The 136,844-nt window shown below is 39.2% G+C and overlaps 4 protein-coding genes across 7 annotated transcripts; 1 reads left to right on the top strand and 3 right to left on the bottom strand.

Annotated features, from left to right (window-relative positions):
* The first annotated feature begins 33,654 nt into the window (after nt 1–33,654).
* Nucleotides 33,655–85,995, top strand: plekhf2 (pleckstrin homology domain containing, family F (with FYVE domain) member 2). The gene is made up of 2 exons (XM_041793219.1): nt 33,655–33,802; nt 81,267–85,995. The coding sequence occupies exon 2, from the start codon at nt 81,278–81,280 to the stop codon at nt 82,016–82,018; it is 741 nt and encodes a 246-aa protein (XP_041649153.1). The 5' UTR covers nt 33,655–33,802; nt 81,267–81,277; the 3' UTR covers nt 82,019–85,995.
* Nucleotides 85,996–99,579: 13,584 nt separating this feature from the next.
* On the bottom strand, nt 99,580–111,951 carry LOC121513965. The gene is made up of 13 exons (XM_041794005.1): nt 111,925–111,951; nt 111,698–111,826; nt 110,673–110,763; nt 110,091–110,185; nt 109,790–109,918; nt 108,765–108,855; nt 108,194–108,288; nt 107,111–107,194; nt 103,715–103,776; nt 103,525–103,578; nt 103,247–103,301; nt 101,331–101,501; nt 99,580–101,191 (listed from the first exon to the last, which is right to left on the bottom strand). Exons 2-13 carry the CDS (start codon nt 111,809–111,811, stop codon nt 100,373–100,375), a joined length of 1,860 nt encoding a protein of 619 aa, XP_041649939.1. The 5' UTR covers nt 111,812–111,826; nt 111,925–111,951; the 3' UTR covers nt 99,580–100,372.
* A 6,624-nt stretch (nt 111,952–118,575) lies between these two features.
* On the bottom strand, nt 118,576–127,336 carry LOC121514192 (serine/threonine-protein kinase nekl-2-like). Its single transcript, XM_041794294.1, has 10 exons — nt 127,326–127,336; nt 126,049–126,177; nt 125,786–125,876; nt 124,212–124,306; nt 123,299–123,382; nt 122,557–122,618; nt 122,393–122,485; nt 122,157–122,211; nt 119,603–119,791; nt 118,576–119,397 (listed from the first exon to the last, which is right to left on the bottom strand). Exons 2-10 carry the CDS (start codon nt 126,160–126,162, stop codon nt 118,576–118,578), a joined length of 1,605 nt encoding a protein of 534 aa, XP_041650228.1. The 5' UTR covers nt 126,163–126,177; nt 127,326–127,336.
* A 2,159-nt stretch (nt 127,337–129,495) lies between these two features.
* On the bottom strand, nt 129,496–136,612 carry wdr73 (WD repeat domain 73). Of its 4 annotated transcripts, none has more exons than XM_041794008.1 (8): nt 136,479–136,612; nt 133,471–133,538; nt 132,607–132,692; nt 132,437–132,525; nt 132,150–132,277; nt 131,878–132,042; nt 130,846–131,205; nt 129,496–130,607 (listed from the first exon to the last, which is right to left on the bottom strand). In XM_041794008.1, the coding sequence occupies exons 1-8, from the start codon at nt 136,535–136,537 to the stop codon at nt 130,369–130,371; spliced, it is 1,194 nt and encodes a 397-aa protein (XP_041649942.1). In that variant the 5' UTR covers nt 136,538–136,612; the 3' UTR covers nt 129,496–130,368. The 4 variants fall into 4 exon arrangements, with proteins under 4 accessions (XP_041649942.1, XP_041649944.1, XP_041649940.1 ...); XM_041794010.1 differs by having other exon boundaries at nt 132,210–132,277; XM_041794006.1 differs by having other exon boundaries at nt 132,437–132,692.
* Between the last annotated feature and the right edge of the window lie 232 nt (nt 136,613–136,844).

Genomic DNA, 136,844 nt, shown 5'->3' with positions numbered 1-136,844 from the left:
ACACCAGGACGAGGCTGTCTGAGGATGAGGAGGGGAGAGTTTACAGTCAGTGAGTCCAAGAGGCTCATGTATCTGACAGGGAATGTTTGGGATGGGCGCTGGGGGGGGGGCAAGGAAATAAAGGAGCCCTTACTGGGACAAAAATATTTGCACCCTTTAGGATTTGTTTCACTTTGAGTCAATAAAAGAACAGAATGAGATTTAAGGTGTCACACATGAAGGTGAAGTCAGGTCTACTGTCTCACTGTCATGCTTCAAACAGCAGCAGAACCTCTCAGCAGCTTCCTCTCAGCTGATCAGCACCGCCAGCAAACACAACTAGCAGCCACAAAATAACAACTAATAATCAGGAGGTCTGCAGGTCATTTATCGCCTTTATTACAGTTCAGGAAGGCAAACCAACCAGTCATTCCTGCTGTTTTAATGCTGATTTTAGACCCTGTCTGACAGTTTAGCGTCCTCCTGAGCAGCATTCTGACCCCTTTTCCACTTTTTCTCCTCATTTTTGCCCCTTTTCACCCATTTGTTGCTGTTTGACCATTTTTGCCTCCTTTAACTTATTTGTATTGCTTCTTCAAGCTGTTTTTGCCACTTTTCATCCATTAAGGCGACTTGTTGCCATTAAAAAACACTTTTTTTATTACTTTTTTGCTCATTGTTGCAATTTTTTTTTGCCACTTTTATCCCATTTTTGCCATTCTTTATCCATTTAAGCTACCTCTTGTCATTACATACCTCGTTTTTCCTATTTTTTGTCCATTTTTGCTACTTCTTTTTGCCACGTTTTTCCATTTTTGCCCCTTTTTTATCATTTTTTGGCCCCTTTTTGCCCATTTAAGCCACCTTTAATGCCATTAAGTGCTACTAGTTTCTTATTTTTTGTCCATTTTTGCCACTTCTTCTAGCCACTATTATCCAATTTAGCCCATTTAAGCTACCTCTTGCCATTAAATACCACTTGTTTCCAATTGTTGCCACTCTTGACAGCTTTTCCCTATTTTAGTCACTTTTTGCTCATTTTTTGCCACTTTTGCAATTTTTTTGGCACCAGTAACTCATTTCTGTCACTTCTCACCCATTTTTGCTACTTTCTGACCCTTTTTCTCCTCGTTTTTGCCCCTTTTCACCCATTTATTGCTGTTTGACCATTTTTGCCTCCTTTAACTTATTTTTATTGCTTCTTCAGGCTGTTTTTTCACCTCTCACCACTTACACTGTGGCTCTTGTAAAGGTATTTTTCATTGATTTGGCTCTTTGGTGGAGCAGGGTTGAGTAACACTGCTCTACAGGATACCTAAAAGAAGCTCATCTGCAGCCTACCTGACAGTGACCTACATGAACTCTGCTGGTGTTTGTTTTCCTGCTTGACAGCATAACCTGTCCAATCAGAAGCCGATTCTCTCCATAGTCTCCATCTCTAAACTCTAAACCTCGGTTTCTTTCTCCCCACAGCTCCAGAATGCCTCCACCAGCCAGCAGAGCGTAGTAAACACAGCCTCTAGAGTGTCATAGTATCATTTTTCTGCACGTTTGGCTCCAGTCCCTCATGGGCAGCAGTGGACACAACAAAACAAAAGCATAATCCCGCTCCTCCCAGTGTGTAGTGGGTAATCCTTAATCCAGAGGTCAGATTGGAGGGAGGGAGGGAGGAAGGGCGGCTCGGCTGTGATGCTTCAAATCGCTGCATCTCAGTTTGTTCCTGCAGCTTAAAGCAGGCAGAGCTCATCGTTCCCTCCTGTAAGCACAGCTCGTCTATATCATGAAGAATAAAGGGGAATTACAACTATTTTAAAAAAGTCATGTGTCAGAGCACTGAGAAAAGCGATAAAATCTCAGAAACATACACTCTTTATTTACAGAGACGAAGGGAACTATAGTAAACAGCCTGGTCATGAATTTAAATATTCATTTCACTGCTCACATTCAGACCTGTTGAATCCAGAAATCTCTTGAATAGAATCTGTCTGACGAAGAGAAGTAGAGTAAAAGATCTCCAACCCATCATGGAGCCATCTAAAGAAACTAAAGAACAGATGAGAAACAAAGTCACTGACATCTATCAGTCTGAAAGGGTTACAAAGACATTTCTACCATGGTGAGAGCCATTATCCACAAAGGGGAAAACTTTGAGCAGTGCTGAACCTTCCCAGGAGTCGCCGGCCTACCAACATGGCTCCAAGAGCGCATGGATGACTCACCCAGGAAGTTCAGGTCAGAGTTCATGATTCAACAATAACAGGCTGAGCAAAAATGGCATCATGGGAGAGTTCCAAGGCCAAAACCACTGCTGACCAAAAACAACACAAGAGCTTGTCTCACATTTCATCCTGATGATCCCCAAGACTTCTGGGAAAATATTCTGTGGACTGAACTTTATGGAAGGTTTCACATCTAGAGCAGCGTTACTCAACCCTGCTCCACCAAGGAGCCGAACTGTTGAAAAATGCCTTCGCAAGAGCCACAATGTAAGTGGTGAAAAGTGGCTAAAACTGATCAAAGTGGCTATAAAAATGAGTATAAGGTGGCAAATAATGGTCAAACAGCGGCAAAAAAGTGGCAAGTAGGGGCAAAAAGAGGCAAATTAGGCATAAAATGGCAAAAAGTAGAAAAACAGGGAGAAAAAGCAGCAGATTAGGGCAGTAAGTGGCAAAAATGGGTGAGAAGTTACCTAAAAATGAGTTAAAGGTGGAAAAAAAATGAGTGTAAAAGTGACTAAAATGGGCAAAAATGTGCGGAAGAAAAGCAGTAAAAATGGAATTCAAGTAGCAAAAAACTGCAAATAAGGGCAATGTAAATATGCAGACAAAAAATAGAGGTTGACAATTAAAGCCTCGGGAAACAAACTGATTAATGTGACTTGTAATGGATAATTTCTGAGCTAAAATTGTCCTTTTTAAGGTTTTCTGGGGGGATAATTTCAGATTAAGACATAAAAGAGCCACAAATCATCACAAATGAGCCACACGTTGAGTAACACTGGTCTAAAGTTTTGTTTAATCAATCCAAACTATTTCGTATTCTTAGCTGTGTGCATTTTGTTGAAAACCAGTGAACTGAATCATCGTCACTCTAAAATACAGAGGCATAGTGATGAAGCTGTGCTCAGTGTTGCTGCAGGTGTGTTTTAAGAGGTCTGCTGTCGTCACTAGGTGTCAGTAATGAGGCGGCCTGTCCTCCCCTTCTTCCTCCTCTTTACCTGCAGCCTTCACTGGTAGGGCTTTCTGATTACACACTGAGAAGATCTGCAGCTGTTCAGACCTCTGACACTCAGCGTCCATCTCTGCACATAGCTGCAGGGTGTTGATATTTCACTCAGACATTCAGAGGCTCTGTGAGGCGCTCAGGTTCAGCTGGAGCATCCAGAGAAAGACTCATGAAGCTGCTGAAGGAATCCAGATCAGCTCTGAATGAACGAGGGAGCATCTCAGTTAAAACATGAAAAGTGTAGTGAGAGCAGATCTTATTAACTATGTTCACATGTGCAGAAGTTTTTTACTAACTACAGTAATTCTGATGGACATTTCCAATTACCTGCTTACATGGATGCACAATAAAGAGATGAAATTAGCATGTGTTGAACATGCATGAAACATTAATGAGAATAACCTTATGTATCATGCTCAGAGCTGCCTCGTCTTACCTGTCAGAAACAGAAGCTGCTCCCTCCTGTAAAATGCATGAAAAATGTGCTCTAATTCATGAGATATTGATCCCTGATCAGTGTGAAGTCATAAACAAAGTGGACAGTAGCAGCAGCCAATCATATTCTCTGGAACAGATTCTGTGCAGATGGCGCCACGCTGCAGCAAGGAACTCCGCTCCAAAGATCACGTTCTGAGTGGTGCACGACTATCCCAAGCACTCAAAGTGCAAAAATTAAAACATTCTGAATTCTAAAGTTGCTTTGTGTCCTGAAAGTATTGAAATATTTGGGGAAATTTTGTTTTAAAGATGCAAAAACTCACAGAGAAACAGCAGCAGGCTGAAATAAAAAAGGCTCCATCTCCGTCTTTGGAAACCTCCTACCTATGCCCTGGTCTGTCTCCACCAGCTGCTCCCTTCTGCTCTTCTTCACTGGAGATACGCACCAGGTTTATTTTCAGCTTAAGGTCATTTAAAGAAAAAGGAACGCTTCAGAAGAGTGTAAACGCTGCCATTTTGGTCTGAAAACTGCTGATACAGAGTCCCCTCTGACAGGGACACAGCACCACTGAATCAATCCAAGTTGTGTAGTGACAGACCTTGACCTTTGACCTCCAAAATCTATTCCAGTCATCCTCGAGTCAGAATGAGCATTAATGCTAAGTTTGAGGAAATGGTTCTTTAGATACACTTTATTGCCAAAAGTATTCATTCACCTATCCAACTAATTGAAATCAGGTGTTCCAATCACTTCCATGTCTACAGGTGCATAAAATCATCACCTAGGCATGCAGACTGTTTCTACAAACATTTGTGAAAGAATGGCTCGCTCCCAGTCCAGTGGTGAAATTTCCTGGCTCCTAAATATTCCACAGTCAACTGTCAGTGGTATTATAACAAAGTGGAAGTGATTGGCAACGACAGCAACTCAGCCACCAAGTGGTAGGAAACGTAAAATGACGGAGCGGGGTCAGTGGATGCTGAGGTGACCAACTTTCTGCAGAGACAATGGCTACAGACCTCCAAACTTCATGTGGCCTTCAGATTAGCTCAAGAACAGTGGTAGAGAGCTTCATGGAATGGGTTTCCATGGCCGAGCAGCTGCATCCAAGCCATACATCACCAAGTGCAATGCAATGTGTCAGATGCAGTGGTGTAAAGCACGCCGCCACTGGACTCTAGAGTAGTGGAGACACCTTCTCTGGAGTGACAAATCCTGCTTCTCCATCTGGAAATCTGATGGACCAGTCTGGGTTTGGCGGTTGCTAGGAGAAAGGTACTTGTCTGACTGCATTATGCCAAGTGTAAAGTTTGGTGGAGGGGGGATTATGGTGTGGGCTTGTTTTTCAGGAGCTGGGCTTGGCCCTTTAGTTCCAGTGAAAGGAACTCTGAATGCTTCAGCATACCAAGAGATTTTGGACAATTCCATGCTCCCAACTTTGTGGGAACAGTTTGGGGATGGCCCCTTCCTGTTCCAACATGACTGTGCACCAGTGCACAAAGCAAGGTCCATAAAGACATGGATGAGAGAGTTTGGTGTGGATGAACTTGACTGGCCTGCACAGAGTCCTGAACTCAACCTGGTAGAACACCTTTGTGATGAATTAGAGCGGAGACTGAGAGCCAGGTCTTCTCGTCCAACATCAGCGTGTGACCTCACAAATGCCCTCCATGAACACACTCCTAAACCTTGTGGGAAGCCTTCCCAGAAGAGTTGAAGCTGTTACAGCTGCAAAGAGTGGACTCATGTCATATTAAACCCTATGGATTAAGAATGGGATATCACTTAAGTTCATGTGTGAGTCAAGGCAGGTGAGCGAATACTTTTGACAATATAGAGCATCATTTTCATAAGAATGCCTGAACAGATGTGAGGACAACACCAAACATCACTGTTATTTTTTCAGAACATGATTTTCTTCTTGTTTATCTAAAAATGTGTTTAAAGCTTGCAGGATTTTGCATCATTTTATCCTCAGATAACAAACTCTTCGTTGACTTTTCCTCAGAGGAAACTTCAGAATCTCCTCTCACAGCTGCAGTATCATTTCTGTTCTTTCCTAGCCCTTCGCTCCTGGTGAGAATTTGCTCGAGGGCTCCTGTTTCGAGGTCTTTTTAATGCTGTGTTCCTCTTAAGTTTGCTTGATGAGGTTGTACACAGCAAAGATGCTGCTATGTCTTCTGAATTTTTCACAGAAACTCTGGGGATCGAGCAGATGATGACTAAACTTGGAGTGTGTCTCATGACTTATTTAGAGAGAGAAAATGAAGCTGCACAGCCCCCCGTGTGGTTTAAATGATGTCTAAAGGGATCTTCATGTTAAGGCTAATTTCAGGCTCACATTCCTGCAGGCTAAACTCTTGATTTATTTATATTTATTCACAAAAAGCAAAGAAAACTTTAGTTCTTACTTCTCTGAATAAGTGCAGGGTGAAAACATGGACAGTTCACTTCATATTTAACCTTCAGATCAGATTTTAACCCCTCAGGCTCCAGGTTTATTTAAAAGAAAATACTTAAATATCACATTGAAATAAGTATTCAGCCTCATTGCAGCAATACTTAAAATTTAGCTCAGGTTCCTCCCATTTCGTTGGCAATGATCAGAGCAGAAACCAAGCCATGAGGTTAAAGGAGCTGCAGAGACAGGATTGTTGACAGGCAAAGATCTGGGGAAGGCTACAAAAACTCTTCTGCTGCTCTGAAGATTTCCAGGAGTTTAGAGGCCTCCAGAATTCTTACATGGAAGAAGTTTTGACTCTTTCAAGAGATGAACACTGACCAAACTGAGCAATCAGGGGAGAAGGACCCTAGTAAGAGAGGAGACCAAGAACCTGATGGTCACTCTGACAGAGCTCCAGATATCTTGTGTGGATCCTTCCAGAAGGAGAACCATCACTGCAGCCTCTCCTCAGTGCAAAACGCCTACAAGCCAGAGTTAGCAAAAAAGCACCTGAAGGACTTTCAGACTGTGAGAGGCAAGATTCTCTAGTCTGATGAAAGCAAGATTGAACTGTTTGGCCTCAGTTCTAAATGTCATAGCAGGAGGACAGCAGGCACTGCTCTAACCTTCCAAAGCAGACGGATACGCCCGTTTCCTTGTTTCTCACTGGCGAATCCATCTTGCAAAGCTCCCCTCTGAACCATTTGGCCAATCAGCAACAAAGGGCAGTACTTTCTGGTGCGGCAGAGTTGTGACGTAAGCAGGCAGGGACAAGAGGCTGTTGAAATTATGGCGGAAGATGTTAGCTTGGATGCTGCTAAAGCGCCAGTTTTATCAGAACTTGACGAAATTTCTTCGTTAAAAGAAGAACAAAGAACAGCAGTGAGTTGTTTTCTTTTCAAAAACGACAAAAGTCGTGTACTGACATGTCTGTAGTCGCCATGTTTTGCGTTATTCCTCAGTAGCTGCGCTCGATAGCTGTTATGTCACGTGTTTTGTTGCTCTGATTGGCCCATGGAGATGTGACAGACAGAATGTTCATCCAGTCATATGCAGAGTTTTTTTCAAAGCCTCTGCCTTTTCTCAAACAATTCCTATTGAAGCTTTCCCAGATGGATGTGTGAAACACATCCATCTGGTGTGTCAGGTTAGCAGTGAGTTGTTTTCTTTTCAAAAACGACAAAAGTCGTGTACTGACCCGTCTAGAGTCACCATGGTTTACAGCGCTGTGCAGCTCTCTGTGGAGTTTACTCCTTTGGTAGGGGCACAGGCACACAGCTTGGTCGTGGCTACATCACATGTTTTGTTGCTCTGATTGTCCCGTAAAGATGTGACAGAACGTTCATCCAATCACCCTCCAAGAGGAACAGGCTCTTCCCCATAGATATATATAGAAGACTAGATACGTCAGAGCGCTCTAGCAGGCCGCTAAGCGACGTGCCTACGTGGCGGCCATCTTGGTGGGGGCAACATTCCCATTAAAGGCAATGCATGTACATTGAAAATAAATCGTAACTTGCTCATTTCTCAACAGATTTTCATGTGGTTCACTTTATTGTCAATGTCAAAACATGTGCTATTAATACAGAACATTTGATTTTTTTTTTAGATAGAAAAAAATGAAAAAAGGCTTTCTACCAATTTAGCGTTTTTTTAAAATCTTTTAATCTCTCTTTTAATCATTTTTTTTCTTTTAATCTTTTTCGTTCAGCCATTATACATATAAATGTCTATACATAGATATATAGTTATATTTATAAAAATTTGCTAGATCATGCACAATGTCAGTCACGTGGAGGGTTAGAGAATTTTTTTGAAGAGGGTAATCTGGTTTTATATGAATTAGGCTTTATTACTACTATTGGTAGTAGTGTAGTAGTAATAGTAATGCGATTACTACTAGTAGTAGTGGTAGTACCAAACTACTTCTACGACTCTAATGGCTACTTATACTACTACCACTGCTTGTACTTTTACTACTGCTTGTACAACTATACTACAGCTACTATTAATTGTCTGGTATTTGGCTGTCAAGCTGCTAGCTCGCGTTAGTGTTTTGCTAGTAGCCAAGTAGTTACTGAAGCTCTCAACAAGATTTAATAATGAAAAAGAGCCAAAAACTTTTTTTTACCTATGAAAGGTTATTCCCAGTTTCCTTGTTTCAACCGTATGGTCTAGTGTGCAGCCGTATGCAGCACAATGTGCAGGCTTCTTTGTTGTTTTAGTTTTCGTGCCCTCTACAACCACGGAATGCCCCGACACTTTGTCCCCACTAGCTTAGCCTTACCGTAGGCACGCAGCTCAAAGGGGCTTGTCGTATCTACATATTCAGATCTATCCTCTGCCCTTTCCCAAAACGCTGTCTATGAGTGGTTTTCCAGCGTGCCAGGCTAGCACCGCTTTGCACCTGCTCAATACCATCCCATCAGTGAAGCGTGGTGGTGGCAGCATCAGGCTGTGGGGGTGTTTCTCAGCAGCAGGGACTGGGAGACTGGTAAGGGTTAAGTGCAAGATTAATATGCAGCAATATCAACATTGAAAACCTGTTCAACAGCGCTCAGGATCTCAGAGGTTCACCTGCCAACATGACAATGACCCTAAGACCACAGGCAAGACTACACAGGAGCGGGTTAGGGACGACTCTGAGAATGAGGGGCCCAGCAGAGCCCTGACTTGAACCCTATCCACCATCTTTGGAGAGACCTGAAAATGTCCATCCACCATCGATCCCCATCCAGCCTGACGGGGGACGTAATCATTGCCAAAGGTGCTTCAACTAAGTACAGAGTTAAGGGTCTGCATACTGATGTCAATATTTCAGTTTTTTATTTAACTGTCCTCTTTTCTGAAACATGTTTATTCTCTGGCTTTGCTTTAGGCTTTCTATCTCCTTCTTCATTGATCTTAGTAAGTTAACTTTCAGTGCCCTGTTGTTTTTGCATTAGCCTTATTATTTTTCCTTGCAGCACTTACATCAGCCTTCTGTTGTTTTTAAGCGTGCTCTGTATATAATTTTGGACTGGATCGGATTATATTAAAGTCTGACAGCAGACACTTTTCCTCCTTGTTAAGAAAACAAACAGCCATGTTGCTAAATCCTCCCAGCAGTCAGAGATAAGCTGTGAAATAATGTCTTGTCTGTCTGAGAAGAGCGATGTCCAACCATCAGCAGTAAATTCAAAATTCCCTCAGAAGGAAAACAACCTGGGCAGAGTGAAGATAGAAGTCTTAAATAACGCCTATCTAACAGGACTGGATGACTGGCACCACTTTATTTACAGAAACAGCTGGAAGGAGAACTCAGACGTCTACATGCTCTTCACACCTGGGTGAAGCTCGGCACTGAGGATACAGGAAGCTGATTAGCCTCCGACTGTGAGGCAAAGATGCAGAATAAAAGCACACCAACCTTATTAAAAATAAATGCTCTTCATTAGTGATGGTGCATTTTGACCTCAGAGAAAATATTGACCCAGAGAGAAAATTTTACCGTTAGTAGAATTAAATTGGACACAGAGGTACATTTGCTGCACAAGTTCTTCCATCAATATTTAAAACTTATTCAGTTCATTTAAAGTTTTCATATAAGGCCATTTTCATGACTGCATCCAAAACTTTTATTTTTGCAGCCTTATTTAACATACTGCTGGGGCTGACTCTCTAAAATTGAGTAGGGGGCGCCACAGAGCCATCTAGCCACGCCCGCTGAAGGCACCCATATAACACTCCTGATTTATCCACTGTCTGTGTATCTGCCAAAAGTAATGGCAGTACAAGAGTTTTAAGCCCCTGATAAGAAACTACTTCCTGTTTCATGGCAAATACTGCTCTGCCATAGCAAAGGCAAAATTTCCTGACTCCAGGTGATGGGCTGAATTTTAAACTTCGGGTTGCATCCAACTGGGAGGAGACCCCGAGGTAGACCCAAGACTAGCTGGATGGATTGTATACACTATTTTGCCAAAAGTATTCGCTCACCTGCCTTGACTCACATATGAACTTAAGTGACATCCCATTCTTAATCCATAGGGTTTAATATGATGTCGATCCACCCTTTGCAGCTACAACAGCTTCAACTCTTCTGGGAAGGCTTTCCACAGGGTTTAGGAGTGTGTTCATGGGAATTTTTGACCATTCTTCCAGAAGCACATTTGTGAGGTCACACACTGATGTTGGACGAGAAAGCCTGGCTCTCAGTCTCCGCTCTAATTCATCCCAAAGGTGTTCTGTCGGGTTGAGGTCAGGACTCAGTCAGACAAGTACCGTTCTCATGGTGACCGCCAAACCCAGACTGGTCCATCAGATTGCCAGATGGAGAATCTCGATTGGTCACTCTGTAGAACGCATCTCCACTGCTCTAGAGTCCAGTGGCGGCGTGCTTTACACCACTGCATCCCACGCTTTGATTGCACTTGGTGATATATGGCTTGGATACAGCTGTTACCATGGAAACCCATTCCATGAAGCTCTCTACAATGGTTCTTGAGCTAATCTGAAGGCCACATGAAGTTTGGAGGTCTGTAGCCATTTACTCTGCAGAAAGTTGGCGACCTCTGCGCACTATGCGCCTCAGCATCAGCTGACCCCGCTCCGTCATTTTACGTGGCCTACCACATGGTGGCTGAGTTGCTGTCGTTCCCGATGGCTTCAGCTTTGTTATAATACCACTGACAGTTGACTGTGGAATATTTAGGAGCTCCTGACAGTGAGCCATTCTTTGACAAATGTATGTAGAAACAGTCTGCATGCCTAGGTGCTTGATTTTATACACCTGTGGACATGGAGATGATTGGAACAGCTGATTTCAATGATATGGATGGATGAGTGAATACTTTTGGCAATATAATGTATCTCATGTGGCCTGGGATTGCCTCAGGATCCTGGAATCTGACCCTGAATACGAAGAAGAAGATAGATGGATGGATGGATGAATTAGACTGGAACACCGGCAGAGCTTTGAACCCCCTCTTGTTCATTTACTGAGTTTGTAAACTTCTAGAATTTTGTGATGCATATCAAACTTTTGTTCAGTATGTCCATCTGCCCAAATGTTGACCTCCTCACTGCTCCAAGTCGACCCCATTTTCAAAGAAATGTTTGATATCAATCTCAGAGATTCTCACAAACATATGACATGGAGAAATTCTACTTTAGGCTCTGCCATCTTGCACCACCTTATTTCTACAGTAACACAGAAGGAGCCAAATACAGTTCTACATTTTAAAAATTCTAAATGCTTGAAAAGAACTGTGCCTTAAAGTTTATTTCTGCCTCACTTTTTTCTCTTAATAATAAATGCTTTTTTATATTTGATGAACAGATTCAACTTTGAAGGTTCTGGACCCATTGTCTGACAGTTAATAAGTCATGCATGCTTTTTAAAAACAATGTCCTGTTATGAAACACTGTCAGTCAAGTGCATTAAAGGCTAACTCTGCACTCCCCTTGTTTCTGCTTCCTTGGGTTTCAACAGATCAGCAGAGGAAGCAGGGATTATCACGGTCATTTAACTGTGCCGAGGACACAGACTGCCGTGACTGACACAAATCAATAGACACAACCTTGATGAATTTTATATAAATCCTGCTGGCTTATTGTCCTTCATAGTGACTGGCCCCTCCTCCTACTCTGAGTGTCTTCATCCAATTAAAAAGTTTGGAGGTCAAAATGGAGGACGTTAGATGTATTCAGGTATAAGTTCATCCTAACAGGCAAAATCAAGCCAACAAGCAGGGGTTAAAAGGTCAACTTCAGCACACATGTTCGCCTTCATTTAGGAATCAATTCAATTTTGGAGGTCAGAGGTCAAAGGTGAGGGTCATTAGGCACTGTGACATTAAGTCTGGACAGCCTGATGTAGTGTTAAGTGATGCAATGCTTTTCCATCATTATTTTCCTCTCTGTCACTCATGAGGTGGGCAAGGAACAAGGAAAGAGGGAGATGACAAGGCCTCAGGAGTGTTGGACTGGAAGATTTCACCAACTTTCTTTCAGTTTCTTTCAACTCCTGCACAAAGTTGAGATACACAAAGTGGCCAAAAGAATTTGGTTGATAACCATTACACCATAACCATTACATTACAAAAAAAAGGTTAATTTCCAAATAAGTTGGACTGTCTGTTAAACAGAACACACTGCTACTTCCAAGTGTACCATCCAGCAGTGGCGCCACTGGCCATAATCCTATTTGCACTAAGTGTATATCATACATCGGTACAACTACAAAAGAAAAGAAAACTACAATGTGAAAACAGCAGATCTTGTTTACTATTTTTCAAGTCTTTCCTCATTTCTGTTCCGCAGTGGCAGTCTATGGCTGCAACCCCTCACCAACATCATAATGTAAATACAATTTAAGGTGTTATAGGTGTAAAGAAACTAGTAAAGGTTATGGTTTGTGATGCAGGGATTCACTGGTTCAACATCAGTATCAGCTAATATCAACCCTGTTAAAAGAAATAAGAACACTAGCAGCATATTAACACCGTCCAGACAGAATGCTTTGTGATGGGCTGTGAACCAATGGATGGGTTTTCGATCATCCTGTCATGTTTAGTTAAACTGTGCATGTCTTTACACTTTAATCATGCAGCAATAGACTGAAAAGCTCATAGCCGAGAGAAAGAGAGTCAGAGAGCCCGGGATGTGGCCCTCTGTGTCTGCAGACAAGAACTGCTTTGAATAATGCCTCAATAACAGCAAACATAAAGAAGTGAAAGGACTCTTTTTGTAAATGTGTGAAGATTTTGATATTTTTTCTGCATAGAATGATAATTTTTTTTTCACCTTTTGCCCCCCAGAGATGGGAAAACTGCAGCACACTTATTGCTGAAGTCCAGGTTGCCCCCCAAAAAATGATGTTTAGAGCTTGACTGTGCACCACAGGGTTGTTGTTTTACATGCTTTTAAAGACAATGAGTCCAGGTGAAACAATGGTTATAAACAAAGCGGGGCTTGAAGGGTTAATGAAGTCTTCAGCTACGGAATCAGCTGGGCATTGGCGACCTTTTCAGCAGACACTGACCCCGCTCTGTGATTTTACATGGTCTTCTGCATCGTGACTGAGTTGCTGTTGTTCCTAAACACTTCCACTTTCTAATAACATCACTGACAGTTGACTGTGGAATATCCAGCAGGGATGACATTTCATGAACCGTCTCATTGCAAAGGTGGCATCATAGCAGTACCACGTTTGAAGCCACTGAGCTCCTCAGGACGACACATTTAGATCCCAGATGTTTGAGACTGAATGGCTAGATCAGATGGTTCTGACTGAAGCACCGGAGAAAAATCTCTGTGGCTCACAGTCGTCAAAGACGCATCGTTTCAAAGCTTCACTCTTTCCTTTGACCATATTGAGCATAAAAACACTGGATGTCATTTTTTTGATTTTTAACAGATTCTCTGGGAATGTGGATGCTTTGAGATGTTTGCATACTGATAGGGCAGTGATACTCAATGTGTGGCTCTGGAGCCACATTTGACTTTTTTATGTCTTAATTTGAAATATTATTCCCCAGAAAACCATACTAAAAGGAAACTTTTTTCCCTTTTCCACCATTTTTTTTTTGCCACTTTTCACCCATTTAAGCTACCTTTTGCCATCAAATACCACTTTTTCCCCTCTTTTTGCCCATTTTTGCCACTACTTCTTGCCACTTTTCTCCATTTTTGCTCTTTTCATCACTTTTCACCCATTTTAGCTATTTTTTTGTCACTAAATACTTTTTTTCCTACTTTTGGTCACTTTTTGACACTTTTTTTGCAACTTTTTACCCATTTTTTTCCACTTTCAGCCCATTTTTGCCCTTTTTTTCCGCCTTTTTTTTGGCCACTTTTCACCCATTTCAGTCACCTTTTGTCACTAAATACCACTTTTTTCCCTCTTTTTGCCTGTTTTTGCCACTACTTCTTGCCACTTTTATCCCATTTTTGCCCCTTTTCATCACTTTTCACCCATTTAAGCTACCTTTTGTCACTAAATACCACTTTTTTCCTACTTTTACTTTTAAGTTTACTTCAACAGTTTGGCTCTTTGGTTCAGTATGGTTGAGCAACACTGTGATAGGACATGGTGTACATTTAGTGAAAGCTAGAGTAAAGCAATCAGTATTTTACAGACATAATAAGTATTTCAAAATCCTGCTGGTATTGAGAGACACTGAGCATTAGGCATACGTCAGTCTCAGGCTCTGATGTGGAGAGAAAAATGAATGTGAGCATCTCTACAGACATCATTAATGTGTGCAGCGTTACCTGGAATAAGAGGAACGTTTGCATACTGAGTGTCAGATATGTTTGCTTGATCTGTGGTGCAAACAACACAAACAAGCCGGTGTAACATTTTAATTGTCTCAGCCTAACAAGGGCACATCTCTAGAGCTCTCATTATGTGGATGGAAATACATTTCTGCATCGTTTATCCATGCTGTAATTTGTTTTTTAGCCTCTCACTATTAAAAGTGAAGCTTGGTGTGGTTGTGAAATTACCAGTGGAGCTCTGAGACGTTAATCTGTGCAGTTAAAGGGCCATTAGTGTGGATTTATACATCATCTTCATCATAATGACTCCGCTCTGATACATCTGGTGTGGGAATTAATTTACAGTCCATTACCTTATAGATTTCAGCCTCCCACCAATAGGTGATGGATCTTATTAAACACGTAGAGTATTTATCATGAGCCCAGAAGCTCTGTCAGTCATTGTGGCTGCTGAACTCCAAAGTTCATTACTGTATAATCAGACAAAATGATGAGATTACTTTTCTACTTTCAACAACATTTATGCAGATTTATTCAAGAAGACATGACAGGACTACATGGTCCACTAAGTGGACCGAAACCTGGGTCATTTTGCATGTAGTGGATTTAATTTTATGCAGTAGACGTCATTGTCCTTGGATGATGTGTAACCCCACCTGGATTTGCAGACTGAGCCCTGGGTGACTCCTGTCATCCGTGCTAACCGTGATGTGTTCACTGTCATCAGGTCGTGTGCACTATGAGAATGGAAGAATATCTAATAAAGAGGATAAACTACAGTAATAAATGGATTAGTCAATGCACCAGAGTTTGCATAAGTGCTTTTTCCAGCACAGGTCATGCCCATTTACATCACATTTCACCTGCTGATGGTGGAGGCCACTATGAAAATTGTCCTCCAGAATGAATTTATCCAGTGATTCGCATCCACACGTCAGTGATGCAGCAGTGGGACTGGTTTGAGGTGGAGTGTCTTGCCTAGGGACACATCCAACATGTGGCTACTGGGGCATTGCTTTTTGCAGGAAAATATTCAATTTTTTGCATTTTTCAGGATAATTTAAAGAGAAAGGTGCAGTAGCTACAGGTGTGGTTTAGCTGAAGCAGCTGTAAGCATGCAAACAATGGTGGCTGGTGAAGAGATGAGCATAGATGCAGTTACAGCAGCAGTTTGATCAGAACTTGATAGCATTTCCTTCTTAAAAGATCAAAGATCCTCACTGGTCACTGGTTGTGATATAAAGCTGATATACAGTGCCATGGAAAAGTATTTTTCACATCACTATGGGGGGGCTGCATGGCAGTGCAGGAGTTACAGCTGTTGCCTCACAGCAAGACGGTCCTGGTTCGTTTCTCGGTCAGGGCCTTTCTCTGTGGAGTTTGCATGTTCTCCCTGTGCACGCGTGGATTCTCTCCAGGTACTCCGGCTTCCTTCTCCCACCAAAAACATGCTCATTAAGTTAAGTGGTGACCATAGGTGTGAATGTGAGTGTGCCTGGTTGTCTGTCTCTGTACGTCAGCCCTGCGACCTAGCAACTAGTGACCAGTCCAGGGTGTACCCTGCCTCTCACCCAATGACAGCTGGGATAGGCTCCAGCTCCCCCGCGACCTCCAATGGGATAAGCGGTAAAGAAAATCGATGGACATCGCTGTGGAGGAATTTTGTCCCACTCTTCTTTGAAGAATTGTTTTAATTCAGCCACATTGGCAGTGTTATGCCAGAATGAGTTCAGTGAATGATCGTTCATGAACTAGTTCATATTTAGGGCGAACATGAACTGAACGTACTGTATTTCTGCCTGATGAGCATTTTTGTGGGCATGCTCATTCTGGTGTTTGTGAACGGCGCTCTCTCACAGTGTAACTTTGTTCAAGAGAATGCCAGATTTCCATAGAGCCTTTCAGGCGAAAACCCGGCTAAAACACACCGTAAACGGGCCTCAATATGTAGGGGGAAAAACACCCAATCTGGAAACACCAGCCACCACAGAGTCGAACCGCAGCTTGCGTCATCAAAATGCAAAGCATGGAGGCAAAAGCAAATGAAGGCAGCAGCACTATCTCAGACTCTGCCTCCATGATTAATACGGCATCTTCGTATGATTACTTAAAAGAATTTTATGGTGATGATCCAGGTGGGAAAAATCTTACCTTTTGTGTAAACTTTGCCCACCGAGTTTCAAGAAGTATCTCCATACATCAACAACGTCAACAGCAAACCTGAAATGGCACATTGATAGGCACCCAGCTAGCCTTTCAAGGTATGTGCAAGTGACTGAATGGGGGGCAACAATGGGGAAATGCCAGTATTCTAAGGGTAATAGCTCACAGCAACATATTGAAAAAAAAAAAGAACTATGAACTAGTTCATTTTTGGAACTGTGAACTTAGTTCAAAATTTCGAATTATGAACTATGAACTGAACTAGTTCATTTTAAAATTTGTGAACTGAACTTTGAAGTAGTTCATGTAGAAAGTGAACTTTCCCAACACTGCACATTGGAGGTTTTTCCAGCATGACCTGCCTGTTTAAGGTCAATAAAATTTCATCTCAATAAAATTTAAATCCAGACTCTGACTAGACCACTCCAAAACCTTAATTTAGTTTTTTTAGTCCATCCAGAGGTGGACCTGCTGGTGTGTTTGGGATCATTGTCCTGCTGCATAACCTAAGTGCACTTGAGTTTGAGGTCATGATCTGATGAATACGTAACCTGTGGTTTCAGGATTTTCATGCAGAGAGCAGAGTTCATAGCTCCATCAATTATGCAAAGTGGTCCAGGTCCTGGTTCAGACCATCACACTGCCACCACCATGTTTGACTGTCTGATGTTCTTTTGAAGGAATGCTGTGTCAGTTTGACTCCAGATGTAACAGGATGTATTCATCTTTTTGTCTGCTCCACAGAATATTTTCTCAGAAGTCTTGGGGATCATCAGGATGTTTTTAGTCAAATATCAGAAGAGCATTTGTGTTATTTTTGGCCAGCGGCAGTTTTGGCCTTGGAACTCTCCCATGATGCCATTGTTGACCAGTCTCAGTTGAATCATGACCTCTGACCTTAACTGAATCAGTGAGACCTGCAGGTCTTTAGATGTTGTTCTGGGTTCTTTTGAGACCTCCTGGATGAGTCGTCCATGCACTCTTGGAGTCATTTTGGTAGGCTGGCCACTCCTGGGAAGGTTCCCCTCTGTTACAAGTTTTCTCTATTTGTGGATAATGGCTCTCACTGTGGTTGGTTAGAGTCCCAAAACCTTAGAAATGTCTTTGTAACCCTTTCCAGACTGATAGATGTCAGTGACTTCGTTTCTCATCTGTTCTTGAATTTCTTTAGATGGTGCCGTGATGTGTGAGATCTTCTAGCCTACTTCTCTCTGTCTGACAGGTTCTATTTAAGGGATTTCTGGATTCAACAGGCCTGGGTGTGGCTAGTGGAATTTAACTTAACTTTCCCAGAAATGTGTTTAATCACAGTAAATTCATGATTTAACAAAACTGACATTTTTACAGAGTAGACTAGACTGGAATCTTTGTTCTCAATTGTTGGGTTGGGCCCCAACAGTGGGTCCATTTTCAGAGGCTTACAGATGTGTTCCAAGAAAAACTATGAGGTCCAAACTGCCTCATTTGTACATTAGGACATTTAAAGATTTGAGAAATATGGGTTACTAACTGTCATCAAGGAGGTGGTGGTGGGTCCCTACACTAGTTCTGTTCAGAACCACTGGAATACAGACTTACTAGAAATGAATTGCTCCAGTGGTTGGTATACAGATCGCTGCACAGTTGGACTATGTGGAATTTGAGGGTCCACACTCAGTCTGCATTAATAGTAAAATTTACTCAGCTTTTCAGGACTACAATCAGGCCTGAAAGCAGCTCATGTGTGGTCAGTTCCATAACACCTTTAGCTCCTTGAGACCCTTGACCATGTATTTTTGTTTTCTTATCAGAGGCTTGGATGTGCTACCTGCAGAGCTCCATCAGGAAACTCGTCCAGAGGAAGATCAGACAGAGAGCCGCACATTTCTAAGCAGTCATGAAGTCAGCAGACTCGAGAGCTGCATCCCTCTGTGTCATCAGTTAACTGCAACAACAGAGCAGAGGAAGCCAGAGGGGAAATTATACTGTATACACAGAGATGGAGATCACCACGGCACAGGGGGGGAGGTGGGGGAGGATGACACAGCAACTCCCAAAGAAACCAAGGGCGTCCGATTCACGGCACGCCACCACCGAGTGTTGGATTAATTCACTCTGACTGTGACGTGCTCGCTTGTCTGTGGGGAAAGACAAGCTCTGTGCCCCCCTTCCTCCTCCCCCACATTGTACCCCGACTCCCCCCTTCTCATAACTTCTCTTCCACCTCCCCTACCCACCCCCCCTCCATACCGTGTGCTGGGCCACTCTCCGAGGGCCGCTGGAGCCCGGCTGGGGGCTGATGCTGTGGATTTCAGGCGACAGATGGGAGTTTGCAGCTGAGGCTGAGCTTCACGCTCGGGTGGCTCGAGCGCTGACCGGCCGCTCTGAGTCACGTTTGAGTGTGCGGTGATGTCATCTTTGTTCAGAGTTGCGTGTGCAAGGCCGGGGTGGGGGATGGTGGTGGGGGGAGTGGTTTGTGTGGGAGAGGTCGCCTCAGTCGCCGCTATAAGATCATTACAAGAGACACAGGCAGGTCAGGACAGCTGCACGGGCTTTAAATTTATATAACAGATTTATTTACATGGAGCCGATGATTGGAGGGAGTTTCTAACAACATGGACAAAAGTATGTGGACACTGGAAGATAGACTGAAATTCAATAGAAGTTATTACTTTTAGAATGGTTTTGACTCATATTTGATGAGGGGTGTAACAGTTCACAGAGGTCACGGTTCCGTTCGTACTTTAGTTTTGGATCATGATTTGGCACAGGATTGGACTGGAAAAATAAAGTCCAGGATTTTCAGCACTTTGCAGAACTTTTAGGCACGTTTGCGCCAAAGAATTGAGGCTAAAGAAAGGTGTAGATGTGGCGAGGAAGCCACCTGAGGATTGACACTACTAGGGTCATACTCTGGATGTCCTTGCATTTACCAAGGGCGTGGGAAAATAATCTGTCAAAAAAGTTGCAAAGTCTGCACCTTTAGGGTGAAGTAGGGGTGGAGGTGGTGAGTAAGCATGGCCTAGGACAGTGGTTTTCAAACTTTTCGCCACCCAAGGCATGCCTAAGGTTAAGCCAAGATCTCAAGGCACACCATATTTTAACTGATACAAAATAGACTTTTTAAATAATGATACAGTCAGGGTGGCCTATAAGGGGAGATAAGGGAGAGAGCTTTCTGTGGCTAAGCCCACTGGGGGGTCATGGAGATGGCAAAAGTGGGTGAAAGGTAGCAAAACAAAGTCAGAAATGGGTGGAAATTGGAAAAAAAAAAAAAAGTGGCCAAACAATCAGTTAAAATTGGCAAAAACTTGTTGAAAGTGTCAAATTAGTGGATACAATGGGTTAGAAATGGCTTTAAAGGGTTTAATGTTGTTCAAAAGGTGGTAAAAATGAGTTACAGGTGATAATAGAGGGCAGAATTGGGTCAAACAAAGGCAAAAGTGGGCAAAAATGAGGAAAAAGGTGGCATAAATAGGCTGCAAATGTCAAAATAGTGGCAAAAAGTGTTTGGAGTTAGTGGATTGTGTATTTGATGAGTTTGATAAGGGAAAGCCGGAATACCGTCTGCTTACATTGAGTCGGCACAGCAGGTCTGAACTCGGCAGCGACTGATCTAAAAACAGCTTGCTCCGACAACTGAAGGTAACGAACCTTTTACTAAGACTATAGGGATTATTGCAATGGTGCCCTGCCACACCATTTGAGAATCACTGACCTCGGCTACTGTCCGGGCAGGTAGGGTTGCCACAAGCCCCTGCTCGTGCTGTGGGAGTCCAAAGGGCCCTAAAACCTTCAGCAGTCTCCAGACATATTACTGGGGGTGAGGAGGCCTGGATGGAATAGATGCCGTCGAGCTTGAAATTGGCGACACATGTGTTTGTTTGGATTTGGTCCCCAGGCCTTGAGTTTGACACCCCTGAACTACATGAATCGGTCAACAGACTGAAATTTGTATCAAATAGAGTAAAATACAATTCCTGCTCCTCCCTTAACAATGTCCAAATGGTTTAGTCCAGTGCTGCGAAATAATGCATGTAAATTTAATTTAACCATTGTAAAAATATTGCTCATAAATAAGGAAACTGTGGTGCAAAAATACATTGAAATGCATGGATATTTGTAAAAATGGCAGAAAATTAGTTTCTTGGCTAGCCGGTTAAGGGGGGCCCTGTGTAATATTCTTTCTGGGGGCCCGAAATTCCAAGATACGCCCCTGAGCGAGGGGGTACACCATCTGTGCCTTGTCGAGCAACCAACATGCATCATTAGTAGGAGAAAACCTGGCTGTAGCGTTCCGTTTCAGCTCGACAAAGTCGACAACAGATAGAGTTTCTGTTTCCAAGTAACAGCAGGCAGCCTCGACCAGAGGTTAATAGCCAACATTATCCAGGATGCTGGAGATAGAAAAACAAAAACTGGTCCAATCAGTGGGGTGTCAATGTGCCATCTTCTCAGAGAAGTAGTCTTTTCAAATACAGATATCATGCTTCCGACAGGAGTCAGAATTTGTATCTGAATAGTTTAAAAATGTGTTTTTTTTCTGTCATTATAGCTGATTTTAATGGCAGTAAAATGAATAAAAGATCACAAATGAAACCAGTGTTTATGTCTGGATGGAGACAAGGGAGACTTATTCAGATTCCACTCTGCTTCAGGGTTAACGGTGTCTTTAGGAGTTTCTATAGGAGCACGCCTGCCTGTCGGAGCCTTTATTCAAACGTATATACTGACGTATTCTGACATACAGTGTATCAACATGTCTGCAGGGAAGCTCCGTCTGCACAGCTCAGCAGACACAAACAACAATGGATGCCTGGCCTCTTCCGTCAGCAGCGTACAGGGCCTACGGCCTGTCAGTCAAACGTGGTTAAGTGACGGCAGCACTGATGCATCGTGGGTATTCAGGGCCTGAGTCAGCCGCTGTCTCAGACCTGACAACCTGATCACATGTCAGAGACGGACATGGAGACAAGGGAGGACACGCGGCTTTCTAACATGTAGGAAAAGGTTTTAAACTTAATGTTGACCTTTATGGATTAACTTTGGTGGGACACAACCCCTCAGAGAGACCCAGACCCTGTACCAGTATTAGCACTTCATTGATGTGAGCATTTTTATGTTGTCTGATTATGGAGGCAACGATCCTGTAAAGAGCAGAATTCAAACAGCTCTGTACCCCACGTTCCAAATTATTATGCAAATTGGATTTTAGTGTCATAAACATTTAATTTTTTGTTTTCCAGTTAAACTCATGGATGGTGTTGTGTCTCAGGGTTCTCTGGATCCCTGAAATCAATCTCAGACATCTGTGATCATTAGTTTGCCAGGTGAGCCCATTTAACCCTATAGACCCCAGCGTAGCGCCGGCGCTACGATTAGCATATTCATTTTTGGCGGTAGATTTGAGACCTGATAAAATAGATCAATCATTCTTTTTGCATATAAAATCTGGTGAGTTACACTTATATTTCACACATTCACCATGTTTCAGAGCACTTTATCGATGCAGTGATGGGTGTGTAAAAATACACAATAAAGCACGCATAACAAAAATCTTTACTAACCAGACCACAGGTATTTGCAGCACTTCCTACGTTGAAATAAACATCATCACATTGTGGGCATGACCTGTCACATGATTCTTATGTGTCCCTACCCGATAGCCCCCCCAGCCCCAACAACAGGAAGTGGCATATTTTTCCGCGGAATACACCGAAGAACGTGGCCTGCACAGATACACGCTCCCGCTCTCGTTTCACCCTTACATTTTACAAAAACACTCAGACATCCATCACACACACCTTTGACACACTTCCCCACATATGTAGTCATGGAGCCACAAAAACCTAACCTGACATGCCAGATAGATTTGTTTCACACATCCATCCAGAAAACCTTCAATACTAAGCATTTGGGAAAGAGCAGAGGATTTGAAAAAAACTCAGAGTGTGACTGGATGAACGTTCTGTCTGTCACATCTTTATGGGCCAATCAGAGCAACAAAACACATAACGTAGCCGTTAATGAGGTACACGTGCGCAACTACCGAGGAATAACCGTGGTGACTGTAGACATGTAAGTACTCGACTTTTGTCGTTTTTGAAAAGAAAACAACTCACTGCTGTTCTTTGTTCTTCTTTTAACGAAGAAATGTCGTCAAGTTCTGATAAAACTGGCGCTTTAGCAGCATCCGCGCTAACGTCTTCCGCCATAATTGCACCGGCCTCTTGTCACTGCTTGCATACGTCTCGATTCTGCCGTACCTGAAAGTACTGCCCCTCGTCGATTGATCCTGTCACTTTCTAACCGGGCCCAAATGGTTCCGACGGGAGCTTTGCAAGATGGATTCGCCAGTGAGAAACAAGGAAACGGGCGTATCCATCTGCTTTGCAAGGTTAACAAAACCCCGGTCGTGCCAAACAGTTTTAGAGCTGGCGCAAAGCTTTCAAACTGATTATTGCGTCAGATGAAGAGTCCAACTACTCATCTGGCTCATTTTTTTTTTACAGGTTACAAAATTCACTATATCTCAAAAAGGAAGTTATGTACAGATTCCATATAAATTTCCTGTGGTTTCAAAGGATATTGTGCAGCTTTTTTACATTTACAAATTTGAGGGATACAGCTGTGCAATTTCTGTAATTTGAAAAATATATGAAAAAAAACAAAACGACTTTCTTTTTTTTTTTGTTTATTGCACTTTTAAGCAAGTTATTGTAGTCGTTAGGACATAAGTCAATTCATATGATTAAAACTTGGGATAAAAGAGTAATATTGAAAAATTGCACCACAGTATGTAAAAATGTAAGAATATATCCTGGCGGACTTGCACAATAGCAAGTGACTACTTAAGAAGGATGTTCCACATTATTACAGGTTTCAGCAATATAGGAAAGAAAAAGGATCTCTGCTGCTGAAAAGCCTCAACTAGTGCAATGCCTTGAACAAGGAATGAAAACATGACATATTTCATGAAAACTTCATGAAAATCGTGACCATTGTACTGTGAAGAAATTTGAGGCTGATTCAGGGCACAGATGGGTTCATGCAGATAAAGGCATAATGAGGAAGGTTTCTGACGGACAAAATTCATCAGATTAACAGAGCAGATGCTAAAATGCCATTACAAAGAAGCAAACAGGTATTTGAAGCTGCTGGTGCCTCTGGAGTCCCACCAACCTCAAGGTGTAGGATCCTCCAGAGGCTTGCAGTCGTGCATAAACCTACTATTCAGCTCCCCCTAACCAATGCTCACAAGCAGAAACAGTTGCAGTGGGCCCAGAAGACTCATTTTCAAACAGTCTTGTTGACTGATGAGTGCTGTGCAACCCTGGATGGTCCAGATGGAGGAGTAGTGGATGGTTGGTGGATGGCCACCATGTCCCAACAAGGCTGTGACGTCAGCAAGGAACTATGAGGAGAGAGCTGGTAGGCCCCTTTAGGGTCCCTGAAGGTGTGAAAATGACCTCAGCAAAGTATATAGAGTTTCTGACTGACCACTTTCTTCCATGGTACAAAAAGAGGAACAGTGCCTTCTGTAGAAAAATTATCTTCATGCATGACAATGCTCCATCTCATGCTGCAAAGAATCCCTCTGTGTCATTGGCTGCTATGGGCATAAAAGGAGAGAAACTCATGGTGTGGCCCCCATCCTCCCCTGACCTCAACCCTACTGAGAATCTTTGGAGCATCCTCAAGCTAAAGATCTATGAGGGTGGGAGGCAGTTCACATCAAAACAGCAGCTCTGGGAGGATATTCTGACATCCTGCAAAGAAATTCAAGCAGAAACACTCCAAAAACTCACAAGTTCAATGGATGCAAGAATAGTGAAGGTGATATCAAAGAAGGGCTCCTATGTTAACATGGAACTTGGCCTGTTAAGATGTTTTTGATTGAATAGCTTTGATTTCAGTAAATATGACCTCCTAATGCTGCAAATTCAACAAATTTTCAGTTCTTTACAACCAATAAAATGTTCTGAAACTCTGTTAATAAAGTTAAAGTTATCATGATGAGGTTTGTTCAGTAAAATTTGAATTATCATTTAATAGCTGATGACTTGAAAATTGTACTGACTGTCTTTGAACTTAGGAAAGTCAGAGCAAAATATCAGTTGCATAATAATTTGGAACGCGATGTACACGTCACTTTTTAAGTCACTTCTGTTCGGCTTCAGGAGACAAATCCTGCCTCTGGCCGTATGGGCATTACTGTTTTAGTAATGTATGGTGATGTTTAGCAAACTGTGATGCCAAACTGATATAAAATGACGTTATGATGATCAGGCTCCAGATTAGGTGCTCTGGTGAGGGAGAAAATGTCCTCTGAACCTTTTCTTTTAGCCACAGCTCATTCATAAATCCCACAGACTCCAACTTAACGGAACCAGAAGTATTCAAATGCCTTTGTAGGTTAGGGACTCGATACTGCAGGACTATTAGGTCTATTATTCATAAATTCAAAATGAGGAAGTTAAAACTAAGATTACTCAAAGATGCATTGCTTCTAGAGATAATGCATTTAAATGTAGTTTATATTTGCTTTTTGTGCATTTGGTTATATGTATGTGACATGGTGAGACTGATTTTCCTGCTGCTGCAGGTGGAGAATAAACACTCGACCTCCATGATGAACGAACACAAAATAAAAGGACAGTTCCTTTATGTCTGCAGCAGCCGTCATCAATACAGCCTTGGGCTCTTTCTGTCACTTCACGTTACATAAAAGCTCACATGTGACTCCTGCTCTTATATCTGGTATACCCCTCATATTAACCCTCTACATACCAGTTTACCAGTCATACCAGTCACACAGATTGGATGTAAAAATGCCTCACAATACACTGAATCATTACAAATGAGGACAGTTAAAATCAGTGAATGAAGCAGTCAAATCAGCCTGGATTTATCACAGATTTTAAATGAGTGAACCAGTAGAAAAGAAAATTTTTAAAGCCTGTACTGATAATATGAATCAAACATTTCTGATTACTGAATGAAAACAGATATATTTGATGATCCTGAGTATTTAAATGAGTGCTGCTCTGCTGCACCAGTGTGCAGTGGTATGAAACCATAGGAGACAGCTTCAGAGGGTTCAGTCAAAAACACTTTTATACACTATATAACCAAAGGTATTCACTCACTCATCCAAACAATGTAAATCAGGTGTTCCAATCACTTCCATGTCCACAGGTGTATAAAATCAAGCACCTAGGCATGCAGACTGTTTCTACAAACATTTGTGAAAGAATGGCTCACTCTCAGGAGCTCAGTGAATTCCAGTGTGGTACTGTGATAGGATGCCACCTGTGCAACAAGTCCAGTGGTGAAATTTCCTGGCTCCTAAATATTCCACAGTCAACTGTCAGTGGTATTATAACAAAGTGGAAGTGATTGGGAACGACAGCAACTCAGCCACCAAGTGGTAGGTCACGTAAAATGACGGAGCGGGGTCAGTGGATGCTGAGGTGGCCAACTTTCTGCAGAGTCAATCACTATAGACCTCCAAACTTCATGTGGCCTTCAGATTAGCGCAAGAACAGTGCTTAGAGAGCTTCATGGAATGGGTTTCCATGGTAACAGCTGCATCCAAGCCATACATCACCAAGTGCAATGCAAAGCGTGGGGTGCAGAGGTGTAAAGCACGCCGCCACTGGACTCTAGAGCAGTGGAGACGCCTTTTCTGGAGTGACCAATCGTGCTTCTCCATCTTGCAATCTGATGGACCAGTCTGGGTTTGGCGGTCACCAGGAGAACGGTACTTGTCTGACTGTATTGTGCCAAGTGTAAAGTCTGGTGGAGGGGGGATTATGGTGTGGGCTTGTTTTTCAGGAGCTGGGCTTGGCCCCTTACTTCCAGTGAAAGGAACTCTGAATGCTTCAGCATACCAAGAGATTTTGGACAATTCCATGCTCCCAACTTTGTGGGAACAGTTTAGGGATGGCCCCTTCCTGTTCCAACATGACTGTGCACCAGTGCACAAAGCAAGGTCCATAAAGACATGGATGAGAGAGTTTGGTGTGGATAGACTTTGGGATGAATTAGAGTGGAGTGTGTGTGACCTTACAAATGTGCTTCTGGAAGAATGGTCAAAAATTCCCATGAACACACTCCTAAACCTTGTGGAAAGCCTTCCCAAGAGAGTTGAAGCTGTTGTAGCTGCAAAGGGTGGACCGACGTCATATTAAACCCTATGGATTAAGAATGGGATGTCACTTAAGTTCATATGTGAGTCAAGGCAGGTGAGCGAATACTTTTGGCAATAAAGTGTATATGAAGGAATATGCAGGAGTGCATGTACAAACTGGCTCACTCACATCCAGTGATTCCCAGTTTATGCTACTGCATTTACACTTTTAAGGGGTTCACATTTAGTTGCTTTCTCTATTAAAGTTATCCATTTGTTTTTGGTTAGCAGAGTGCTAATGCTAACATTAGCGGGATCAGAAAGTGATGAGGAGGGGGGTTTGAAGGCTCAGCCATATTATCAAGGGGAAATAAGAAAGTAAATAATAGCAGTAGCCTTGGTCAGTGATCCTTTTAGCCAAATAGATCATCAAACATGTTAAAATGCATCAGAATAGAGTAGATGGCGTCTACAACGTACACTGGACCCCCATTGTCCCACCCACTCTTTATTGGAGTCTGACACCGCCTTGATTTTATGATTTCATTAGAAAGTATTGTTTACTTTCTTTCCTTTTTTAAATCAACTTTATTACTGTTCCTATTTTTGCACTAAACCTCTTTTGTGATTTTGGGTGGCAGACAGATCTGATGTGAGGTTGAATGGTTTGTTTGCATCAAAGTTTGAACAGAAAAGTCAACTTTGCTCACAGCTTTATCTTCCGTCGCGGCGCTCTGACTCCAAACCTGCAGACGCCGACGCTGACGTTTGTGACAGGTCATCTAAATGCAAATGAAGTTTGGAGCGAACTTTAAGGAAGTACAGTTGGATTTACTTTGACTTAGACTGAAGTATCATACTGACGTGAGAGCTCATTTACGGTACACTGACTCATTTTAAACCCCGGTGGTCATTAATCTAAAAGTAGCAGCGCTACGTCTCATTTACTGGACTCTCTGTGGAGCCTGTCTGTTAATGAGTTCTGTTACTGTGATTGCAACTGTTCATCAGAGGATGAAAGATCTGAAAGCTTGTCGTAAAAGATTCAAATATAATCCATCACTGTGCTTAAATCATAGACTGTGGAAAAGAAGTGGTTGTAGCGCCTTTGGCCTCATAGATTGTTTATGGCCTACAATTTTGAAGCCTAGAGCCCAAAACACATCAGCGCACCTGCAACACCGCACCAATCCACCTGTTAATCTCACGGTTCATTCTGCCTTCACTCGTGAACAAGACCCCGAGATACCTGAACTTCTTCACTTGGGGCAAAGACTCACCCAGAGGGAGCAATCCTCCTTTTTCTGGTGTTTTTATGATTGGAAATCATTAAATCTTAAAAGTAGAGATATTTGGGTGGCTTTTGTTTGAGCCAAGGGTTCACTTCATGTTTCTACAGATGGTACAAAATATTTCCTTTTTGTCCCTTAGGGGGCTCCATATTTTTGCAATGAGCTTAACTAGAAGAGAAGAAGTTCTTTGTTTGTTTCTTTGTTTGTTTGTTTTACCCCACAGCGGTTTGAACTGAATATTTACTAAAACAATGCAGAACAAATACACTTGAGCTGAGGATGCAGAGCTATTGTTTTCCTTTCAGTGATTCTAAATCTGAACTGTTTTCTCAAACTATATCTGTGTGCATTTAGAATTCTTGAAAGATAACTACAAAAGTTATTTTTAACCTTTAGATTAAGCTTTTAACTTTTTAGATAAATAACACCTCAGAAATTTGGGGGGAAAGACCCCTATGATGTGGTTTAAAGCATTTAGAAAAGTCGTGAATATACATTTTGAGTTGGAGTAGTCAGTTTCCTGAGAAAGTTTTTCCAGTGACAAAAATGTGAATCAAAGAAGTGAAAGAGGAAGTGTGAATGTTTGTAGATGGGGTGACTGTGCAGTTTTCTCTGCTAATCTGCTGCATGTCCTGTCCTGTTTTTAACTCTGAACCAGGAGCTGCAGGTCTCCTCCCAACAAGCTTAGCCTCTGCCGCTTCCGTGCTGCATTCACTGTACGTAGGAATAAGCAAAGCGATCTCTTTACTGTGAGTGGAAGAGAGGTTGGGTTATATCACTTGTTGAAACTCGTTAATGTGCGTCAACATGGAAAGACTGGACATGTTGAGTATTTTTTTGTACCCATACACTCCGATGAGTAATGATGGCCGGTTTCAATCTGTCTTAACATGGTGAGATATTTAAGAGTTGGAGTGATGTCATGCTTTATATCAGTTTTACCATGGAGCCCCAGCCTACTTATATCTAAGAAAGCTAAGCATCCCTCCAAGATCCACAGGAATAAGAAAGAATTTCTTATTCTATCTCCTAAAAGCTATCATAAGTTGATTTTTTTTTTTTTAATTTTTATTTAAATACTTAAGAGCATGGAACCCTCAAGTGACGAGATAGCGCCTGATTACAAAGAAAAACATCAGAACGTTTGACAGGCTCTGTTAGTGCACAGAGATTTTTGTAAGGAATTAAAAAGTGTAAAAACATGGAGCAGCATGCTGCCAGCTCATCCTAACTCACTAATAGATAAAGTAAATCAGTGGTACTCAACCAAAGAGACACATTATTTTAAAAATACTTTTGCAAGAGCCACAATCTAAGTGGTGAAAAGTGGCAAAAATGGGTTACAGAGGTGATGAAATAGTTAAAGTGGTGAAATGGTCAAAAAGTGACAAAGAAGTGACAAAAAATTGGGAGAAAAAGTGGCAAAAATTGATTAAAAAATAAGTTACAGGTTGCAAAAATGGTCAAAAAACAGTAAAATGTGGCCAAAATGAGTAATTTAAATGGGCAAAAGTGGCGTTCAATGGAAAAAGGCAGCTTGAAGATAAGATAAGAAAAGACAATATAAGATAAGATAAACTTTTTTAAGGGGAAATTTGGTCATTACAACAGCTCAACAAGAGAGACAGAAATTAGAAATATTTAACATATTTATTTAAAAGTATAAATAAATTATGCAAATAATACCTAAATACAATATAACCAAAATTAGCTATAATAAAAAAACAACAATAATATTTACATAATACATGTGTACACCTTTACTTGTGGAAGGACTAAAAATTCCAGTAACATTACACATCAGATTTTTTTTCTCATTACGAAGCTCAGCGCTGGTTCATGCAAGATCCTCCCAGCCACGATCAGCTGATGGTCGTCTGATCCTAATAATTGCCTCCCAGCTCTCACAGCCATGTAGCTCTTTCTCTCAACACAGCGGTGTATTTAAATATGAAGTATCTCTTAGTAATCCCTGTTTGCTTTAATAATGATGCACCACGCTCCTTCTGCTGGTAAGCTTAACCTCCTCCTCCACCCCAGCCACCTCCTTTATAAGCTACTTTCACACTGCCTCTCTTTTCCGTGTCTGTTACGCCTTCGTTCCGCAATGCCGTTCTGTATGAAAGCAACCGTTCCGCAATGGGGGTCAATCTCACCCCACCTCTGATCCAGATCAAGAGGTAGTATCAGAGCTGTAACAGACTTTTCCACAACGAGTGTGAAAGGACGTCACGGCATTACGCAACAGTGAGTGTGCGCTGCTGTCTCCATAAACGAGAGATTTAAACACCAGCACGGTTTAATCAAGCGGCATTTCATTGTAGAAAACAACAGGGGGATAAAACTAAGAATAATGTGGATTAACTGGAGAGACTGCGAGGTTAGAGAGCTGATCACACTCTGTACAGGAGAGGAGAGAGCAGACACATCTCTGCTCACAGCAGCGTCTGAAAAGTTCCATGATGTGTTCAAGTGAGCTCGGCACTCTGAAGTTTCCGACTTCCGACATAAATATGTGTGCCGTGACACTGCTTAAAGTCGGACCTCCAACTCAGAAACATGGAGGAATAAAAGTCTGTTGGATCTAATTGATCAAAATTAATGTGTGTAAGTTCGGGCGTGCACGGCTGTTACACCTTTGTGTGAATTGCTCATTGCGGAACAGAGACAGACATTCCTTTTCACCTTTATTGTGGAATCTCTGTGTAAAAACGGCTATAGTGTAAAGCCTTGATACCAAACCTGGGGGGCAAGGCCCTGCTCTGAGGTTGTTAAAATTAGCTGTGCACATTTTAAGTGAAAGCATCAAAGGTGAAAAGATTGGGACTACTGGCATAAAGCTTGCTGCACCCTCATATCCAGATTCATTATACCATGGATTTATTGCTTTTGAACTATTTTCTAATATTCAGTATGCACTGTCAAAAATGTATCCATCCATACGGGGGTTTCTAGTAGCACTCCCTGGAAAGTCAAGCAGCTGTTTGACTAACCCAGGGAGCATCTTTAGAGCAGAGCCTCCTCCACCAAGTAAAACTGTAGATCCATTTTGCAGTAAAATCGTACAATGTATATTGACATTGTTCCTTGATGAAATTTATTTTGTCTAACACTTCTACTATGCCAACATTTTCTCTCACGTTTGACCACAAAAACAGACCAGAATTTGTCCACCAGGTCAAATCTTTCTTTCTTAATCAGCTGTCAGGTGCACTAAATGCCGGCATGGAAGTGATATTACACAACAGATAAACGTCTCTGACATCGGCTCAAACACACATTGAAAAAGGCCAATATAAGGCGATAATAAGGTTGGACAGTAATACAGTAATTCTGTGTCCCAGGGTTTTTGAGAATGTATCCTTTAATTACCATCATGAAAAACGCACAGTGTGATGACTGCATGTTTATAATAAATGCCTTTAGAGTGAGTGTCTGTTTCCGGCAGCAGCACCGCTGCCTGGTGTGGTGTACTGGCATACTGCATCCCAGTGTGGTTTTCCAGCTGCACTGCTCAGGAGAAGACAGCTCTCCAGAGGGTCATCAGCACAGCACAGAAAATCACAGGCTCTGCTCTCCTCTCCTTAGAGGAGCTGTTCAGGTCCCACTGACACAAGAAGGCCCTGGGCATCCTGAAGGACTCATCCCACCCAGAACATCACCTTTTCCAACTGCTACCCTCAGGAAGACGTTCAGGATAATAAGAACCAAAACAGACTAAAAAACAGCACATATCCCAGAGCAGATTCAATATTTAAGGATAACTGCACCGAATGGAACTGTAAATAATTTTGTTGTACCTTGTACAATGACAATAAATGATTCTGATTCTGCCTGTGTGTGAAGATGATGACTTCTGTTCATGTTGTATTTGTCAGATAAAGAATCAGTCTGCTCATGTCTGTTTCACCTGATGGCACTGTGCTCCAATCGCCCCTGGAATCAAACTAATGCACCGCTCCTTCTGATGCAATCTGCAGCAATATATGGTTGGAAAACAGTTTGAAACTAAACTTACAGCAGGACAGATCTTACCATCTGAGACTGCATATAAACTGGGTTTTTTGTCCTAAAAAGAGAGTATATATAACAAACTCTTGTCTTAGGTAAACAGAGTGTGGAGGTTGTTGAGTTGTTAAAATCCATCGATTCACTGACTGTGAGGCTGAGATCAACCACAGACTCAGACTCGTGCATGGGGCGATAGAAACAACACAACTTCCAAATATCATTTTCAACTTCAATTTGCTTTATTGGCATGAACAGATCAGTTAGTGCCAAAGCAGTGTAAAAAAAAAAAAATGCATTAAATATTTACACATAATATAAATTCGCATATAAAATAATTCAGCAAATAATCAATATATAATGAAATAAATCTGATTATTAAATAAAAAATAAGACCAAAAAAAAAAGAGAAATAAAAATAAAAAGTGATGAAAATAAAGATATATCTATGTCTCCTCTTTAAAAAGTCCTGATTTTGACTTTTATTTCATATTTTGACCTTTTTCAACTCCTAACTTTGACGTGTATCTCCCTTTTACCTTTAAAACTCTTGATTTTTAATGTTATTTCATATTTTGACTTTTAAAACTCATGAATTTGAAATTTAATCTCACATTTTGACATTTTAAACTCATGATTTTGATGTTTATCTCACATTTGGATTGTTAAATATCATAATTTGGAATTTTATCTTTGTTTTGCTGACCATTTCAACTCCTTACTTTGACTTTTATCTCCTTTTTACCTTTAAAACTCATGATTTTGTATTTTATTTCATATTTTGACTTTTAAAACTCATGAATTTGAAATTTAATCTCATATTTTGACAGTTTAAACTCATGATTTTGATGTTTATCTCACATTTGGATTGTTAAATATGATTTTGCATTTTATCTCTGTTTTGCTGACCATTTCAACTCCTTACTTTGACTTTTATGTATTTTTTTTACCCTTAAAGCTCATGATTTTGTATGTTTTATCATAGTTTGACTTCTAAAACTCATGATTTTGAAATTTTATCTCATATTTTGACCCTTAAAACTCATGATTTTGACTTTTATCCCATTTCTTGACTGTTAGAAATTATGGTTTCAGTATTCTATCTCATATTTTGCCTTTTATAAACATTACTTTGACTTTAAATGTCATGTTTTTACCTTAAAAACTTATAAGTTTGATTTTTATCTCAGATTTTGAGGTTTTAACTTTTAACTATTATGTTCACCTTATAACCTCAAAACAATTTAAGTTAGCACTCAGTGTTTAAATATTGACCCCGTTAGGCCCTCATGTTAGACCCACATTTCAGAATCCAGCCCCTGCTGTGATTGAGTTTGACACTCCTGATATAGGCCATTTAAAAAATTTGGGAAAGGTTTAAAGGTATCATAAATTACAAAAGTTACATCTTGCATTTTTTGCTGGATTTCAGTACCATATACACATATGTAGCCTAGAGAGAGAGAGAAATATTTTGTATGTTAGGATATAATTCTAACAGTGCCTTTTCCTAAGCACTGTTTCTAAAACGTACACGAGCCACAGCTCAAATGTCACACAAGCACTTTTGTTACATCATGTATTGATTGTAAATATATAAAAATCTCTAAACTGTACATTGCCCAGCCCTAGTTAGTGCTAATCGCCACATTCCTGTATGCTGCCGTGTTTACCGAGTTTTCCATGGTGCCGTGAACGCCCCGCTGCCATATTGTTGTTGTATTTTCGGGGCTGAGCGGCGTTTGAGTTTCAGCTGTCTGTCCCTGTCTGCGGTCTCTGCGGTCTCTGAGGGAGGAGACGCGGCTCCACCGACTTTATCTGGAATATCACAAAGCTTCAAGCCACTGCTAAAGTTTTCGGACTAGAAGAGGAGCCGTTGGGTATGTAGTTAACCTGATTTAAAAGTTACTGCTCTGTCTCTGCGGTCCAGCTGAACTCCTCCGAGGGCTCAGGCTACTTTTTCCCATTCTTGCTAACAGGCGCTAGCTGGTTCACTTACCACACTAAAACCGCTCGTCGACTTTCCCAAAGTCGTCAACAAGAATTTGAGGCAGCTTTTTGTGTATAATTACAGCGACAAGAGGAAATATTTGTAAAAGTTACATAACAGGTATCAACAAATGAGCGGTGTTTATCCTGGAAGCTAACTTCTACGCTAGCATGCTAACTTTGCCCATTGGCACCACTTTGACAGACTCAGGCGTCAACTTTAAACTATTGGAGGAAACTTTGTGGTCCAAAAAGTGTGGAAATAAAGAGAGAATTAGATTCATGATACTTTTAAATTCCTGACATGTGTTGGCACTTTTATTCCAGTGGGATAGAGTCATTGTGGATTATTGATTTATGGCTGGAAAGGCTGTTTGTCAAGGAAAAGGCAGTTTCTGATATATTAGCAATAACTTTAATTTACATCAGTTACTTTTGTAAGTATTTTGAGTTAACCACACCCACCTGTACCTCACTGTCCAGGTGAAAGTTGTCTTATTTTTAATATTTCGTTAGTTTAATTGTACAGCAGAGTGCTTTTGGCAGTTCTCAAGTCCCAATTTCTGTCGCACTTTTGGCTTCAAACACTCATGAAAACCAGATAATCAGGATGTAATGATGACTGGCGCATACATTCACACTACTTTAGTTTGTGAGATTGTCTTGTGTGACAAATGAAAGCCTCCCTCCCCTCCTTAACAGCACAGTGTGTGCTCTGCCCCTCCCACCTAAACAGCTCTCACTTTGATTTAAGTGAGGAGCAGAGAGAGCCATGGCTTTTACTTTAGTGTGTGTGAAAAGTGAAAGTAGTTCAACAGATTTGTTTATTCATTCTGAAGTCCCCCTCAGAGTGGGATATTTAACAGCAGCAATCTCGCTATTATTGATAATTATGATTTTAGGGTTGACCTGACTAGCTGTTTGCAGCCACTTATTTTTTTTTTGCTTTAAGTAAGTGATTTTCAACCTTTTTTTTTGCCATAGTCACTTCAAATATGAGCCCAAAATCTCACACTGTATCCACACGTTTACAAAATCGGCTCTTTAAGGCTCCTAACAGTTACTTAGTTGTTATGTGGTCGTAGTAATAACATATGGTTGTAGAAATTCCCAACTAAGATTTGCCTTAAGGCACACCAGTGTGTCTTACACACCATCGGAGAACCACTGCTTTAAATTATAAAATATCAGTTCTTTTCCAATCAGTAGTACCCAGAGTAACCATGGTTTAGAGAGAAAGCGTGCAGTGAGGGATGATCAAGTGAGAGCAAGAGTGTCTGCACAAACATGAGGGAAAAATCAGGATTTTTTTGGTTTTGTTTTGTTTTTCTTTAAGATTTATTTTTGGGCTTTTTCGTGCCTTTATTAGAGAGAGGACAGTGGATAGAGTCAGAAACAGGGAAGAGAGAGGGGAGAGACATGCAGGAAATTGTGCCACAGGCCAGATTTGAACCCGGGTCGCCTGCGTACATGGTGCGCACCTTGACCACTCGACTACCGGCACGCCCCGAATCAGGATTTAGTTTGACGAATACGTGAGACATATATCTCTGCTCGGCCTGTTTTCACATTCTCTATCCTCGCTGTTTAATTCACCAGTCTGCAAATACATTTTGTTAAGTCTATTTAGCATCTCATAAGGATGAACAATAACGTCAGTGTCTGTTGTAAACCGATGGAAAGCAGAGAAGAAAAATGGTGATGTCTCCTGGTTCATAAAAGTTTTCCTTTACATCCCATCCTGCAGACTGCGACAGCCTCACAGCTTTTCTATAATCTATAGACTATAAAATGACCTAAATATGAAAAAAATATGGACAGATCTGAATTAGGGCTGAACGATTTGGGGCGATAGTTCCTCACCTTATGTATTTTCCAACAAACACAAGCAACAAGTCATTGTATATTATAACCGACACAATATTAGACTAGAAAAGCACTCAGAGAGCGAGACCTCTGCCATCAGCCCTATCTCCCAATAGTGAAGAATCCTTTAAAAACATTCCTGGATCCAGATGGTGATCAAGATCACTCCCAAAATCTAATTTGCTAATTAAATCTAATTACTTCCTCCCCAGTGGGTGGAGACATGGTGAGGCAAAGCATTGGCTTCGCTACGTGTGGAAGTCATGGCAAAGGGTGAATATTCCTCTATTCCTCCCAGCATTGTGAGTATTCTCACTACAATTCGCTGTCTTTCTCTCTGTTATGCTCCGACTCGTCTCCTCGACCGGGCGTGTGTCTTTAAACTCTATCAACTCCAAAATAAGTTACTCATATCTGGCATCTCCTGGTGTAAAGTGGTAACAGCGCAGACCTCTGCCAATAGCCCTGTCTCCCAATAGTAGAGAATCCTTTAAAAAATTCCTGGATCCAGACGGTGATCCGGATCAGTCCCAAAATCTAACCAGTTCTTCCTTATGCCATTTCTGACATTTCCTGAAAATTTCATCAAAAATCTGTCTATGACTTTTTGAGTTATGTTACTAACAAACAAACGAACAAACAAGCAAACAAACCCACCTAATCCCATAACCTCCTTGGCGGAGGTTAAAAAATAAAGGGTCTTGAATGGTTGCCTGATATGCCATGCTGATATGCCATGCATAACATCTCTGCTGTAAAAAAGGTTGGTATTTGGACACAAGTTTCAGGTTAACAAACATTGCAGCTTCTGAGATTTGAAAACTGCAGCGGGCTGTATTGTGATTTAACCTAATTTTTGATGTCTTGCCCAGCCCTAATCTGAATTACTGCAGACACTCTGGGTTATTAATGATAAAGGGGTTACCTTCAGTTTATTTGATTTAAAATGCAGATTTGGTTAATACCCAATGGCAGGCTGTGCAGGTAGTCTTATAATAACACTACAGCACACTCACAGACCTTCTCTCAAGCACTGACACCAGAGTATCAGTCACAGGTGATCAGCCCGATGGCTTCAAGTTTCATTTCTGACATTTTGATCGTATAATTTTAATGATAATCAGTCAATACTGATAAGCTGACTATTAATAGAAAGCATTGCTAATCTTGATAATATTTGATATTTACTATTGTGGCCCTGAGGTAAAAAAAAAATCAGATATTATACAACCCTGGTTGAAATATGAAGGCATGTATGAGACACCCACTGATGATTAAAGATAAAAATGTTGTTAAAACATACATGTATTACATAAACAGGTGCATAAGAGAAGTTAAAATAATTTTTAAAGAACTACCAGGTAAATCAAGCAGACTTTCTTAATTGCACCAAAGCATTCGGTCATGACACATTGCTGATGTATTTATATGATGACTTTTAACAGTTTTGGATCCCTAAAATAGGAAATTACCCATGAAAATGTGCTAAGAGCTTCTCTTTTAATTGCTGTGGTATTTTCCAAATGAATTTCACGTTTCATCACGTTGTGATTTTCTGTTCCAGCCCCACAGGTAGCTCATGATCTGACAGAAGTCTGTAGTGGAAGTGAATGCGTCACGCTGCTGCTGCTGAAACTTTTTCTTTCGTGAATGAGGAAGTTTTCCTCGTCTTCACTTTGCTTGAGTCAGGTCTGCAGAGAGGTTACTTTGGGTTAAATTTTGACCCGTCTTCCTTGATGAATGGAAGGTGTTTGTACCTCTTATTAAGGTCAAGCCAGGTTCATTCACATGTAGTCCAGTCTGGATGTTTTAAGCTCATTATCCATTCATATCCAATTAACACGCTCTTTAGTCTAAGAAAGGAATTCCTCGCCCTTCAGACGGATTGTACATCTGCTTTTAGACTGCTAGGCATCTCAAAACAACAGGAAGTCTCTTCTACAGTCTGTTTCTTGTCTCATAGTGACATGACAGTTTGTTATCAATGAAAAACAACCATTATTAGCTTTTTTTTTTTTTTTTTTTTTTTTTTGAGAAATAGCGTTAAGATATGTCGGGTGCTCATTAAAACTAGGGGAAACTAAAGGGATAAACATGGAAATGTGATAACAAGACAGGCGTAGTAAAAAGCTTTTACTGCCGTGGTTTAATCATTACAAATGAGACTGTGTTTTTACTGCTGAAGGTAGGTCATGGCCACATAAACAGACCAGGGGTATTGCCCATCTTGGTTGCTCTACTAACCCATTTATGAAAGAACATGAAATATGGAAAAGTGTAAAGTGCACTTAAGGTGTCTTTTTTTGTTTGACTAGCCATCCTCAACACGACCACATTAAATTTACACCACTATAAAGCAGAAAGGGCAGTAAAACTCCACACTTTGAGATAATGGGAAGTAAAAATAGCCGTTTTTGGAGTTACTTAAGAGTAAAGTATGAGAGTAGAATGAATATCCAAAATGTCAGTTTTCATTGCACTGCTTCAATGCTTACATTTTCATGTTTCAGGAATAAAACACCCCAGCAGATACTGTTCACTTCGTGTTAACTTTCCTAGTGTGTCTGTTGACAATTTGCATAGTCCTACACTGAGTCTCAGGTTACTAGGTACAAATAGATCTATGAAAAACCCTCTATGGTAGTCCCGGATAAAATTATTTGACATGAAACTTAAGGATTAAATGTTTTCTCTCTGAGTCTCTGCAGAAGGAAACAAAGCGTGTACCCAGAGCATCGATGAGACTATGAAAGGGAGAAGTGTGAAGAGTGGGAGAGTTTCACATGCAGAAACCAGAGCTTTTCTATCTGCTTTATGGAGACAGAAGCTCAGTTTATTAGCAGCTATTGCAGACAGGAGTTACCAGAAAGTTATCAGAGCTAATACTAAACCATTTTTTTCTAAATACAAATGCTCATGTGTCTGTTTCAGCTTCAGTTTTAGTCACGAATACAAAGTTTGTACATGTATCAGTGTTTCAAACAGAATGACACTATACTCGGATGGACATGATGGCCACCCTGCCCTGGCTCTTTATTTAAGTTTAATTTTTGTGTCACTGCTCTTTTGACAGGATTCATTAACGGCATTTTTTTAAAGACACTCAAATTGCACCACAAACCCTTTTAAAATGTTTACCTTTGCAGCAGGTGTGCAGTGCATATGTAGGCTTATTGTTAATGGTAAACCATAACTAGGGGTCGAATGATTATCGGTCTGGCCAACTATTAATGGCATTTGGCTGATTATTGGATTTTATCAGGGTTTTATTTTACCAATAATCTGTAAAATTAATTGATAAGTTGTGCTACTTTGGTCCCACTGCATCAGTGTTAAATTTGTCAATAAAACTCTGACTAAAAAGGTTCATTGACAGCCTTTTTTTCTGTGACAAAAACTAGACTAAAACTTAAAAAAAAACTGACAGAAACTAAGTTTAGTTTTCATCAAAATGACTAAAACTAGACTAAAATGTAATGTCGTTTTGGTTGAACATTCATAGTCCATGATATTTCTCCACTGTGGGTAAATCTGTCAAAATGCAATGCATCTGTATCTATTCTGCCTCTCAGCTGTAGAAAGCAGGGACCCCAGGTTTGGCAGAGTGCAGAGAACACACTACCATGATTTGGTACCAGATTTAGGCAAGAGAGTAAATGCTTGGACTAAAAGTAAGACTAAAATGTGAGGACTTTTTTTGGACTAAAACTCGACTAAAATATTTTTGAGTTATCGTCGACTAAAACCGGACTAAAACGAAAAAGGGTAAAAATGACTAAAATGTGACTGGATCTAAAATGCATTTTATTTAAAGACTAAAACTAAGACTAAAATTAAACATACCTGCCAAAATTAACACTGGTTTGCAGTGCATATAAAGGGTTATTGTTAATGGTAAATCATAACTAGGGTTGAACGGTTATCGGCCTGGCCAACTATTAATGCCGATATTTTGGTTGATTAATGGTATCAGGGTTTTATTTTGCCAATGATCTGTAAAATTTATCGATAAAGTGTGCCACTTTGGTCCCACTGCTTCCCCTCTGGCTGTATTTTCACTCTCCTCAGTGTCACCAAACGCCCTATGTATAAAAAAATCTAATTGGCCAGATGTTCCAATGTTCTAGCCAATCAATACTTTAGCCTGGGTGCCACTGACACAGTGAGATTATGGCATCACTTCCTGTTTTCCTGGTGCTATATTTTTGCTCTTTGCTGTTTCTCATCCTGATAGGAGATCAATGATTTACTTTCCTTCATTTTTTGCTCATGCCGTTATTCTTTCCCCAAATTTTGTACGTTAAAATAAATGCACATCAGTTCCAAATACTGGTTACTGTTCTCGTGAACTACCAATAGTCGGTATCAGCTTTGAAAAACCAATACCGGTCTTATCATTACTATTGTCCAAGAGTGCAGGTGCACAAGATAATATCAGCTGCAGAAAATGTTGAAATGATGGCATAGGAAGCTGAATTGTTGACAGACGTCCAATAATGCATTCAGAAGAACGTTGTTCTAGTGGATGTCTCAATGGATTATCCAGATTCTATGCCAGTCATCACTTTCAGAGCTTGAAGCTGAAACGTTTGGTCCAGGTCAGAGAATGACCACTTCTGTCAGCATCATTTGTGGAGAAAGAGGCAGTAACTAAAGGCAGGGTTTAGTTTTACTGCAAGCTGGTAAGAAATGATGGCTGGTGAAGCGACTTGATTGCTGCTATAACGGCAGATTCATCGAACTGGACAACATTTTTTATGTGCAAAGAACCACACTGAATGGGGATTTTTCCTCTAAAAATCAGGATGTATTTCCAGGGATGTGTTGTCAGTGTAAGACAGAGCATCTCAACAGAGAGTAAGGAATGTTCAGAGGAAATGGGACTGGAGATAAGATCGTCACAAAAATGTCTGTCATCTTAGGTGTCAAGAGGTCATAGAGTAAGAATAACTGTTGTGTCATGGGCAGCACTCAGACTTACTAACTTAAATGACTTAAATGTTTGTAACTGTATTTTTTGTTGATGATAGAAGCTTTTTTAAAGGGTTCTTACCACAAATTTACATTTATCATCAATGCCAATCAATCTGACTGGATTAGTTTCAACAAGTTATTTGATATGAAAAAGGAAGTCGCATCACAATCAACATCTCTGTTCACAAGTGTGATGTTTTCAGTTCTTATCAGAGCAGAGCTGAGAGAAAGCATAACAAATTTAACCTATTACAAATGCAACTTTTATTGATGTGATTCTGTTAAACTACACAAAAACTCTCAGTAGAGTCCTACAGCAGAATCTGTTGCTTCACATGCCGCTTCCTCGCTGTTCTCTCTGTCATGTGCAACCTCCAGAGACCGTCCATTGTCAGAGAGAATTTACTGTGTGGAGTGTAAACAACCAATCCTGGAGGATTTCAGGAAAAGTCCAACTGAAATTATCTTGAAATGTTTACAAGAACATATGCAAAAGCAGCTTTAAAGTGTTTGTCGCCACCAGTAAATGATGGACAGTTGTCCTCTGTAAACTTAAGCACCATATTTGACTTTTTAAAAAATATTTTACTCTACGAAGAGCAGGGTGAGAGGGGTTTTCACATGCCCTAAAAATAAGCACACTCATTTTTAATAACAGTAGAGGGATAATAATATTGCATTGATAGGAAAGCCCAGATGTGGACCAGTTTGACTGATGCTGAGACCTTCAATGTAGAATTGTGTGGGCTTTACCTAATAACTAAACTCTTCAATAGGAGGAAAATGTGGTTTTTGAGGTGCCATGTGCTCAACAGCTGGTCTTTGAAGTAGTCTTACTTTGCAGTTCTTAAGAAGACTAGAAGTTTGAGGCTGACACTTTTGTTCTTGCTCTTTTCATGCCTGTTAATAACCTCTGCTTTGTCACATGTAAGTAGAGAACAAACCCGTTACCCACTTCCTTGAGAGGAAACTGTCACTAAAGATTTCCAGTCCCTGACCAGGGTGGCGGGTAAAGTTATTGAGCCGTTAATCAGATGTTTAAGCTGCTGGAAGAGACAACGGGTTTCCTTCAGTCTTCCCCCTCCTCGTGGTTAAACTCGTTCTGCCAGCGCCAACAAGGGCGAGGCTGAGAAATGTTAACTACCTGATGGGTAATATCCCCCACCTCGCCTGCTTTCACTCTGCAAGCACAGGATGTCTAGTGTGTAATCCAACGCCCAGTGCATAATCCAGCATGACTATGTTTATAAATGGATGCAGATTAGCATAAGAAGAGCAGGTCACTTCCTCTGTGCCACGACAACAGGCTAACAGGTAGACCGGCATTTATATAGACAGGCTGCGCTTGGTTTGATGCAGTCGAAGTGCAAGAAAAAGCATGTCTGTAAACATGCATCCTAAAGTTATGACAGTTTTACAAATCTCCTAATTGAAGCAGCATTTAGACGCAGTAGTTATCAGCACTGTAGTAATTGGGCAGGGCAAATAAACATCTGCTACTCAGAATGTTTTACAACAGTGTTTGCTAATGTGCAGCAGAGCCGGCATCATCTGATAGCAATGCATTGGTGCCTCCCTCAATGATCCTGCAGTGTGCCAAAGCTGCACAAAACACTGGCAACCGTTTAGTGGTGTAGTGCATTTTCCAGTTTTAATTGCAGGACTAAATAAACTCACAGTCACTGCCTGTGTGATGAATGATTGCATGCTCTTTGTGCAACAGAGCTAAAAAACAAAAACACAGAGATTCGAATTCCTACTGTGAACTCGATTATTGATTATTATGTAATGCAAATCCTTTAATAATAAAGCTTTTAACGCTGTAAGTGGAGCAGTAGTTGGTATAGCCGTCGTCTGCTTTCAACATCTACACTTCTCATTTCCATATCTTGACGCTTTTAGCCAAACCATTACTCAACTCACTCACATCTCACTTCTCTATTTCTCGTGTGGCCTCAGCAGATGTTACACTTCTGTCGCTTTTCTGCCCACTCCTGACAGTGTAACTCTAGCAGAGAGGATTTTAAAGCTCTTTTACCATCATTCAACATCTTTACTTGGAGTTCAGAATATATATGAAAGATGTAATCACAGTTGCAGTGGGTAAATGATGAGAAGTTTGTTTGCAGAATGTGGCTAATGTTAGCTCTGCTGCCTTCAAATCTGAGCTGATTATTGTCCCTCAATTTTTTATTTTCCTTCACACCTGACAGCCTGTGTGACACTTCATCCTCATTTTATTAAGATAAAAATAATACAAAAACACACAGTTCCCATTAGGGCTTAGCGATTAATTGCAAATGAGATTAAATCACAATATGGCATGCTGCAATTTACAAATCACAGATGTTGTAATATTGCTTTAACTTGAAATGTGTCAAAATACTGGTTAAATACATTAATTATTTGCAGCAGCAGATATTTTATGCACATTTTGCCAACATTCAAGGGTAAATTTTTTGTAGTGGTTCACAACATTTGTCCTTTTCATGTTTTAGGTATGTTTTTCTTAATTAAAGCGAGTGACATAAAAACAATAATCCCCATTCAATGAAGCAATTGATTTCAGATTTGCGGTATGAGCAACAATAATTGTAATTAGATATGTTTTTAATTGTTCTGCCCTGGTTCATTCCGTCTAATACTGATGAAGCTCAGCGTTAGTTCATGGAAGTCATACCCAGTGTTAATTTCATCGATTAAAACTATGACTAAAAATTTTTGACAGCCTTTTTTTCATGACAAAAACTGGACTAAGACTAACAAAAATAGATCTGTGATGACTAAAACTGACAACAACTAAGTTTAGTTTTTTTCAAAATGACTAAATAGACTAAAATTAAATGTAGTTTTTGTCGGACATTCAAAATCTGTGATGTTTCTCCTCTGTGGGTAAATCTGTCAAAATGCAATGCATCTGTATCTGTTCTGCCTCTCAGCTGTAGAAAGCAGGGACTCCAGGTTTGGCAGAGTGCAGAGAACACACTACCATGATTTGGTACCAGATTTAGGCAAGAAAATAAATGCTTGGACTAAAAGTAAGACTAAAATGTGAGGACTTTTTTTGGACTAAAACTAGACTAAAATGTTTTTGAGTTATCATCGACTAAAACTAGACTAAAACAAAAAAGGATTGGAATGACTAAAATTTGACTAAAACTCAAATGCATTTCATTTAAAGACTAAAACTACGACCAAAATTAAAAATAGCTGCCAAAAGTAACACTGGTTCATTCCGTCAAATATTGATGAAGCTCAGCGTTAGTTCATGGAAGTCATTCCTCTTGCTGATTGGCTGATAGCCAGCTGACACCAGTTTTTGCCTCCCAGCTCCCGCAGCCAATCATCAGGGTCCATTTAAAGATGACATACTCCTCACTAATCCCTGCTTGAATTAATGCTGATGCACCATGCTGCTGGCAAAGCTTCACCTCCTCCACCCCAGCCTCCTCCTTTATAGCTTAAAGCTTGTTGCTCCATCATATTCAGATTCATGCTACTGTGGATTAATTGCTTCTGAATAATTTCATTGTTTTCAGTGCACGTTGTAGTTAATGTGACTGTCCATATGGAGGTTCTAGCTACACACTCCCTGGAAAGTCAAAGCATGCTGTTTGACTCACCCAGGGAGCATCTCTGGAGCAGAGCTTTCTCTGGCAAGTAAAACTGTAGTTGAACCATTTTGCAATAAAAAGGTTGAATGTATGATGAGAGCGTTCCTGACTAAATGTAGGATATAATATAGAATCATTTGTTGCTTGAATTTGTAAAAATACTCCCTAGTTCCTATGAGATGCCATCATTTTACCATTATTGACATTCAGGTTAAAGGTAGAGCTGCACAGTTAATGTTATTACAATCACGATAAGGCTGTGCACTAAAATAACTGCATGAAGGCTGCAGCAGTGTTTTGGTACAGAAAAGTTGATAGCATTATTGTCAAATTTAGCCAGTGAGCATGTTAGCCTGCAGATTTCAATTAATTCATTTCTATTTAATGCACCTATTTTATTGAAAAGATGTGGTTATTCAGTTATTTAATGTCTGAGTTTAGTGTTCTCCAGTGGTCTCTCTGTGAATACGGTGTTACATCTGCATGAATTAAATTGCATCTGCTGTGTTTTAAGGTAATCCTTTTTTTTTTTTTTTTTTTAAAGCATAAAACAAAATTGGCCCATAAAAAGTGTCTTGAGGCACGCCACACACCTTCAGCTGTTATCTCGTCTAACTGGTATTAGAAAAATCTTATTCTTCCTGTGGGTAAGATAACTTTCAACCAGAACGATTCAACATATTAAGTAATAATTTCACCAAGAGATGGAGAGAAGAAAAATGATTAAAAGTAAGTGGCAGACGGAGGAAGTGGCATAACAAGAACATGCGGTGACAGGAAACTCTTCTCACTCCAAGTCATCTATCTAAGGACAGTTTGAATTACTACATTTGAAGCACTCAGCTTGTCCAACCTTCTAAACTTATACCATAACAATATCAGTGGAGCTGCCTCTATTATTTCATAATTGAAAGTTTGAGCATGCCGATAATTTAATACCTAAACCTAAGTTGACATACTTTGCACATAAACTAAATGATCAAAGTTCATTTTTAGACTTTTTTGACAAATTTCTAGAAAACTGAATGAAATGATGAAGAAATAACCCAGAACAAGTTTTACCCTATGAATTTTTTAAAAGGTTACTGAAATTCCCATTTCGGATTAAAGTCTAGGCTGTAAACTTGTCTTTTAAATTGCACTATGTAGGTTGAGGGGGATGTTTTATATGATATTATCGTATTTTATTGTATAATGTACCAGTAAAATAGAAAGTTCCCCTTGTTTGTAGGCTGGTATTTACCACGGAGTTAGGCAGGTATTAACATTTTACATAGGCTATTTACAGCCGATAAAGGCCAACATCTAGAGACTATTTGGGCTGATTCTAACAGCCTCTATAGCCTGATAATTACAGCGTCTATAGCCTGATATTTACAGCCTCTACAGCCTGATAATTACAGCCTCTATAGCCTGATATTTACAGCCTATATAGCCTGATATTTACAGCCTCTATAGCCTGATATTAACATCCTATATAGCCTGATATTTACAGCCTCTATAGCCTCATATTTACAGGCTATATAGCCTGATATTTACAGCCTCTAAAGCCTGATATTTACAGCCTCTATAGCCTCATATTTACAGGCTATATAGCCTGATATTTACAGCCTCTATAGCCTGATATTTACAGCCTCTATAGCCTGATATTTAAACCCTCTATAGCCTGATATTTACAGCCTATATAGCCTGATATTTACAGCCTCTATAGCCTGATATTTACAGCCTCTATAGCCTGATATTTAAACCCTATATAGCCTGATATTTACACCCTCTATAGCCTGACATTTACAGCCTCTATAGCCTGATATTTACAGGCTATATAGCCTGATATTTACAGCCTCTATAGCCTGATATTTACAGGCTATATAGCCTGATATTTACAGCCTATATAGCCTGATATTTACAGCCTCTATAGCCTGATATTTACAGCCTCTATAGCCTGATATTTACAGCCTCTTTAGCCTAATATTTACAGCCTCTATAGCCTGTTATTTACAGCCTCTATAGCCTGATATTTACAGCCTCTATAGCCTGATATTTACAGCCTATATAGCCTGATATTTACAGCCTCTATAGCCTGATATTTACAGCCTCTGTAGCCTCATATTTACAGCCTCTATAGCCTGATATTTACAGCCTCTATGGCCTGATATTTACAGCCTCTATGGCCTGATATTTACACCCTCTATAGCCTGATATTTACAGCCTCTATAGCCTGATATTTACAGCCTCTATAGCCTGATATTTACAGCCTCTATAGCCTGATATTAACAGCCTCTATAGCCTGATATTTACAGCCTCTATAGCCTGATATTTACACCCTCTATAGCCTGTTATTTACACCCTCTATAGCCTGATATTTAAACCCTCTATAGCCTGATATTTAAACCCTCTATAGCCTGATATTTACAGTCTATATAGGCTTATAATAACGGCTTTATAGGCTTTTATTTACAGCCTCTGTAGGCTAATAATTTAATTTTATATAGGATTAACTCTTGTTAGATAATGAAACAGCGGGAAATGAGGTTACCTTCAAGATTTTAAAATTGTGTTTGTAATTTATCCGATTTAATTTTCATATAAACTTTAAAAAGTTCTAGTATGAGTAACTTTATATCTGCTGACATCTAAATGCCTTCTATCCTTCCTGAACTTCCTCATGTAGCTACAAATGAGTCATGGATTTATTATACACACACATGCTGCAGGCTTGAATGGACAGTGATTATTGGACTGTAAATTCAGATTTCGACAGTAATTAGATGATGACCCTGCAGGTTTTTGTGTTTTAAAGTTTATATTTAAGACTTTTATTTTGAGGTGCTAGCCAATGACAGCTTTAGATTAGCTTTAGCTGTGAGTTTTTATCTTACTGTTGTTTTCTCTGCTGTTTATGCTGATCATGAGTGGGTGTTTGAAGGGATTTGTTTTCGTAGAGTAGTAAACTGACCCTGGAGTAAGTGTGAAGAGGTGGTAAATGTGGACTTGCTGCCAGAACTCGTGTCATAGCGTTCTGCTACCTGTTGGTTTTATTTGCAGTGGAGAAGCTCAAAGGTTGGTCTGCTGCACACATGACTTCAGCAGAATGAGGGAAACAGATGGAGGTCTGTTCACAGCACATTCCTCACACACTCCATCCTGCTGGTCCCGTTTTTAACACCTGCCAACAGCGCTCCACGCCGAGCTACAAGCTGGACCACTTCAGGTTTTAAATGTTTTTAAAGCAACGATCAGGAGAAGTCTGCTCTTTCCTCAGAGCTCACACTGCCTGCTGAGCTTTCCTCAGTTTTTACTGCTCAGTGAGCCAGAGAGACTCTTTTCAGACTGAAGAATGCTGCATGATGTTTGGCTCTGTGGTTCAAGTGAGAGATTAAGGGTCTGGGTCCACTAATGACTTTCTCTCTGTGCAGGCAGCGGCTGCTGTCAGGTACTCTGTAGTATCACTGTTGTACTTTTACTCATTAAAACCTCTACTGATGCAGTAATACAGGGACAGCCTGATCAAGGTTTTGGTGCTGATACTGACCACTGCATTGACAGGGCTTTTTTATCTTTTGGGCTTTTAGATACCATGTGGTTATCCTTAATACGTGGTGTGAATGTACCTCTGTGTGAAAACTGTTTGATATCAGAAAGAGGGATGTCTTCATCTGGATTTATTTGGTTTAGGGATGCACTGATACCACATTTTTCCAGACCAAGTACATTTGGGTACTCAGCCACACATATAGGAGTACTTAATAGTAGGACTGAATGATTTGGGAAAATAATTGAATTGCAATTTTTCCCCCAATATTGCGATTGCAATTTGATATGCCTTAAGTTCTTCATCTTATGTATTTTCCAACAAACACAAGAAACAAATCATTAGTGGGGATGCTGAGCATCCACACTATTGATATTGGCATCAGCTATTTCTTTTTTTTTTTTTAATTCTTTTTCTTTGCTGGCTACCTCCTCCATCATACTTTGTCATATCGACACCATTTCAACTTTAAAAAATTGAGATTTTTTAGTCATTTGACTGCTATGATTTTTCTCATTTCTAACTTTTATATTTTTTTAAGATAGAGGCAGAACTGCCTGAACAAACTGCTTAACAATTTTATGAACAATGTGCTTAAATGTAAGTCTTGAGACAAAATTCTAAATGGCTCTCTTTTAAAATGTTTTATTTATTTATTTATTTAATTTTCACTACTCAGGTGTTGCACTCTTTAGCTTCTATTTAGCTGTTTTATGCTATTTTCAGCTATTTAGCTATTTCATGCTTTTTTTCAGGGATTTTTCATGCTATTTTCAGCTATTTCATGCTATTTAACTATTTCATGCTATTTTCAGCTAACCTGACACGCCAGATAAATGTGTTTCACACATCCATTTGGGAAAGCTTCAACAGCAAAGGTTTGAGAAAAGGCAGAGGATTTGAAAAAAAACTCGGAGTATGATTGGTTAAACGTTCTGTCTGTCACATCTCTACGGGCCAATTAGAGCAACACAACATGTGACATAGCAGCTGTCAAGCTGCACGTGCGCAGCTACTGACGAATAATGCAAAACATGGTGACTATAGACATGTCAGTACTCGACTTTTGTCGTTTTTGAAAAGAAAACAACTCACTGCTGTTCTTTGTTCTTCTTTAAATGAAGAAATGTCGTCAAGTTCTGATAAAACTGGCGCTTTAGCAGCATCCACGCTAATCTCTTCCTCCATAACTGCACCAGCTCTTGCTGCTGCTTGTTTATGTCTCGACTCTGCTGCGCCTGAAAGTACTGCCCCTCGATGCTGATTGGTCCTGTCACTTTCTAACCGGGCCCAAATGGTTCAGACGGGAGCTTTGCAAGATGGATTCACCTGTGAAAAACAAGGAAACGGGCGTATCCATCTGCTTTGCAACGTTAATTTTCAGCTGATTTTTTTGCTTTTTCAGCAGTTCTTCCACAGTTCAGCTCTCAGCATCCCCACTCAATTTCAGCTGAAACTGTATTTTCATCTAGTTCTATATCGTACCCAACATAATATTATATAAATCTAGGGCTGAACTTTTTTGAAAATAACAGACACAGCAGGTTTATTTTGGCTTATTGGCTCTAAATGTTGGTTTTGATTATTTTTCAATTAATCGCCCAGCACTACTTTAGCCTGCTTTTGGGACCGCCCACCATGTTTACGTCCTTGTATTGCTAAGGGAATCGTTAAGATTAAATGTAAATTATGTCCATGGATTAAACCAACTCAAACCTGTTCTCCATTCCAAACCCTCATACTGAAGTTAATGTCTTTGAATTTAATGACTCTTCATATCAAATATTCGTGCATGTGTGTCACACCCTCATTGCTCAATTTCCTGTTGCTACAATTCCAATGAAAACAAAGAAAATAGAAGCAGTTTGATAAACCTGAGCTATCTTTATCTTTTTGAAACACATTTTAAAATGTGAATTCTAAGAAACAGCTGCATCAACCTTTGGTCATTCTCTGTTTCTCGTCCTCTATCAGCGATCATCACCATTAGAAACTGGGGCTGCACATATTTCAGCGCAACGTCACATAGCAGACACTTGTATCCAAAGCATTGTGAATCTGGCAGGTAGACAGGTTAAGGACCTTGCCCAAGGCCCGATCTGGTTATTGATAACACACTGACCAGGATTCAAACCATCGTAAGCCACTACTCATTTTTTTTAATGTTTTTTTTTTGCCACTTTTTGACATTTTTTTGTTACCTGTAACTTTTTGTTTTGTCACGTCTCACCCAAATTTGCCAATTTCTGTTTGTGCTGGTAATATTCTCTGGTATCCCATCTGAGCCATCACACCCTATTTTGTTTAAAATGAACACTGTTGCAGTGAAGTTGCTGCATTTTCATGAATTTCGATGGAAATTCGATGGAAAGGACATTCAGGCATATAATTCTGTCTTCAGTCAAACAGAAGGAGACAGCAGATAACTGAGGTTTCTATTCACATTTTTATGTTCTCTTTCTTCTCCTGCCATCATGACAGATTACTTGATTGCTTACAGCCATTGCAGGTACTTGTTAGATGTTTCCATATCTGATGCCAGCTCAGCTTGCTATTATGGGTTTTTGGATGCATATTATACTGTATTTACACAGTTAGTAAAAGAAAAGTAATGCATCCTCTAATGATAGTCATCTGTTTTCTGGTATCTCACCTACAAAGTCATTATATAATCATTTTCTGTGCAGCTCAGTAGCTCTTCTGCTGAAGCATTTGATAAATGCTTGAGTCATTCTTCTTGTGAATCCTGCACGCTTGAACATGATGTGAATCAGTCAGCGAGATTCCCTAACCTCCTACGCTTTATCTGTTTGAACCTGCAGAAGTGTTTAAACCAGCTATACTCAACATGCGGCTCTGGAGCCATGTGTGGCTCTTTGTGATGATTTGTGGCTCTTTTATGTTGTGATTTTAAATATTATTCCCCCAGAAAACTTTAAAAAAGGGAAACTTTTTGCCCTTTTTTTCAAAAATTTTCACCTATTTAAGCTACCTTTTGCCATTAAATACCACTTTTTCCTACTTTTTGCCTTCTTTGAGACTTTATTTGCAACTTTTCACCAGTTTTTCTCCCAACTTTCCCCATTCAAGCTAACTTTTTTAAGCAAATACCACCTTTTTGATAGTTTTTGCCCATTTAAGCCACTTGTATTTGCCACTTTTATCCCATTTTTGCCCTTTTTCACCATTTTTTCCAACTTCTCACTCGTTTCAGCTCCGTTTTGCCATTAAATACCACTTTTTTCCTACTTTTTTGCTCATTTTGACACATTTTTTTGCAACTTTTTATCTATTTTTTGCCACTTTTATCCCATTTTTGCCTCTTTTCACCATTTTTCTCCCATTTTCCCCCATTTAAGCTACCTGTTGTCATTTAATACCACTTTTTTTTGTTTTTGCTACTTTTTTGCTACTTTTTTCCCCATTTTTGCCCTTTTCACCATTGTTGCCACTTCTTACCTATTTAAGCTACCTTTTGCCATTAAATATGACTTGTTTGCTCTTTTTTGCCCATTTTAGCCCGCTTTCACATTAGGCCCAGTTGTTTCAAACCGCACCGCAGTGTGATTCCTCCCCCCTCCCTTTACCCTCTCGGCTTGCGTTCACTCTAGCAACATCGAACCGGGCCCAGGCACACTTGCGTATTTACTCAGTCTGAAACAGCAGGTGGTGGTATGCATGTATCTGGTTTACAACCCTGCAGATGAGGAGAAAGAAGAAGAAGCTACCATGGCAACCACTAGGGCCATGACCTGAGAGAAGATTATTTTTGTTTTGACCTGGCAAAAAGTCCATCCTGCAGCCATGGATGATTAAAATCACTTCTAAGATGCCAGCAACTTCGCTCTTCTTATCTGCACATCTACTACAGCTCTGTACTAAAGCTGATACGTCGCTCTGTCCTGTATCCAGGCGCGGTTGCATTCACATCTCATCTGAACCGTGCCAGAGTCCACTTAAATCACGCCCAAGACCACCTCCCCAAGTGGGCCCAGGCCTAGTGCCTGGGCGCGGTTCGTTTGCATTCATACTACCAAAACGAACCGGACTTTGGGCTCAAGTGCACTTGGACCTGGGACCGGGCCCCTAGTGTGAAAACCACGTTAGTCACTTTTCACTCAGTTTTTTTGCCACATTTGGACTATTTTATGTCACCCATAACTCATTTTTATGGCCATTCTCACCCATTTTTTGCTACTTTCTTACCTTTTTCCACTTTTCCTCCCCATTTTCACCCATTTTTGCTGCTTTTTCTTAACATTTTTGCCACCTTTAACTTATTGTTTTTGCTACTTCAGGCTGTTTTTGCTTCGCCACTTAGATTGTGGCTCTTGCAAACGTGTTTTTCAACAATTTGCCTCTTCTATTGAGCAGGGTTGAGTAACTCTGGTTTAAACCCTTCCTGAAGAGAGGAGGGAGATCTGCTCTGATGCCACAGGCTCAGGACTCTTTCAAGCCCATGAAATATTTAGAAAGCGTGTTTTATTCACTGAATTTTATGATGGTAAGTCAAAAAGCAGAGTAAGTCTTAAGTCTGAAGAAGTAATGTGTGAGTTTTTACATTCAGAATAACTTTTAACGTTAACATTAGTGTGCTGATTGTGTTGGATTTCTCTAATACAACTGATCAAACACAGATTAGTAACTTCTAGAATCACTTAGCTATGGTTGTAACTCTTTCAGATGTATGACTCCCATGAAAATATTTGGGTCACAATAAGCTTGAAAAGTTTGTAGCCACTGGAACAGCATTCCCAATTCAGGCTTCTCAAAGTTAAAGTTAACTTTTGCTCTGTTTCTGAAAGTCATATTTCTGCCGACGTCAGCGTGTGACCTAAAAAAGGAAAGCGTTCAGCTGAGGGCGTGTTCCTCCTGGTGCTAGTGAGCGTTTTAGGACAGCAGAGGTCGAACTCCTGGAAATGACTGAGCAGGTCATTGAGATTTTAAATTTGAATGACAGTGACACCTCTTTTTTTAAATCTTCAGCATTTTCACCCTTTGAATCCTGTCTTCTTCACAGTAGAGGCCCTGTAGAACTGTTAAGGTGATCTAGTTCTGATAATTCCCTGCTACAGCCCCTGTTGCATCCACAGGCCCAGCCTTTCAGTCTTAAACACAGCATGGACTGTGTGGGGGAAATTGAAGTCTTGGTGTAGCAGAGCAGTCATTTGTCATGAGCTTCAGTCTGTTATTACTCTGATTACAGCCCTGTTCACAGCTCTCTGTGGTTTTTAATCAGTTTTCATGGCTTCTTAACTCATGAGTGTAGGGTTTCTATGGGAATGGACGCGTTTGTGATGAGCAGAGAGAGCGTTATCTCTTCCTGCATACCAGAGGACCATCTGAGAAAACTGGAAACATGTCCGTGAAGGTCTGAGGGAAGAATCAGGGTTCATACACAGAGGGGTTTTTGTCAGCAGATATAAATAAACTGTTCTTGATGCAGTGGAACGACACAGATGGATATACGATACGCTCAAGTCACAACACAAGAGGCTCAGTTCTTCCTTTTAATGATTTATTTAAATTTTTCTGGGTTGGAGTAACTCAGTTTATGTTCAAGCTTAAAAAGGAGATTTCCTCATAAATTGCCATTTTTCATTCATTTATTCAGACTTCTTAAATTCTGCATCAGGTTTCTGTTGGTGTCATTCCACTGTGCTTCACAACATTGCAGAAGCATTTCCTCTGCTAACTCACAACAGTCGTGTGGGTAGATGAATTGAGTTTCAGTTATGATTATGATTTAAGCGTCCCACGATCATAAAAGCAGGATAATTGAGAGTAAACTTTACCGCACCACTCATTTTCTAATCTGACTGAAACTGAAGCAAACTGAATTTTGTTCACTGGGCAGTTATTTCATTTTTTAAAAGTCACTTTGCAAAGTCGTACAGGCCGTTCAAGATCATTTGCACACACTATTTTAATGATTTAAATCATCAGGTTACAGCTGATTATCACTGAAGATCTCAGTCTCTCATAAGGCTGGGTATTTCCCATAGCCTAATGATAAGAAACGTATCGCAGCAAAGAGGTCGCACAATGATTAGGCATTGATTTTGGGTGATAAACATGTCCTACACAGAATTCACTACAGCAGCTGTTTTTAACTGTTAGGGGAAACAGAAGAAGTATAGTTTAAATGTTGTTATACTTTAAAACACTTAGATTCAGATTCTCAGAGATCCATGAAAATCAAATAGCAATTATAATCACTTTGCTATTAATCAAGGCAATACTTAACTTTTTAAACTTAGATGACCATCTCTGTTGTCTTTCTTGTTGATGTTTTTCATTCTATTTATAAACTATTCTGGTTTCATTTTATTGCATTTGTAAAAATAACTTTTTGCTTTGCTTCTGCAATGAAAGGAGGCACTGTGGTTTCTGTGACGAACAGATGAGTGGGAATTATCAGCACTGCTGTTCAGCTTTTGTCTTTACAAATAAAGCATAAAGTGCTGCAGTGTTAATTTTGGCAGGTATGTTTAATTTTAGTCTTAGTTTTAAACTTAAATGAAATGCATTTTAGTTTAAGTCACATTTTAGCCATTTTTATTCTTTATAGTTTTAGTCTAGTTTTAGTCCATAAAAAGTCCTCACATTTTAGTCTTTACTTTTAGTCCAAGCATTTACTCTCTTGCCTAAATCTGGTACCAAATCATGGTAGTGTGTCCTCTGCACTCTGTCAAACCTGGGGTCCCTGCTTTCTACAGCTGAGAGGCAGAATAGTTACAGATGCATTGTTTTTTGACAGATTTACCCCCAGTGGAGAAACATCACAGATTTTGAATGTCCGACGACAACTACATTAAGTTTTAGTCTAGTTTTAGTCATCTTGACATAAACTAAATTTAGTTTTTGTCAGTTTTAGTCGTCACAGATCTATTTTTGTTAGTCTTATTTTAGTTTTTGTCTTGGAAAAAAGCCGTCGACTGACATTTTTAATCATAGTTTTAGTCGACGAAATTAACACTGAAGTGCTGCTTATGATGTCTTGATCCTGTTTAGAAGTTGATGGAAATTTTAACTAAAAAGTGTCATTCAGAGCTGCTCAGAAGACACTTACTGGCCTGGTGGTGTCATGTGTTGATTAAGACTGGTGTTGCTGCAGTGTTTTACCTTGTTTACTGCACAACTTGCATGATTCATGTCCCACACCTCACTTTCTGGTGTTTGAAGAAACCCAAAATAATCCAGTAGATAAACGCTATGATATATGCTACTGGTATATTGCCCTGTTGATTTTTTTTAACACAGGCCTGCTCTTTGTCTCTAAGTGCATATTTTACGATGTAAGATGATCATTTTTATGAGATCCGAATCTGAAACTATTGTTGTTAGTTTGACAAATAGACATTTGAATGAAGAGTGATTATTATATGTTTTATTGATGGGCATTTTTTATAATTTAGTTGGGTACCTGTCTATTCAACCTTTCCTGTTTACAATCAGTCCTTAAAGAATTCATAAAAGCAACAAGTTTTAACACTTTATGTGTTCTGTGGCTGCATCTAAAGGCAACAAGACCATTTAATTCAGCCTTATATATATATTTATATATTTATTTTCAAGATTTACTTTTGGGCTTTTTATGCCCTCATTGATAGAGGCAGACAGCGGATAGAGCTGGAAACAGAGAAGACGCGAGAAAGGGTCCAAGCTCCTCACCCTATCTCTAAGGCTGAGCCCAACTGGCCCCCTGAGGAATCTCATTTTGATCTCTTGGTCATTACCCAGAGGACATGACCATCGGTGAGGGTTGGGATGAAGATCGTCGTTGAAGATCGACTGGTAAATTGAGAGCTTTGCCTTTCGACCCAGCTCCTCTTCACCACGAGGGTGCGGTACAACATCTGTAATACCGCAGATGCAGCAGCGATCCGCGACCCCTTCTACCCTCACTCATGAACAAAACCCTGAGGTCCTTGAACTCCTTCACCTGGGGAGGTGCTGACCCTCATCCCAGCCACAAACCTCCCCAGTGCCTGCTAGAGGTCCCTGGCTGATGAAACTAACACCACATCATCTGCAAAAAGCGGAGATGGAATCCTGAGGTCACTCAACCAAAAACCCTCCTGTCCCTGGCTGCATCTTGAGATCCAAGAAAATCACAAACAGAATCAGAGACAAGGGGCAGCCCTGGCGGAGGCCAACACACACCGGGAACGTGTCTGACTTTGTGCCTAGGATGCAGACACAACTCTTACTTTGGTTATTCAGAGACCTCATGGCTGTGAAAAGCCTGTTACATATTTTGCAGGAGGTGTTAAAAAATGTTTCCAGACCTGTTTGCAGCTCAGCTGGATCTTCCCTCAGGTTATAATTGTGAGCTTCAGTGTCTCATCTTTTTTGTTTTCGGATTTAAGCTGAAAATTGCATCATTTTTTCGTCCTGTGTGGAAAATTACCACCAGACTGGAAAATGAAATACTGTTACTGCATATGTCTACAGGAGGAAGAGTTAATCATTGGTTTTAGAGGCAATTAGAGTCAATATGAAAGATGAAAAGATTTACTACTGTCGTAAGTGAGCAAAGGGCACTGATAACACCTACAGCACTTAAAGTAATCTACTCTGGCTGTGAACACTTCTATTAGCATTTATGTGGAGCAATGCTCCAGCCAAGGAGAATTCCTCCTCCAGATAAAACTAAACTAATACCATGTTTTGTGCAGTATTGGCTTTTTAAAGGTTATTCTACAGGTGGGAACATTGATTCAGTTTTCAGACCTTCACCTTTACCCACAGATTAACCTGTAATCCCTTTATCTGTGCTCATCACACTGCTGCTGCTGCGTAATCCTGTGTGTACAGCAGACAGGATGTTGTCGACACTCTGCAGCAGGTCAGGATATTCAGGTCAGCTTCGAGCTGATAACAGAGGTGTCGCTCTCTTTGATTTCAGGCAGTTGTGAATGAATAACCAGGTCAGGCGCTAAATGCTGAGTCATGAATCACAAAAACGAAAGTTAATCTTCTCACAGAGGAATTACACTCCATTTGTTCAAGTTTCTCACCAAAGCAGTGGTAATGAGAGCGCCTTATTAAACTTTAGCAGCACCACCAGGTTGATTAGCTTCATTTCCACTGAAGAGTAGCTCAGACAGACATACAGCGGTTATTATATAATAATAATAATAATAATAATAACTTTATTTATATAGCACCTTTAAAAACAGATGTTTACAAAGTGCTTTAACAGACATGGCAAACTCAAGGATTTACAAAAAACAAAGAACAAATTAGCCATAAACCAGGCAGAAAGGGTCTTGATAATCAAAAATGAAATCAAAACAAACTGAAACACAAAAGTCTACGAAAACAGCATATTTGAAAGGAATGGGAAGTAAATAGATGATCCTGAAGGCAGTTAAAATACTAAAAGATGAAAATATCCAGGAAAAGACAGTATGATATGACACAAAAATAAAACTGTATACACACAAGTAAGACGATGACATCACATCGTTAGCAATAAGACAAAAATAAGAAGATTAAAAGCAGATAGAAGAGAAGGAAGAGGTAAAATATTGAAAACAGATGATACTGAGATTGCAATGTAAGTAAAGGTCAAGGATAAAAAGAGTAAGAACAGCAAAATGAGTAAAAGAGTGATAATAAAATAGGATAAAGGAAGTGTCACATAAAAGCAATTCTGTAAAAATAAGTTTTCAGAAGTGATTTAAAAGATGTTACTGAATCTGCTAGCCTTATCTCCTCAGGCAGGTCATTCCAAAGTCGAGGGGCCCTGACAGCAAATGCCAGGTCTTCTTTAGATTTCAGTCTCGACTTTGGAACGACCAGGAGCCCCCCACCCGAGGATCTAAGGCTGCGTGAGGGCTTGTAAGGGGTCAGCATCTCAGTGATATAACCTGGGGCTAAACCCATAAGAGCCTTAAAAGTGATCAATAAAATCTTAAAAACAATTCTAAAAGTGACAGGAAGCCAGTGGAGGGAAGTGAGAATAGGTGTGATGTGATGCCGTCTGTTAAAACCAGTTAAAAGCCTAGGTTATTATAAAAGTACCATCATGAGTGGGAAACTCTCAATGTAATCTTAAATACAGTGGTCTTTTTGTAAACATAGAATCTAAGTTGTACATATTTGGGGAAAAAACTGGATTACTTTATGAGATTTTACAGCTAAAGTTTGAAGTTAGGTAACCTCTTGTTTTTGATAACCAAAATTGCCTACAAACTCCTGCATGCTGTCTTAGATTCATGTAGCATTCACTGCTTTTGTGCACTTGAGAAAGTGTACAGAAATTCCTCTGAAATTTGTATTAGAAAGGATTCCATCCTCTCCTACAGTATGCAACACTCTTACAGAGATATAGTTTTTGAAGCTTTTGCAGTTTTTCATAGTATTGATAATTAAAATATAAAGGTTGTGTCATATAAAGATATGTGGTATTGAAAAGTCTTTTTAATAACTTTTTGGAGGATAAATCTTACAACCTCTGCTCTAACTTTCAGTCTTTATTAGTGCCGCATGATCGAGTAATAATGTGTGATTGCAATTATACCAGACAATATTGCAAATTGTGATTATGATATAATCCATGAATAGTGTCATGAGTCCGCTTGCTTGGTTATCAACGAAAGAGCAGAGAACAATGATAATTTTGTAGTGTGTATTTCTCATCTCAAAAACATGCAAACAGCCTTAAAAATTACTAAACCTGAAGTTTTCTGAAGTCCTTTCTGCAGGCATTTTTGCAAACTTTCCAAAGACAACTCAATACAAAAATAACTGCACCTTTTTTTTGCATTTGCACACTCGCACAGCCTGACATGAAATACATTTTTAAGCACCGACTTCTTTGTCCAACTTCTCAAACTCTACCTGAGTTTTAATTTGTTTTTCTTGAAAAGTTCCCAAAGCTTTTTCCCACCAGTAACCTATCACCAATGAATGCAGATGGCTAGCTCACGCTACATCTGTCTGTATCACATCCGTGTCTCAGGCCTCTGTGTAACACGTTAAAAGTACACATGCTGAGAGAGAACGGATTTCTTTGTTTGTTAAAATTAACAGATTTTCATCTCTGTGCGCCCGGTGATAGCTGAAGCCAGGGGCATGGCGGTTTTGCTGTGTCCATTTGTGCCATTCTTGTAAACAAAATACCTCAACAACACTTAACTTTGACTCAAGGATAAATTGATTACAGGGTGTTTGCAGGGTCTTAAAATGTATTAGAACTTGATTAATCAATTTTGCAAAAACTAAGGCTTTCAAAAGAATTTAAGTCTTAAACACGAGCAAAAGGTTTTGAATTGTGTAGCCATTTTCATTTTTGTTTTTGTCAAAAAGAGGTTGTAGGCCAGTTTTACTGCTTTTGTTTTTGCTTTGAGGCACAAGTGAGATTCTGATGAAACTTCACCAGGTCTGACATCCGTCTGACCACTTGCTTATCCCGGCTGTGGGCCATAGCCCCTTCACTTTTCAGGGAATGGGAAAAAACGAAGTGTTTTTCAATTTACCACTAAATAGTCACAGTGTATTTTTTTGACACTTTATATTGGTTTAAGATTTGTAAACCCACTGACAGATGTAAGGTAAGATTGGACTGGTATATAGAAAACAGGTTAAAATCCAGACAAATGGAGATAGAAATGTGATGTTCTGGTTCATCGAGCTCTCAGTGTAGCCTCAAAGTTCTGCTGTGTCCTGAGCTAGCGAGTTAACCATGTGATCAGTAGAAGCGTGCATGGAAATGCATGATGGGTAAACATACATTTTCAGTGAAGTGGTTGGAATAGAAGATGTTGGAGCTGACACTTATACTTGCTAACATTTTACAGGATTTTGTACATAAAAAGTAGCTTTGCAGTGGTGTAATACTAGCACAGAGTCTGTTAAAAGGTTCAAAGGTCAAAGTTTGTGGGGCTCATTTTCATCCTTTGCTTTACAGCCCATTCTTCTGAACCCAGTATCTTGAGTGATTTTACTCAGATTGTGCAGAAACATCTTCTCTGACTCAGGGATGAAGTTACTAGATCTTTGAGGTACACTGTGAGGGTCTATGTGACCACAAATCTTGTGAGCTCAACAAAATAGTAGTGTGACTGCATGCAACATATTTGTACGGGGTCCTCAAGTTGGGGCATGAGGCGTCGCTGTCATCTCTTCCACTCTGCAGAAGACTCTAACGTTAACGTGTGCATTTTTATGGTATGATTTAGGGACTTGATACCTGTTTACAAAGGGGGTAGCAGACTGAGGGTGGAGCAGAGACGCAGATGTGTAACTGTCAAACAAACGTGCACATTCTTGCATGTTTGTGGAGATGTCTTCTGATTTATTAGAGCCTAACTGCTGCGAAACAATCAGAAAATAATGCGTTTTTCTCTGTGTCACTGCTTTGTTTGGAACTTTTGGCAGTCCTTCTCTGAGCACATGCATGCTTTGTCTTTCCACTTACAGCAGCATTTTGTCTCTTTGTCAGCTGACAAAAATTTGGGTCAGATAAGAGCTCATCAACCTACTAATCAAGAGCATTAGGCCTAGGTTTTTAGTCCCCTGCTCTATTGTTCTAATAAGATCCAACTACGTTATGTTTGTTTTATATTTTAGGCTACGTTCACGCTGCAGCCTTTAATGCTCAACTCTGCTCTTTGTTAGATCTGATTTTCTTTGTTGACCTGTTTACACTGCACTTGAATTCCAAAGGATCAAACGTGTCTGATTTAGAACCACATATGAAAGTGGCCTGATTCTGATTGAAAAGATCAGATTCAATGTGGCGTGTGCTGTTCACACTGCCAGATAGAAATCAGATATGAAAAAAATTCCAAAATTCAGATTTGGGTCACTTTAACTGCAGTGTGAATGCAGCTTTATGCTTGCACTTTTTCAGGATTATTAAATGTGTCTTTGCCTCTAAAGCTGAGGACTCTTTGTGCTGGTCAGTGTTATAAAACAGTTTTTCTGACTCTTTATAGTCCTGATAATGCTGTCTGTTCAGAGTAACTTTTACCTTGTAACAGCAGCCAGTGCTCAGAGTAACACACCATCAGAAAAGAGAAGGACAATGACAATGTCTCGTCCTCGACAGCATCTGCCCTCACTTCACCCCCGCAGGATAAACGGGCGTCCTTGTTTTTCTTTTTTTTTTTTTTATTTCACTGCTGCTGTGTACAGCCCACAGAAACGCTCTTTCTCTTTTCACTCCCGTCTCTGTCATCGTCACTCACTCTCTCCCCTCAGCGTCTGACTCATCTCTTCCCTTCCTCTGCGGGCCTCCCAGTGTGGAACCGCTGGAGGATTAAATGCAGGTCATGTAGAAGAGTTCAAAAACTCCACATCCCTTTTCTGATAAAAGTCAGAGAAGTTTTGAAAGTCCACTTTAGCAGATTTTCTGCCAAACTAAAAGACATTTCCTGACTGATTTGCTGATTGAACTGTCCGTCAGATCGAGGTTTCTCCGGGTTAAACAGCAGACTTGTGCTCTTTGCCAGTTGGAATATTTAGGTCATGAGGAGCTTTGTTTCTAGATGTCGGCAAGATTCATCAAGGAAGAGGCTGAGATTTCACAAGACCTTTAACACAGCTTTAACTTTAAGAAAGGGAGGAAGGAAGCAAGCATCAAAACGCCTTTAAAAGTTTTAAGACAGGTGCATAGGAGAGAAACTATTCATTAAATACTGCAAGTAAACTCCTACACAATGCCTAAATTTCCAAAATACATGTAGCCAAATTATTTGGATACCAAATGTCTGCAGTTTAGTCCATGCATCCAAAGTCTTCATTAACAATCTGTCTTTAAGGACCACCTGATATCAGAACTCTCTGTCCTTCTCGTTCTAACAACAGATCAAACATCATTTCTGTGGCTCTCTCACGGTGGCTTTTCATCCCTACATGCTGTGTGCAGTAATGATGATGCTGACAATTGAAGTTACAAGACAGTCATGATGGGTTGTGATGAGAGCTGGCTCCTTTTGTGAGCAGTCATACCCTTTTTTAGTGCATAATTTCACCTTAAGAAGAGCTGAAAGACTGGCTCTTATTGCTGATCAGAGCAAAGTAATCCAGATCACTAAAAGAGCTGCAATTTCCATCACTCTAAGTGAGGCCGGATGGACATAAATAAAGCCAAGCCGACAGTAACTGAGCTATACATTTATATATATATATATATATATATATATATATAAGCCATTTGCAGTGCACATTAAGGTGCATCCACACAGCATTGATTAAGTATCAAATGCCTATAATCCCTGTTAATGCATCGTCTAAACAGGGTGATAGACACTCCCCGTCTCTGCTGATCTTTCCTCTTTAATGCTTGTTTCTACCTCAGAAGCTGACACAAGGTGTGATCATTTTAGCCCTATTATGCCTCTGCAGCTTTCACAGCAAAGGAAAATGTCAGTGCTTGTAAACATCACAGCTTTAGATGGATTTACATGCGTGTTTTTTAAAGTTTCGGCCATTTCCTCTTACAGGTGTTTAACCCATTCATAGCTCTGTGACAATGGCATCTTGATGTCAAGAATAACTGCACACTCTGACCAAAGCTTATCCTACATGGGGATGGTTTCTTTTTTTTACATAGCCAGGTTAAAGATGTCTGACCTCCTTTAAGGTGTAAGGCTGTCTCTAACGTAAACTCTCTCTGTGCCGTACTCCCCCGTTGTCTGAAATCTTAATCCCTCCTCTGTAAAGAACAAAGTGCTCTCAGTGTTTCCACTCTTCCCTCTTGTGTTTGCGGGGCAGCTTTATTCTGATTCAGCCCTGGCAGTAAATAGCTGGCCGTTGTAAACTGAGAGAGGACAGCGCTCCTAATGAATTAATCATCGAGCTTATCTAAAGCCACTGCTGTTTCTGTAACCAAAGGTGGCACAGACCGTCTCCTGGACGGCATGGGCATTCAAAGTGACCGGCTCCAGCTGAGCTTCAGTAAAACTAGCTGTGGATATAAATAACTCTTCTGTTTCTGCCTTTCTCTGGTTTCTGTACAGCATTTTCTCACAACACTATGTTGACTCTTAGCCACTTATTTCTTTTAATTCTATGAAGCTCCAGACATGACTTGCTCAGAAAAAACTAAATTGTGGCCAAAATATAGCTATATTGTGCACACAAAATACTGATTCATGGCCACAAAATACTATTTTAGGGCCACGGAATACTAAACTGTGGCCACAAAAAACTTAATTGTGGCCACGGAATACTAAATTGTGGTCACAAAATAGTATATTTATGCACGTTATACTTATTTTGTGGCCACAAATTAGTATTTTGTGCACAGGTTATAGCTATATTGTGGCCACAATTTAATTTTTTTGACCATGTCATGTCTGGGGCTCTGTATATTTCAGCTGCAAAATATCAAAAATTAAAAAAAATGTTGAGACAAAGTACTAGAAATGGGGCGCAGGTGGCCAAGTGGTAAGGCGCGCGCCCCATGTACGCGGACGGCCCGGATTCGAATCTGGCCTGAGGCTCTTTAACGTATGTCTCTCCCCTGCTCTCACCCCTGTTTCCAACTCTGTCCACTGTCCTTCTCTATCAAATAAAGGCCCAAAAATCTTAAAAAAAAAAAAAAAAAAAAGTATTAGAAATGTCTTAGATGTGAAGAGAGGAATAGTACCTGTAGATGCAAAGAGGCATCAAGGTTATACTCACAACAGCATTATGCAGCTTTAGAGCCTGCTTTACCTTTGAAAGCAAGTCAAAAAAACATCATCTGATTCATTAAACACCAGCCAGGGATTAAATTAAGCTCTAACTGGTGAGCAAGTCTAACTACATCTCGACTTTTAAAATGCTTTAGTCTGAATGAAATCGCTCTGAATCAAGCTTGAAGTGGGGCTCAGGTACTTGAACAATGTGGTTGTGGATTGGTTTTCTCCTGCATGTAAACACCTCAATAAGACCTGAACTTGACTAGGTGTTCTGAGCGTGCTCCTGAGTTTTCATGCATTTCTTCCTCTTGACCATGGAGTCTCCCACATGCCTTTTGGTGAACTTTAGTCCAGACTGAATCTGAGTTTTTCTTCAACAGTGTCTTCCTCTTCGCCACTCTCCCATAAAGCTCTGGCTGGTGAAGAACCCGGCCAACAGTTGTTGTCTGCAGAGTCTCTCCCATCTCAGCTGCTGAAGCTTGGAACTCCTTCAGAGTAGTCGTAGGTGTCTTGGTGTCCTCTCTCACTAGTCTTGCATGCTCACTCAGTTTGTGAGGACGGCCTGATCCAGGCAGGTTTACACATGTGACATATTCCTTCATTTCTTTTGTCTATGTTGCGTGGAGTGTTCTTTCTTGTTCATGGTGTAATGGTAGCCCAGAATACTGATTAACCAGTGGCTATTTTTATTTTGTCTGTTAAATTAAAATATAACCCAAGAATATTTTTATGTTCTCTGTGAGTACCTGCGTTTCTTGTCCTTCCAAAACAGCCTTCATTATAAGGGGCCACAAGGTCTACAAACTAGACCTGATGGTTATAAGATTAAGAGTGATTCTAGAAGGAGTTGAACTCTAAACCAAGGCAGCTTTGATACAGTATGCCTGAAATATTTCAGCCTGACGTGTCTCTTTCAAGGAAACATCTGTCAGTCAGCGGGGCCACAGCTGGAGGACTTCTGTTTGCTTTCTCAGATGACACAGCAGCCGCTGAAGGTTAGCTCCACAGAGGGAGATTCTGGCATTAAAAGTCAAGTATACGACGCTCTCCAGCTGGCAGACAAACACAACCAGTCCCAGAGGAGGGAAATAGACACCAACTGAATGCTTAATTCTTATAAAACCTGCTGCTGGCTTTAAATTATTAAAGCTCTTTCAAAGTTACTGCAGAAACGTCTTCAAGCAACTCAGAGACGTCGTGGATTTCTGCAGATACTGCTACTGCACAATTCTTCATTGTTATTTATTGATTGCAAATGCACTGCAACTGTTTGAGATGTTTTTATTTGAAGAAACGTTGCAAATGCAGAAACATTCAACGTTTTCTCTGCATCCCTCTCCTGTAGTTTTCAGTTTCTCAGTGTAATCTAGACCAACTTTTACACCCTGAGAGAGACGCTAAGCATAAGAGAATAGAGGCATCAAACAGATTTGTTGGCTGTGAATTAGTCATCAGACTTTTAATGACCCTCCTAGCTATAAATCTTTAATTTGATATCTGCTGCTCACATGCTGTGAGTGAGGGTGGTATGTTGGACCGATCATACAGCATCATGTCAGCAGACTTTCTAATTCTGTCCCTCTGGAGTTTCCTCATTCTTCTGTTTCAGTGAAGCATGATGGCTGGAGTGAAAGGGAAATACTGCAGCGATGTTTGTTTTAAGGAACTATTTCTAGATGGATTTGTATGACTGGTCTGTGGTATTCGTCTGATCTTACATTTTTTGTGAGTTTTGTTAATTTGGGAAACCTCCCATAATGCTTCTGTGGCAGGAAGTCAGGCTGCAGCTGGTTTTATCTGTTTCAAAAAAATCATCGAGGGATGCGCTACATTGTCTTGAAACACATATTTCATGAAATGAACAATTGTCCCAACATTTTGTTGTAAAAAAGTTATTTGGATGTATTTCAATTACCTGTGTGTATTTCAAAGAGTAATTAGTTATGTACGGCTTATATAAGGAGAAAATGAGCTGCAGATTCAGAACCATGCATCATCTAAAAACTAAATAGCACATGCAATGATGGAAATGTGCTTCAATTTTAGTAAATAATAAAATATTTAGGTCACAAATACAAAAAGTCAAGGAATAGTTATTTTAAGTTTTTTTTTTTTTTTTTTTTTTACTGGCAGCATATTTTACTTCTTCCTTTTTGGCATTTTTATTAGCTCTTTTTCATCTGTAAAATGTTCAGGCTGTTGCAGATCCATTGCTGCTTTCAGCTACTGTAAATAAGTAGCTTAATAGTTTCTTCATATATTTAAAGATATGTATTTTGGTTTTTTTTTTATGCCTTCATTTAGATAGAAGGATGGTCAATAGAGTCTAAAACAGACTTGAGAAAGTGGGGCAGAGAGATGCAGGAAAAGACATGCAGGATGGTGCTTGACAGGTAGCCTATGCTGTGTAGCCAGGTAACAGATGTAGCAGTTGGCTTTGTTTGTTAGAGGACCAGTGGGCCTACTTAGAAGCAAGGGCTCCAAAACAGAGCCCACAGTGTATTAAAGTTGATGCAAAGGTGATCCACGGAAGGGACATCGAGTAGCCAAGACTTACCGACACGGGTCCATTGACTGGACCCGCTGACTTTATGAGGTCTTTGCATCCTGGCAGCTGGTTCCGGGTGTTGATTTCTCCAAAGATGTCAATACTGACAGGTCTCAGGTAAAAAAAAAAAAAAAGTAGTTTAGGACACTACTATAAAATGTTTGCAGTTAAAACCGATTTAAAACTAAGGTGCGTTTAAAGAAGTCATCATAGGAGGTGATAATGAAAGTAGTCAAGTAGTCAAATAGTGTGTTGCTCTGTGCTCATTCATGAATTGTTAATTAAGACATCAATATTGATTATTAGACAGATTTTGATCCATGAAAATAGCCAAGTCAGTTTTAGGACTGAAAAGCTAAAGTTAGTTTTGAATAACTTCAAATAAAATATGAGTTCTTGTCTATTATTTGATTAAATATGGCAACTTATGGCAGTGGTTCTCAGCCTTGGGGTCAGGACCCCCTTGGGGGCCGTGAGACACTGAAAGGGGGTCACCAGAAGCTTTAAAAAAACTAAGAATATTTTTTAAAGTACACTGTTGCCACTTTACACCAATTTCCCCAAACGTTAACCCCTTTTCATCACTTTATAACACCAAATTTGCCAGTTTTAGCACATTTTTGCCACTTCAAACCCATTTTTGTCCATTTTAAACCCTTTCCATTAGGCTACTTTTTTTCTGCCTGTTTTTGCCACTTATAAACCAATTCTTGCCGCTTTCTGCCTATTGTTGCCTCTGTTGACCCATTATTGCCTCTAAAAATCCAATTGCATCACCTTTTCCACAATTTTTTGCTATTATTAACCAGTTTTAGCAACCTTAACCCATTTTAATTATGTTTTTAACAGAATATATTTTCATTTAAAGAAGGCTATCTGCACAAATTTATAAATAGAGATATTTGTTTCTTTGATAAAAGTGCTTATTATTCAGGTCAAATATCAAATATGGTTTTCAAAGCTTAACTTCTTAGTGGATCATGGTTTTTTCTGACCTCAGTGGACCCCAGTTTGGCTGGGTCCCAGAAACTTCCCCCTTTATCCCTCCTTATGGACAGCCTTGTCTGCACATGACTATTCTTGAATGTTCATGGCTGTTCAACCACCTTCAGGTACAGCAGGGGGTCCCCGGTCTCTGGCACCTTTAATTTGGGGTGGCGGACCAAAAAGGTGGAGAATCACTGACTTATGGTGGGTGATAAACCATTATCAGTGCTGTTATCTGCATTATTTCGGGCAGAAAATTAATGTTATCTGTAGTTTTAACACATGTTGTGTTGCAGGGCACTCAAGGGTTAACAGTGCCACTGGTATCTCATACTACCAGCCACAGCGGTGGGTAAATAAAAGAAACATAGCAGGGTGATATGCAACAGACAGCAGGAGAGTTTGAGTCCCCTGACATTCAATGAGAACCCAACATGACCTGTATGTGTCAGCGTAACTAACGCGCAGCGTAGAAATCAGACCAATCTGTGCCTTCTCCTCTCAAAGTTTGATGTTTGTAATAACAGCAACATACAGCGAGTGTCCTCACTTTGCAGACTGTCTCTGTCGGCCTGTCAAGGGCAGTGGTTCTCAAACTGGGGTCCAGGAACCCCTGGGGGTCTGAGAGCCACATCTTGGAGGTCCATGAAATAATTCAAAATAGATTATTAAAGTAATGCCATGTCATTGAAAAGCAAATAAATACATAAAGGGACCACAGCGCTATAAAACAACCATACTAACCAATGACTCCCACATAAGTCAGCTCTGGGCCAATAAGAACTCATATCTACTGTACCTCTCATCATGCATCAGCCACTTTGCTCAGGACACATTCAGTGTGCAGGTCCAGCTAGCAACAGTGGTGAAGCTAGGCCCAAACCAGCTAAACTGAGAAAATGTGATGACAGCTATCTCGAGTTTGGTTTTATTGAGAACAGCGACAGAAGACATAAAATTAGTTTGTGTCTGTGTTTCTAAATGAAGCCATGAAGCCTGCCAAGCTAAAGCGTCATCTAATAACAAAGCATGCAGAGTTTAAGGACAGAACAAAAGATTTTTCTGATGAAAAGGCAACGAAAATGGCAGTTAACATAGCATGAGGATGAGGGAGGGGGTTCTAAGCAAAATTTTCTGCGCTGTAAGGGGTCCCTAGCCCACAAAAGTTTAAGAACCCCTGGTCTAGGGCTTAAAAAGAGCCGCAAGCTGCAATTGATCAACTCAGTTGGTCTTTAGTCCAGCACTGCAGTGATTTGTATTAAAGCTGCATAAATAAATGTTTAAAGGTGTGTTTTATGTCCATGATGATTCAGGGAAGCAGGCTGTGGCGTTAAACAGGGTCAGAGAAGCAGCTGTAAACACTGTTGCTCTGTACTCTCACCAGCACCTCTGCTAAAGCGGAGTTAAATCAATAAAAAACACTTTCTCTTTCAAGATCTTTACACTAAAAGTCCATACTTGTTTTTCTGGAGGGCTTTTATGGTTAAAGCTGACATGAGAAAAAGTGTTTTTCATAACACCTGAGCAGGAGAGAAATGAACCTGAAATCTACAGGTGTGAGTAGAAAGAACTGAATGTAAAGTAGCTAATAAAGCAGGTTTAGTATCACCCAGATGTGTATTTAAATATGCTGTCTCTTTTAATTTTGACACTGTTAGAAAAAACTGCTACCGCAAAGAGCTAAAACTTTATGATGTAAATTTTAAGCCATATTGCCCAACTCTAATAACCCATTTCAAACTCATATTTTCATCTCTCCTCTCAGATGATTGAACAGTCTATGTGGAGCAAATAAAGCTGAATCTTCCTCCTTCCTTGATTACAGGGTTCAGAGCCTGTATTTATGCCGCTCTCGTCCTGCAGAGCCTTTGCTCCCTGTGCCGTCATCTGTCAGCTGATGGGAGCTGGTTGGCTGGCTTCCTGGGCGTTGGGCAGAGAGCCCTCTCTAACAGTGTGGACATGTCAGCAGCCCCCTCTGTCCTCTCCCTCTCCCTGGGTTATTAGTGTGCAGATCACTGGGGAGTCCAGCCCAGGCTGCTCTGGACTCTGCTGGTTAATTAGCATCGCCTCGAGCTCTGTGGGGAGAAACCCACAATGCAGGAACACCTACACTTCATCTGCTTTGTTCTCATGAAGTCCGCCCACAAACAAAGTCACGATGTCTGCAGAGTTACCTCAGAGACCCTGTTTGTTGGTCAGAGATTTAGAAAAGTTTCTCCCAGATTCAGTGGACTTCTTTCTGAACAGCTTAGAATAAACATTACCTTTTAGAAACTTACAATGTTCAGTTAATTTTGACCTTTTTCATGTGTGGTACTGGGTAAACTCTGCTTGGTTTTGTGGTTCCAGGCCCTTCATAAACTCCAGATGGTAGGCATGGTCATGGTGTAGCCGTGCAATACTGCAATTAACATCCAACTCAACAACAACAGGGGAGTTTACGTCGTTCTTGGTGTGTAACTTTTTGTCAACAACCTTATAAAGTCCAGTTTCCATGTCTGTCATTAGGCCAGGGGTTCCCAGCCTTTCAGCACGAGACCCCCAAAATAAAGGTGCAAGAGACCGGGACCCTGCCTGTACCTGAAGGTGGTTGTGGCTGAAATTGGTTTCAAGTGGCAAAATGGGTGGAAAATTTGGTGAAACAGCATGAAAAATTGGTTTAAACAGGCAAAAACTGATCAACTGAGCAAGTAAAGTAGGCAGAAATAGACAGAAAATTGGTAAAACTGGTACAAATGGGCATAACAAATGGTAAAATGTGGTTAAAATGGGCAAAAATTGATTAACTGAGCAAGTAAAGTAGGCAGAAATAGACAGAAATTGGTAAAACTGGTAAAAATAGGCATAACAAATGGTAAAATGTGGTTAAAATGGGCAAAAATTGGCATGTAAAGTGGTAAAAAGGTTAATAGAGGCAATAATGGGTCAACAGAGGCAAAAATCGGCAAAGAGTGGCAAGAATTTGTCTAGAAGTGGCAAAAAAGTGATGGAAATGATTTAAAATGACCAAAAATTGGTTTTAAGTTGTAAAAATTGCTAAATTGGGAGGAAAAAGTGATGAAAATGAGTGAAAATGTGGCAAAATTGGTGTTAAGTTGCAATGTGTAATTTGAAAACTATTCTTAGTTTTTTCAAACCATCTGGTGACCCCCTCTCAGTGTCTCGCGACCCCCAGCGGGGTCCCAACCCCAGCATTGAGAACCGCTGCATTAGGCAGATCCATCTTTGAAAACTTCAGGCTTATATGTTTGTTACCAGTCACACAGTGACTAACCAATCAGCATCATTTGAGGAGAAAGAGGTGGAAGCTACTACAGATCTGTGAACAATGGCGACCAGTAGGGGTGGGCGATAGGGGAAAACAATCATATCATGATTTTTTACTGCCCAGATCACAATTTTGATTTTATCACAACATTTTCTTTCAATTTTTAAGACAAATTTGTAAGTTAGTGAGAGAAAAAACAACCTTTTTCTCTCCATAACTTTTCAATACTGAGTCAACAAGTCAGGATTTTCTCTTTTTCTTCTGCATCCTGTTTGCCAATGCATTCAATATTTTAACATTTTTTGGATTATATTATTTTCAAGTTTCATAGTTGGCACTAGGGCTGAATGATTTGGTAAAATAATCTCATTGCAATTTTTTTTACCCAATATAAAACAAATAACAGCCATAAAAACACAAGGGTTAGGACCATAAAAGGACAGAGATCACACAGCTTTCATGCTGGATTAAAAGCCAAAGAATAAAAATGAGTTTTAAGAAGCAATTTAAAAATTGGTAGGGTGGGGGATGTTTTAATTTTGAGGGGCGATTTGTTCCACAATTTGGGACCCACCGCAGAGAAGGCTTGATCACCTCGGGTTTTCACAAGTATCTCATCTTGTCAGTCGAGCATGTCAGGCTACTAGAGCTGCTCCATTATTTTAAGGGATGCACGATATTATCAGCACGGTTTGGTATCAGCAGATATGAACATTTCTGCAGATATTTACAACTGGTATTTTGGGTGAAAATCTGCTTATTTCAGTAAATATTAGCCTTATGGACCCAAAGATGATGTAGAATCATGCTGGAGCAACAGACCTATGTCAGCTGAAGACTTTGCTTTATTCATCATCATTCCCTACACTGTAAAGTGTGTTTTATGGGCCAAAATAAGTTAATTTGTCCATTATCAAACTTTAAATAGTGTTATTTTGAGGGCTGAAGTTTTAGGTCTGAACTACTTTTAAATATCTGTATCAGCTAAAATATTTTTTTAAATGTTGGCATATCAAATGAAGACAAAAAAATCCAGTGTCATGGATCCCTAATTATATTGACTGAAACTAAGATCACGATTATTAAACGTGATTACAGGGTTTCATCTGCATCTGTGCATGAATTTAAAATCATCAGACCTCAGTGATTGTTGTGTTGCTTTGAGAGGCAGCCAAAGCTCTCGAATATGAAGTTAAAGTACAATTTCTTTTTTTTTCTAAATGTCACCAGGACTGGTAAAATACAGAAAAGGTTAATGAGACGTATACTCAAGTAAATTATAATACATGTGCATTTATAAAACGTATTAATCACTCTTTATTTTCCAGGCTGTTGCTGTACCTTACAGCGATGCTTACTGATTTCAGGAAATCAATCTTATTTACATTTAAAAATCTGAAATCATGAAATATACAGGAGCAACAAAAATACATTGCATGCTCTGCAAGAGTCAGAGAGTGAGATACTGAAAGAGCCAGATGATTTAAATAATTGAAATACCATGTGCCTCTGTGATTTATGACTGTTTTTTTGACAGTGACCTGAAGAAAGGTCAGTATAAATTTACAAAGAGACTTTAATAATGAAATAACTGCCCCAGAAAGGACTTAAGCATAAACGAATTATTAGAAAACACAGGTAGTCTGAAAATGGAAGACAACAGATTGTGCTTTTTGCATTCTGAAAATGTACCACACCTTACAGTCTCTCCAGGGACATATTAACTGACAGGATGCAGAGTTTTAAAATGGTGAATCTGCTTCTGGATTCAGAGCTGTTCAGCCTCTTTGCCATGTTACCATGTCTAGTAGGGCTGAACCATTGGCAAAAATAATGTAATTGTGATTTTTTTTTCCCCAATACTGTGATTTAACATGCGATTATTATACAGTTCCTCATCTTGTGTTTTTCCTCAACAGATTCAAGCATTCTATATTATAACCTGCATTCAGTCAGAAACACACATCATACATTTAACCATCTTATTGCAAAATGGATCTACAGTTTAACTTGGCGGAGAAGGCTCTGATCAAAAGACACTCCCTGGGTTGGTCAAGCAGATACGTTTATGACAATATATATTCAAAACAAGAAATAATTTCAGATTCTATAGTAGCTTAAGTTGGAATAAGAGGGAGCAACAAGCTTTCAGCTATTAAGGAGGCGGCTGGGGTGGAGGAGGGGAAGCTTTATGCTATGAAGGAGGAGGCTGGGGTGGAGGAGGGGAAGCTTTATGCTATAAAGGAGGAGGCTGGGGTGGAGGAGGGGAAGCTTTAGTCTATCGAGGAGGAGGCTGGGGTGGAGGAGGGGAAGCTTTAGTCTATAGAGGAGGAGGCTGGGGTGGAGGAGGGGAAGCTTTATGCTATAGAGGAGGAGGCTAGGGTGGAGGAGGTGAGTATTTAAGCTATAAAGGAGGAGGAGGAAGCTTTGCCAGCAGCAGCTTGGTTCATCTGCACCAATGCAAGCACAGATTAGTGAGAAGTATGGCATATTTAAATGTTGAGAGAAAAAGCTATGATTGGCTGCCAGCTGATCATGGCTAGGGTTGGGACTTTTGTAACTAATGCTATTTTTCATCAATATTAGACAGAATGAACTAGGGCAGAACAATCAAAAATCTAAATCTAATTGCAGTTGATTTTTCTTATGATACAAATGTATTGTCAGCTCTTTATTGAAGGGGGTAATCGTTTTAATGTCACATGATTTGACACATTTCTAGTTAAAGTAATATTGCAGCTTCTGTGATATGTAAATTGCAGCAGGACTAATTTCCCAGCCCTAACGTTTAGTAATAAGATACGTAGGCAAAAATTCCCACAGCACACCTGGACCAAAATCAAGGCCTGCTGAATGAGAGGAAAGTTTTGGTCCTGTCTTGTTTAAAAGTATGTCAGCCTTCTGGATCACATCGTGCCCTGCCGCCTGATAGCAGAGAGGATAAATTAGTGCCTACGCGCCGATAAACCACAGAAGACAGATTTAAAGGAGAATTTACTGTAGCGGAAAATGTCAGAGCGGATCTGAAAAGAGCGAGCTAGTGTTCACATCTATATCTGTACATCATCATGCATGTGAGCATCTTTGAGAGGTCGTAGCACTCGACCCTCTGGGTTTGCCACGCAGCTCCGGCACTCATCCATCTCTAACATTGGCAACCTTTGACCTCCTCTAAATAGCTGTAAGAGAAACCCAAAGCGACGATCTCTCTGTGCTCATGAGCTCTGCTGCTGTTCGGGTCACAGCGGAGGAAAAAAGCCTCCTTGTGTTTGATCTTTGGCCTCGTAAATGGATTTCTCTGGAAGATTCAGAAGTGGAGAATTTTATTATCTCTTCTCGGTGCCGCTAATTAGTATGGTGGATAAAATGTCAGAACATAGAGAAAAATTACAGTCAGTGTTTTTAAAAATGTAACGTATCCTTCCATAAGTGTTGGTGCCAGTATTAAAGCCAGTGTTGGTCTGAGTAATGCGTTTCAGTCCTGTTTAATCCATCATTAAAATAAGATTTGCATAATTTTTGAGCATGTGGTAAAACAGAATTAGCTAACGAGATAGATATGATCTTGCCATGAACTAAAAAACAAACTGATGATTGAATTTAATGCTTCTTGTTTTTTTTTTAGACAGCCTTCTTCGTGCCGCAGCTCCTGATCATTAACAGCTTGTGATGAACTCAACATATGACAGAGATCAGAGGGTTTTAATCAGCAGATCGATGCTAGAAGTCACATTTTCCAGCTCCAGTTTAATCCTCACAGATATATTTCTGAAAAATCAGAACAGCACACATGTGACTGGCGTTAGGGGGTTTAAAGTATCATGGAGCTGACAGGGCTGTGGTAATACTGGAAGAAAACTGAGATAAAACCAGGAAAAGAAAGAGGAATGGTGACTTTGTGAGTGATTTTTGTAGAGGAACAAAGACATAGCTATAACTAAGCTTACAGCATTTCTGACCTTTTATATCTGCCAAAGAGGGCTGGAAAAAACCCCTTTGAAACTTTCTTTTTATTCAAGTTTTCTTTTTTTCCAACAATAAAGGACAAACAAAAAAGCATAGAAACAGAAAAATAGAAAATATCAGTGAACAGACAGGTTGACAAGGGTGACAAGGGTGACATAGGCCATACATTAATGCAAAGTGGAGTGATCTTTCACACATACAATGAGTTACATGTTAAAGAATATAATGTCCACCTTTCCCAGTATTTAGTAAACTGTTCAGTCCGCAATCTTAGGTTGAAGGTCAGTCTCTCCATATGTTGTATCTCGTTAACAATGGTAATCCAGTCATTCCTTGATGGCAAATTTATCTGCAGCCATTTCCGTGTAATGGCCTTCTTACTTGCAGCCAGGAGCACTTTATAAAGATAAATATCCTGGGCCATAAGTCCAACCGGGATTTTACCCAAATACAATGTAATGAAAGTAAAGTTGACTTGTAAACCAAAAATTGACTGAATTTCTCCAGCAAATTCCTGCCAATAAGGTTGAATAAGGGGGCAGGCCCAGAATATATGAAAATGATCTGCCATTGTCTGTCCACACTGTCTCCAACATTTATCCTGTCCCTGACAACCCTGCTGTTTAGATTTCAATTTGGGAGTCACAAAAAATCTTATTATGTTCTTCCAGCAGAATTCCCGCCAAGCTCTGGAGTTGGTGGTCTTAGCTTGACCCTCCCATACAGTTTTCCAGACATCATCAGATATCTCCAGGCCAGACTCCCCCTCCCATTTCTGCTTAACCTGGAGAGTAGAATGATTCTTAGAGTTTTGTAGTCTTTTATAAATTTGTGATATTAAATGTTTACTGTCTTTAGCCTTATATGCATCTGTAAATATACTGATCAAATTAGAATCCCCATTGTCTGTTTGTTTAATTTCCTTGTTGAAGTAGTCTCTGACCTGGAAATACCTGAACATATCCTCTCTTCCCAGTCTGTATGATTTAGAGATGTAGGCAAAAGACTGCAGGCCGTCCTCATTGGCTATAGTGCAGTAAGCTGTAATACCATTGTGTGCCCACTGCCGGAATCGCTTATCTAGACCTGATGGTTTAAACTCTGAGTCATATGTCACCCATTTCAATATTTTTGCATGTTTCTCAAGATTTAGTTTTTTACAGGTGTTAAACCACACCTTGAGAGCAACCCTGGTCCAGCAATTTATTTTATCCAGGAGAAGATTATGGTGTTGGCTGTCTCCTAGTAAAGACTGTGCTGGTGTTTGAGATTGCATTAATTCCAAGTCTTTCCATTTAGCAGAGTAATTTGGGTTGCACCAGCAAACTAGAGGTCTTAGCTGGGCAGCAATATAATAGTCCTCCACACATGGTAGAGAAAGTCCACCCTCACCTTTGGGTAATTGTAGAATCTTGTATTTAATTCGGGGCCTCTTACTATTCCAAACAAATCTTGATATCATTTTATTCCATTCCCTAAAATCCCTAGGGGGGACCTCCACAGGAAGGGACTGGAACAAATACAAAAGTCAGGGGAGGACATTCATTTTTATCGTTTCAATCCTGTTAGTCATGTCTAGGGGCAGTACGGTCCATCTATCCAGATCTGCTTTTATTTTCTTAATAACTGGATCATAATTTGTCTTATATATTTTAGAGATGTCTTTTGGGATCCAAACTCCCAGGTATTTAATGGCAGGGGCGTCCCATTTAAAATCAAATCTGCCTCTCAGGTCAGCATTCGGTGTGAAATTATATGAGAGTATCTGGGTCTTATGTGTATTCAACCTATAGCCAGAATACGAGCCAAACAGTCTCAAAAGGGACATCAATTTAGGTGCACTTCTCTGCAAGTCAGTCAAAGTGAGCAATATATCATCTGCGAATAAACTTATCTTGTATTCATGGTCTCCAATTGAAATCCCTTTAATCTCTGGGTCCTCCCGTATTGCCTGAGCTAAGGGCTCTATAAAGAAGGCAAAGAGAGCGGGGCTTAGTGGGCAGCCTTGGCGACAACCTCTCTCTAACTTGATGGATTGAGTTAGATGACCGTTTATTCTTAACCTTGCAGTGGGGTTTGTATAAAGTGATCTAATACACTGAATAGATTTTTCATTGAAGCCAAAACGTTGCAGTGCTTGGTAGAGAAAGCTCCAACCAACCGAATCAAATGCTTTCTCTGCATCTAAACTGATCAGCGTTGCACTAATATTTTCCTTGATCGCATAGTCAACAACTTGAAGTGTTCGTCTAATATTGTCCTGTGTTTGTCTTTCTCGGACAAACCCTGTTTGGTCTGGATCTATCATTTCAGAGACAATGTGATCTATCCTTTTGGCCATAATTGAGGCAAACAACTTATAGTCTGTATTCAAAATGGATATTGGCCTGTAGGAACTACATTCTCCCTTGTCCTTGCCTTCCTTAGGAATTATTGATATTAGTGCCTCGCTCCAAGATTGGGGAATCTGGCCTTCCCTGAGGGTGTGGTTGAAACATCTGAGAAGGAGAGGCGTCAACTCGGGCTTGAATGTTTTGTACCATTCACTAACAAATCCATCTGACCCTGGTGTTTTGTTGGTCTTTAAGCGGGAGACAGCACTATCCAGCTCGGCGACTGTTATCTCAGCAGTCAGTACCCTATTCTGGTGTTCTCCTATTGAGGGGAGATCCAAAGATTTTAAAAACTCATCAGTTACAAAGTCGTCAGCTTTGTCAGGTTGAGAATATAAGTCTTTATAGTAGGCTTCAAAGGCTTGCTGAATTTCTTCTAGCTTATGGCAGACTTTGTTGGTTTTTGGGTGTCTTATTTTGTAAACAGTTCTTTCCGCTTGTTGCTTACGCAGTCTCCAAGACAGAAGTTTCATAGCCTTTGGGCCAGTTTCATAATATTTTTGCTTAGTAAACCTCATTTTTTTCTCATTTTCCTCATCATAGATCTGATTTATTTCTTGTTTAATACATTTTAGTTGGGCCAATAAATTTGGGTCTCTTTGAATCAAATGTTGAGTTTCCAGGTTTTTCAATTTTGACTGCAGCTCTGCTAAGTGTTTATGTTTCTCCTTTTTCTTATGGGATGCAAAGGCTATAAGTTTTCCCCTAAGTACTGCCTTCCAGGCATCCCACAGGACATTTGGTGATACTGTTTCATTATCATTATTTAGCAAGTATTCTTTTAACTCTTCTTTTATATATTCCTTACAGGCTCTATCATTCAATAAGGTAGTGTTGAGCCTCCATACAGTATTCTTCCTTTTATTATCTAGATGCAGAGAGAGGTATACTCCTGAGTGGTCTGAGATATCTCTAACACCTATCTTGCATTCCCTTATTCTATGTCTATCTGAAGCTGGAATAAAAAAATAGTCCAGCCTGGAATATTCTGCATGACAGGGGGAGTAGTAGGTAAATTGCTTTTCTGTGGGGTGTAGGTCCCTCCATATATCTATCATACCAAACTCCCTTAGCATTTTCTGCAAGAATACTGAGTTTTGGTTTCTCCTCTTACATAAATTTGTTGAGTCAAGTTTAGGTTGCAATTGGATATTTAAGTCACCCCCACAGATTAAGATTCCTGAAGACTCTAGGGTTAACAAGTCAAATATTTTTTTGATAAATGATCTGTCATGCCCTGGTGGCATATATACATTTAACAGAGTGACTTCTTTGAGATCAATCTTGCCCTTGACTAAGATATAGCGGCCCTCCTTATCTTTAATTTGAGCCGTCAATTGAAACTGTAACTTGTTTGAAAGTAAAATTGCCACTCCCCTCTTACGCCCTGATTTATGAGAGGAGTAAAATGTGTTACTAAACCCCATTTTTTTTAACTTTTCATGTTCCGAGTTAGAGAGATGTGTCTCTTGCCAAAAAGCCACTTGAATTTTCTCCCTTTTAATTTTAGCAATAACTTTGCTCCTTTTCACCGGATTATGTAACCCATTCACGTTAAGTGTTACTATCTTATATTCCTGATAGTCCATTTGCTTTGTTTCTTCATGTCAATAATGGCCTGCTGTAACCTGTAACACCTTACCCACCAACTTGGGTAAAGACAACTATTGAAGTATGAACAATACATAACACATTGAACATAAAACAAATTGACTTCCACAACTAGAGAGCTAATATGCTCTTTAAAACTGAGGGGAAAGCCTGGTTTAAAAAAAGGGCCCCTCTTTGAAGTTACGAAAGTTATTTCAATTGACATTGTATACTACTATGGCAGTCTTTCCACTGGACCACTCTCTCACTAACAAAAAACCTGCTTATCTCAAGCTAGAAGTCTGTCTTTAAATCAAAGTAGAGAGAAAAAAAAAAGAGAGAGAGGAGGGAGAGGATAACAGTTGTTATAAGTCCTTAGCCAATTATCAATTCACCTGACAGGGCTGGGGGGGGGGGGGGGGTCAGATCCATTCAAACCCCGGTGTTGGGGTTAGGTCTCCTGGGGGTTGTGGCGGAAAGCGCGCAGCTTCTCCCGTATCTGCTCCGGGTGCGATGCTCGTTGATGACGCTTGTCCCCGACCCTCTCCCACGCTGTGGTGCGGGGTCCTGGAGCTGGACCGGGTTCTTTATGGTCGATGGGGAACCCCCTTTTTCGCAGGTCATCCGCCGCTTCTCTTGCGTCGTTGTAGATCCTGGGTCCATCGTCCAAAAACACCTTGAGCTTGGCAGGCGGGGGGGTCTGGAACCGCACACCCTTCTCCTTCAACACTCTCCTTATTCCCGCATACTCTCTTCTTTTCTTAACTATCTCCGTCGGGTAATCGTGATCAAAATAAACTCGTGTGTCTTTGTAAAAGACTTCCTTCTTCTTCCAGGCAGACGACAGGATCAGTTCTTTGGTTTTATACTCCTGAAAGTTAATTACTATGGAGCGTGGCGGAGCTTCCCGTGGTGGTCGCGGAGCCAAAGCTCTGTGGCAGCGCTGTATTTTCAGATCGAGTTCACCGGGGGTGGAAAGCTCCGACTTCAGTAATTTGACTACGAAGTCCATGATATTACTTCCTTCCTCACCTTCAGGTATTCCATATATACGGATATTATTTCGCCGTGACCGAGTCTCCAAATCTGCCATTTTTGTTTGCATGTATTCCTGTTTCTGCTGCATTTGTCTAAGTGAACCCTCCAGGTCGAGGTTGCGCTCCTCCAGCTCGGCCACACGCTGTTCGGCTTCCTCAACTCGCGTTGTTGTGTTTCTTAAGTCCCCTCTAATGTCTCCTAGGGCCTGGTTAATTTCGTCCCGGAGTTCAGTCAGCTCCTTCTTCACGTCATCTCTTAACGTAGACCGGAACGAGTGCAGCTCACTCTTTACGTCGGAGCGCATCGCCTTAATCTCGGTATGAATATTAGCCAGCAGGCTAGCTTCAGCTGGATCGTGTCCGGTCGGGCTAGGTGGGCCAACGTTAGCGTCGTCGTCGCTCTCCTCAGTTACTTTATCATATTTTCCGGATCTTGTGTTCATTTTACTTCTAGCTTTGCTTGCTTTGTCCCCTTCCATGTTAATAACAACTATATTACCGCACTAAAGCACTTGAATCTGGGGAAATAGTCCGTGTTTTGAGGAGAGCGTTCAGTCAGCCCGCAATCTTGCCTATGTGCCAACCCGGAAGCCTGGAAAAAACCCCTTTAATGTGAATGTATTTTATAATGTTTTAAAGCAGCATTATCAGTATTTTTTTTTTTTTTTTAAGAAAAAAATCTCCAACTGTGGACACTTTGCAGTTGACTATCAACATATTTGGAATATTTAAAGCCTGTCTTGGTTTTTATTTCTTTATTTCTCACAGGGACTCAGGACAAAGAGGCAGAATTAGAGATGCTGGAAAAAAAACTCATGTCAGAATCACAAATTTGACTTTATCTGATTCTGAATCGATTCAACTTGTCAGAAATAGATATTTAAATGTTCTATGGTCCATTTAATGTGCATTTTTTACTGCAAAATATGTTTTGATGGTTTCAAGTAAGCATCAAGTTACACAGAGGTGTTAGACCAGGGGTGTCAAACTCAATCACAGCAGGGGCCTGATTCTGGATTCAGGTCTAACCTGAGGGCCTAACAGGGTCACTTTGTTAACCATAAACTGTTGTTTCACCAGTAATAAAATATGAAAAAAAAACACTTAGCGCTGATGGTAAATGATTTTGACATTTAAAAAGTTAAAAGATAAGTTTAAAGGCTCACAATCTGAGAAAAGTAAATGAATTAATTTTGTTAATTTAATGTTTTTTTAAAGGCAAATATATTACAAAGGAACCTGGTGTAACTCAACACATAAATCAAAGAAATTCTAAAAGTATCTCTTGGTTTTCATTGGGGTGGCTGGGTATCAAAACTAAGTATCAATATCTGGTGTAATTTGGACTGGTAGGTATCGGATGCGTTGGTACTGGTTTCTGATACTTATACTTGGGAAAGTTGACGACTGTTCCAGGTTTTCTCCATTTGTGGATAATGGCTCTCGCCATGGTTCACTGGAGTCCCAAGCCATAGAAATGGCTTTCCAGACTATGTTTCTCATCAGTTTTTAATTTCTTTAGATGGCGCCATGATGTGTTGAAGATCTTGTAGCCTACTTCACTTTGTGAGACAGCTTCTATTTAAGGGACTTCTGGATCCAGCAGGTCAGGGTGTGGATAGTCAAATTGAGCTTGGCTTTCAAAAAATGTGGTTAATCACAGTTAATTCATGATTTAAAAAGGGGGGAATGCCTTTTCACATAGGGCCAGGTAGGTTTGGACGGCTTTTTTCCCTTAATAAATGAAATAATCATCCAAAAACTTCATTTTTATTTACTCAGGTTGTCTTTGTCTAGTATTTAAATAAATTTGATTATCAGAGACATTCAGGTGTGACAAATATTTAAAAATAAAAGTCTGTAAGGGGGAAAACCGTTAAATAAAGGTTTGTTTTTAGCATAAATGACTCAAACTCTCTCTCTTTTCGTCTTCCTCCAGGTGAGGTGAAGATGGTCGACCGGCTGGCCAACAGCGAGGCCAACTCCAAGCGGATTGCGGTGGTGGAAAGTTGCTTCGGCGCTGCGGGGCAGCCTTTGGCCATCCCAGGCCGCGTGCTGATCGGCGAGGGTGTCCTCACCAAACTCTGCCGAAAGAAGCCCAAAGCTCGCCAGTTCTTCCTCTTCAACGACATCCTGGTCTACGGAAACATTGTCATCCAGAAGAAGAAGTACAACAAGCAGCACATCATCCCTCTGGAGAGCGTCACCATCGACACCGTGGCAGATGAAGGCGACCTGCGCAATGGCTGGCTCATCAAAACACCCACTAAATCCTTCGCCGTGTACGCCGCCACTGCTACCGAGAAGTCAGAGTGGATGAACCACATAGCCAAGTGCGTGGGGGACTTACTGCAGAAAAGCGGGAAGGCCCCGACAGGTGAGCACGCCGCCGTCTGGGTGCCCGACTCTGAGGCGACGGTGTGCATGCGCTGCCAGAAGGTGAAGTTCACACCGGTCAGCCGCCGCCATCACTGCAGGAAGTGCGGCTTCGTGGTGTGTGGTCCGTGCTCGGAGAAGAAGTACCTCCTGCCCAGCCAGTCATCCAAACCTGTCAGAGTGTGCGAGTTCTGCTACGTTCAGCTGACGTCAGGAAGCCTCTCCATCCGCTCAGACTCCATCAACCGGCCGGGGTCGAAGTTCAACAACAGCAACATGTCAGACGACGACGACGAAGACGACAGCAGTGACTGAGAGATGACGCGCTCCTCCTGACGGCAGCTCGTCCACACAGGAGGATTATGTTCTTGTTTTTCTCTTCTCCTTTTTCTTCCGTCTCTGAGGATTAATTCTCTCTGGACATCAAACCAAAATGTTTTATTTTCTTCTGGGATTAATTCACACTCTCCTGATTGAACAATGAAATGTGGAATATTCTGGACGACCAGCAGGATTTAGTCCGCCCTGTCTCTGTTGACTGCTAATCAGGCTGCAGTTTGTCACTACAGAACACAATGGTGCTAAAGAGAAGCATCTCCGCCCCTCGTTCTTTCTCTTCATTTTACCTTCTTTACTTCCTTCCTTTCTATGCCGTGATTGCTCATCACTTCTGCAGGGAAAATCAAACGTTTGGGCTCTAACTTTTACCCCTTCTGTCCCTCAGGTTTTCACCAAACAAAGCTTATATTTGTAAGAGAAGTTTGGTTTTATCTCCAGATAAATGTCAAGCTTAAACCCTTTTATAAATAACAGAATGTAGACTTAATGCAGAGCTTTTCTAGTTAATAATATAGATGCTAATGACAAATCAGCTGCTCTCACAGTCGGTAGGTTTACATGCAGTTAGAAAAGTCAACTTATCGTGCTTGTGCAACTCAAATCTTATCAAATCAAAGCCTTGAAGTCAGACTAGCATGCCTTGATAATAAGGTTACTCTTGCATGTCTAAATCAGACCAGACTGGACTAGGCGTTCTGGGCATGCTCCACAGCCTCTGCGCCAGCTTTGACATGAAGCAGACACTGAATGTTAAGCCTATTAGCCTTAAAATGTCTCCATCAGCTGATTTGTACCCATCGTGCACTTGGTACCAAATCTACAAAGCTGTAAAGTTGTGTTTACACCATTTGACATAAAACCACTTAGCCGTTTGCTTTTATTTTTGCAGGATCAAGTGGAAAGGAGGCGTGTTCCCGCCTAGTCTTGCAGAGTCAGAAGTACTTCCATCAATAAATCCGCAACCATGGCAGTAGTCCGGCTAAAAATCCGAACTGTAACTCCACTCTGCATGTAAACGTACTGACTGTATGAGCTTTAAAATCTAACTCTACCTACTACCTGCCTGTGATGTCACATAGTGCCTTGTAGAAATCTCTCTCAGCGAAAGAAAAATGTTTTTTTTTTTTTTTTTTTTTTTTTTTTAGTAAATCCAGTCTGCAAAAAACGAACTTCCTGATAGGCTGAGTCTGAAACACTTTAGAGAGGATGTTTGGTTTGTTTTTGTGCAGAAAATTAAAAAGCACAGAGATTCCAGAGGAAGAGTTTGTATGGAATTCTCCTTGGAGAGTTTGCTTTCTAATCAACATTAGATGGAAGTTTGATCTAGCCAGGGATTACACACCTAAATATTCTGATTTAAGAGTTTTTAAAAAGAGCCTTTAGAGGTAGTTAAGGGCATCTTTCCACTACAGGAACTTTAAAACTTAGTTGTTGTTTTTGCTTGTTGTTGGTTTTGGATAAGCGTGCTCAGGAGACATTTTCAAGAGATTTATCTTGTTTGTTTTCATGTTATATTTGGAAGCATGAGGCTGGAAACTGGAGGCAGCAGGAAGTACATCCATAGAGATTAGGGTTGCCAAAAAGTACTTTTGGATGCCGTGTTTTTTAAACATTGCAATCTATGTGATGTTAATAATAACTGCTATAAAAAAGTGCAGACATTTTAAAATAAATTACATTTATTTTCTATGACAGCTGCTCAGGAGAAGACTCTTGCAAACTCCTGCATGCTAGTGCTGAGTGATTAGTCAAGTTTCTATAACTAGTATGACTTCAGCTTCCCATGATCATGAAAACAAGACAATTAAGACTGAATTATTACTGTAGCTCATGCTGTGGAGTGCTAGTTTTTTCCATAGGTTTTTGTCATGTCTTATAACTGAAGTCCTACCTTTCCTTACTTCGCTGCAGAGCGTGTGCTCCTCCCCTCTTACCAAATTAGCTCTCACTTTAATTTAAGTGAGGAGCAGAGTAAGCCATGGTAAAGAAGATGACCGAAAGGCAGCTGTTGGTTAACAAAATTAGGTAAAAAAAAATAAATACATTTGAAACCACTCTAGTTTGGAGGGGCTGAACCTGGAACAATGCAGAATAACTCAGATTTTATTACGTGGCTGTAGCTGCCCCTCGAGGAAACTAATCTGTTCAGTAATTCATGCAAAAAATGCTAAATATGTAATATTCCTAGAATCAAACAAGCTAAAAATCCTTTATTAAGCAGGGATGACTATACGTGTCGAATCAAAAGAGTCTTTATCAGGACATAATTCTTATCAAAGTCCCTCGGATCTTAATTTTCATTGCAACCTCTTCCATAGACTCAGTTTGCTAATAATCTGGCAAGTCGTTCCTTATTTTTTTGCTGGTTTAATATCCAAACCAGTTTAGATATTACTGCAAAAATGTAGAAATCCTATGCACTTGATGCTGGGGTATTTCTCATTTTTGATGACCTAAAAATTGTAGGTAAACTCCTGAACATCTTTCCATTATATATGGGCAGTTTAGTCAGTGTGTAGGAATTTGTTTGCATGTTTTGCACGCTCCTGTCTTATTTAAAAAATTCCCTTTTTAAAATATTTTTAATGCCGTATTACTTTTAATTCTATGATTGAAAAATGTGTGGTTCCAGAAAAGCTCTGAAAGCAGATTTTGACTTAATCTTAATACGTTCATTGATAATAATATTTAGCAGAATGACCCAATCTACCATGCTAGTTCCTTAACCTTAAACTTCCCTCAGCATGCTCTCCTTCTAACCAAACTCAGATTAAGAGATTCGTGTTTAACATCTGTGCAAACCTTTACATAGCAGGGTGTGACGGGTAAACAGAGGTAACAGAGGAGACATTGAACACGGCTTTAAAATGCCAAACATAAGTCGTTCAAACCTGCTTGTCAACTCTTGTAAGAAGGCACGATAGAAACAGATTCAGGATGCTACATTTAGCAGGTTTAATGGGTTTACTGGTGGACTTTTTGAATGTTTTTTTAAATGGTACAAGCTAGGGTTGTTAAGTAGCTGAATTTAAACTCTGATACCATAGATGCAAAAGTCATGAGCTCTACATTCCTGCTTAATATCACAGCAAACAGTATAAAATAGAGGTCCTCACACCAGGAAGCTTCTACATCAAGCATTTATCTGCAGCAAGTAACTTCTCAATTAGACATGCTTTTCCTCAGTCTTGCTTAAATATCTGTGTACTTAGACATGTTAATGTTCCAAATTTAAACACTAAAAGTGCATAACATGGACAAAAGAAAACATAGAAGGAGCTCAACGTGCACAATAATGGCGTGTGTCTGAATTTAGAAGAAAATCCAAGGTTTGTTATATATACAATTTAAAGTACAACCAGTGCAAATTTCCAGAACCATGAAGCTATGCATATAAACAAACATATAAACATGAAGATTTCTTTGTATTTATGGGATGATACCTCACCAACAAAATTAAAACTTCTAGGTAACCAATGTTAGGTAGTTTTTTGCTTTTAATCTCTAAAAAATTGCATGCAAACTCCTTCAAACTGTCTTAATTGCACAAATATGTTGCCAGTTTTTCTTTTGTCAAGGTTTCCACTGATCAGTTTGGACCATTCCAGATATTCAGACCCATAAAGAACTTTCATTACTATTAATTAACCTTTATTTCTTTACTTTTTTTCTACCAGATTTGCCCAGAGTTAGATGGAGGAGCTAAATTCCCTCAGGTGCAGCACAGCTGCCAGTGTATTTCTGCAGTATTAATAGTTAAACGTCCTCTGTGTTCTCCCTGTCTCTAAGACACATAAAGGCGTTTTTTGCGTCTTTATGAGACGCCTAAAGAAGACCCTTTTTTATCACTCATGAGTTGCTGCTTGTGGCCTCTTTGGGTTAAAATCTGGCTGATAATCCTTTTTCTAGCTTCTGTACTGTCAAAACTGCAAATTAAAATAATGCGAAATCGATGCAGAAAAATGTGGATAATTTAGTCACTCACTCCCCAATCTGTGCACAGAGTTCTCAGTTGGTTTTCAAAGGATAAAGCAAAACAAGTTGTAGATAGTTTTACTGATATTTGCGGCTCGTGTTACAGCGTCTTCCAACAGTATGCAAGCAACAAGTGTCTGCAGCAAAACCAGCTTGATTTTCCTTTTGCAGAGTCCTAACAGCTCGTAAGCAAAGCAGAGCGATGTGATGCATCATTTTTGCCCCGTTTAACTCGACATGAACAAGGAAGGAAAAACTAGGGAAATGAGCACGGTGTTTACAGAAAAAAAAACTGGATTTTCTTTCACTTCTGTCCCTCAGCAGAGATTATTTTGCAGATATAGATAGTAGTGCATCTGTAATATCTGCTTTTGTAATGTTCTGCTCCACGGAGGCAAAACCTTTCAGTCCACCACTGTCAATAAAAGCCCCAGGCGCTTGTTTCTTCGCCATCAAAATAAATTACAAGATCAAACTGGTTAACAGGGAAAACCTGAAATTTACAGGGCAAAAATTAAAGCAATATGTGATGCTTGCATGCTGTCAGGATATTATGTTCCTGTAGTGGAAAAGGCCTGAAGACGCACAGATTCTGTTAGATTTTTTTAAAAGCTTAATGTTTATTTTGACAACTAAGATGCAGAAACTGCTAGCTCTGATTTTATTTTTCTTTTGTTTTTAAATTTCAAAGATCAGAAACATGAAAGGAAGCTGAATCGTCACTTTAAATGGTGTGATTTTGCCCTTGTTTTCACTGATCTGCAATAATCAGCTTTGTCATGTCTTGCATCAGTCTGTGTAAGAGGAGGTGGTGTGTGTTTACTGGAAAGAAACATCAGGAAGTGAATGTATCATCCGTCTTCCTGTCAGTGACTTTTTCCGTGTGCTGATGTGAAGCCAGAGGGCAACACCAGGTCACAAAACAAATGCACCCTTCCCTCCCGCCTGGTGGAACTTTCTCTGCCAACACAAGCTTTCAGGCCATCCTTTCTCCCTTCCTTTTCTTTGTTTTCCAGCACTGCGTCTCTGCACTAAGAAGCACAGGTCTTGTGACAGGTGACTGAGATCATGTGACCAGGAAGTGAAACAGATTATGATGAACTACCTGCTGCAGCCGAGCACAAAGCTCACGCTCACAGATGTTCAGTGTTGTTGGTTTCCCTTCCCACTGAGTCCTCTGGAGAGTTTCATTCCTCTGTAAACACGTGACATACTTTATATTCATCATGATTGTTAATGGTTTCATCAGAGAATAAAATGCTGACAAAAATGGAAATCTAAAGTGAAATCTCCAATTTTTACGGCCACTTTTATATTTCTCATATTGCTGCTTTTTAAGCTTGTGTTTCCAGGCTGCAGCAGACTTATCAAACACTCTAATTGCTTTTTTAATTGAGCTGAACATGGTACCAAATGACGGCCCTGACTAGAATATGAAATGGATGTTTAAGTGGAAAATGTGCTTCAAAAATGCCACAAACTTCCTGAATTCTACGTTCACATTTATTAATGCATTAACCTCTTGAGACCCGAGCGTTTGTTTTAAATGCTTTTTTACTTTCTCCCACTTATTTGAGATAATAAGGACCTGATCAGTTTAAAAGCACAGGCTTGTCTTGAACGGGAATTAATTTTGACCGAAAATGATGTCCAATATCGACACAAATTTTCCCCATAAAAATAACCAATTTTGAAAATATAATCCTCATCTGCTTCAGTGAATCTCTATCATAAAGCCTATTTTTTAATAAAATGTCTTCCAAAAAATCAATTTTAATTCCTGAAAAAATATTTGCAAAGTTCCCAAAAATCTCAAGGCAAATTCCGCAAAACTTACAAATATATTCCTAGAGGTTCCATGCAACTGATTGAAAATTCCCCAAAAATCCTCCACAAAATTCTAGAAATTTCAACGGAAACCTCGCTTCCCAATTCTCAATCAAATTCCCAAAATTGAAAAATAATATCCACAGTTTCCATGAGAAAACCTTACTTTTTTAAGCAAATTCTCCGCAAAAAAATCCAATAATAAGGGCGTGGAATTCTCAGAAATTACAGATACATTTCTCAAATTTACACAAAAATATCCCCCTCAAAATTTTCCCAATTTTTCATACAAATACTCAAAAATTTCACAGCCAGTTCCCCCAAAAAACTTGCAGTGAAACTGTCTCAAAAACTATCATAAAATTTGTAATAATACTGTAACTGTAGTTTCTATGAAAACGTGAAAATTTCCAAGATATATTCTCAAAAATATTAATCAAAATTTAATTGCCATTTCTGCCAGTATTTTAGATTAATCATTCAAACCTTAGCAGACATACTTCTCAAATATTCTTATAGTAGAAATCATTACTACACTAGGAAAGCCAGAATGTAGTGTCATATGTGCATGCAGGGTCTTAATGGGTTAAATATTTGGACTTATTTGGCTTTTTTATTTCACCATTAAATCTGTGAAGTTTGCCACGGCATGGGGATTTATGTCACTCCTGATACAGAGTAGATGTTGGAATGAAACTCTTCAGATGTTTTATGTGAAAGAAAATATGAGGAAAAGTCTGGTCCACACTAAAAAACATCCTTTTCCACCTCTTAGATAAAGTAAAACACAAAGTTTTAGCTGTGTCAAACAGACGTCGATCTACATTTTGACTGCAGAACTTCTCAGCATTATCTTCGTTCTTGTCTGAGTTTCCCCTGTACACCACATGTGAACTGAAACAGCGGCAGAACGGAGCAGAAAGGGATCATTTTCTTTTTTAATGTCTTAGTTTTTAAGTTTCTGTTGTGTTGTCGCTGCAGTGGAAGCAACAGAAGAAATTACTGATCACTAACCAGCTCTCCTTTAGACTCGCCGCGGTGCTGATGGAGGAGACGGTGCAGCAGAGGCTCAGAGAGGAATGCACTTAAAGCTGGCACGGTGACTCTGATGCACTCTGTCGGATCCGCGGTGACTGTCGGATGTTTTTAAAATGATTCCTCTAGTTTTAATCCTGTTGATTTTTGTACATTTGTACAGTTGTGTTTGGGTTTTTTTGTTGTACAGTTGTGATCATTTCTTAAATGACGATGTTTTCCCCGTGCTTAGCCCTCCTCTTCCTCCTCCTCCTCCTCCTCCTCTGTAAGGGTGTCATCTATCCAGAAGTTTAAACTTGCATATAATTCTAGAGCAGTGTTACTCAACCCAGCACAACCAAAGAGCCAAATTGTTAAAAAATGCCATCACAAGAGCCACAATCTAAATGGTGACTAAAATGGGCAAAAAAGGTGGGAAAATGCGGTAAAGGTGGAACTTAATGACAAAAGGCAGCTGAAATGGGTGAAAAATTGCAAAGATGTAAGATTAAAGTGGCTAAAACTGGTGAGAAAGGGCAAAAATGATTGAAAAGTGGCTAAAAAAAGGTTTTTAAAATGGGCTAAAAGTAGCAGAATTGGATTAATAGTGGCAAAAATGGGGGAGAATAGGCATACAATGGAGAAAACTGGGTGAAAAGTAGCAAATATGGGTGCAAAGTCACAAAAAAATTGAGTTACAGGTGATCAAAAAGTGGTGAAAATGAGTGAAAAATTACTAAAATGGGCAAAAAAGCTGTAAAAGGTGGGAAAATGGGGTAAAAGTGGCATTTAATGGCAAAAGGCAGCTGAAATGGGTGAAAAATTGCAAAGAAGCAGGATAAAAGTGTCTAAAACTGATGAGAAAGGGCAAAAATGGGATAAAAGTGGCTAAAAAGTTTTTTTTTTAAATTAGCTCAAAGCAGCAGAAATTGATTAAGTGGCAAAAAATGGAAAAAAAAACAAAAAAAAAAAGGACAAAAATGTTCAAATAAGGGCAATGGAAATATACAGAGAAAAAAATAAAGGTTGACAATTAAGTTTGACCATTTAAACCTGCTGTACAAGTGTGGGAAACAAACTGATTAATGTGACTTGCAATGGATAATTTCTGAGGTTTACAGATTAATATTTCAAATAAAGACATAAAAGAGCCACAAATCATCACAAAAGAGCCACATGAGGCTCTAGAGCCACAGGTTGAGTATCGCTGTTCCAGAGTAAATCCAATGATAATGATTCCTACTTTGATATCAAAGGAAGTCAAAAGTAGACAAACCCAAACTCGCTGTCGAAGAGTGTTTTCACATTAGGTATGATTTTTCTTCTTCTGTTTACCATGCTTGAGCACGATTGCTCAGGCATGTGCATGTAGCTGGTGGCAGTGTGCACATATAGTTCACTAATCCACTAAAAAGTAGAGACAACACATCATGTTGGCATATGCTACTTGCAGACGATTGAGTCCATCCTGCAGGCTTCTGTGGATGTTTGTATTATTTTAAAGGCACCTAAAACGACCCTCTTCCTACTCCCACGTCTACTGTGTGGCTCTGAGGATGAAAGGGGCTCATGCTGCACGGTTGCAACATCTTTTAAAACACCCCATACTTGAGCACGGCTGCATTCAATCCTGCAGTTTGTGCATACATATGACTCATGTTCAAGATCACCTGTTGCTGCATGTGAAATCACCCTTCAACACTGGGAAAGTCATATTCCAGGACGTCCTAGATGTGACTTGTCCATCACACTAAGCCCAGCCTTGAAGAACACCTTCTTTATTGTTTATTTGCCTGAAACGGGACCATAAGTTACTAAATGAACATCACAAAATTCTGAGGAAGACATGAAACTAGAGACAGAGGTCATAGAAGCATCAGAAAAATGTTTACTAAAAGAATAAATCAGCTGAGAAGAGGCTGATTTTTCCTTTAGTGTCCTTTGTCAGCAGTGAGGTCGCCCTCTAGTGTTTCAGAGTGAACTTACATCTCAGCTACAGACCCTTTTTACATGGGAGTGTGTGCACTTCAGAGGCAGGATGGAATTAAATTTAAATAAGGTGTGTTGAACATGAGTGGAAAGATTAACACGCATGTACAGGAAAAAAATGTTTCTATGGATCAAATCAAGTAAATGCAGCTCTGGCATCGCTCTGCAGGAGAAAAATGCAAACAGCAAGAAAACCCTACAAAGGTTTCCAACATAATGAGACTTTTTCTACTCGTAGGAGAAGAATGTGCTGCAAACATCCTCCTACATTGAGATATCTCTATTTAAGCTGCTCCATAAATGTCTTTTTAGTGCGACCCTAAAGAAAAATCAGCAGATGCTGAGATTCGAGGAGAGGAGAGGAGGCGTCCTGAGCGACTGAGAATGATTCTGTCTCTCTGAGGTTTAATTGTCTTTTTTTTCCTTTATGGTGATGTTTTTTCTTTGATTTTTGTTGTTTGAAATCTCTAAAGCTTCTAAAAAGGGCTTAATCAATCAGAATGTAACAGCATATCATTTGTTCATTACTAATTCTCTCAGAAACTTTAAGTGTATGTTATCTATAAATAATGTATTGCTTAAAGCTGCACGGGCGTCTTTTGTTGTCTTTATTCTTCTGTTTGATTGTTGAAATGAAAGGTTACTACAGAGAGATTAGATAAAAATGATTCATTCCATTCTGCACATGGAGAGTTTTTAACACAGCTTTCCAAACATCCTAGTTTTATTTTGGATGCTTACATTATTTTACTTTGCACACAGAAGCAAAAATATTTCACTAAAACCAAAAACTACCCGGGTCAAAATTATTAGAACTGTCCTTTTAGTGGAGCCATAGCAAAAACCTCTGTCAGTCAATGACATGCCTTAGCTTTGCAAAGCTCAAAGCTTGTTAAATCCAGTTAAAACCATCAGTTATTTCCCAGTTTACACCCAGTATGAAAGCCTCAGAAAGAGTGTAGGCTGTCACTGGAGAAGAAAACATGCCAAAACCAAAATAAATCAGTTCAGACTGGAGAAAAAGAGTTGATGCTCACAAAGCAGGAGAAGGATCTACAAAGTTATCACAGCGTTTCCAAGAGTCCAGAACTGGAGAGAGAAGAAGAATCAAGAAATTCAAAGGGAGCCACACAGTTGAGAACAAGCTCAGCAGAGGGAAAACTAGTGAGAGATGTGTCTAAAGCAGTGGTTCTCAACCTTGGGGGTCACAAGACGCTGAGAGAGGGTCACCAGATGCCTTTAAAAAACTAACAGTATTTTTTAAATTACATTGTTGTCACTTTACACCAATTTCACTAAATTTTAATCCCTTTTCATGACTTTTAACACCAAATGTGCCCATTTTAGCACATTTTTGGAACTTAAACCCATTTTTGTCCATTTTAAACCCTCCATGACTTTTTCTACCTGTTTTTGCCACTTCTAAATCAATTCCTACCATTTCTGCCTATTATTGCCTCAATCAACCACTTTTTACACCCCTTTTTGCCCATTTTAACCACAGTTAACCCATTTTTGCCAGCTTATATCAACCTTTCATCCAGTTCCACCTCATTTACAATTTTTTGCACATAGAAGTCATTTCAGACAATTTTTTAATCCACTTTACCACTTTTTTTGCCCATTTCTGTCACTTTTATCTAATTTTTGCCACTTTTAACTCATTTATGTTCTTTAAAAATCCAATTTCATCACCTTTTCCACAATTTATGTCATTATTAACCAATTTTAGCAACCTTTAACCCATTTTAATTATGTTTTTATGTAAGTTATTTCCATTTATAGAAGGCTATTTACTACACAAATGAATAAATAAAGATATTTGTTTCTTTGATAAGCATGGCTATTATTCAGGTCAAATATAAAATATGGTTTTAACAGCTTAACTTCACAATGGACCATGGTTTGGCTGGGTCCCAGAAAGTTCTCCCATTTTTCCCCCTTATGGGCGTCTTTGTCTCCACATGACTATCCTTGAATGTTCATGGCTGTTGAACCATCTTCAGGTACAGGATTATGAATACTAGAACTTGGTCAGAAGAATCTAAACAAGAGCTCTTCAGTGATGTTTGGAGAAAGAAGGGAGAGGCGTACCACCCAAAGAACACCGTCCCCACAGTGAAACATTGTGGTGGGAGGATTGTGCTGTGGGGATGCTTCAGTGCATCTGGAACAGGAAACCTTGTCCAGGTGGAAGGAAGCATGAAGACAGAATGATGTGGAGATTTAGAAAGAAAACCTGAAGCAGTCAGCAACAAGACTGGGTCTGGGTCATCGCTTTTTCTTCCAACATGACAACGAGCCCAAACTATTGGTGAAGGACTACCTCCAGAAGACCAAAGTGAGCCTTACTGAGGGGCCTGAGTAAGGCCATGACTTAAAATCAAGAGAGTAGCTCAAATATGCTTGCTGGTCTGTAGATGTATGGTCTGGTCTGGAAAATGGTTTCCTGTCATCTGTATGAAAATTAACAGCTGTCAAATGAATAATAATGAACTGATTTACACATGAAGGAAGGTTTAAAACAGACTGCACCAATGCTTCATTAAAACTCATCTCATGTCTTTGGGTATTAAATATTAACAGCTTCATGATCAAACTCCCTCAGGGGTGGTTAAACCCAGCGGTACTCATGAGCACATCCATCCTTACCAGTAAAGATGGCACCAGTGGAAGCTGCAGTTACAGAACAATCATGTGACGGATGACCTGATTCGATTTGCAGGCCGCCAGTCAAAAGACAAGACGATTGGGCCTTATGTTTAACCCCTGCTTTCCAGATATTCAGGTGAGTTTGACATGTATGAACACATTTTAAAGTCATATTGGAGGGATGCACGATACTAGATTTTTAGAAATATCCAATATGCTGATGCCGACATTTTCGCTGATTTCAACTAGTATCTTTACCAGTACATGAAACAGATTTGGACCTATAACTTTAGTCCATAAAACACATTTTTATACAACTCTTATTTAGTATGACAAGAACTAATAAAAATGTAAGCAATATGCTTCATATATAGTAAATGTTCTGTATAGCACACCCTAAATTGTCATTGATTCTCTGTTGTAGATAAATAAATCATCACTTTTCATTTATAAAAATAAACATTTTCATGAAACAAATTCTGAAAAATGTTGTACATTTGTTCCCCGTGTTAAATTGTACATAGTTATAATAACCTCATAAAGAGGATCAGTACCAAAGGTGTCCCTGGTGGTAACTCTACTTAACCCTTTCTGCTCTACTGAGATGTGAAGAAACCTGAAAACTACAATATTTCCCTCTTATAGAATATAAAAAAGTGTGATGGAGTTTTATTTACACTTAAATAGAAATGATTGCCCGGGATTTGAAGAGTAAAGTCTTAATATTCTGAAAACATGCAAATGTATTTTTCACTAAATTACTGATTTACTTTCCCACTTTCTACTGTGACCCAGATACCATGATGTGTAAAGATTTAAAGTTTTATGTGGGAAAAATACACCACTATAACACGTTTATAGGAGTCTTAAATTGGTTGTTTTTTTAAAATCATCAGCTTTACCAGAGGCTGTTGCCTGCAGTGTCATACCTTCCGCCGCCACAGGGTGTCGCTGCTGCACGTCTACAAACATGAAACAACGTCGATACATCACATCCGGTGATATCAGTTGACGCTCGGTCAGTAGAATTAAAATTATTAAATTTATCAAGCTATTTTGGCTTCAATGTAGACACTGTATTGTTAAATAATTTCACATGAAGGTACACAGTTACTTACAACATTTATAACTAACTATAGACTTGTGATAATACAGGCAGTACTGTAGGTGATGACAGTGTGCCTTTTGACCGTTGAACCAACCGTTAAAATTATCGACGAAGAAGATATCCGTTAGTGGGACATGTATTTTCATTAAATAGCTCCGAGAGAAAACTTACAGTAACTTTAAAAGTAAAGCAAGTATCACATAATGACGTTAAAACCTGAATGTTCAGCTCATAATGCTCTTCTCGTCTGAACTACAGGCTAACGAAAATCAGCTAGCCTGGAGGCTAAACATGAAGCTAGCTGAAATCGAACATGACACCTGGAACAGACCTGCTAACAGAGATGGGATTCCTCTTGATGGTCGATTTTCTGTCTGAAATGAAGGAAAAAACACCTGGTTCAAGGTAGGAAGCCTTTATTTCTCTCTCATGTTAGTTGAATTAGCGTTACAGGCAAATTATCCATAGTTTTACTGGCCCTTTGCTGACCAATTTACAACAGCGTGTAACGGTCAGAATGTCATTGTAGTACCTAAGCACGCCACCAGGCGGAGCCCTCGCTTTGTTTATGTTGGATGAACTAGAACGTGACTATCAGCGTGTCTCTGTCATTCTTGCATGTATGCACACTCCCAAAACTACGAGGAGTTGGTGAAGGTTATGGCTCTGTTTTACTGCTCATGAAGTGAATTTAGCGCCGTGGAGACCTGGTATTGTGTAATCTACGTTCAGTTTTGTAGAATACAGTGCAGTGTGGAAATCCCCATATGCTAATGGTGCTAGCCTCTCCACCTAAAACCAGCAACCAACACTCAGAAGAGTCTATAAGTATTGTCAAGTGCATGTATAATGTTGTGAAAGAGTATTCCCCCCTTTAAGATTTCTTTTTTTTTTAACTTAAATATTTTAGATCATCAAAAAAATTAAATATCAGACAAAGATAAACCCGGTAAAAAAAAAAAGAAATAAAGTTTCTTAAAGGGGGAAAAGCCACCCAAACCTACCTGGCCGTATATGGAAAAAAGTCTTGCCCCCTTGTTAAACCATAAATTAACTGTGATTAACCACTTTTTTTGAAATATTATGTCCAATTTGACTAACCACTAGGGCTGTAGTCAACCAAAGAAAAACTTGGTCGACCAAAATTGCACCCAGACACCATTTAATCGATTCAGGTTAAAAAAAAATTAATAATAATTCATTCATTCATTAAAAAGAAATCACCTTGTTGGGGACTAATTCAATCCATCCAGATTCCTCACTGCACCTGCCTGGTACTCTAAATGATCCTAAAGTGAACAAGCCTTTGGAAGCATTAATACGTTTTTAGGTTTATCACATCACACTAAAAAAATAACTAATTAAGAGACAATCAGCGAGCACCTGTCTTTGATCTCCATGATCCCAGCGCAGTAACTATTTAAACTCATAAAGCCTACAAAATAACCTCAAATCAACGTTTTTTCATTCATTTGTAACAGTAACTAATAACAGGATCACTTGATCCAGCCCGTGCCGTGTCATTTACTAGCATAAAGCAGACAGCATGCAGAGGTTTTTCACGGAGGTGAGACGGAAAAGTTCGCTCGTCAGGACTTAATGACCAGCAAGCATCGCCTTTTATCACCTCTCCTTTCTGTCTGTAAGAGAAGCTAACGTGAACACTTTAGGGAGATTATAAAAGGAGATGATACTACACAGCCTTTTTACTGACAGGTGAATTAAACTGACCAAGGGAGTTGATGCAGTGAGGGAGGGCAGAGCAGAGACACTCAGCAGCACCACTTCAATACAAACAGCCTGCAACTTTGTGACGAGTTGATGCGTTGATGCTCTACCTGTAATTCCTGGAGCTGCATTGCTCCTGTCCACAGCAGCATGTCTCTCTCTGTTAGTCAGCTGCACACTGCTTTTACCCCCTGACCAGCGTCTAGAGGGGGGGGGATTAACTGACCAGGGTGATCTTAGTCGAATAAAAGCTTTTCGATCAATTAATTGACCAATCGAATTAAAGCTGTCAGCCCTACTAACCACACCCAGCCCTGATTAATGCCAGACCTGTTGAATCCAGAAATCCCATAAATAGAAGCTGTGAAAATCTCCAACACATCATGGTGCCATTTAAAGAAATTCAAGAACAGATGAGAAATAAAGTCATCAACATCTGTCAGTCTGAAAGGGTTACAGACATTTCTAAGGCTTTAGGACTCAAGCCAACCGCAATGAGAGCCATTATCCACAAATGGAGGAAACTTGAACCTGTGGTGAACATTCCCTGGAGAGGCTGTCCTACCAAAATGACTCCAAGAGTGCATGGACGACTCATCCAGGAGGTCCCAAAAGAACCTAGAACAACATGTAAAGATCTGCAGGCCTCACCGACTCAGTTAAGGTCAGAGTTCATGATTCAACCATAAGAAAGAGACTGGGCAACAATGGCATCATGGGAGAGTTCCAAGACTGAAACCACTGCTGAGCAAAAAGAACACAAAGACTAGTCTCACATTTGACAAAAACATCCTGATGATCCCCAAGACTTTTGAAAAAATATTCTGTGGACTGACCAGACAGAAGCTGAACATAAGCTGTTACATCTAAAACTAGCATCATACCAACAGCTAAACATGGTGGAGGGAGTGTGATGGTCTGGGGCTGCTTTGCTGCTTCAGGAGGACCTGGGCCTTCATCCCTTTCTGCTCTCTACCAGAAAATTATGAAGGAGAATTTCCAGCCATCAGCTCAGGACCTCAGGATCAAGCCCTCTTGGGTTATGGAGCAGGACAGTGATCCCAAACACACTAGAAGGTCCACCACTGAATGGCTTAAAAACATGAAGGATTTGAGTGGCTTAGAGAAAGTCTGGACTTAATGATTGAGATGCTATAAATCTACCCACAGCACTACGTAAAAGGTAGCCAATTCCACAGGAAAGCCTGGACCTAAACTTTTAGGCATATGTTGGGGTTGACCATTAGGGGGCAGCACCAGATGCCAGCCATCTGTCACATTAGTACCACCAGCCTTTTACCTATGTGTGAATTATCAGCCTACATGTTATGCACCCATATCGAACTTTTTTCTTTTGCTTCCTTTTCTCTGGTATCTGTGATGACAGTTTTTTCATATAGTTATCCTTGCCAGTGATAACAGCTAACTTTTATGCTCATTCCAGCTAATTTATCTTAGTCTGGCCACCATAGCCAGTCACAATAGTCAATATCAGGAGGTGTGATCCCACAGAGGACACTGGCAAGGATGCTCCATTATTATAGAGAAACCAAACAAATGAAAGGAAAAAAATTTGCATGCATTTTAAGACATGTATAAATTCACATATTTTATATGGAGGTGGGAGCTACTAGTGTGAATGACGGCTGGTGCTGGACGTCTAATGGTACGCCATCAGCCATTACATAAGCCACAGATTTTACAGCATGTATTGGTGCTTACTGCCACAATCCACTTAGATCTTGCTGTAACAGTCTAATAATGACAGCAGTGTCCGATTTGTTAAAAGGACTTCCTGCTTGTGCTGCCATTATCTCTAAAATAACAGTTATCTGTCTATAATGACAAAAAGAAGCATTTCATCCTTTAGCCTCAGTCGTCAGAGCTTTATCTAAAGTTTAAACAGCTGCAGCATCTCAGTGAGTGACAGGAAATTAAAGCAGTCGTTAGTCACCTATAAATTGAGGATAATGGCCATAGTCGTGGATATTTTTGGATGGACATAAGTCGCACATTACACAGAAGCTGAGGGATGATAATTTAGGTCAGACACAGACAACAGGCTGTGATTAAAGTCTGCAGTGAATAAAGTTATATCATGACTGTTATGTAAGTTCATTGTGGTTTTAAACCAATTTACAGCCAATTACCCAACATGCGTACTGCTGCTGACCATTTCTAAAGACAGATACTCCATAGTGGTCTGATATCTCAGTAGAGGGACTATAACCAGTGATTTTATTTTCTACAACTTGAAATCTTTAAATCTCTAGTTTAAAAATAGTATATAATGGCATAAAACGTGTTTATCTTAATAGAATTAAACTTCAATTGGACGTCTCCCATCAGTCTGCTTTTAAAGATGTGTCCCAGTGACATGAAGTGAAAGTGATCTGTAAATGATGAAATTAGACCTAAAAATAAAACCACTTTGTGCCGTCTCAATGAGCCGCATGCTGAGTGTTGGATGTCAGATTTTCATTTAAACTCATTTACTGTCAGACTCTGTTTGAGAAGTTTATTGTAGTTTTTAGAAAAGCTGTGACTCATTCAGTTTAAATGTCTCTGCAGTCATTAGAGCAGGAATGAACTCAGTCTTCTGTCAGTATAACAGCTGCCTATTCGTGCTCCTTCAGAAAATCTCCTTACTTTGTGAAAATGTGAAACAAAAAAGAACATGAACTTTTTCACACAGAGGGGAGACTTGTTCAAAGACTGCAGCTGTAATCATTTGTGCACTCTTTATTAACCTCTTCTCGGCCATACTAATAACATATAAATCTGTTTATTTAAACTAGGGATGCATGAAATGATTGGTATTATATTTATTATATTACCAACTGATATTGGCTTTAAACATCAGCCTATATCAGCTGTAAATATTGTCCGTATGTACAGTATGTTTGTGGTGTTTTAGGCAGGACTAACAGACCTATGTCAGCTGGAGTCATTATCTACACTCATCCTCTTTGCTTAAAACTTTGAAGTGTGTTTTAAGGACTGAAATTTGAAGTCTAAGTCCTCTTAAGGCCAGTTAAGAGGACTTAAGTCCTCTTAGAGTCATTAAGTCACATTCTTGATGTGTGTCTGTGCCATTGAATAGAAAAAGGAGCAGTGTGTTTTTTAGTTACAAAGAAGAGACACCTAGTTCTGCATTCATTTTTTATTAGAGCTTCATTTATTCATTGATAAAAATAGATAATGATTGCAAGCTTACCATTAAATATCAGGGTTACACAGTGACAGTACATGGTTTAATCAAACAATAAAAACTGGACAGAAAAAATAGAAAATTATAGTCACTGTAATTATAGCATAGTGATTATAGTCAGTGTTAACATACAATACATGAAATCAAGGAAAAAGGCATAGTACATAATATATTAGTATCAATGTTTTACAGTGCTTTTTAAATGTTCAAACAGGCATTTATTTGTTTTTCTTAAAGATAATTTTAGATTACAGTTACCTATATTTAAAACAATGTTTCTAAAGGTCATTAAACAAAGGAAGCAGAAATATCCAGCTTGATCCTTTTTCACAGTTAGTGAAATTAGTAATGTCAAGTGAAATTGAGCGTTTCTGAAGTTAAAATTAGTGCAGAGATGTGCTTTATCTGTTAGGGTGCAATAATTATACTGGCTAATCTATTTAATTTTGTAGTAACTGTCAGTGACTTTTAAAGAGTAATTTTCCTAGAAATGTTCATCCCTAATTAGCAAGGATTTTAAATTAAGACTAAATAGCTGAACTTTATTATATTTAAGTGATGATTTGCAACATTAAAAAAAAAGTTACAAATTTGATGTATGCATGTGTCACACCACCCACTCGACCAATGATTTTTGAAAAATCATAACTTAGTACTGGCTGACTAAATTGAAATGTCAGTCTTTGTTGGAGTTTTACTCAGCAGTCGGAACTCAAATTAAACCTTGTTCTCTGTAAAATCTGCTTTGAATCTGTCGAAACATTGTACACACACCTGCAAGAAAGCCAGAGGCAACAATCAGAACGAGCAGAGTTTGACCTCTGGTTTACTTGAATGTTGTGTAGTCCAACTCCAACGCTTTCTTTACCTCATCAATGTTGATCTGTGTGATCGTGAGTTTTAACTCATCCAAAACTTCCTGCAACTCTTCTGCAGAGTTTCTGATGGCGAGGACGAACTTCATGATCTCAGATGAAGTTTCACCATCTTCCTGTGCCTGTTTGATGTTGCTTATCTCTTTAGCATCCATGGCAATAAAAAAGATGTCCACTGCCACAAACAAGCCAGCGAGCACACCAGTTGCTACTTCTGCCACACGTGCTACCCTTGAAAATTGTGCAGCCATTGTGCCGATTTTTGCTACTCTAGCACATCGGGCCACTGCTGCAGCACCACCCAAGACCTCTTCCATCCTTACAGCTGCTGCATTTGATTGAATTTGATGACAGCCGCTGTCACCATTGAGCTTTTGTGCTGGCGAGCCTTTCGTCATATTCTCCAAACTGTGGTTAATCTCCTGAAGCCAGAAGGCAACAGCTTTTACCTTTTCATTAAACTCTTTGAGGATGCCCCGAACAGTTTTGCGATCAGTGGACTGTGTGACCATCTTTGTGATGTTGGAGACACCAGCCGTGACCCCACCTGCCACACCCACTCCAACCCCAATCCCAGTAACAATCAGGGAGGCTCCCAAAGTGAATGGGGCCAGAGCAAGGCCCACTATGGATGTTATCCCGCCCGCCGCTCCTATCACTCCTCCTGTTAGACTGCTGATGGTGGCGGCCTTGTGGACTCTTTCCAGACCGTTTGCCACCTCTTTCAGATTTTCCAGCTGGCCCTGGAGGTATTTCACAGTTGTTTCACTCTATCCAAAACAAAACTAGTGTCAGAGACATCTATGATGCATGAGGGTAGTATTGTACTCTGCTGGATTTATCATAATAATGTCAAAGTAATGTTTGCTTTTGCTCTAATAAGGTTGGCTCTTTATTTAAGTGTCAAACCTTTTTCAGGAGACATTTCAGAGTTATGGGACGTCCCAAAATCTCACAGGCAGTTGGTCTGCAGTCAGGGTCTTTTCTCAACATGTCACTGAGAAGTTCACAAAACTCTGCAGAATACTTGTCATCTAGATTTGGGTTGAAACCACTAGTGCAAGGGTTTTCTGCAGAAAACTGTGGAAGCATTGAATTGTAAAAAAAAAAGAAAAAAAGATTAGCCTAAGTGATAGGGAAATGAATGTAACTGTTGTTGAAAATATACATTTCTGAACATGGGCTTAATTTTTTAAGTGATGTTATTGGGTGCAAACCTTTTCAAGGATGGGTCTGAATCATGATTAATTAAAATGTTGGCCTTTGTCAAAGTTGCACAAGACTGATGTATAACTAGGTCAAAATTGCATTTCAGCTGAGACTGCGTGGGGATGCTGAGAGCTGAATTGTGGAAGAACTGCTGAAAAAAAGCCTAAAAGCACAAAAATAGCTGAAAATAGCATAAAATGGCAGAGAAGTAGCTGAAAATGGATAAAATAAACTGAAAGTAGTTTTAAAAAGCTGAAAATACCCCCCAAAATTAGCTGAAAGTAGCCTTAAAATAGCTGAAAATAGCATAAAAATAGCTGAAAATGGAATTCAGTGACTGTAAAAGCATAGAAATAGCTTAAAATGGCATGAAAATGGCTGAAAATAGTGGAAAAATGCTGAAAATAGCACAAAAGCTGAAGAGTGCAATACCTGATTTGTGAAGAATGTGAAATCATTGCTCAAAATATAAAAATATAAAATTTAGTTGTAAAAAATTGAACACTGCTTATTGACAAAGTGGCCTCTTCAGTCTGAAGGCTGAAGGTGTGTAATTGTGCTAAAGATGGTGGTGATATTGTTCACAGCAGTTTTACTTAATCCCAAGCCAAATTGTTGAATAATACCTTTGCCAAAGCTGTGAATCATTCAAATAGTTTAAGAGTTTGTCTACATTTTAAAGCAAAGATGAAGTCTGTATGTGGAAGTGAACTGAAGTTATAAGCCTTAGAAGTTAAAGAAGTTTTAAAGGATTTAAAGAGCTGGCCCATCGCAAATAATGTTATTTTAGTTTTAGAAAAAGCAAAATAGTTTTTTTTTTTTTTTTAAGTATAAATAGTATAAAAAAGTATAATAAATAGCTGAAAAGAGCACCAAAAGCTGAAGAGTTTGATAGTAGAAGAGTGAAAATAGCCCAAGAAATGCTATGAGGAGTTGAAAAAAGTGTTTGGTTTTTTTTCTGTTTGTTTGTTTTGTTAGAAAAGCCCCACTCATTTGAATGGGAAAAAACTTGCAGAAAAAGTTAAATATTTTAAAAATTATAAAAGTAAAAAATGAGAAAAATCATAGCCATCATGTCCTAAAAGAGCTGAATAAAATGATATTAGTATGATGAGTATAGCTTAAAGAGAAAAAGAGGAGATGGGGTCCAAAAAACTTACGGTAAAAAACAAAATGGCTGACGCGAATATCAGTAGTGTGGATGCCTACTCAGCATCCCCGTTAATAAAAAAAATGGCTTACACGAATATCAATAGTGTGGATGCTTACTCAGTATCCCCACTAAATATATCAGGGCTTGATAATAAAACTAGTTGGACTTAATGATTTTGGGAAAAAAGTATGTGCAGTATACTGTATCATGTACACTGTGATTTGCATCATAAAAATGAACTTAAACCTGTGGAGTGCTTTTTATATACATTAATTATTAAAGCAAATGACTAGCTATATATTTTCCTTGTTTTAGCCAAGATGTAATTCAGCATCTGTTTTTGCACACCTCCTGGCAAAGCTGTACTTTTTTTTTTTCGCATTTCCTTTTTGATCAATTTTAACAAAATATTATCGTTACAGTTATTTTCAAACACATACATATATCTGATATGGTGACTTACCACTTGTTTTTGAGTGCAGAGTTCATACAGTATGCATCCCAATGACCAAATATCCCTACAAATAGAGAGCTGTTATTATATTTCAAGTGGATACTTTGACATTTATTTTCAATGTTTCAGCTGAAATTATACATTTGAAAAAGATTTCTTTGCACAGAGATGATACATGCGTATCAGGATTCAACAAATTTTTATAATGAAAAAAAAATTTTGGAATATTTTGACAGGAAAAGGCAGAAAGATAAGAAACAGGCATTTTCTATTTTGGAATTTTTTACCTTTTTGGATTTGTGAAAACTTCCGGTGCCGTTTGCGCAGCATATTTGAAGATGCTGCATAAACACAAGAAAAGAAAAGAAATTTAAATAAATGAACAATTAACATATCATCTACCTATGTGTAGGTATATATGTATGTAGATTTATATGTACATATATGTATATATGTGAGTGTATGTGTGTATTGTACTTGTCCTTTTTTTTCCAAAATCCACCCAAGTACAGCTTTCCAAATTCAGTGAAGAAGATGTTCTAAAAAAAGAGAGAGAGAAGCTAAAACTATTTTTTACTTTATTTACCCCAAATGGCAAGTGCAAAACATTCTATATATGTGTTACAAAGTCCATATTTGATCAAGCATAAATCCTCCTTCATATCAAACAGACCTGAAGCTGAGTGTGATTTGTGTGAGTGTAAGGAAAAATCTGGAGTAGGAAGTAATCAATTGTAGATGTTGATGGCATAATTATTGTCCGAGGAATAATTCTGAAATTTTAAAAAATCACATGAATATCCTAAAGAAATTTTAATGTTCTTTGTTGCTCCTTTTTTAGAATAGTAATAACTCAATGATCATCTAATCATATTGAAATAAATAAATGACAAAATGTCTTTCTCTTGTGAATTGTATGCAGAGTTCATGAATGGAACAATATGGCGAGTGTGCACTTGAGGTTGGCTGTAGGAAACGTGTCTCATTAGCCAGTGTCCTCATGCTCTCACTGTACAGGGCTGAATTTATTTGAACCACAGTCGTTTCAGTTATATTGAGGAAGAACCTCACTGCAGACTGATTGGGGCATCTCATTTCATAGACACATAGCTCAATAGGCGGAAGCTAAGCTTCGTTGACAGGAAGTCGAGCTCAGTGGGCGGGCTCTTGTCTGCTGGTAGGTTGATCCAAAGTTTAGTTGAGACCATGATTTCAATATGGAAGCTAACATGGATTGGCTTCAAGAGCTGTTTGAGTCCGCCTATTGTAAACAAATAGCTGACGTCACACAGTCACAATCACAGTGCGTATCAGAGCATGTGAGCGGAGTGGAGCGATGAGATTTCCCGCTCCTCGCTCACAGAGCTGTTCCTTGCGACCGCTCATCCGCTCAGAGGGGATTCACGCCGCTCCACTCATTATTGCTCCACCTTCCACTCAAGTTTCTTCCCGCTCCACTCAAATCACTCACCGCTCACTCAACGAAAACACGGAAGTGCTTTACCATTACCATCTTCTCGGTTTCAGACACTGGGAAATACTGATGTTTTTAAAAAATGACGATGGTGTTAATATTAGTATATCAACACTGTGCAGGCATCTCAAGTCTCTCGGATTATTCCGGCGGAAAGCCCAGTCTGACGTGCTGGATTTCGCTGTCTCTCTGCAGGAGCAGTGAAACCAGCACGGGATGCTTCACGGATACAAATTCTTGCAGATGCACTCTGGGTGAGACATGCTTCAGACGCATGGTGTGAGCAGTACTGGAGCGAAATTGGAGCAGGATGGAGCACAAGATAAGGTGCCGGTCCAGCTTTTTTGAAAAAACTGCTCCACGCTTTGGCCAAAATCCTTCTGCTCGCAATCCCCGCTCGCTCCCGCTCCGCTCCGCTCACATGCTCTGGTGCGTATAGCCATTCCTATACACTCGGATATCTGCTGCCTGGACGTCCATTGAAATGCATTGGAGAAAGTCAGTTTCCATTCGGTTTTATGAGGTTTCTTTTTTTTTTTTTAGATTTTAAGTTTAAAAATGGTCAAACGGTGTTCATGGAGTGCATGCTACTCCAACACAAGGTATCCTGAGAGGCTGGGTGACAGAGTGTATTTTGTACCCTTTCTTAAGCCACATCTAAACCGAGAAAAGTGTCTTCTTTGGATAAAAGTTGCGCGGTAGACCACAACATCAACTCAACGTGAATAAAATTAACAAGGATGTCTATATCTGTTTTAAGGTAATTCAACATCGTATTTGAGGCTACATATTGTCACTTTACTGGAAAGAAATATAAAATTATCTTAACATCTCTAACGTTACCTAAAGTTAGCCTAACGTTAGCTCCTAGCTGTGTTGTTCATTGTGTCATGTTGTTTGTTGGGAGTTCATTGGCATTTTTTGTTCTAGTTTTTCTTCTTTGGTGATCGTACATCATAGTTAGCTGTTGTCCAAAGGGCTCTAGTTAAACTAACGTTAACTTCTGGAGCTTAGCTTCATGAACTTATCTGTAAAAGCCGAGATAACAAAGGTTGGCAGACGTTATGCTGAATGATTCAATGTAAATACTATCAGAGAGACACTCGTGGTAAAGATGGTAAAAGGCCGTTATATTTTTCTCATATTATGAGCCAAAAACCTGAACTTCAGTGGCACTTTGATGCTGATCCTCTATCTTGTGGTCTGAGATTGTGATGGCAACGAGATGCGGTTTATCATGTCTGCACTGAGACCTGTAAATTTTGGCTTGTAATTGAAGCTTTTTATCGACCTTCTCGACATTAAAATGATTAATATATCCCTCCAATGCGTAGTTTGGACCCTTTTGTTGACTTCTAGATGATATGTGATCTTTCTGTCTCCAAAAATCATCAACGGCCTCCTGTGAAATGTCTCCTACTGTGACACCTGCAATAGCGCCTGTCACTGAATGTCCATTGTTTGTCCGAGTGAGTAGAGGGGGCGTGGCTTAGCCATAAGTCAATTCTTTTTACAGTCTATGCCAATGACATCTCACAGTTAAAATGTTGAGCAACAACAGCTCGTAGATTTCCATGACAACAACTGAGGATCAAAATTAACGGTAGAATTTCACTGAAAACTGATGTTTTGTAACTGTAGTAGCAAAATAGTAGAAATTTTTGTGTGAATTATCACTTCTTTTAGCATAAAGATGATGGTCTCATGTCTTGTAATCATCATATGCAGAAAAAAGTTACTTTGTTTTGAATTCTTAACATTTTCATACAAATTATACACTTTGGTTAAAACCAACCAAACAAGAAAGCATAAAGACTTTTTGATCTGTGTTCCTGTGCTCCTCTCATTTGTCTGTCATGTTTGACAGCAGCAGCTGCAATGCATGATGGGAAATAATGCTGAGCTAGCAACCATCAGTTGTTCACAACTTTTCCCAATGCATTGTGGGATGGAATGAGTGCACTATATAGTTAATAACAATATTCAGTCAGCATTGGGACACCACTACAAAATGGCGTATTCACTATATATTGAATAGGGAGTGATTTTGGACACAGCCAATGAAATCAGAGCAAAAACCAAGCTGTGCTTATGTCAGTGTGATATGTCAGTGTTTTATTTTGAGTAAATTTGTATAAATTCTAACATTCTGTTGTCATTTTGTCATGATGGGGTTCTGTACCATCACACTGCAACATGAGAAAAATAAATAACAGTCAAGGGGGTCTGAATACTTGCCGTATGCACTATATGTGAACATGACTTCATAGATAATGACGGATACAGTTATGCAACTTTTTTTTATTAAAAAATTGAGGAACCTGATTGTGAAGCAAATATTAAAAAAGGTGAAGATTTTTATGAAGACATTTTTTAGTCAATATAAATGACTGCTCTACCTGTGTTGTCAGTTCTTCATGAGGCAAATGTTTCTCATGAATGGTTCTCAGTGCCATGCAGATTTCAACCATCCAGTTCAGTGCCTAAAAACAACAAATGAAGATAATTACACATAGCAAAAGTGTGTTTATCATAGTTTCACTCACTGTCAGCAAGAAGCACTCGTTCCAGGTTTGTGGCAGAACTGAACTGGAACAAAATTTCATTTCCTCCTTTTACTGTTCTAGTTCAGAAACGAAAAATGGGAAATTGGCCCTCTATAGTCATTTTATGGTTCCTCTCCAAAAGCCAAAAATGAGTGACATTTTCTTCATTTCCATGCTGTCAAATGCCCTTTCAAAATACACTGACCTTTGGTACCCTGACCGGTCAGTGTATTGTTTTGGCAGATCCATTTCCTGTTTGAAACCAGACTCTTTTTTTTGTTTTGTTTTGTTTAAATGAAATACTTGAGGAAATAGATACATTAGATACCATACAATTTATTGAAAATAATGTCATTGGTAAAGTACTGGTGATTTAATGGACTAATATAAGAAGGAAATGAATATACTATATATGAAAAAAATAAGCCTGGACTGATCGAGGTATTTATTCATGTACACGGCAGAGGTCAGATTTCTAATTTATGATTTTACTGTTTAGTGGAAAGGTTTATTTTTTAGTGTTTGTACACAGTAAATAAGTCAATAATTAATTAAATGAATATTCAGAGCAAACAAACCGTCGGTCTAAATGGTAAGTGTTGGCTTTTGTTGGCTTAAATTTTGACATGAGGGCTTTTATTTTGAAATGCTAACCTTTCCAAATGATTTCACATGATTTCCTTTTCTCAAATATTTCATTAAAACATGGAAACAGTATAATAAATTGAAAAAACTTAAAAACTTGAATACTTAATGTCAACAAAACACATAAATATATTTAACAGGGGACAAGTGACAAGTTTACATTGACTTCGTTAGAAAAAAAAATTTAAACCCAACAAATTCCTACATTTTAAGTTACCAGAACATAATATAGAAAGTAAACAGTTCCTCTAGTTCATTTTGTTAGTGTAGACTGATGCATTTTTACAGTACCTCCTGCTCTTCCAGTTTCTTTTCTTTGATCTTGTCAGCAAGACTTCCTCCCTCACAGTACTGCAGTACCACACTGTACAATTTATGATGTTCATCTTTTAGAAAAGAAGAGAGAGACGACAGAATTAGTAAATCAGTCCTCAGTCTAGTGCTGAAAAACTTATCTGGTTCCAATTTCAATCACAGTTTTGGCCTCCCATAATCATAATTTATGATTATGAAAATAAGATAATCATGACTGAATGTTTACTGTGCCACACTGATTTTGTTTAAAGGTTTTGCCATGTAATAAATGTTTCTATTATTCATTTATTTTTTGGTGACATTTTGGCATTTTTTAATTTATTTATTTCTTTATTTGCTTCTTTTTCAGGAATTAAATATACATATAATTAAAAAAAAAAAAAAAAAAAAAAAAAATATATATATATATATATATATATATATAATTTAAATAATGTAAAAAATATTTAGAATAAAAATGAATTCAAACAAAGAATAACTGTCATGGCCAAAATGTCACCCAAAAAATTAGTATTTTACAGCAGTTTCAGAAGAATATCTGACCTACCAACAAGAGACTCCTTTATGGTCATAATGTGAGGATGCGACAGCTCCTTGAGGGCTTTTACCTCAGTGATTAATTTGTTGCCCGGTGACATCTGCACAAAACAATGTAAAACAATTGTAGGTTTAGGAAAAATCTGCATATTTATACTATAGTTTTCAGAATCAAAACATTAGTTTCCTCCAAAGCAGGGGTGTCAAAGTCAATCACAGCAGGGGCCAACATTCAACCACAAACTTTAAACCAAATTTTCACCAGTGATAAATTATGGGCAAAAAAAAAACATTTGAGATTAAAAAAGTCAAAATGATTAGTTTAAAAGCTCAAAATAAATGTATGTTTTCAAAAGGTTAAAACACAATATTCAAAGTTAAAAAAAAGTTTTTAAAAAGCAAATATATGAGATAGAAAGTCAAAATCATGAGTTCAAAATGTCGAAATATCAGTTCAAATTATACATTCTGAGTCTAAAAGTTACAAATATGAGATTAAAAGTCAGAATGGAGTTGGAAGGTCAAAACATGAGTTGAAATTTGAAATATTTAGTTATATGATTCAAAATTTCACATTTTGAATCCAAAAAGGTCGAATATGTGATAAAAGTCAAAACCATATGTTTAAGTCATAATTCTAAGATGCAAAATAGAAAATATTAATTGAAAACATGAGTAATTTTTTCCCCCACATTCCTGACTTTTTATCTGATAATTTTTACTATTTACTTTTTAAATTTTTTGACTTAACAAGGATATTTTTAAAATCATTTGGGTTAAATTTACATTTTTATTGTGGGGGGAATCTGCAGACCTCATACCGGTGGGACAGTTATAACAAAAATAAGATATGATCATGCAGGACGGGTATAACTGCACCACAGGCCAGATTTGTTCCCCGGGCCTTGAGTTTGACACCTCTGCTCCAAAGGATTTGCATTTTTAAAGTTAATTCATGACCATCATTGAAAGTGGATCGGCTCAACTTTCAACTGATCAAACTTTTCTATTCAGACTTATGAGCTTATCTCTTACCTGAAAATTTGCAAGGAGAAATCTCTCGCCGTTTTTTGTGACTATGAGGCCATTTTCTGTTTCCGTCTTAGATGCGTAGCCATTCTTATCAAGCATCTGTCTTATTTCTTCCATTGTTGTCAGAATGTCCTGTATAAAAAAGCCAGGAGAGAGTCATAATAGGCTTGGGATGTGTAACACTAAACAAAAAAAATTTAAACCCAACAAATTCCTACATTTTAAGTTACCAGAACATAATATAGAAAGTAAACAGTTCCTCTAGTTCATTTTGTTAGTGTAGACTGATGCATTTTTACAGTACCTCCTGCTCTTCCAGTTTCTTTTCTTTGATCTTGTCAGCAAGACTTCCTCCCTCACAGTACTGCAGTACCACACTGTACAATTTATGATGTTCATCTTTTAGAAAAGAAGAGAGAGACGACAGAATTAGTAAATCAGTCCTCAGTCTAGTGCTGAAAAACTTATCTGGTTCCAATTTCAATCACAGTTTTGGCCTCCCATAATCATAATTTATGATTATGAAAATAAGATAATCATGACTGAATGTTTACTGTGCCACACTGATTTTGTTTAAAGGTTTTGCCATGTAATAAATGTTTCTATTATTCATTTATTTTTTGGTGACATTTTGGCATTTTTTAATTTATTTATTTCTTTATTTGCTTCTTTTTCAGGAATTAAACATACATATAATTAAAAAAAAAAAAAAAAAAAAAAAAAAATATATATATATATATATATATATATATATATATATATAATGTAAATCATGTAAAAAATATTTAGAATAAAAATGAATTCAAACAAAGAATAACTGTCATGGCCAAAATGTCACCCAAAAAATTAGTATTTTACAGCAGTTTCAGAAGAATATCTGACCTACCAACAAGAGACTCCTTTATGGTCATAATGTGAGGATGCGACAGCTCCTTGAGGGCTTTTACCTCAGTGATTAATTTGTTGCCCGGTGACATCTGCACAAAACAATGTAAAACAATTGTAGGTTTAGGAAAAATCTGCATATTTATACTATAGTTTTCAGAATCAAAACATTAGTTTCCTCCAAAGCAGGGGTGTCAAAGTCAATCACAGCAGGGGCCAACATTCAACCACAAACTTTAAACCAAATTTTCACCAGTGATAAATTATGGGCAAAAAAAAAACATTTGAGATTAAAAAAGTCAAAATGATTAGTTTAAAAGCTCAAAATAAATGTATGTTTTCAAAAGGTTAAAACACAATATTCAAAGTTAAAAAAAAGTTTTTAAAAAGCAAATATATGAGATAGAAAGTCAAAATCATGAGTTCAAAATGTCGAAATATCAGTTCAAATTATACATTCTGAGTCTAAAAGTTACAAATATGAGATTAAAAGTCAGAATGGAGTTGGAAGGTCAAAACATGAGTTGAAATTTGAAATATTTAGTTATATGATTCAAAATTTCACATTTTGAATCCAAAAAGGTCGAATATGTGATAAAAGTCAAAACCATATGTTTAAGTCATAATTCTAAGATGCAAAATAGAAAATATTAATTGAAAACATGAGTAATTTTTTCCCCCACATTCCTGACTTTTTATCTGATAATTTTTACTATTTACTTTTTAAATTTTTTGACTTAACAAGGATATTTTTAAAATCATTTGGGTTAAATTTACATTTTTATTGTGGGGGGAATCTGCAGACCTCATACCGGTGGGACAGTTATAACAAAAATAAGATATGATCATGCAGGACGGGTATAACTGCACCACAGGCCAGATTTGTTCCCCGGGCCTTGAGTTTGACACCTCTGCTCCAAAGGATTTGCATTTTTAAAGTTAATTCATGACCATCATTGAAAGTGGATCGGCTCAACTTTCAACTGATCAAACTTTTCTATTCAGACTTATGAGCTTATCTCTTACCTGAAAATTTGCAAGGAGAAATCTCTCGCCGTTTTTTGTGACTATGAGGCCATTTTCTGTTTCCGTCTTAGATGCGTAGCCATTCTTATCAAGCATCTGTCTTATTTCTTCCATTGTTGTCAGAATGTCCTGTATAAAAAAGCCAGGAGAGAGTCATAATAGGCTTGGGATGTGTAACACTAAACAACAAGAGTTTGTGCGAGTGTGTGGGAGTATAATGTACTTACCAAATGCCAAAACCAATGTTCTTTCTCTTTCACTGAATGAGGGTCTAAAATGAAACATTAAACCTGGGATATATTTGAGGTGTATGTTATAGATCACATGATAATGATTCATAGCATCTTTTGCTCCTCCTGTCTCAAGGATATTGAGGTTTTTCGTTTTGCGTTGATGTGACAGTTGGCCTGTAATAGCAATCTTTTTAACAACCGTGTATGATGTTGCATCATCTTTATAAAGTTTATTGATCATCTGACCCCCTGTCTGATGATGCTTTGAGAGCTTGACTTTGGCTATATTAGTTTCACATAACTGGAAATATTGGCCGCCTTATGTGTTAAAATCTTGATTGTTACAGCTGAGAGCTCATCCATCCATCAGTCAATCTTCCACCACTTGATAGGGTTCAGGTAGCATTGGCAGCAGGCTAAGCAAGTCAACTAAAACTTCCGTTTTCCATAGTATTATTTATCTTCTTCTGGGGTATTCTGAGGAGTTCCCTGGCAAGATAGGATACATATTTCCTTCAGCATGTTTTTGATCTGCCCTGGAGTCTATCCTTTTGAATAGAGCCTGGGAAAATAAAATACAGTATTCACATGTGGCCCAGTTGAAATTAACTATTAGCTAAAAGATTTCCTCGAGAAATCTTTTATTTTGTTTCATTTTTTTTGGCCTACTTTTGCTGCGTTTTGAGCGAATGTAGCTTTAACTCCTGTATTAGTGTTGTAACAATACCAAAATTTCACAGTAATCGAAATTAAAACAATTCTTGAAAACTGAAACTTTCTCAGCCTAGAACTTCTGCTTTTTCCAAAAGGCTTCTCTGAACTTCTCCTTTTCTACTGGCTGTCTCAGCAGAGCTGCTAGCCTTTACCTGAACTTCCTTTTTTGTTACAAATAAGCACTTTTTGATCAAACTTAATATTAAACTATGTGATTAGGAAATGCTGTGCTGTTAAAGCTATTTTGACGTTACTTAAAGATCAATAAATGCTCTTCTGTTGCTATTCCGGCCTCCCTTTTTGTCATCATGACTACCTGCAGTACCATTCTGTCTTTCCCCTATGGTGTCTGTGAGGCCTAGACTGATGGCCTAGACATGACGACGTTTACAGGTAAAAACGCAAAAGTTTTGTAGCATTTTGGCTGTCCGTTTACACGAGAATGCTGTTTTGGTGCCTGAAAACGGAACAATCCGGAAACGGCTCCAGGGTGAAAGTTTTTCAAAACGCCCCCGTCTCCGTGTAAACAGGGAAAAACGACACTTTCTGAAAACGCACATGCACACTACGCCTGCAATAAGCTGTCAAGTATGAGTGTCGCAGCACTCTGAACCCAGCCGTGGCAGCTCGAGCCGAGCCGTCTGATGTAGTTTACTGCTTGTCATGTCACAGACAGGTGGATTTAGAAAAGGGGACACATTATTCTCGTTTGGAGGGCTATCAGTGCCAGTTCCTTGAGATAAAGTTATGCTAATAATTTTATAAATGATTACTTTTACCTTTTTTATCGATCATCATGATAATCACTGTCATCATCGTAGTGAGGCAGAGAAATTTCACGGCTCATATTAACACAAATGCTTTGCTAGATAAGTCTTGTTATAAGGCAGATATCTGCTGAGAATAATTAGTTTTCCACGGACAAATTCGGCTCCTACGGCCTTTACGGCCTTTTTCTCGTGGATTTTCTCATAAAGCACGGTGCTGCACATGAGCGCAGCTGGAGCCTTTTTTTAGTATAATATTTATATTTTCCTACATATCAGCTTCTCAGAAATGATTGAGACTTTATCTTTTTTTCCTTAAGTTTTAATAACTAACTTCAGCCTGTAGACTCCCCTGACTCCTCCTCCACAGGCTACATATAATGCACAGCTGATGGAGGAGACAGGATTAAAGCTTCCGTGTTTAGTTAAAAAAGATAGTTAATCACTTCCAAGAAGCGGATAAAAACTTGCTTTGTCAGCTAACTTCAATTCAGCTTTTTTGAAATGCTGAAAGGGAAACTGCTAGTAATATGTAAGCTGCTAGTTTTCTCTGATCCAAAAAGGTCTATATCTATTGTTTTATATATTTATTCACCTTTTTTACATTTAGAACCTTTAATAAGCATCAGTTTTTTTCCTGCAGGGTATGAAGCTGTCAACAGTCAGCAGATGAGGAGAAATCCACCTCCCCAAAGTTTCTTTTTTTTAAGTTTTTTTCCAAGTGCTGTTAAAGCTTTTCCAAATTGCAATTTTATTTTGGATGCTAACATTGTTTTACTTTGCACACAGAAACAAAAATATTTCACATAAAGCAAAAATTACAAGGGTCTAAATGATGATCCCCCTGATGCTAACAGTCAGTTGTGTCTCCTTTTTGCTGGATAAGAGCCTGCAGTCATTTGTTGTAGTTTTAGTCTCAGATTCGTCTCCTGAGGAATCCCAGCCTGTTCTTCTTTGGCTGATTGCTCAAGATCCTCCAGATTTGATGGTCTTCTGGCATGGACCTTGGTCTTCAGTTCACCCCGCAGATTTTCCATAGGATTCAGGTCAGGGTTTTGGTCAGGCCAGTCAGTAGGGTTCACTTTGGTCTTCTGGAGGTAGTTCTTCACCAGGAGCCATGTATGTTTTGGGTCAAAGAGACAAAGCAACAACCCAGACCCAGTTTTGTTGCTGACTGTGTCAGGTTTTCTTTCTAAAGCCTTGTTTCCATCAGGGGTTCCGGTTTGAGTCAGTACAGTTTGGTACGGTTTGGTACGCTAAACCCCAAAATAGTTTCCACAGACACCCGTGCCCTCACTTGGTGGGCGGGCTGAAAAAGCTATGGATGTGAAGTCACAGTCAGCGCGAGTCAGCTGGTCCAACCACAGAGTTATGGAAAGGATGAGAGACAGAAATCACTAGGGAATAAGCATTAAACAGCTTTATTTCAGCTGAAAGTGCTTTTTAAAAAAATAACTACATCTTAATGATGTTAACAGCTGTCAGTACAGATCATCAACTAATCAAATACGTGTACGGACGGTTTGAGTTGTAGCCTAATCATTTGTGCATTATTTATTAACCTCTTCTTGGCCATACTAATGACATATAAATCTGTTTATTTAAACCAGGGATACATGACATGATTACCATTATATTTGTTGTCGTTAAATATTTCTGCTGATATTACCAGCTGCTAAACATCAGCCTATATCAGCTGTATGTATTGTCTGTATGTACATTAAGCTTCTGGAGTTTTAGGCAGGACCAACAGACCTGTGTCAGCTATCTTTGCTCCTCCGCTTTGCTTTAAACTTCTAGTGTGTTTTGAGGACTGAAGTTTGAGGTCCAAACTACAGTTATGAATCTGTTAAACTGACTTTTAAGCAACTGTTTTAAAATGGCAAAGTTATATTTTGTTGCTGTAATATGAGGGCATCTACGCTACAGCTCAATCGTTTGGGATCACAGGCAAATTTCTTTGTTTTCCAAAGAAAAACATTTTCATGCTGTTCACAAACAGTTCTCATCAACTGTGAGAAAATCCGAGTGCACAAATCCGTAAACAACTACTGTTTCATCTCCGTGTGGATGGCCAGCCGCATATTTCTTGAAACAATTACGTCACATATAGTGTAGCTCTCTTAAGACGCCGGCATGGGTCCGACCAAAACAACAATGGTGGATGACAGGGTTGTGTTCATACTGCAGCAGCTTCTGAGCTTTTTATGGCTTTTACAGCAAAATCTGATGCTCCTTTAGCACCACCGAGAAACGCACATACCAGATGTTCTTAAATCCAACGTGGAGAACAACCAGAAGGGCAACTAGACAAAAGTTTGTGTCAGTTTTCTGTGATCTTCTCTCTTTTGGTGCATTTCCATGGCAGCGTTACAGCACCATGTAAAGGCTTGGCATATTCTCTACAGTGTTTTCAGTCGTTTCAGAGGTTCTGCGCTTACAGGGATATTTCCTGAAACGATTCCGTCTTTGTGGAAAACTTTTTCAAAACAAAATGGTATATAGTTTTTGTCGGGCCTGGAAGACCAGAAGAAGGGTTTGTGCACAGATTAGTCCAAGTTTAAGGTCATTGGATAAAACAGAAGAACATTTGTGAGACAGAACAAATGAAAAGATGCAAGAACAGAGCTGAAAACAGCACTTGCTTGGGGCAATCCTACAACAGGATAATGACCCAAAACCCATCTCCAAAATGTCTACAGAATATTTAAAGGATGAGCAGTCAGCCAGAATTCTGACTGTAATGGAGTGGTCAGCACAGTCCTCAGATCTGAACCCTGTTGAGCTGTTGTGGGAGGAGCTTAATCGTACGGCAGGAAGGATGACTCCATCAAGCCAATCCATCTTGTGGGAGATTCTCCAGGAAGTATGGGGGGAAATCTCATCAGATTAGCTTGAAAAACTGACAGCTAGAATGCCTAAGGTCTGCACGGCTGTAACTGCTGCAAAAGGTGTTTTCTTTATATGAAGACAAAGTTTAAAGAACATTTTCATTAGAATAATTATTTCTAACTCTGACAATGTCAGCATGTCCAGTTCATTTGCTGTATTTCCTATTCAGACCAATTTCATGATTTTTTCCATGGAAAAGCTGAAAAATTCCAAGTGCTCCCAAACTTTTGAGCAATAGTGTAAATCCTCTTAGAGCCATTAAGTTATTTATTATTTAGTTACAAAGAAGGGACACCAAGTTCTGTGCTCATTATTTTAAACTTAGAACTTTATTTATATTCAATCATCAAAACAGTTACATAATGATTGCAAGCTGACAGTTTAATATGAGGGTTATACAAAGACAGTACATGATTTAATCAAACAATAAAACAGGACAAAAAAGAGAAAAATCTATTTTGGCATCACCATAAAAGAAGTTATCAACCTATAAGAGTGACAGTCTGCGGCATTCATATTTAACTTTCAGTTAAAATGCTGCTGTATTTCCTGTCAGTGCTGGTGTGCATTTGTTGAACAGAATTAGTTAAAAAAATGCTTTTTGAGTTTACAGCCTATTTGAAACAGAATAAACAGCAATATGAATTGTACACTTTAAAGAACCTTCACCACTTCTGCTGTATCATCATGAATATAGAGCACACAGTACATAAAATCAAGGAAAAAGGTAAAACACATAATGTATAATATATTAGTACTATTTTCTAACTGCCATTAAACAAAGCAGAAAGCACTGATTCACAGTAAGTAAATTAAATTACCAAGAAACTAACTTCACTGTTCTTAACTTAAGAAACCATCAATTTAACTTAACATTTTTCGATGTAAATCATAACTTAAATCACAGCTCTTTCAACACAGCGGCCTATTTAGATATGATGTACTTCTCACTAATCCCTGCTGGCATTAATGCTGATGCACCATGCTTCTGCTGCAGCTGGCAAAGCTTAACCTCCCCCACCCCAGCCTCTGCCTTTATAGCATGAAGCTTGTACTATCATTTTCAGATCAATTCTACTATGGCTAAATTGCTTTTGAACTTTTTTTATTGTATCCAGTAAGCATTGTCATAAATGTATCTATCCATGTGGGGGTTTTTTGCCATGCACTCCCTAGAAAGTCAAAACATGATGCTTGACTAACCCAGGGAGCATCTTTAGAGCTGAGCCTTCTCTGCTAAGTAAAACTGTAGATCCATTTTGCAATTAAAATGTAAAATGTATGACAGGAGAATGGGAGTTGTGACTCAGAAGTCTCATCTGTGAGGAACAATTTCAACATAGCAAGGATGATGTACTGAACTCTGTGGAAGAGTACTCTCTGAGTCAAAGGTCACCTTTAAGTCTTTGTTGCTTGTAGTCAACCGGATAAGCCTGCTTTGTGTAGCATGACTGTTCAAAATCAAATTATGTGTACGGAAAATTGCAGTGGATGAAAAACTTATAAATTATATATTTAACCTGAGTTGAGTTAACTAAAAAATGTATTTCACTTAAACTTTATTTAACTCAACTGTATTTGCTAAGAAACGTTTACATAATCAGTTGCGACAAATATTCTGGTTATTTTCAACTTTTTCAGTTTTACAGTGTACTATTCAATTGGAGTGATAGCCTGCCACCCCAACTAGGGATGGAGAGCTTTAATTTCTATTGATAACCTTTATCAATACTCCATATTGATCTCAGTCCTTATTGATACTGATCTAAGGAACCACTGCTAATGAATAAACCGAGGGTAACCGCTGCATTCTATATAAATTACAAATGTCAAGTGAAATCGATTGGTTCTGAAGTTAAAATTAGTGCTAAGCTGTGCTTTATTCAGTTAGTGAAATAATTTAACAAACTCAACAAACAATCTCTTTAAATCTTTTAATAACTGCCAGTGACTTTCAAAGAGTAATTTTCATTCGAGTGATGATTTGCCATATAAGCAAAAAAAAAAAAAAAAAAAAAAAGTTACAAATGTGATACATGTGTTAAACCACCCCATCATCCATTGATTTTGGGAAAAAAAAATCATTTCTTCGTAGCTGCTGACTTAATTGCAACATCGGTTTGCTGTTTGTTGCAGTTTGATTCAGCTGTCAAAACTCAAATTAAACCCTTTTTCTGTACATTCTGCTCTGACTCTTTCAAAATCTTGCACACACACCCTGCAAGAAATCCAGGGGCAACACCCACAGAATGAGCAGAGTTTAACCTCTGGTTTACTCGGATGTTGCATATTCCCACTCCAACTCTTTCTCTGCCTCTTCAGTGTTGATCAGTTTGATCGTGACTTTTAACTCATCCAAAACTTCCTGCAACTCTTTTGCAGAGTTTCTGATGGAGAGGATGAACTTCATGATCTCAGATGAAGTTTCACCATCTGCCTGTGCCTGTCTGATGTTGCTTATCTCTTTAGCATCCATGGCAATAAAAAAGATGTCCACTGCCACAAACAAGCCAGAGAGCACACCAGTTGCTACTTTTGCCACACTTACTGCCCTCGAAACTTGTGCAGCCATTTTGCCAATTTTTGCCACACTAGCATATCGGGCCACTGCTGCAGCACCACCCAAGACCTTTCCTATCCTTGCAGCTGATGCATTTGTTTTGATGTTATTAGAGCTGCTGTTGTCATCACTGAGCTTTTGTGCCGGCAAGCTTTTCGTCATATTCTCCAAATTGTGGTTGATCTCCTGAAGCCAGAAGGCAACAGCATTTATCTTTTCACTGAACTCTTTGAGGATGCCCCAAACAGTTTTGCGATCAGCGGACTGTGCGACCATCTTTGTGATGTTGGAGACACCAGCCGTGACCCCACCTGCCACACCCACTCCAACCCCAATCCCAGTAACAACCAGAGAAGCTCCCAAAGTAAATGGGGCCAGGGCAAGACCCACTATGGATGTTATCCCGCCTGCCGCTCCTATCACTCCTCCTGTTAAACTGCCGATGGTGGTGCACGTGTGGACTCTTTCCAAACCGTTTGCCACCTCTTTCAGTTTGTCCAGCTGGTCCTGGAGGTAGTCCACAGTTGTTTTGCTCTATTCAAAACAAAATCAGTGTCAAAGACATCCATGGAATATGGAATATGTCAAAAAGGTAATCAATAATCCAGCAAAACAACCACAGTAAAACAGAGATGCACAAAAAAGACTGTAAATGTTCTTTTTAAACTTTAATACTTAGGGGAGTACATTTTGCATTTACACAAATAAGTTTCGTTCTGCATCTCCTGAGGTGTCTAACCTTTCTCAGGAGACATGTCAATGTAATGGGCCATCCCAAAATCTCATTGGCTGTTGGTCTACAGTCAGGGTCTTCATTCAACATGTCACTGAGCAGGTCACAAAATTCTGCGGAGTATGTGTCATCCAGACTTGGGGCAGAACCACTTGTAATTTTGGAGATGAGACTGACTGTGTTCTCTGCAGAAAACTGTCAAAGCAAAGCAAAGTTTAAAAAAATCATTAAGCAAGAAGAAATGGATGCCAATGTAATTCCTTACTACGAACAGTGGGAATTTGCATTTTGCTGCATAGATTCCCTTTTCTAGTGCTTTCATTGGATGCAAACTTTCAATAACAGGTCTGAATCATAATTAATTCCAAATGCTGGCCTTTGTCAAAGTTTTGTGGGACTAATATACAAATACTGCAGGACTCAGGGCCTCTGGCCCCAGGCGCATGATTGAACGAGAGGATCTGGCTGCAAACCTCTATGGTGGGACGTTCAGCAGCAGACCTCTACACTGGGGCAATGACGTATTTACCCGAGTCGAAATTGCAAGACTTGGTAGATTTTTGATCTTTTTTTTTTTTTTTTTTTTTTTAAATTCATAAAACTGTGCTGTTGTGTAAAAATAGCCATGGCTGTGTCTAAAACCACACATGCTTTCCCTGTTCCCTATCCACTATATAGTGAGCAGCATATAGTGGACTGTATAGTGGACTCAACTGCAAAACACAAAAACGATTTCAGACACTACTCCAGCTACGGAAAATGACGTCTTCACTGTCTTACAATTAAAATGTTCAGCTAGAACGACTAAGGATCAAAATCAACAGTAGAAATTTACTGAAAACTGACACTGAACGTAACATATTTTCACAAAAAATAAAATACAAATAGATTAAAAAAAGCTACAAAGTTGAGCTTTTCAGGACTGATGATGTGTTTTTGCTCTCCTGCCCACCTGTTTCAGCATGAGTTTGCCATCATTACAGTTGAGTTGTGTTGTACTGTTAGCTGGTGTATACAGTAGGGGTGTAAAGGTACGTGTATTCATACCGTACCGATCCAGTACGGGCCTCTCAGTACGGTACAGACGTGTACCAAACGGATACATGTGGAACGAAGCTCGCATACAGACAGAAAACCAGAGAACAACTCACTGTCACACTGCCCTGGCAACCACACAACCACAGCAAACAACAGCAACAGCCTGAATATTCCCAGATAAAAGTGTCCTGTTTAGGAACTCTTTGTTTCCCAGTAAAATACAGCAGTGGACAAAGACAACAACAGTAGCGCTGACATTATTCAGCAGCTGTGTCACTGACAGCACATCGTCCAGCGGACCAATCAAAGCATTTTAAAAGGCACCACTCAAACAAGAACATCACTGTAACGAGGAGGAACAACAAAAAGTCTCACCAGCCAGTTATGAATTTCCCATGATTTAAGATCTTTTTATTTTATCAATGGTGCTCTGATTTTGAGAATAAAAGTAGTTCTAAACATGGTATCTTCAACTGTCAGCCTCGGAGGAGGGGGAGAGGAGCCTTTTTTTCACTTTAATTACCGTACCCAAAATGTGCCAAACCGTGACTTGAAACATACTGAACCTAGTATACAATGGCTGCCACTACAGTAGTAATTAACTTGGATGTAGCTGCTGTAAAGCAGCAGTTTAATCAAAACTCCACCACATTTCTTTATTAAAACAAGAGCAAAGAGCCACACTTAAAGCTTCTCTTAACAGAGTAGATGCCTTTGCATGTCCCCTGATAGATGTCAGCATGAATTTTGGCTACAGACAAGCTTCTCTGCTCAAACACTACGGTAGCGCTAGCCTGTATAGATCAGGTTAGCAATGGAGCTGTGCATGTTGACAACCTTATTATGTCTTGTCGCTCTGATTGGTCCATAATGAATGAGTGTTTGTCCAAAAACCCACTGAGAATTTTTTGAAAGGTTCTGCCCTGCTCATTTGTTTGCATGGGAGCTTTCACAGATGAATGTGAAATATCTCCATGCAATGGACACATGAAACAGTGTATCTTGGGTGTCAGGTTAAACATAATATGAATAACATACATAAAATCATACTTTCTGCTTGCCTATAGCACACATGTGTCAGATGATACAGACTGTAAGATTATTTCTCCAAATCGTGTGCCATGCTGCGCTGCAGAGGGACATTTAATGCACTCCTGCCTAGAGAACGAGCTGCCAGAGCAGGAAATGTTTAAGCAGCACCAGTTTTTTTTTTTTCTCATTTACAGTTTTAGCTTATCTCCTAACTTTTCCCTGAAGCACTGGATCTCTTCTCCTCACATTTTTCTCTGTACTTTTCATCTCTTTTTCTTCTCCACTCCCAGTAAACATTAGAGCAAACTCTCAATAGATTTATTTTCAACTTATATGGAACTGTGTATATGGAGATAATAAATTTTACAAGGCTACACAAAATCATCCAAAGTGGTGGTGTAGTCTCATTTCCTTGCTATATCAATTCTATGAACGCTAAAATCATTTCATTTATTTTTCAACATGTTGTAAATCTGATAGGATTACTTACCGCTTGTTGTTGAGTGCACAGCTCGTAGAGTATGCATCCCAATGACCAAATTTCACTATGAATAAAAACTTATTGTTATATTTCTCACAGATACTTAGGCTTTTTGAATCTTTCAGCTTACATAGTTTCTTTGCTTATAAACGAAGATATGTGTTTCAGCTAATTGACAGAATATATGCTGAAATGTTTTAACAAGAACATATGTAGCTCACATTTTCTATTCTTAAATTCTTTACCTTTTTGTGTTGTATATTGTGTTTAAGAAGACCTCCGGTGCCTGGTAATTAACTGCTTCATTCCTTGCAGTTCCTGCAGCAGTGTTTTTTAAGCTGTGCAAACAACATAAATGCATTAATTTTCTATATTTCTATTAGTATTCTTCAATAAAAGTGTACCATACCTGCCCTTGTTTTTCCAAAATCCTCCCAAGTACAGCTTTCCAAACTCAGTAATGAAAATGTTCTGAAAAATAGTCAGAGAAGCTAAAATTATTAATTTACCAATAAAGAATTTATTCATTGGATTCAGAGAGTAATTTACCTCTTTATAACAGCAGCCTGGTTGGATAGCTGATACTTAATTTACAGTTCAAGGTAAACTAATCCTTTAAAACTGGCATTAGGCTGATTGATATTATTCCATCATTGCTTTTCTCCCTCTACACAACTGAGTGAATTTAAGGAGAAGAAATGCAACAATTATGGTGGTTGACGGTACAATGACAGTCTCAGAAGTAATCTTGGTTTTACAGTTATCACAGTTATTCTGCATTAATTTCTGAATTCTTATACATATATGACCTACAACAATAAAATGTTGTTAATCTGTGCATTTTCTTTCATTTTAGAAACACAATGGTAACACAATGCTCTAAATAATCTTTTGGGCATCTTATACCCCCTCCCTCCCAGCCCTGTCCATAACCACATTTTTAGAAATGACCAGCTACAGTATGTAATCCATTATTTGGATAATGCCTGTGACCCTAATAGTCTTACGTACAAATCAGATGCATTTTTGTCTTTTATTTTCCTTTTTATCAATTCAGATTTGTCTCCTCTTCTGTGAGCTTTACATGTGAACAAGATTTTTGTTTAGATGTTTTAAAGACATAATTCCCTCAAAATAGCTGAGTGCTGTACCTGAGGCGTCAAATCTCCATGAATCAGGAGTTTTTCATGAATGGCTCTCAGTGCCATGCAGACTTCGACAATCCAGCTCAGTGCCTAGAAAAAAAGAAATTAAGACAAAGGTTTAAGACAGGACTAAACCATTCCATAAAAACAGAGGGGGAGATTAGTACTGCAGGGGCTGCATAAGTGTTACTTTTCGACAAAACCAAGGAAAGACAAAGAAACTCTGAGCTAAATCTATAAAAAGCTGTACGGCACTTTGTGTACCCTAAAGCTGTGCAAATAGCAGGGAAAAAAGGCCCATCCACAGATTATGTACAAAAGGAAAATTGATACAAACAGCACCCTTGGTGCGTCTTTCTCATTTGCATGTACGTTAATGGGGGAATATTCAAAAAAAGCATCCTTCTAATGCAGTTTCCATTTCAGTTTGATTAGCAGTTATTCACAGAGGTCAGTGCTAACTGCAACTAGCAGTAAAAGCTGTTTAATGCAGTTTAATACTTAATTAATATACTATAATTGATAATACCTAGTTAATACTATACACACTAATTAATCTAATAGTTATATCTTTGGACGATGGAATGAAGCCAGAGTTTGGCAAATAATAGCCAACAACAGCAAATGATGAGAAATCTTTCATTACAATGTTACAATGTCATTTAGCAAACGCTTTAGTCCAAAGCCATGCGCACCTGAGAGTAAGAACACAAGTAAAGATCTAGACAAGAGGAAACAACATCAGCAAGTGCCACACGGCTCCATACAACCTTTACTTTGTGTGTACAGACAGACAGACAGACAGAGAGAGAGAGACGGACGGATGGACGGACGGAACGACGGACAGACGGACGGACAGATAGATAGATAGATAGATAGATAGATAGATAGATAGATAGATAGATAGATAGATAGATACCTCCCACTCTTCCAGTTTCTTTTCTTTGATCTTGTCAGTAAGACTTCCTCCCTCACAGTACTGCAGTACCACACTGTACAAGTTCAGATCTTCATCTTATAGAGAAGAGAAAGACAAGACATAACATATAGATCAGTCCTCAATCATAATTAAACTACAGATATTTGTATTCCATTGTTAAGCTTAGTTGGTGAAATACACTATCTGGACAAAAGTATTTGCCCACACCTGTGAATGGCTGAATTCAGGTGTTTCAGTCAGACCTGTTTCCACAGGTGTATAAAATCATCACCTAGCCATGCAGTCTCTGTTTGAAAACATTTGCATGGGTTATTCTGAACAGCTCAGTGACTTTCAGCGTGGTACTGTGATGGATGCCACCTTTGGTGAAATTTCATCCCTGCTGGATATTCCATAGTCAACTGTAGGAGATATCACTTGAAAGTGGGAGTATGTAGGTCCAACAGCAGTCTCCAGACATATCACCAGTCTCAAAAGTAATGCCGTCAAGCTTGACCTTTGCTACCAAGCAATATACACGTGTGTTGACCAGTGATGTGCGCGGTTAAACGGTTCAATTTGTTCACCAGATTACCAGGTCCAAGATTAATGAGTTGGATAAACCAATTATCTATCATTTTTGAAAACATAGGCTTGAAATCACAGTCTACAATGCTCTTTTAAACTGTAATGAATGGCCGCTGCCCTCTTGTCTGCGCTTTCCCATGGCACTTCACTGGATGTATATATGAGAAGTTAGGCAGTAGGAATTTGACTATTTTTTACAGATTTTCTCCTCTTTAGACTAGTCAGTTAAACACAATTTAAAAGAGTGTTTAGCAAAATGTGGAAATAGACGTTTAGGAACATCCTTAGTGTTGACATATGTTGAGCTTGACTCCGCCCACTTCCTTCATCCATCCTGGGTTGTGGCACATCAGGCCTGATGATGAATTCTCTGCGCTCAACATGCCTAAAACTTATGCACATGAATACACATATATATAGTGCTTAACAAATTTATTAGACCACCACCCAAAGTAAGGTTTATGCCCCAGCTGCCATAAATAAACAGCATTGGTAATTACCAAAATCATTTTTTATGTTTCTGCAATGTTAATACACCAATATGAAGAAGCTCAGTAACCAAAATGATATTTTTAATGCTAAAATATAATTATTATTGTTATCCATGAATTTTCAAATTTACTGTTTTACAAAAAAACTAAAAATAATAGTAAAGCACATTAATATTTCTTGATTAATATGTCAAAGTATACTTATTTAGTTGCATTCCTGAAGAGAAAAATTAGTTTTAGTGGTTGAATGTTATGTTTGATTAATTTCTGACTTCTCAGAGAAGCCCAGTGAGCCAGCTCAAATTTGGGTGAATTCATTTTGAAATCCCTCGTGCCTGTTCAAAATGGTAAAACCTTTTTAGTTTTAGTTTTAAACAAGTTTTTGAAAGATTTCTAAAATGTTAATTTATGACAGGTGGTCTAATAAATTTGTTAAGCACTGTGTGTATATATATATATACACACACACTTTTAGGTACATGACTGATGACCTACCTTTCAAAGATTCCTGTATGTCCATGATATGAGGATGACACATCTCCTTGAGGATTTCTGCCTCTTGGATTACCTCCTCATTTTTAGAAATCTGCACAAATGATCAAGAACAGTTGATATGGCTTTGGAGAAAAATCTTCACATTTATAGTTTAATTTATTTTAATCATAGCTTTATTTTCATAAGACTTTTTTCAAGCATGTTGATTTTTTTCACCTGATAAAACTAATCTATTTAATGAAACCTATGAACTTGTCACTTACCATAAAATTTGCAACGAGGAATCTTTCACTGTTTTTTGTGGCTATCAGACCAAGTTCTGTTTCTTTCTCAGCTGTGTAGCCGTTCTTACTAAGCATACTTTTTACTCGTTCCATGGTTGATATAATGTCCTAAAAGAAACACATATTTAAAGAAGTAACAGTTATTTTTGGTCTTGGATATAGTATTATTGTGGAAAAAACAAGTATTTTCAAATACGATGCCTAAAATGTATTGCAATTGACTGACAGAATTAGCCAGGATGCCAGTAATTACTAAGGGTGTGTGTAATTTATGTAATTTATGTAACTTGTTCTACTAGTCATGACCAACTTGGTGCTTCTGAGTTAAAAAAAAATGTTGATGTTGCCAGCACTGTTAAATAGAAGTTAGACCAGGTTAAAACATAGTATATGGCTGACCACAACTATCTGGGATGCCTGCTGAAACCCTGACTGAAATGTTTGTTTTGTAAGAGTGACTGGTTTGTGGGGTGTGTAATTGTGCTGTTCCTTATGTCAGTGGGTTGAGAAGTGAAGGATCCCAAAATCTTAAAACACAAAGCCCTGTCTGCAGGAAACAGCTAACCTGACACACCAGATAGGCTGTTTTATATACAGACCCCTCCAAAAGTATTGGAACGGTTGGCCCAGTTCCTTTATTTTTCCTGTAGACTAAAAACATTTGGGTTTGACATCAAAAGACAATATGAGACAAGAGATTAACATTTCAGCTTTTATTCCCAGGTGTTTACGTTTTGATCTAATGGACCGCTTAGAAGATATCATTATTTGTTTGAACCCATCCATTTTTCATGTGAGCTAAAGTATTAGAACATGTGACTGGCAGGTGATTTCAGCTTTGGGTTTTTTACTGCAGCTTTTGTTGGTATTATTTCTAGTTTTAATAAAGAAATTCTTCCAATTCTGACAAGACTGCAGCTTTGGCTAAGTCTTAAGTAATTCCTTCCCCTGTAACTATCACATATTCATGCTGAAGCAGGTTGGCAGAAGAGCAAAAACATCTTTAACAACATGAAAACATTTCATGTTGTTAAAGGTGTACGGCTCTGAAAGTATAGTCCCTTAGGCAGTCCCATGTAGACCTATGGCCCGGCGGTCAGCCTAAGCTTTAATAGAAGTTGCATCCTTGTGAAATTTGTTCCTTTCTCGATCTCTTGTTTAAGTTTAACACAAAAGCCAGAACAGAAGCCATAGTAGATCTAAGCTTTATAAAACTAAACACCAACTATTCTCAACATATTGTGTGTGTTACATACCAAGTGTGAGAACCGATGTTCTTCCTGTCTCTGAACAAGGATCTCAAACAAAACATAAAACCTGGTTTATAGATATATGAAGTCAAAGTAATTAAGTTGTATTTTCACCCACATGATGCTGATTTATTACACCCTTCGCTCCTCCCTTCTTAGAGGTATGGTGTCTTGAGTTGGTGTAACAGTCAGCCCGCAATAGTGCCATTGACAACAGTTTATGATGTTGTAAAATCCTGATAAAATTCATGGGTGCTTTAATTTCCTGTTCAAGGGTAAAGTTTTAGAGCTTCCTTTCACAGCTGTTTTGCTCATCTTTAGTTTTAGCTTCTAACAAATACAAGTGCATATAAAATTTAAGAAGAACATGGAAAAGTTTGTCCCCTTTCTTGAAATGTAATTGAAACGGTGCAACATTCATATAGTCTAGATTTGTTACACATGAAATGAATTATTCAGACCTTTTCTTGTTCTAATGTTTTAGACTTGCTGCTCATCCATCAGTCTTCTTTCATTTATCCTTATCTCTGGTCAGGTTGTGGTGGCAGCCGGCTAAGCAAGTCAGCTCAGCTCTGTCTCCCCAGCCATACTTTCTATAAACTCATTATAAAGTGGCCAACTGAACCACATTATCTACAAAAATTGAATTCTTCAGTGTGAAGTTTCCACAGTCAGTGATGATTTGGGCTGCCATGGCATCTGCTGGTGTTGGTCCACTGTGTTTTCTGAAGTCCACAGTCAACGCAGCCATCTACCAGGACATTTTAGAGCACTTCATGCTTCCTTCTGCTGACAAGCACCATGGAGATGCTGATTTCATTTTCCAGCAGGACTTGGCACCTGCCCACACTGCCAAAGGTACTAAAAGCTGCTTCAATGACTATGGTGTTACTGTGCTTGATTGGCCAGCAAACTGGCCCGACCTGAACCCCATAGAAAATCTATGGGGTAATGTCAAGAGGAGGATGAGAGACACCAGACCCCAACAATGCAGATGACCTGAAGGCCGCTATCAAAGGAACCTGGGCTTCAGTTACACCTGAGCAGTGCCACAGGCTGATCGCCTCCATGCCACGCCGCATTGATGCAGTAATTCATGCAAAAGGAGGCCCAACCAAGTATTGAAGGCATAGAAATGAACATACTTTTCAGAAGCCTGACATTTCTGTTGAAAATATCATTTTTTTATTGATCTTATGGAATATTCTAATTTTTTAAGACACTGAATTTTGGGTTTTCTTATCTGTAAGCCATAATCATCAACATTTCAAGTAATAAAGGCTGGAAATATTTCACTCTGTGTGTAATGAGTCTATATAATACATGGGTTTCACTTTCAGAAACAAGTGACAAACAATATTGAACTTTGTCATGATATTATAATTTTTTGTGATGCACCAATATACTTACAGGAAAAATACTTCTTTTTTGCAACGTCCACCCTTTTTGCACCTCTATGTTTTCTGTTTACAATTCCACTCTTTTCACTTCACTTTTGTAGCGTTTACCAGCAGGCATCCCCCAAGAATCCCTGTCATACATCACAATGCAATGAACTATGGGTAATTCCCTCATGCCTAATTTACTGCCTCATTTTTCATGATTTTGAAGCTTAATTTTTATAAACTTAAGAACGTTGTTTTTTGACTAAAATCTGATTTAGGGGTTCATAACACAGTGACCTGTCATACAACAGACATAAATACAAAATGTATTTTCACTTTGCAGGGTCTTTAAATATAAAACTCCTACACAGTTTAGCTCTGTGCCTCTCAGAAACGCCTCTGTCAGTCTGGTTGGGCTGAGTTTCTCTATTTGTGAGTAACCTCAGTCAATTTGACAGAATCACAGACATTTGTGTGGTTGGCAAATCCTGTTATGTCAGTTCCTGTTTGTTTTATGGCTCCCAAATGCACCTCCAGTTTTCAGAATTACTGACTAGAATGCTTACTTACACCATACACTGTAGAAAGTGACAGCAAGACGTCACAATCTCAAAATTTCTCAATTCAATGTCTCATAAATTTGTGACTTTGATCAAAACTTACCCCCTCAAGACTCTCTCTAGTCTTATAAATGTACAGCCTTTTTTATTTTTAGTATTATTTTAGACTGGACCTCATACACCCCCCAATAAATGTTAGTAAGAATTAAAAAACAGAAGAAACGCAAAATGTTCATCTAAGTTTTCTTATTTTATTCTTTAACTTTTAAAAACAGCATTTCCTCTGCTGGAGGTTTACCATCAGGATTAAAAAAATAGTTTGGGGATTCAACCTGAAACCAATGAGTCAAAACGTTGAAAATAAATGGCAAAAGCTGGAGAGTTAAATGGGTGGTTTGTGTCTGCAGGGGTGTGTGAAATTTAACAGCAGTAAGTGAATGAAGGCAATTTACTCAGTCTGAGCTAAAGCACACAATCACAGCAAACAGTAAACCTTCATAGAAAACTGGAGTTCCCTTGAGGCAGAGCTGAAGTTTAGTATTTAGAGATTCTGGTGATTGAGGAGAGTCTAATTATTGGCTCAGGTAGCGAGGAAGGAACCAGCAAGTGTGAAATTAACTTCTAATTTCTTCCATTCCTGAGTTTTCTTCGTTGAATTAAACATCCGGTCACTTTTCTGTCCAGTGCACATCGATGCAAGAAAGTAAACTTTGGTGTAAGTCCTCAAAGTTGATTTTTTTATCCTCCATGTTGGTAACAGTGAGAGCCAGAGGCGTTTGGGTTTGGGTCGTCCTTTACATCCAACTAAGCTTTTCTAGTGAATGTGATATCTTAGGAAACCTGTGACAGATTTTCATTAAATTTTGCACAGATGTCCAGTCTGGTTCATGAGTAAACAACGAATGTTTAACATTATTGGCATGATATTGTCAGATATATTTGAAAGCAATACAAGAGCAGACTTCATTAAATTTACATCAAAACTAAGCTAACTATTTTTTGTTTTTATGTTCACAGGTCATTATCACGAGTCACATGGGCCCATTAAACCTCTTAGGAAACACCTGGCTCTTTCATTCTCATCTACTCAGGTGAAACAGGCCGTCATCTGCTGGCTACTGATTGGTCGACCCAGTCCCACACATGCACAGAACCATCTGAGGCTGCAGACAGCAGCGTCCTGGGACGCTCAGGATGCCAGGTGTGGGAGGTGACAACAACAGGGGCGCCATCTTCAGCCTGAGAGGAAACCGTGTGACCACGATGCTCAAAGAGCGGCAGAGCGTCCTGCACCTCCGACCTCCAGGAAGAAGTGTTGAAGATCTGAACGACCCCGCTGAAACCTGCAGGAGGAAGTTGGGAGACAGATCTGTTACGGTGTCAGCTCTCTAAGGGTTTATTAAAGGAAATTCTAGTTTTGGCAAAACTTTAATTCTGATCTCTAAATAAGAATTTATTAATTCTCTTAGATATAATTCTTAAAATACATCCTGTGTATGTTACATGGCTGCTTGACATGATGGACTTGGGTTTTTTTCCTCCCCTGGATGGGAAATAACCGCTCTGTGTCCATGAACTAACCTGAAACTGCGATACAGTCGTCCAGCACTGGAGCCCATGACACTGTGACATCATCCAGGCCATACTGGCGTGATTGGACATCCAGCTGAGCCTGACTAACAGCTCCGCCCAGCTTCCTCAGGTCTGAGACCACCGCCCGACCAGACGAGGAGAGTCTGACAATCCTGCATGACAGAAGACCTGCGGAGGCGTCCGTCCACCAGAGGTCAGATGGAGCTGAGGACGCTGGAGCAGGGGAAAGCTGAGGAGCCGCTGATGAACGAGTGTCAGCGACGTAAACGCTCCCATTACAGCAGCCAGTGAGGAAGACGCTGTCACTCACAAACTGTAAGGACATTAGAGGATGTGCTGAGTCCGTCTCTGTTGGAATGAAAGAATATGTCTGTAAAAGGGACTGTTTCTTTTGGATGTACAAAGAAGATGCATTGGCGATAATACCTGTGCTTGAACCTAAACTTCGAAAAGCCTTTACCCTCTTCTTTCCAAGTCCTGATTAGATTGAGATTTTTGGCATCACATATAGGGCTTAGATTGAGCAAGGAATGTACTTTCATTCAGACCAGTTGTTTTAGATGTGTTTTTAAATACTCACTAAGGTTTTCTGAATTGAATCTGTCATAATTTGATCTCAAGATTCACACCAGCAGTCTTGTTTTCTCTTCCATTCTGGGTTTTAATGAGCACCATGACACCAACAGCATGTGCTCGTACTGAAGATAATGACACGTAGCCCAGGTGTTCTCATTTCACACTGACAATGACGCCTGACTCCATCGGAATTCAAGCCACATTAATGTGCCTTAATCTAAGCCCTGTTTGTGAAACCAGCTATTTTGCTAATGTTCAAATCTAAAAAGCTAGCTAGACTGAATGATGTTGTGGCTGATGAGGGACAGTGGAAAGGGAAGAGTGGGTGTGTCTATCCAGCCCTGTCCATAAAGATCTAAGAGCATTTGTAATGTTGTAGGGTTGATGCAGCTCAGCTGAACCTCTGGGGTTTAGTTACTCTGTAAAGATGGAGGCCGTATTTACCGAGCGTGAACAGAGTCCTTCCTGATGTCAGCTCAGTCAGATGGACGTTGCTGCTCTGAGCGCCATGAAGAACTTCAGGTTGTGGCGAGAGGCGAGCTGCGATCCTGCTGCCACTCTCTGACACAGTCCTCTTCCCCTCAATACTTCCTGTTCTCCTGATCACATCTGTCAGTAGATAACCAATCAAAAAGAGAAAAACTGGACTCAAATCAAAGTAATCTCTTAACAAGACCAAGTCGGAAGAAAAAAGCAAAGAAAAAAGGCTAACAAACCCAGTCTATTCTGGTGAGTCTCCTTAGTTTCAAACCTATGATGATCTTGATAAAACTCACCACTGTCGTCTCCTCCGAGGTCCCACACCTGCAGGTCTGAGCTTCTCCCATCATTAGTAACAACATGCCTGAAAACAACCACAGAATGGGAAATCTAGGGGGAAAAATCAGACTTTTTCTGCTGATCTTTGAAAAAAAGTCAGCCAAGACTGTTTTCACACCTAAATGAGTCCAATGCAAAAGAACACATGAGGTAAAAAAGTCTGAATGATCTTTAGAAATGTCACCTCGATCCTGGGATGTGTTTGAGGCAACGAACAGGATCATCTGTGAAACCGCCATGGGCAACTTTGAAATCCCGCTCTGCACAGAGACCCTGAACACACCACACAAACAGCAGAAGCTTGTAGTGACATTTACCAGCGGACGTGGAGCTGAAAATGAGCCGTTGTGTTACCTTATTTTCATCAGCCAACAGCTTCAGAGGTAAAAGCAGCTCCAGAATCTCATTTTTAGATGGAGCGTAGCCCGCGACACACACAGCTGTAAACACAAACAAATGTCAACCAATAACAGCATAAATATCTAAAGTTCACTCTCTTTCTTAGAGCTTCTCTGTGGACCATCTTGTTCTTGCACCTGTTAAATCACCTGAACAGATGCACAAAAAACACTGCATTGCATCAGTAGGTTTCTTTGCAGACATGAAGACATTACAAGAATTTTTAAAAAGTAGCATAAATGCAGGGGAGGGCTGCTTAGTTAATATCTAACCTATCACACTTAAGTCAGGCTCCATGCACTGATAGGAATAACTACGGTATAACACAGAAAGTGGCTGCTTGGATAATTGGTCTCTAATTTAAATATTTATAGTCTGGTAACATGGGGTGTCAGAAACATAGTGGTTCTGTCCAGGCTCCATGGACAGGGGCTTTTGTCCTCCAAGCCGGCGTCCCTGACTTGAATCCAACTGCTCGCCTCCTTCCTTAATGTCATTTCTCCCTCTCTATCCCCAATTTCCAACTCTAATCACTATGCTGTCTCTCAATTAAAGTATAAAAACACCCCAAAAATAGATGTAATGCTGTATTGACAGGGAGAATAATGGGATAAGGTTCAGAGGCCCCTTAATATCCCACTTTCTTCACATTCAAGAGTGCAAAAAACCACAGGGAAGGACATTTTCAAAGGAGCAAAAGACATGAAGTCATTAAAATCTTCTGTGTTTTTTTGCAGTCATCAGATAAATACGTTTTTCATCATGAATCCATAATAATAACTATAATGTCTTTGTATTGTGATATTAAGATTTACTCACTCTTCCCTGATGTCCACTCAATGACCCGTGTGGGATGTTCCAGCTGATAAACGTGCAGATCTTTGTACCTGAAGAAAACAGTCAAGTGTTACTGACCTGAGAATCCACACGTCTCACTCTGCATCAATAAATATTTTTACTTTACTACTAACACTATCAATACAAACTTTAGAAACAATGCCTCTGGACATAAAAGTGACGGACTCTCTGGGTGTTTTTAAAAGAATAACCTTGGCCTGCAATTTAATCTTGTTTCCTGGAGTCCAATCCAACCATTTTCTACACCGTTTATCTTGTAGGGGGTCTCAGAACCTATCCTGGCTGTCACACCCTGGACTGGTCACCAGTCAATCACAGAGCTGACATGTAGAGACAAACAACCAGGCACCTGCACCCATTTTAGAGTCACCAATTAGCCTAACAAACATGTCTTTGGTGTTGAGAGAAAGCCGAAGTACCCAGAGAGTACCCACGCATGCATGGGGAGAACATGCAAACTTCACAAAGAAGGGCCCTGACCAGGAAGCGAACCAGGAACCTTCTTGCTGTTAGACAACAACGCTAACCCCTGTGCCGCTGCGCCACTCTTTGGCAGACCTCCACTTATTTTAATTATCAGTTCCTAAATACTTTCAGTATTCTATTTTTTCATGTTTTTATAATTGTACTCATATGTATAAATGTTTTAATACGGACTTCCTTGTTCTAGTCTTTCAGTATTTAGGATCTATTGCCAGTTTCTGTTTCCTTTCTGTCTTTGTGAAGCACTTTGGGCTGTGTGATTTTCTGTAGGACATGTGCTTTATAAATAAGGTGGAGTTGAATGCTGTGTATCATGTTAGATTTTCTGTCAGTTTTTATTAAAGATCCTTAGCCTTAACCTTGCAAAGCTGATGGATTGTCCAGATTCCGTCTCTGTCATGAGGAAGAGCCATTTTGCAAATCTTCAAGCTGAAACGTTTGTGCCCTATCTGAGGATGGATGAACCAATCACATCTTTTGAGGAGAACGAGACAGGAGCTGAGGGCGGGGCTTAGTCATACTGGAAATCTGAAAACAACGGCAACCAGTAGACTAACTAGCCTGGATGTAGCTAGAGCAGCTGGAGGAGGAGCAGAGAAAGCTTTTCTTGGCATAAATAATGTTTTTGCTCTTCTCCAAACAGGCTTCATCATGAGTTTTTATTTCCATCAACTTTCTCTGCTAGTAATTGTCAATAATAACAGCTGCTGTGTTGAGGTCCCTCTCCAGAGCTGCACAGACTCACTACGCCATGTTTTGTTGTTGTTAATGAATGTGACAGACATTTGTCCAGTCATCCATCAATTCTTTTCTTCAAAGGTACTTTTTTCCAAAGGTACTGCCCTTCCCAAACGCAGACTATGCCCAGATTAATGTGAAATATGTTCCATGCTACCATCCAAAGGACATGTGAAACAGTCTATCTGGTGTGTCAGGTTACCTGAGTCTAAGACGTACTTCAGTATGGGGTACCTCAAGGATCCCTATTAGAACCCTTGTTATTTCTTACTTTTAGAGGTACTATTTCTTCTGCATTATGGAGATGACTTTTTTGTTCAAATACTTTCACAATTAAAAAAAATTATACATGTATCGTTACATTAAATAGAAAATAGATAACATTGATTTCAAATTGTTGTCAGTCAACTTGATTGATCTCCCTTTTGGTTTTAAATAGGGCTGAACCATTTGGGAAAATAATCAATAGAGATTTTTTTTCCCCCAGTATTGCAACTGCAATTTGATATGCAATTATTTCTTAAGTGTCTTATATTGTGTTCTTTTTTCCAACAAACAGAAGCAATAAATAATTATATAATACAACCATCACAATATTAGATAAAACTAGAGCTGAACGATTTTGAAAAATATCCCATTGTGATGATTTTGTCTTGTGTTGCAAATTGGAGAGGAATTGATGTATTGAAGGGAGTTATAATTATTGTCGTTCTCATATTTAGAAAGAAAAATGTACAAAAAAGTAGAATTTTTTTAGACTATTCTAAAAAATGCCTGTCAATGATTGCATGATCTGTAATGCATAACATCTCTGCTGCAAAAAAAAAAATTAAATTGTTATTTGAAACTAATTTTAGGTTAAAGGAATAATGCACCTTCTGTGATTTGAAAATTGCTGCGGGCCATACTGCTATTTAATCTAATTTCCGATTGATTGCCCAGCCCTAGTTTTAAATTTGACTGATCATCAGTTTTCTGCTCCTCATATCTCATCATTCAAAGGGAAAAATTGCCAAACATTGTGTGTCTAGGACTCGAACAGGTTTCAGTATCATTTGATTTTTATTAGAATAATATCAAAATCTGTTAATCTTTACCAAATATAACGTGTAACACCACTAAGACAAAAATAATGTTCAGCTATCATTTTTGGTTTTATCGCCCAGCTCTATTAGTGTAATAAACATTTTCACAGCTTCATAATTACCCTCTATGGTCTGAAATCACACTAAAACAGTTTCCTTTTGTGTCTTTAAATATTTTCAAGTATCAATGAAATAATTTCATCTTATTGCAAATTTTGCCGCCAGACTCCCTTTAAAAACGTCTAAATTTGACTTTTCCCAACCCTGCCGTGAGCTAATAAACATCAACTGTTAACTATAATCTAATAATCTTTAAATTTAAAGTCTAGTCTTTACTCCGGCATGAGAAAAGTAAACTTGATAAGAGTTTAGAAACATAATTCACACATTGATTTTCGTTGATGTTGCTCTGAAAGTTGTCCTTTTAGGGAAACGGCTGCAGTTACGTGTATTTTATGAAAGCCGATTTATACAGTAATAAAATCTAATGTTGTACGTATCTTTTGATTTAAATAAACTGGATCTACACCCAAATGTGCCTCAATTAAAATATAACTGAAGGATTTTACATTGGAATTCGTTCAGTCCGGTCAGTTAGCAGCCTAAATGAATGGTCAGTATACCTATCTCACGAAAAACATGAATAAAAATTTAATATCTCACGTTTTCAGAGACTCGATGAACCAGTCATCTAAAATATTATCAAACTCTGATTCTTCCATCTTCTAACGTGGTTCAAACATCAGTGTTGATGTTTTACTTCCTACTCTTCTCATTCTTGAGTTTCCCGGCGGTCGGTGAAACTGAAGGATGAAGTCAAAGCGCCCCCTGCTGGACAACAGCAGCTCCTGCTCGGTATTTTAACAAAGTTGAATCTTATTTAAGAAGAAAAGGTTTGTTTAACAAAGGTTTACAATATAAAGGCAGGAAAAAGATAGCAATACGGGATGCTAGATTAGGAGATGGATGAAAGGAAGGGAACTAAATCAGAAACTCCTAACTCTCGTTTGTTTTTTGAGTCTTTAATAT

Source organism: Cheilinus undulatus, linkage group 8, assembly GCF_018320785.1.
Source record: "Cheilinus undulatus linkage group 8, ASM1832078v1, whole genome shotgun sequence".
NCBI classification, from domain to species: Eukaryota; Metazoa; Chordata; class Actinopteri; order Labriformes; family Labridae; genus Cheilinus; species Cheilinus undulatus.
This window is presented reverse-complemented; position numbering and strand designations above follow the sequence as displayed.

What these genes read in the sequence shown, in the direction of transcription:
- LOC121514192 (XM_041794294.1), bottom strand. Translation starts at nt 126,162, where the DNA reads ATGGAACGAGTAAAAAGTATGCTTAGTAAGAACGGCTACACAGCTGAG. An exon ending in TGTGCACTCAACAACAAGCG is followed by an intron (nt 119,792 to 122,156) that starts GTAAGTAATCCT and finishes TTGCTTTGACAG; the next exon opens with TTTTCTGCAGAGAACACAGT. An exon ending in TGACATGTCTCCTGAGAAAG is followed by an intron (nt 119,398 to 119,602) that starts GTTAGACACCTC and finishes TGTTTTGAATAG; the next exon opens with AGCAAAACAACTGTGGACTA.
- plekhf2 (XM_041793219.1), top strand. Translation starts at nt 81,278, where the DNA reads ATGGTCGACCGGCTGGCCAACAGCGAGGCCAACTCCAAGCGGATTGCG.
- LOC121513965 (XM_041794005.1), bottom strand. Translation starts at nt 111,811, where the DNA reads ATGGAAGAAATAAGACAGATGCTTGATAAGAATGGCTACGCATCTAAG. An exon ending in TTTTGGAAAAAAAAGGACAA is followed by an intron (nt 103,579 to 103,714) that starts GTACAATACACA and finishes GTGTTTATGCAG; the next exon opens with CATCTTCAAATATGCTGCGC. An exon ending in GTTTTCACAAATCCAAAAAG is followed by an intron (nt 103,302 to 103,524) that starts GTAAAAAATTCC and finishes CTCTATTTGTAG; the next exon opens with GGATATTTGGTCATTGGGAT.
- wdr73 (XM_041794006.1), bottom strand. Translation starts at nt 136,537, where the DNA reads ATGGAAGAATCAGAGTTTGATAATATTTTAGATGACTGGTTCATCGAG. An exon ending in GACTCACCAGAATAGACTGG is followed by an intron (nt 132,043 to 132,149) that starts GTTTGTTAGCCT and finishes ATCTACTGACAG; the next exon opens with ATGTGATCAGGAGAACAGGA. An exon ending in AAGGACTCTGTTCACGCTCG is followed by an intron (nt 131,206 to 131,877) that starts GTAAATACGGCC and finishes TCATTCCAACAG; the next exon opens with AGACGGACTCAGCACATCCT.